Consider the following 139,497-nt stretch of genomic DNA (forward strand, 5'->3'; position numbering starts at 1 on the left):
TTCGCGGCCGGATCTGAAAAAAAATGGTCCTTAGCAGATCGTTCGTACGGTTTTGCGTTAGGGTGATAGGACGAGAGTGAACCCCCTTCCCCGATTGTAGACTGCTGCAGCTGCTGCTCGGCTTGGCCGCCGTAGAACCTTCCGCTGCCGTATAACCGTCGGCTCAACTCCTGAGCACAGCTGGGGGAGGCAGAACGTTTCTTCGCCATGGCTGCCTTCTTTTCCGTTACCACCAGGCTTGTCACGGTCGCTTGCCGCCGACGTTTCTCGGAGCTAGTTCTCTAGTCCGAATATCGTGTGCCGGGCTGTCGACAGGTCCGACTTTAAGCCAACCGCCCCTTTCTCTAACTGGTCGGCCCTGTATTTCGTGCATTGCGACACCTTTTCCAAATTAGTGTGGACCAGGTATCAGATTCTATTACCCCAGCAGAGCCCGACAGGGAGCTCGGTCAACCTTCTGACGGACAATCCAACAAAAGCGTTCCCGATGGTCACTGTTCGAGCCGGGTTTGCTTCCGTGTCGCCGGTTGACGGAAGTGCGGAATCGATTTTTAAGGCAGATGAACGACAACTCGACCCAACTGATCCGATATTTCAAACGACGGTCGGACAGTATTTTCCAGTGACCAGGCCGGAGTACACGTAATGTGTACTCCGGGGACCAAATGTGTGGTAATTTTACACAAAGACCAGAACGCTCGGATACGATTTGCAAATGAAACCGGAGATTTCTGAAGAAAAACGCGAAAAGCACTGGGTGGGCAAAATTTAGGCCAGACCCTTTGAAGACCCGGAACTTGCTGGACGGATTAAAAACTTGATCGTCTAGCAGACGTCTGGATGCTATGAATGTTTGCACGTGTAAATGGAATCCCAGAGCATTGCAGCGCCTGCACTACGCTACCGATTTTTCCGTAGACGGATAGTTATCAACAGCTACTAAAATTGTTGTATGTTAACCGGAAACTGCGGCAAAATAGTGAAAGGCAATTTTGCCACCCATACTGCGGCAAAATAGCTAACGACTATTGTAACGCAGTGTGCGGCAAAATAGCAAAAGGCTATTTTACCGACCATAGTGCGGTAAAATAGCTAATGGCTATTTTGCCGCAAATACTGCGGCAAAATAGCCACTTCGATTTCATATTGAACGTACCGTCAAAGAAGAGCTGCTTAATGTGAGCAATTCCTAAGAAAATTTAGAAAACTGTGTGACTTGCGAAATGACTCACAAAATTTAGCAATTAGTTTAGCAATTAGAAGAGAATGCTCGCACGCATTCGCGGCAGGGTTTTAGTGGCAGCGGAAAAGGGGCAGTCGCTGTTCAGTTTATTGCCGGGTACGCCATACGTACGTACAAGTGCTTCTAATAATACTAATCATCACACATCTAGCGTTTTGCTGGCTTTCACCTTTGCAGCAGCTGTCATACTAAACTTGTCAGCCATCCTGCAGTCGCCAATCGGCCAGTTTAATTGGCCAAAAACTGGCAGTGTCGTCACAGTTGTACCAATACGATTACGTACGAAGGTTGTTAAGGCTACTTTATCAGGTACAAAGCCTTCTGGACAGAAGAGCCGGCGTGTTTGCAGCGGGAGAAATCGAAATCATAGGCATTTTCTACGCAGGGATGCTTCTGCTCTTCTTTCTAACGGGTTTGTTTGTGTAACGGTTCAACCAGTCACGCGAGCGCACCAAACTAGACTGTAAACAGTATTTTCAGCGCACGTTTCGCCTACAGAAACGGCATCCCATAAAAGAGTGTCCCAGTTAGCGTTGGACGGGGTCGCGTAATAAGTCTCCAAAATAAATGTTGCAATGGGATAAAGACACGTAGAGCGACATTATTTGTCTCTCTGAGTCGGTGTCAATTCCGTAAGACTCAAGACCGTGAAAGACCGGATTCGTTGTTATTAGAAAACGATTCCCAGATGCAGTGTGTTGTACAGAAAACATGCAGTGTGCAGGCAAATAAACGCAATCCCTTATAAATGTAAAACATAAATTAACATAAAAACTGAATAAGTAACGTCTATAAAGGTATAATGAGGTTGCTTTCCATAAATAAGGCACAGCACTTCACTTATATAAAATGCGGAAATTAAAGGAGATCACTCCGTTTGTGACCTTTTGGTGTATTTCACTCGCTGCGAGACCTTTCGCCTTCCGTTTCCCGCGGTACTGAATGATGTACGGGCTTTCTGCTTTGCTGATCTTCGTTTACTTTCACCCGAGTTTTAATCATCTTGGCCAAATCATTACCCTGATTAAAGTCGTGGATGCCCGGTTGATGCTCTATCCAGTGACGTCGGGGACGCCGAATGGTTTGACGTTCATTATTGCATTACGTGGATCCTGCGGGATTTACAAATGCGGAGTGCTCACAGAGTGGAGCACTTCGATATGCCAGTATTTTTAATCAATTCTGCTTTATAGATCAGCATAGTAATCGCCTGACCGAATTGACAGCCCTGTGTGGCGGGCGGCTATGTATTTGAATTTGCGGGTGGTGGGGATCATTTGGGAGAAGATGGCGCTGAACAATGTAATCCAGTTGGAGCAGATGACGATCTTGAGGAGTGCGCTGGCCAGTTCCCGGTTGACGTTGTGCGGAACGCTATTGCTAAAGCTTGCTAGAGTCTTGTTATGATTTGCGGCGATAGTAGAAATATACCATCTCCGCACTTTCAGGAGCCTACACACGCGAAAGAAGGCGGTTTAATGGAGCTTTGCCGCTGAAGACGAAGTCCGATTTTTGTAATACAAACTCTGCCTTAAACTACAAACGTTGAATGTCCAAGAAGCTGCGTGCGTATAACCGGCAGGAAAGAGGACGGTGGACGTTCAATGACATCGCATCCACCTTGATGCCGATCTTCGTCGGAAAAGTGGATGAATCGTGCAGCTTTCTCACACAGTGCATCTGATCTGCTTGAGCAAATCCTGCCTGATACAACGCATAAAAGCATTTTTGATTGCCGCTGTGCTACCGTTTCCATGCGAGGCAAACGGTTTCGTTTTAAAGCTTTATTCAAGTGGGACACATCTGGTTTTGAACATTACATGTCTTATTGCTTACTTCCAGGAAAATCTCTGAGCAATAAAACGTACGTACATAAATCTGACCACTGATACGGTGATTAAAATGGCAAAAATGGAACCAAGGTAGCATGTGTTTATCGACCTGTACGCCGACAGCAGATCGAGACAGAAAGATGGTTGACCAGTGCAAGAAACCTGGATAATCAGAATTCGGACTGGTACAGTGATGACCTTTTAGAGAAAGGTTTAGGATTCTTCCAATTTCCTGCCGAGTTCTGGCAGACAGGGGATGACCTTTGTTGCTAAAATTACACGAGACAGTAAACAAGCAGCGTGAGGAGTTTGTGAGCCAAAAAATCGTTATTCTGTTTTGCTGTATCGTTTTACTGAAGGGTGGTATTGCGCGCTGCGCGCTGCGTTAGACACCAGGAAAGCACAAGTTTTAATAGAGGTAGTTTACAAAAAGATTAATAGTTCGCACACAGTTATTGTGTATTCCCTCTAGGGCCACTACGTACGAAATCAAATACCTACCGGGTAGTCAAATTTACGCAGGGGTGACTAACTAGTAACTACATCACTGTTATGAGGAACACCAGCGGTGGTTGCGAACCACATTATTGCACGAGCGCGAGCGCCAATACCACTGGGAAATGGTATTGGGGTTGTGGAATTGGAAAAGCATGACGTACGCTCTTCGTGGCGTCAGACAAATTTTATGCTCTTGACGAAGACTTATTGCAGCACCTCGCGCTTCGCGCTCGGTGCAAACAATTTCATGTATTGTACACATAACAGATATAACAACGATCTGGTTTCAGGATGGGCGCACTATGACTGAGCGCCGCGGGGGGCAGTGAGCGGTGCTATCCCAGGACTGCAGCGGGTTGAAGTTCCCTTTGGAATTGCCTTGCGGCAGAAATGTACCGGGCGCTATACAGTTTCTAATTAATTTCAGTTTAATTTTACACTGTGCACATCGCGTAAATATGCGTATATGGTGTACAGATGCTCCACGCTTTGTAAGTCTTATACCGACAAAAATCGAGTGTAATTTTTTCGGGCCCAAAATTTATTTTACTGCAAATGTAGCGGTATTCCTACGTACGTTGTAACATGATCTAAGTAAAACCTTGTATTGAATTCACGAGTGCAGTTAGTTTTCTGTGGAATTCCGCTCCCTACATTTATTGCGCAAAAAGTAAAAATTCTGAATTTATTGATTATCCGATGAAAACAATCTCAAAATCAGAGGTCATCATTACATATTTATGCACGGCCGTAAATCAAGAATGTGAGCACCATTAATATAACTGCCTGAACCTTCATGGACACGCAGCCCATCGCAATCACTCAATCAATCGATATAAAACATAAACGTCACGAAAAATTTGTCGAATCATCTGTGATGCATCACTCTTTGTAGTATAAATAGTTCTTGTGAATTGAAAATTTAGAAAAATGAAGCGGGCGAGTAAAACGATGTAATTGCGGCTGCCGGTCGTCGTCCTACATCTTCCTGCATATCGATCACTTGGCGTTGTAGGCCGGCGGGTCGACGGGCAGCATCCGCACGCGCTCCGTCTGGGCGTTGTATGTAACCGGCCCCCGTGACGTTGTTGCGCGCCTCTCCACACCCTCTGGGCGCTGACCAGCGTTGGGTGCCTCGGCCGTGGCGGCGACGGCGTGCTGTGCGCCGTTAATCCAAACGACCGTGCTGAGGACGACCCCGAAGCCCAACGCCAGCCGGGTCGCCATGAAGCACAGATGCCCGATGGTGTACATCGCCTCCAGCCCGCTGATCTGGCCGTCTGTGGGACTGAGGTCGCCCCACTCCTTCCGGCGGATCTGTCCCATCACCTGCATCATGCCAAAAACATGATGTGATCATGTTGTGATCACACGTTCACGATCTAATCCAATTAAGGCGGATGAATGCTGTGTGAGGAGAGAAGCGGCTCACGTGCAGCGACAAAATCTTTCAAATGATTTCAACGTATTGCGCCGTGGTGCAGTGGTGCTGCCTACGCGGATCTAACGACGTAGCCGGGGTTCTATTCTCCCATCGGCGCCTTTTTCAGCCGTTTCTCGGTTTCCAGTGGATTGCGCCCTGCTGATTGCTGCTTAGCGGTTCACCATGTGCGACAACCTGTTCTCACCAGCTCACCATGCGCGTAGCATGACTAGACACATTATCGGAAGCTACCCGTTCTATTTCTAAACCTGATTTTAGTGTTGTTTCTTCTTCCGTTCGTACGGAAGGTCGTTCTAATAAATTAGGCCTGTGATCTGGCCGCACAGTAAACTGGTGCTTCTCTCGCTTCTGGTAATCGTATTCATAGCTGATTCGTGACCTCGCATCCTTTTCCAACCTGTACAGTCGTTTGCTACCTGGAAGCGCTGTATAAGCAGTTCCAGTTGAGATGCGTCGTTTTAATATAGATCCATAACCGACGCCTATGCGACCCGAAATACCCTTTAGGTACTCACGTCTACTGTACCGATAATTATTATGAGCTCTGCACTGCTATACGATCTGCATCGTATTATCTCTGTATGCATGCTAGAATTGTACCATCCGCGTACAGTCATCATGTACCACAAGCAAAGATACAGCACGGTATGTCTCTCTACATTAGTAAAACCGAATGTTGCACCTGGTTGAGCACCCCGCCGACTTCCGTGCTGTACTTGTACATCTCCCCGAATCCCAGCATAATCAGGGCCACGGACACGAGCATGGACACAATCAGACGGCGCAGCTGGCATGGCGACTGGATCGTGTCCCAGTGCGCGGCGATCTTACGGGCGGTGGCCACGGCTAAGTAGCCGACGTACATTAAGAGTAGACCCATGCAGTAGTTGAAGCCATGGAGGACGGCATACTCCATATACGGCAGCATGAAGTTCACTGAAAACACACAATCTATTATAGTCAGATTTAGCTGTGATCTGATGTGTTAAGCAGTACACAAGACACGACTGTAACGAGGAAGGAAAACACACAACATCCAAAGACCTACGTCAACTTCGCAGCTGATTTTACATTGATGTTGAGGCGCTCTGAAAGCGCGCCTTTTATCCGTGGCACATCAAAGCAATTTCAAAAATACAAAACACACTAACATATAACCACAACAAGGTTAAGCAGTCAAAACACAATTATGCAACCATCAAAACTATATTACGTAAGCGTCTGACATCATCGAAGTGATGTCATAACGCGACCGCAGTAAGAGTACTGCACCGGTCTTATTAGCCATCTCTGATCCAGCAGGACCAGCACTAATCAGTATGGTAAAAAAAAGATCGATACACCTTCTAGCAATAATAAATAAATGTACTTATACCTACTCGAATAATTTGCGGTCTTGATAAAAGGCAACGCACAACCAGCAACACAGCATGGCACGTACGTTGTGCTTCACGCTTGCCAATTGGATTGCACCATCAATACATAGCGAAAATCCGGTCAGATTTAAGTTTAGAATCAGGTAAAACTGTTTATGCTCATTCTGAGATCAGTACGCTGATTGCAGTATGTGGTACTTACATGGTACGGTCAGGCCGAAGATGACAAATCCCAACACAGCCAGGACAAATCCCACTCCCCTCAGCTCCTGGAGCCCGCTGCGCGTGTCCGTTATAGCCATGTTGTGGTCTAATTGGCCGGTTCGCCGATCCGTTCAGCAAGCAACGCTTAGAAAATCCGCCGGAATTGCGAAGGATAGCACTGGTGTATGCTATAGTTAACAAACCTATCCGTAAAACTACGAATAAATAATGCCTTCAGATGGGAGAAACCTTCTATAATCGAAAAGAGTAGAGATGGTGCAGTGTGGGAATATTGCACCAACAGTGTCTAGTGTCTAACCGTGCAATTTCACAAATTAATCTCATTCATTCACCTGTCCAGATTCACACTGTTTGACGAGGAACGAGTGGAGCCGGTTAGCGGTGAGTGCAATCGATAACGTGTTCACGGTGATATTCCTTCTGTTCCTGGTTGTACATATTGCCGGATGGAAGCCGGGTGGGCGTTCCTTGTGGATGGTTATTTATTAATTTCTCCCAACATCTTGCATAAGCATCGGCCGTATTACGAGATACCTAGGCAGCCGCAACGGAATGTACAAGCCGGTCCGGAATAATAAACATGTCGAGGTACAGCTAATGCAAACGTCACTGCGCGCTCTAAAAAGGCGGCAGCCGGGCAGCGTAGCCGCAGCTTGCCGAAAGTTCACCACGTGGGAAGTATTCGTTTCTGGAAAACGGACAACATTTTTAGCCTTTAGTAATGGAAACGCTGGGAGTTTTCGGTCCTGCGACCTTTGGTAATTGAGTGGCTGTTACAAATAAATTTGTATGCATACTGAGCGCGCTGTTAGTACTTGAAGGGGGCTAGTGCCGTATATAACTGCGTAATATACTCGTACTGTGCTGACGGAAAGCGAAAGTAGAGTTCTTAACTATAATTTTAATCACACAACATGCAGGAATAATAATGAGATGGAAAGCAAGAGGAAATGGTCGACCGATCGCTGGAATATTTGTTATCATACACAGCAGAGCAACACCTTATGTCTCAGTGCAACTGTGTAGCAACGATTCGAGAAAGTTCGGTGACTCACGATGACAATAAAACATGAGCACAATCCCTTAGACTCTCAAATGTTATGGCCAAAGCCATAACGTGCTAATCCATGCACACTTACGCAGCTAAACAAGTTATAATAAACGCATCATGCACAAACACAAGTACTCGTATAGCAATAAAGCTCATAAACATGGTCGCCTTTCAAATGACCGTTATGCGTATACCGGTGTAACACGATTAGGACGATGGCCATTACACTACAATATTCACAATGATGAATCTGCAATATTAAAATTATAGTTTCTTATTTTTATGAGTGCATGTTTCACTTAAAAAAAACCTCCAAGAATTGTTTTTACTTTAATATTTGGCTTTCACTTTCACCAACCATGGCTCTCACCAACCATCTCAAATACATGTACCGCATAAACATTGTGGCGTGGCGCGCCGGAGTGCGCAGTTTGGCATAATCCGTGAATCGATATTTTTCGCTGAATTATTTGCGCTCATCATCCGGACCGGCTTCTACTCTACCGTGATCCAGAGAATCGGATTGTTTTCCACGCAAAGGTGCGCGTTGTATCACTTCCGGCACATCGCACGGTGTAATTACAAAATGACTCAGACGGTAGAAAAAGTGGGCTGCGGAAAGGACACTTTTTCTACCGATCCGGCTTTCTTATGCGATTAACTTACCATTCCCGGCATCGCTCGGTCTGGAGCGCGTTGTTTCCCCGAATCTCAGTGTGATGATGATTGCCAACCGTTAGTCTTGTTATTCGAACGCTATGTTGATCGGAAACTGTGTACATGGCTGCACCCCGGGCTTCCGCGATGATTTACTCAAATGTCAACAAATTGCAGAAATGACAATTAAGGCCAATATTGTCCCTATTACGCGCCATTAACGTACATGGTGTCCATCATGGGACGCATACACTAAAGCTTTGGCTTTCGCGCACTCCGAATCACTTTTTGTAATACTTTGTCATTCTAAAGCTAAATGATTTGTATACATTGTTCTGAAAACCGTTTGCGCGCGCAACTTCTGGTTGCCGAGACATGGCGAAGTAAAACTGCGAAAAGTTTAAACGCATTGTTGTGTACTAAAAGTCTGGTTATTGGATTGGATTTTTTCTCTAATAAATATTTCGTAAAACCGGTTTACCGTTTCAGCACTGCCGCTTCAGTTTTTTTATCGTTTTGAATAATTGTCGTCGTTGATCAAATTATTGTGATTGCGATACAGCAGGAGATACGTCCAATCTGCTCGAACTTGATTACAGACGAACCTAATTATGGATGCTTCAGGTGTATATCCGTACAAGAAAACATGTATTCATCAAAATACGAAGCAACATACTAGGTACTGATCAGGATTGCTTTGTGGAGCACATAATAACTAAGGAAATGCACCGCTCCAGGCTGGCACAGAAGACGGAAGCGAAGCCAGAAGTCAGCTGTTCCGGTTCCAATAGTAAATCCACCTAAGCACGAAGATAATCCAGAAAAGCCAAATAAAAAACCAAACGGCGACTTTTAATGTTTGTCTCGCTCTTTTTGAAAACTGTTGCCTCCCCTTTCAGGATCCAGAAGCCGACACAGAGTAGCAAATGACAGCGGAAGAGTATGTCGGACGTAGCAAACTCCAAGCACAAAATAATAAAAAAAACTGACTCGATAAAAGTGATTAAAAATTGGAAAAAAAAGTGATGCAGCGATTTGATTCGGTCGGTATTCCCACAAAAATGCGCTAGAATTCGCACTAAAAAGTTACGCTAGATAAGCGTCGAAAGAAAAGCATAAGGACATACAAAATTATTTTTGAATTTACTGTATGTGACTGTCCGAACTTGGCTTGGCGGGACTGTTCGAGTCCTAACCAGATAAACAGCAGCAATATGTGAGTGAAATTTTAAAATAACGGTGACGACTTCCCTTCGGTACCTTTATCTCGCTTCGTGACCTTTGGTATCACGTTTTTCTCGGTGATACATTATGCTTCCTGTTGGATTTATGCGGCTTCTTTAATTATTAACCATTTATACAATCCACACAGTTCTCTCCTGGTTCTACTTTGTAAAATTCGTTCGTCGAGACAGATCACAGGGCAGACTGTGTCGGGGTGAAGAGCTTGGGACATTTCGTGCAATACGCACAACAGCGAATCAGTTCGCGATTTCGTTAATTGAAATGACCAGGAAAGCTGCGTTCGGAAAATGCCGATTTGCTTATTGTGTGTGCCAACACTTTTCATGGGGAAGTCTTCTTTTTCTGAGCATAAAAGCTGTAAGGTCAACCCACCATCATTCACCGGGACAGCAGCCAGCCAAAACGATGAAAGGTCAACTGCAAGGTGAAGCGCACGCAACGCCGCGAACAAAGTAGGCCAAAGTATAAGAAAACCTAAGGAAACATGAGAAACCTAAGGTGACCACGTTGAGAAGTCCAAGTTAAGGAGTCCAAGTTCAGGTTAAATGTAGGGAATGTCCGACTTTTAGCATGTATTATATCTCTCTCATGTACTGTATGGAATACTTTCTCGTACATGGCTAATACCGAAAAGAAACAAAACCTTCTAACAGATGTCAGGAAGCAAAACGAAGGTCAGAGAAGTGACGTGCTATTGCGTTGGATAACCGCCCAGATGAAGCGGTGCGAAGATGCTGTATGTTTGTTGAAAACATCAGCTTCTAGCTCTCTTCTTAGAAAAACACTTTGGATACCAACCATGAATGCATTACATACTGCCATAGATGATAACCCATATCACCTTCTCAATAGAATTAAGGAAAGTGGCCCGGTAGATGGTGCCACATTCGTGTACATGCGCAAAAATTTTAACTTTCGCGCACACCCAAACACATTTTTGTTTCAATTTATGACATTCTGTAGCCAGAAGACTTGTATACACTGGCGTTAAAACCGTTTGTGCGCGCAGCATCAGGTTCGGGAGTTATGGCTGTTAGAAAATTCCCAAAAGCTTAAATGCATTCAGGTGTACCAAAAGTCTCATTACGGACCGATCTTCCTCAAATTTTGCACGTAATTGCATATAACCACAAAGAACGTTTTTACACCGACCTACTGTTCTAGCTTGCTTTTCAAATTTTAAAATGAATTTTAAAATGAATTAAAATGAAACGTGTTTGGGAGTGCGCGAAAGTGTAAGTTTTCGTGCATGTACACGAATTTGGTACCATGTACCGGCCCACTTCCCTTAAGATTGGATAAAGAGCCGGCCGAAGGAACATCCCCCATTCTAAACCACTTTTTTTCAAACGTATACTGGCGTAAAACAAAATCCAATGTTTAAACGGGATTTATCAGAGTTCTCCTGGCCGAAACGGAAAGCAACACAACGGCTTGCCCACATAAAAATGATGATGAGTTCATTAGATTTCAGGATGTGTATACGATGTATAAACATACATACAATGTATGTATGTACATGCATACATACATAAGTTCATACGAGTACATACATACAAGGTAAGCTTCGCGCTCCGCGCTCGGCAAATGTGTATTGGAGAGGTCAGGCTTGAATTCATGGACTGTTACGAGATACGACGGTAGTGTTAACGACAGTAGTCGTGGTAGCATACATATACAGTAGTCGAGTACTGTACATACATATACATACATACTCGTATTATGTACATTATGCAGACAATGGTATGTATAATGTACATAATGTTCATATCTATAATGTATAATACATATGCATAATGTTTCCCGACAAACTACTCTAGGTGGACTAGTGACAGCTAAAAGCGTGCACCAACAAAATTCAATAACGCCAGGCTTCCAAACTTACCGAGAACCCAGAAGCCGCATGAACTCCCGTTTGAAGTGGAATGCGGATGCAGAGCAAAAATTGAAGATAGGCATTTGCAAGGTAGTGTACATTTCTGTTAACTATTGGGCCTCAGTGCGCCGTTTTCCGGTATCCCAATTCCGTTTTCCGGCGCTTCAGTTATCTTTACAGATGTTGTGCGCGCGCTGCAGTCGGCCGATCCGCGACCGTCTTCGTATTACCGCGGGAAGCAGTGGTGCGGGCCTGCGTGGACGGCCTGCAAGGTCTCATCTGGACAAATTGCCGTGCATTACGCGGCACTTCCTCGTTGAGCTGCTAGGAGCGACTGCTCATCCGTTACCTCGAAGAAGCGAACTCTTACTTACTGAGCGGCAACCACATTTAAATGCAATGTATTCTCTCTCTACTCTCTCGAATGTAACGTCGAATCATTCGACATTACGTTCGAAAGCGGGCGTCACGTTCGTACATACGTACAGGTACATTTGTGTCGACTCGTCACAGTTGTACCTGCATGTACGAACGTGGTTAAGGTTACATTGTAGAAACCATTTTAGACAGATTTAACAGAAGAGCAGAAGTGTTTAAACCGAGAGAAATGGACAGCATGGACATTTACTTCGCAGGTTCCTTCCTGACGGGTTTGTTTGTGTAATGGCGCCATCATTCACGCGAACATTATAAATAAAGAAGGCAAACCGAACAACGAATTTTAACAAAAATAAATAAATAATTAGAAATTTAGAAGACACGAGTTTAACCGTTATTTACGCAGCACGCTCTGCTTAACGAAACAGTTTCTGTCATAGTGAGTTAGCGTAAGACGGAGCCAGGCATAATCTCCAAACCGAAATCTACCATATTCAAATAACGCTGTGCAAATAATTCCTACTCGTACACAGCAGAGATATACAGAACGAGCAATAAGTACAGTAGTAAACCGGATTGACTTACCGGAAATGCCAGTCCCCCGTTTTTCCACAGGACAATTAGCTATACTTCACGGGAGGAGTGGATGGACGATCACGTCTTGATTCCGCTTAACAGGTCACGATGACCGATCATAACCAAAAGGAATTTTAGACTCGCAACCGGTGTTTGCTTATTTTTTATTTTGTGGGGTTCGCTTCGTAATTGCGCATGCATCATAAAACCATTCCAGTTAGATAATTATGCTGCTGCAACAGGGTTTTCCCGTTGGCAAACATGTGAGAAATTGGTTTGCCCACTCTGCTTTCCACAAGGTCTTACAATACGGCTGTGCACGAAGCGGGGCTGCAGTGATTAACGTTTGTGGAAGTCACGATGAACAGTTCCTTTATGCTGTTGGCGGGAGGGGTGTGAGATGGAAAAATAATTAGCTTTGCCAACCACAGACTAACCGCAAAAATACCAATACTCTGTATTTCAGCCCAAAAGACACTTCAAGGCTGTTCAAGCTGCAAAAGCGTTTGGGACGTGCCGCTCCAGGAAAACGGGAACACATCGCTCCCGTGAACCGACCTCGTTTACACGGTGCTATTTTTTTCGCTCGTCATTTATTACGCCACCGCTTTTTTCTTCTAATTCGAACTACAAAACAAGGAGCATGAATACTGCACATGGTGACAACTGACATGGGTACAATACTACGTAAAACGATGCTCTTAAGGGATTTGGCCCGGTACATAGCCCTGAATTCGTGTACATTGGCGGGAACTTTCGCTGTCGCGCACTCCCAAACACTTTTTTGCATTGCTTTATGAGATTTTGTAGCCAGAAGAATTGTATACGTAGTTGTGAAATCCGTTTGCGCGCGCAACATCCGGTTGCGGAGTTATGAGGGTAACAAAATTCCAAAAAGTTTAAATGCATTCAGGTGTACCAAAAGTCTCATTATGGACCGATCCCTTTCAAATTTTGCACGTAAATGCACATAACCATGAAGATTATTTTGGTACGGAACCAGACTTCTAGGATTTTTTTTAAATTTTTAAAATTTTGAAATTCATTTTAAAATTCGAAAAAAATTGCAGAAGTCTGGGTCCGTACCAAAACAATCTTCATGGTTATGTGCATTTACGTGCAAAATTTGAAAGGGATCGGTCCATAATGAGACTTTTGGTACACATGAATGCATTTGAACTTTTTGGAATTTTGTTGCCCTCATAACTCCGTTACCGGATGTTGCGCGCGCAAACGGATTTCACAACTACGTATACAATTCTTCTGGCTACAAAATCTCATAAAGCAATGCAGAAAAGTGTTTGGAGTGCGCGACAGCGAAGGTTCCCGTGGATGTACACGAATTTGGTGCTATGTACCGGGCCAAATCCCTTAAAGCACCTCAACTGCAATTGCTTATACAGCTGTCGTAGTTAATCACCAGGGACACTTCCTGGATGTCGATGCCGCGCCCGGCCACGTCCGTCGCCACTAAAATGTCCTTGCTCCCGTTCTTCAGCGAGGACAGGGCGAACTCACGCTGCTCCTGCCATTTCCCTGTATGACACACCAACAACCATCAATAAATTCAATAAATAAATCCAATTAACTGCAGTCAACGACAAAATAAAATAAATAGTAAGATAAAAAAATAAACAGTAAAATAAAACAAAACACAAATATAAAAATATTATATGGGAATGTTTCAGTAAATATTTCACGGTTAATTTAAAGAATTACTCAGAACCAGAAATATTTGTACACAGACCCAGAAACATTTGTACGTGTGAGAAGAATAATCTGAATAATTTTAAATGTTACTATAATACTGCAACATATTCACATTGTTACACAGTAAGAATTTAATCGGCACTGTAAAAATAAGCCACCATCAACTTCAATAAAATTCAATTTAAATTGATCCAAATCAAGACCACATACAACTGATTCAATTCAAACTTGATGTAATTCAAATCTAAAATTTTTTACGTAAATAATAATTTTAAATAAAATATTAAATTAAAAGTATGATTTTTGCAGAATGAGTTTGCATTAATTGATGGAATAAGTTCAATCAATTTTATTAATTTTGTGAGTTAACAGGTAATTGTTAATAAAAATTTCGCTGCGTACTGACCGCCGTGCAGGGTGGTGGCCGAGTAGTTGAGCTTCTCCAGGCCCTTGGCCAGCACATCGGCGCCCTTCTTCTGGTTGACGAAAATAATAATCGGCGGCTCGAATCCTCCTCCATCAAGCACCTGCAGTCATTTCGTCTGTTAATCGATTTTATTCTCAATTATATGTCACTATTATTATGTCTCCCTGTTCACCTTACCCGCTGCAATTCATCCTTTATTAATATTTTCTATTAAAATAATGAAATGGCTACGCTCGAGCGTATCTCGCGCTGTGAGTATTGACTACGCGCGACTCCGGCGCGAGAGCTTTTCCCCGCACAAAAAGACCTACCAACAAACTGTTTAAACCAGTGTGTTTACCACCACATGGCAACCAATAATCAAGGGAAGGTCAGCTTTTAGCGCAAGAAATACAAAACGTACGAACACAGGATGTTGGCTGCAGAAAAAAAGATGGGTTTTCAAAAATAGGGACGATACATTAAGGATGCGTAGAGAATGCCGTGGTATACTGATCATACTGCCGATAGAAGTTATTGAAGCATAATTCAAGCATTCTCTTATAAAACTATGCACGAACCGTGGCCTGGGTAACAAGACAGCATGAAATCTTCCAGAAGCTCGATCTTCGCCATAAAATTCCGTGGCGCGTACCGACGCTATTCTTAGTGTTGTAGTCCACCAACAATATCAATAAATTAATAACTATCCAATTACTGCAGTTTACTTTAAAATAAATAGTAAGATTTTACTATTTTTTACGGACACGGATTAAAAATATTAAAGTAAGTTTAGTAAATAAATTTAATTTAGCATTGAAAGTTTCGAACTGCGTTAGTTTCAAGCCCAGAAACAGACGTAGTAGAAAATAATCTTATAATTTTAATGACTAATACGTGCATATCACATTGCATACTGTAAAATTTAATCGGCAGGTTGGCAGCCGACTACTGCGCACACTCACTTTACCTGCGAGTGGCGACGGCTGACGCGCACAGTTTTCCGTAACGCTGATAAAAACGAATTAGTAATTAATTTAGTAAATAATAATTTTAAATTTATTAACGCTAAACCTTGATTTTTAATACTTTTATTATTCCGGAGCACGTTAATAATTTTATTAATTTACTGGGCCAGGTCAATTGTTAATAAAATTTCGCTGGTACTGAGAAACGTTCTGGCCGAGTCAGCGAAATTTTGGCCACACATCGGCGCTTCTGGTTGACAAAATAAAACTGAAAAACTCCAGTGGCACCGCAAAATTTATCGTTAATCGCTTTAACTGGTTATACGTCAAAGTTTATTCTGAGTTACGAGTGCTGAATTGGGTCCTGGATTACTATTTTCTTCAAAAAACAAAATTTTGTTCATCTGTGCTGTGAGTATTGACTACGCGTACTCGCGAGACTTTTCTTCGAACCAACAAACGGTTAAACCACGTGTAAGCAAACCATCCGAGAAGGTCTGGTTTACGCAAAGAAATCGCGAACCTTTGGCGCGATTTTTTACCCGCTTGATGCGTAGCGAATGCCGTTAACTGATCAACTGCCATAGAGTTATTGAAGCATATTCAAGCACTTTATAACTATTAGGCGGACTTTTACTAAGTAAATGGCCGTTATTTAATTTTATTTAGTAGCACAACACTATAGTCTTTGCCTTTTTTAAACAATCGAACCCATCCAGCTCATGTTGGTCCACATCCAAGCTATCCAGCAAGGTGCTCGGTGGGAATATTGGTGCAGATTGCATAATCTGGAAATCAATCCAGCCAAGCCGCTGCACGAAGAGTTTCGCTCCATGCCACATGGAACGCAGCTCATCGGGCAACGGCCCAGCTGGAGCTGGACTACTCGCCAGCATTCCCGCATCGCAACGCTCCTGCCGCACCCGGGTTTCCACATCGCCCTCGTCACACACGTCGCCGCCCACAAAGAACAGCACAACGACGACTCTGCTTCGCAAGGCCACGTTTCCACATGCGGATGCATGGAGGCAGCATTGTGCGGCCCATGTTTAACGGGGAGTATTCTCGCGCGTACACATGACCTTTATTTAAAAATAACGGCACAATAAATATCAGCAATTTAAATTATTGGTATGTTTTATCTATTTTTTATCCCATACAGTTACCCAAATTAATTCAGAAGAAATTCCAAATTATTTAGTTATATTCGAAAGTAAAAAAATTAATTTCCACATTAATTGCAAACAAATTCTATATCGATCTAAAATTTTTTTAAATGAAAATTCCTAAAAAATTATTTAATGTGTTTGAAATCAATATAAATTACATTTCCATTTTTCAATTTCAGCCAGTGAACCTCTAATTTCTTCTAAATATTTCAAATTTTTAATTTCTCAAAATAAAATTACTAATACCTCCTTTCTAATAATAATAATTTAATTTCTATTTTTTTCCTGCTGCAAATTATTGTCATTCCTGCACGGACGTATACCCGCGCGTAAAACAACAGTCTCCACTCCAACTAACCTCCGATGACGGCGACGGTGCGGACGCCGAGGGGCGTGCCGAACTTGATGGTCTCCTCCTCGATCTGCTGCGCCAACTCGCGCGTCGGCGCCATAATAATGGCGTACGGACCCTGGTCGATGTCGACGTGCTGCACCATCTTGGGCAGCGAGGTGATCCAGGTCAGCAGCGGGATCAAGAAGGCCGCCGTCTTCCCGCTGCCCGTCTCCGCCACGCCGATAATGTCCCGGTAATGCAGACCCACCGGGATGGCCTGCCGTTGAATCGGGGTGGGCGAGGCGTAGCCCACTTTCTTAATCACCGCATAAATTTTCTACACCAATTATTTATTCTAATTATTATTACTTTAGTAATTATTAATTTAATAATTTATTACTTTAATAATAATAACTTTCATAATTTATTAACAAATTATTACTTTTATAAGCTACTAGCTAACTGGCTTAACGGGGATATCTTACCAGGCTATTGGAAAATTTTTTGGTTCATTTTAGAAAAATAACTTCCTAAACACCCACTTCCACTGTGCCACAGTGGAATAGAACGTGTCATATTATTTTTCTAACAAATCCTTGCAAGTTATTTTTCCTGAAAACTTACGGAACTCAGAATAATTTTCCTGCTTATTATTTCGTACAGATTAATATTACCCGAAATTTATTCCATTAACTTATACAAAGTATTTTCGATTTGTTGTGCTGGCAATTCATCCCAAATCGCTTTCTTAGTAAATGATTACAAACTAATTTTCCTGACAAACTATTCCAAATATTACTGCAACAGAAACTCTGAAACTACTAGACGAACGTATAATAATTACCTAAGAATGCATGAATGCACAAGAACCAAAAAATTGCTATTAATAAAATCTTATATTTTCCCCTTTAACCAAAATTTTCTGTATATCGTAGTCTGGTCGCCGGATGCGTAGCCGGTGATGACTGCGACATGCCATTGCACTACAAAAGATCGTCCTTCTGCATGCTAACCGATTATTATTATTATCATCCTGGAGCAGACAACCCGTTCATGGGACTCCGACAACGACATTACGCGTGTTAAAATGACAATGCTTTGTCGTACGCGGGTTAATTTAAATTTTCCGAATTTCTCTCCTCCTCTGCAACCAGTTACCAGTAAATCCTGAGAATTCAGCAAAAGTGTGCAAAACACACGAACTGTACGAGCTAACAATCAACTGAGTTAAATCGTAAATTGCATAAACTAATTTCAAATTGTAAAATTAATTATAGACTGCCATGGAAAAAATAAAAATAAAATCGAGCATGATTAATTATCACATTATCCTCGTACATTATGTAGTAAAATCGTACATTATGTCAAAATGTGAATTATAATAATTTTTAAAAAATAATAATAATAATACTTAATGCTAATTCTACTTAATAATGATTCTGCGCCAGCAGTTAATAAAGGAATTAAAGAAGAAAAATTTAAATCAATTTAAATCCCAATTAAAAATGAAAAATATTGTTAACCAAAAAATGTCAAATACAGTATTCACAAGAAATGCAGCCGTACCTATTACCTACTTTCTATCGATTCTACTCCAGCAGTTAATAAAGGAATTAAATAAGACGTACTCAAATTCCAGTGAAAAATGACATATTATATATTATGCATCGAAAATGCCAATTGTTTTTAACAAATATTCTTATTAAATGCAGACGCTCTACTAATTTTACTGTTAACTTGAAGGATGGAAAAACATTGAATGAATAATAATAATATTAATACTATCAGAAATCAATCATGGCAAAACTCACAATAATAACTGGACATAATTAAGATGTTATTAAAAATATAAACGCACACGGAAAAAATAAAATTCTGTCAATGACAAAAAAAAGGCAGCTTATAATTCCGAGAAGCAAAATACCGTACCTGCTGTACTTTAACAAAAATAATTTTAAAAAAGGGACACACCGACGTACAAATATCAATGAAAAAAAAACATTAAAAAAATATAACGATCAATAATAAAATGAGCGCTAACCTGGTAGAATTTGGCGTTCTTCTTCTGGCTCTTGATGTCGATGCCGCCGATGTGTCCGCGGCCGAAGAACTGCACCTGGTGCTTGGCCTTGTAGATGGGGTTGTAGTCCAGCGAGGTGTCCTCGCCGGCGTCCCAGTCGAAGACGAACTTGCGCTCATTCAGCCGTCGCTGCGTCACACCCAGATATCTGATTTTTTTTTCTGTAAAATCTTATTTTATTTTACAGAAAAAAAAAGATAAATAAATAAAATAAAAAAATCAACCGGCAACGGTCAAAAGGAAGAGATACAGAAATCCGATTTAACCTTACACCATATTCCCCGACTAGTGATTATTTATAAGTACTGGCTGTTATTTGCCAGAATTGCAAAGGACACAACCCATGCACTACGATCTTTCTACGACTCGTTCTGCGTTTTAATGACACTCGTTTTTTATTACGAATTCAACGCATTTTAGACATCAGATCGTTTACCTTTTACGGGCTGGAACTTCGTAGAACTATGTACGAGTACAAATACATATTATTACAAAGAAAACCAATGAAAAAGAAACAAACAACTAATATTAAGAAGAAAACCAATAAATAAACAAACAAAATTACTTGCTGTTGAGAGAAAGGCCAATGAAAAACTGAAAACGAATAAATAACTAGAATCCCAAACGCAGAAACAGTAGAGAGAAGAAACCCGATAAAAAACCTAAGAAACACCAAAAAAATCAGACAAAACCAGCACCCATACCTCTCCTGGATAGCCTGCTCCTCCTTATCCTTGTCCATTAAGTAATTTATTTACTGTAATTTTGATTCAAAATTACGGTAAATAAATTAAACTGAATCTTTCAGTCTTCAATGAAATGAAATTATCTTCATTCACAATGAAATTAAAGTAAAATAAGTCAACAATGAAATTAAAGTTGCTTTATTCATAATACAATTAAATTATAATGAATTTTCAATGAAATTACATTTTCTTCATTAAAAAATTAGACTATAATAAGTCAACAACGAAATTAAATTTTCTTTATTCAGAATAAAAGAAAACCGGTTTACAATCTACGCTTTAAGGTCTACATGAAAGGTTACACGCACAGTGAAACTGAAGTGATAAAAAAATTCCCTGTAATAAAGCTGAAACTACTATACAAGAATTTAACAGAAGCATTTTATCTGCAGTTTGGAAAAAAACACCACAAAACCCATTACGACGCATCTGTAACGTACAGCCCTGCTCCGCCACACGCGGGCAATAATAAAAATCTCCAGACTTCGAATGTTGAAGTGTACCATTTATAATTTATTTCTGCATGATAGTCCTTGGTCTATAGCAACTTTCTAAAATATGTTTCTAGGCAAGAAGCGAAAGAGAAGGGAATAAGAGCAAAAATTTTACTTTAACTTTTTTCGAAAAAATCAGGTTGCTTATCAAGAAATAACTGTGTCTGATCAATAATATTTTAAAAATCCTAGACGAATGAAAGCGAGCAAATGGCAACGTAGCTTTCTGTTGGTCCCTTTCCAAATTCCGTTTAATCCTTAACATCATCTCTACAACTCTTAGTTCTCTTGGCATCCTCATTCTTCGGAAGGTACCGTTAACCATACAAGTCTATGGGAGATAGATCTTGTTTTGGGTTCACCTCGAGCGCTGATAACGCAGGGTGCTTTTGTTAACCAGTAACAGATACCTTTTGGGTGTGTCAATATTTTACAAAAAGGTCGACTCAAAAAAATCGGTTGTTGAAACTGCTACGAAGGTTAGCTTAAGCATCTAAAAAATGACCGCTACCTCCTCCCATTAAATACGGCTTGGCTCGCTACTGACACTTCAAAAGATCTCAATTTTAGTATTTCTGAATCCGCAACAAAAAGTTACACCAGAAAAGTGCAAAGAAGAAAACGAAACGGCGCACAGAAGTATTTTCAAATTTATTTTGTGCAACTGCCCGCGTGTGACGGAGCAGGGCTGTAGACGTCAGTACATTCAGTTAATTAACGGTCTACAACCAACGCCAAAAGATCTTCGCCGATCTGGTCTAAGATCTTCTGCACGTCGCCCTCGAAGCACATGTCGATCATGCGGTCAGCTCTGAACACAACGAAAACAGCTTTATAATTTTACAGGAATTATTTCCTATAATTTTCTACAGTAATCATTTTCTCCAACTTTTTATGGATAGGTTATATTTTTTTTCTTACGTATGTATTTTTATTATTAAATATCTTTTATTCGTATTTCTGATTTCCGTAACACAAAATAACTGAGCTGGAATTTAAACAGTTTTGGACAAAATCCGAAGAAATTCAAGAGTCAAAATTAGGAGATAACTGATTTTTTTAACATCCATTTTCCGAATAAGAATTTTCCTATAGAACAAATAAATGATAGTTACTGATGTATCGATTTTCTTAAAGTAATTGGTAAGACTACGTACTCGTCGAGGACGACGTAGGAGCACTGGTTGAGCACCAGATAGCGGTTCTCCAGGACGTCCAGCAGACGACCCGGCGTGGCGATGACGATCTCGCAGCCCTGACGCAGCTTCATGCCCTGGTCCTCGCGCGACAAACCTGCAGCGTTAAGAATTATTTAAGAATTATTTAAGAATTATTTAAGAATTATTCAAGAATTATTCAAGAATTATTCAAGAATTATTCAAGAATTATTCAAGAATAACTCTAGAATTGTTCAAGAATTTGTTCAAGAATTATTCAAGAATTATTCTAGAACTGTTCAAGAATTATTCAAGAACTATTTAAAGAATTATTTAAGAATTATTCAAGAATTATTCAAGAATTATTTAAGAATTATTTAAGAATTATTCAAGAATTATTTAAGAATTATTTAAGAATTATTTAAGAATTATTTAAGAATTATTTAAGAATTATTTAAGAATTATTTAAGAATTATTTAAGAATAATTTACAAAAAAAATCTAAAAAGATTCCAAAAATCAAATGATTCAAAAAATGGTAAAAATAATTTTCATTTCTCTTTTTGATTTCTAAAACTACCATTCTAATTTTTACAAAATTTCTAAAATTGATTTACTTTATCCCTAATAATTCTAACTTATATCTGTAATTTTTAATTTCTAAAGATACGAGTACATTTCGAAATTTCAAAATTCCACATTTCTAATGATATTTCCCGCGTAAAACAACAGTCTCCACTCCAACTAACCTCCGATGACGGCGACGGTGCGGACGCCGAGGGGCGTGCCGAACTTGATGGTCTCCTCCTCGATCTGCTGCGCCAACTCGCGCGTGGGCGCCATAATAATGGCGTACGGACCTGGGGACCCGTCAACGTCGCGCTTTTCCTTGGGCTGCGAGTTGATCCAGGTCAGCAGCGGGATCAAGAAGGCCGCCGTCTTCCCGCTGCCCGTCTCCGCCACGCCGATAATGTCCCGCTTCTGCAGCCCCACCGGGATGGCCTGCCGCTGAATCGGGGTGGGCGAGGCGTATCCCACTTCCTTGATCACCTTCTGGATTTCCTACACGAATTATTCCCAATTTAATTTTGCTGATAAATTAATACACATTAATTTCCCAACAAATCTTTCCGTGTTTAGGTATTTGCCGACAAATTATTTCTAGATTAATTTGTCTAATAAAGCGTTCGAATTTTATCTTCGTGGCAAATTATTCCAGACCAAAAAGAACACTTCCTTCTGATCATCTCTTAAATTTCCTATGAAATATTCCCAATTAATTCCGGAGTGCAATTAAATCAAACAGGCGTTTTCCTGGGAAATAATTACAATTTCACTACTCTACCAAATTAATACAAAATTGGCTCAAAATTATTTTCAATTAATTAAAGAAAAAAGGAAGTCAATAAAAATTTAATTTTTCGAAGAAAGTAGGCAAAGATTAGTTTTTCCAGCAGATTTATACCACAATATTCTCCTAGCAGATTATTTTGTCTATTCAAAATATTCCATCAAGTGTTTTGAACAGAAATTATTTTAATTAATTTTCTTGGAAAATAATTTCACTTTATTTTGTTGCTAAACTGTGCCAAATTATAAAAAAAAAACGCAAAACAGCCTCACAGAATACAAACGAAGAAACTAGCAAAAATTCGCCACTGCAATTCATAACATAAGAAGATGTAAAAACAAATAATCTTAAAAACCGAATTTAAATTACTAAATCATTAAATGTGGCCTGATGCGACGAGAACGCGGAAAGCACCCCTTCTGTAATATACAGCCACTGCACTACGTTATTGGACTAACAGCGTTACACAGCATACAGCAGCGTTACACAGTTAATTTCCTATGTTGGCCTCGTACACTTTCGCCTGCACTTTCTCCTCGTGGTTGCGCCGGTGCTCAATCAGATCCTGCATCAACAATTTGTAAAGAGGAATTTAAAAAAGAATAATCAAATCTTTTAAATTCCGATTAAATTGAAAAAAAAAATAATACAAACCAAAAAAAGGGAATTATAATTATCAAAATACTCTCAATAATGCCAGACGCACCTATTAACCATTTGATAATCATCCTGCGCCATGATTTTAAATAAAGGAATTAATCAAGAATAACCGATTTCCGAGTAAAAACGAAAAAATCAATAAAAAAATGTGCATTATAATTATAAAAATATTCCTAATAAATGCAGGTACACCGGGAATTTTATTTTTAACGGCGAAAAAGGAAAAACGCTGAATTATCAACAACAGTAATAATAATATGAATCAATAATAATGTTAAGAGAATAATTATTAATTAATATAAATACCGTATACTGATAGCGATAAATAATAAAACGAGCTTGTACCTGGTAGAATTTGGCGTTCTTCTTCTGGCTCTTGATGTCGATGCCGCCGATGTGTCCGCGGCCGAAGAACTGCACCTGGTGCTTGGCCTTGTAGATGGGGTTGTAGTCCAGCGAGGTGTCCTCGCCGGCGTCCCAGTCGAAGACGAATTTGCGCTCGTTCCTCCGCCGCTGACGCCGCCGCCGTCGTTGCGTCACACCCAGATACCTGACCATCGAAATTACAACAGTTACCCATAAACAGAAAACCACATCAGACGAATCAATAAAAAAAGCCGGACTTTGAAAAGCCTTTATTTATACCTTATCATTATTACTCGTATGTTGCTGATTTCCGACTACGGAATAAGCTGGCTGAAACCGGTTCAACTGCAATGAGTTCCCCAAACCACTCTACTACGAAGCTCCCACAGATGCTCTATAAAACTACGCACGAGTAAAAACAACTTGGCATTATTACGCAAAATACCAATGATAAACCGGACAAGAATAAATCAATAAAATGGGAAAAAACAGATAAAGAGAACAGAAACGACAAATAAACCGAAGTAATCCAAATAAATCGACTGCAAAAGACTACAAGAAACCAAAAATATATAAACAAAAATTACAAATAAATTAATAAAACACATACTATCAATAAAAACGAGGAAGAATAAAAAATACATTAACCTGATAACCAGAAAACCACAATAAAAAAAAGGTGCTAAACATTAACTTAAACTACTAAAATACATTAATATAAAAGCCGTTAAAATTAAAAAATACATTGACAACAACTAATTCATTCATAATAAATTAATAAAATGCACTAAAAAAGGCGATTAAAAATAAAAGTATGTATTGATAATACATTACTACAAGAAACCCATGAATAAAATCACCGCTAAATAAAAAATCAATAATACAATAATAAAATGCATTAACAAAAACAGGTAAATAAAAACCGCCGCTAACAAATAAAAAACTTATAAAATTCATGAACAAAAATATAAAAAAATCTGCTAAAAATCCACAGGAGAAAGCCAGCGCCCGTACCTCTCCTGGATAGCCTGCTCCTCCTTATCCTTGTCCTTCTCCGCGTCGCCCTCCGCCCCGGCACGCCGCCGCTCGCGTCGCTCGGGATCGGAGTCGTCCGTCGTCTCGCTGAAGACCTCCTCGCGGCGATCCCGTCGCTCCCGGGAGCGTTCCCGTTCCCTATCCCGTTCCCGACGGCGGCGTTCCCGTTCGCGGCTGTTGGAGCGCGAGCGCGACCGCCGCTGCTCCCGTTCCCGCTCCCAGCCGTTGCGGCGGGCTTCCTGCTCGAACTGCTCGCCCTTCTTCCGCTCCTCGTCAAGGCGGGTACGCAGCGCGCTCGCCTGCACCAATACACCAAAGTATTCATCACAATTACAATAAATCAATTAAAATAAATCTTCCATGCAATAAGATTTTCTTCAGTTATAATAAAATAAAACTAAATAATTAAAACAATAAAATAATTAATTAGTCAGTTAGTTTGTTTGTTTAGTTATAATAAAATTAAATTAAGATAAGTCAACAATGATTTTCCTTATTCATCATAAAATTAAATTATAATAAGTCCACACAACGAATTTAAATTTCCTTTATTCATAATAAAAAAATTGATTTACAAAGTACGCTTGAAGGTCCAGACGAAAGGTCACACACAAAAGGGTACACACACAATGAAGTGATAAAAAAATTCCCTGTAATAAAGTTGAAACCACTATACAGGATTTTTTTTTTATTTTTTTAGCATTTATCTGCAGATGAAAAAAACACCCCAAAACACATTAACTACACATCTGACATCTGTATTATACTGTACACGTCAGTCAGCGTTCTATAACTGCTTTAAAGGGACATGACAACTGCCCATGCACTACAATATTATCTCCTTCTAAGGCAACAGCCTGCCATGTGACAGTCGAAAAATGCAGTCTCAACTAAGTAACTGCATCGATCAGTCAGCTGAATAATAATTTACCAATTTTTTAATAGTACCCAAAAATTTCAATATTAATATTTTAATAATCATTAATTTAATATTAACAGATCAATATTAAGAATTCGATAGCTTAATCTTACCAGTATTATTAATCCTCCACATGAAACATAATAATTCACCACGTTAATAATTATAACAACTCAACCAATAAATAACTAAGCAAAAATAATCTACATCGATTTTCGGATGAAATATATTTACCGGTAATTCACCAGCTCCTCAATAATTTGACGATTTAGAACAGCAGCTAATTGATGTCAGGATCCAGTACAAGCGGTACACACACCAAAAAATTCGCTATTATTTTACATTTTTCCCCAATTAACGATAGGAATTTTTAAAAAAATGCGGAGATAAATCGGGGATAATATAGAAGAAAAATTCCTGGAATACAGTACCTCTTCCTGGCGTTTGCGCAGCGCCTCGGCGACACGCTCCTCCTTGGTGAGGAATTTAGGCTTGGCCTGCGCCTGCTCCTCGGCCTTCTTCTTGGCCAGGATCTCCTCCAGGGAGAAGGGCTCCTTCTTCCCTTTCTGCTCCACAATCTGCCCCTCTTCCTCCTCGTCCTCCTCCGCCTTGTTCACGCCGTCCTCCGCCGCGGATTTATTTTTCAGACGCTTTTTCTCGTCACTGTCCGGCTGGCCGCGCTTCTTCTCGCCGCTGCGGGATTTTGCGTCGGTTTTCCGCGGTGATTTCTCCCCGTTGCGTGTGCCGGGTTTGTCGTCCTGTGGACGCTTCGTGTCGCGTTCGCGGGAGCGCGATCGGCGTCTGAAAATCCCAATTCGAAATTCAAATCCAGCAAAATTGTATTTCATTAAAATGCACTTAAGAAAATTCGGTCAAAAATTAAATCAAAGTAAAATTTAAATTGTTAACAAAATTAATTAAATAAAATTAAAAATTTTATTATTTAATAAAATTGAATTCCCGGGAGCGGGATCAGCGTCGGAAAATCCCATTCTAAAATCCCAATCCAGTAAAATTCTATTTCATTAAAATGCCTTATGAACATTCGGTCAACAATTAAATTCCCCGCAAATTAAATTAAAAACAAATCAAAATTAGTAAGAAAATTAAACTAAATAAAATTAAAAATTTTATTATTTAATAAAACTGAATTCCCGGGAGCGGGATCAGCGTCGGAAAATCCCAATCTAAAATTCCAATCCAGTAAAATTTTATTTCATTAAAATGCCCTGAAAAAAATTCAGCCAAAAAATTCAATATCCACCAAAAAGCAAATAAAACCAAATTTAAATTGTTTCTAATTTTATTAGAGAAGGAACAGTATTACACATGTGCTGAAATTTAACAAATTAAATTATTAATTTTCGATATTCACTAAAACTGAATTAAAATAAAATTAAACTAAAATGTGTTTACAGTTTACACTTTACAGTGAAATTTCCAAAAAAAATGTTTATATTAAACAATATTATTATTATTTCAAATTTCAAATTAATTTTCATTTTGGCAATTTTTTTAATTTTCATAAACCAGGAGAAACAGGCAGCAATCTAATTATTTAAATTAGATAATTTTTTTTAGTTTTCGGGTTTTCCCCGATTTTCTGTAATAAAATTACAAAAATATAGATATAAATTCTAAATCTACCTGCGTGAGGACGAGTGGTTGGCATCTTTCTGACGGTCTCGGCTGTCATCACGCTGCCTCTTCCGTTGGCCCATCGCCGCCGTTCCTCTCTCCATCCGTTTTTCGATCGTCATCACGCGCAGACTGACGATTCTTATGAATCTTATCCGATTTCTCCGCGCGCGGGACCCGTTTCTCCTCGCTGTGCATTTCTGACAGCTCCCCACGCAAAACGATAATTATTCACCAGAGAACGATCAGTGTGACAGTGTGATATCAGAATACAATCATCATCATACTAAAACATCCAGCGACGGATATAACACGTGCAACAGGAGGAGAAATGATCTTAAAGAAAGAAAAAAGTAAACGAAACTGCAAAATCACACTCACACAAATCAAAATGACACAATATATCAAACAATTTTTCACGTTCAAACGCGTCGAAGCGACGAAGTAGCGCAGTACAGTGAGCACACCGACACCGCGCGCTTTTTCCCTGCACTGACTGTGCGCCGTGGGCGGTCGCACCAATCACACACGGCGTATAATTTTCGTTTATTTGTGTTTTTCTACAAATAAACACTGTTTTTACAGTTTCTTGATTGCGATTTGCGATGCATGTTTTTTTATGCTTTTATTCTCTAACTAATTCCGATTTGTATTTACGTGGGTCTCTTGCTAATTACGGGATTTATGTTGGGTTTTCTAGAAATCACGATTTTTAATATTAGTAAAATGCAATTTTTTCCCACTTTCTTAGATTTCTTAAATAATCACGGATACTTATTTTAATTACGGTTTTTTCAGGTATTTTTTACTAATAGCGGATTTTAATTAATTCATAAATTCTCAGAGAATGCCATTTTTGGGCTTTTATTTGTTATGGTTTTCTAATCAATACGATGTTTATTTCGTCCTGCACGATTTTCTTAAATAATCACCGATATTTATTTTCTTAACTATGATTCTTTATTTTCAATGTTTTTATTAATAATGGATTTTAACTAATAAATAAAACCTAAGAAAATACGATGTTTATTTTCAGATATTTTTTAATTAATAACGGATTTTAACTAATAAACACAAGAAAATGCGATTTTTTTGGCATTTTTTGTAAGAATTTTCTATTAAAATAATATCTAACATTTTCCAGCTAATTAGTAAGCACAGATATTTATTTTCGTATTACGATTTTTAATTTCCGCTTTTTTTGCAAATCATTCTGTCGTTGATTTTTTTTACAGCTGGCAGTTCTTACCATTCTGTGGACATGTTTCCCAACTTTCCACTGGCATGCAACAGGAACAAAGGAATACACAATAAAACACAATAATTAATCAATTTTTTTTCATTTAATTCCCTCGTTATTAACGGCACACCGCGCCCAGTACGAATTGACGGGGAATGTTTCAGGAGAACAATTTCTCCTCTTTTTTGCGTTTGGTCAGCACCGTTCCCGGTTTGTGTTGCGCGTCGGGGTGGCGGTCCAGTTCGGGCGGGCAGTGCGAGACGGGACTGTTCTTCAGCACTTGCCGCAAATCGAAGAACAAATGACTGTCTTCCTTCGTCAGAAACGAGATGGCCTTGCCTACAAAAATTTCACAATTAAAAAAAGAACTCATTCTAAAAATTTATATTAACAATTAACAAAATTTCATTTGAAAAATCTATATTCCCAATTAAAAGATTCAGTTTAAAAAATTTATATTCAGTATTATTCACAATTAAAAAAATTTCATTTGAAAAATTTACATTCTGAATTAACAGATTCCATTTAAAAACTTTACATTCACAATTAAAAAAATATATATTCACAATTTCATTACACAAATATATTCGTACGTATTTATAATCACAATCTTATTTTCACAATTATATTCACAATTTCATTACACAAATATATTCGTACATATTTATAATCACAATTTTATTTTCAAGATTATATTCACAATTTCATTACACATAAATAATTATATGTATTTATACTGTATTCACAATTTTAAACCATTCCCATTTCAGCCATCCAAGCACATCATCTCAAAATCAAACAAGGCTTCCTGCATTTTACACGGTGGCAACGAAAAATTTTTTTGAAAAAAAATATTATCGAAATAATTCCAGGTGGAAAAATGATCAATTTAAATGCCGCAATAAGAACATCCAAAGGAAATAAATACCGATTTTAGTACTGATATAATAATTACCAAACACCAGTTCCGTTATTTGATTTTTCTACATTTTTTTAGAAAAAAAGCCGATAAACGAAATTAAGACATCCGAAACTGTTGGGCACTTTATATGCACAGCCTTGCCTTTTTTGCCGGCGCGCCCGGTGCGGCCGATCCTGTGCGTGTAGTCCTCGATGCTCTTGGCCATGTCGTAGTTAATCACCAGGGAAACATCCTGGATGTCGATGCCGCGCCCGGCCACGTCCGTCGCCACCAGAATGTCCTTGCTCCCGTTCTTCAGCGAAGACAACGCGAACTCACGCTGCTCCTGCCCTTTCCCTGTAGTACACACCAGCAACGATATCAATAAACTAATTAATTAAATTATTAAATAAATTAATTAATAAATAAATAATTTAATTAATTAACTTATAAATAAATTATGGAGAAAGCTGCGCACACCACGTTTTACCACCAAAGTCTCCCCACACCACCTTTCACCACCACCAGGCTCCGCACACCACTATTCGCACCACGTTTTGTCTCGGGCCACCATTTTTACGCCACCACTATATATATTTGAAACGTCGGTAGTCTCGGGACACCACATTTTACTCGTAGTTTCGAAGATATGTATGCAGTAGTCGGTCGTATATACGACTAATACGACTAATACAGTAGTCGGGCTATGTACGTAATTAAATTCTGTGTACGTACAAAGAACAGTACTTTACTTAACATACGGTGTATCTAAGTTACAATGTTTTGGTTTTTTCGATATAGCGCAAGACAAGCCTTTGATTATACGTATACAGCATGCTTAATTTGTAAATAAGCACAGAAAGTTCTTTGCAGCCACAATTTACCATAAACTGACTGCCTGTTTGTGATACTTTTATTCTAAAAATCGTTTTTGATTCATCGTCATACTAGAAAAATGTCGCGTACTTCTTACTCTGATGACCACGACGAAAATGGCCACGAGAGCGAACACCTGCATGTGGGAATGAGTTTCGCCTCTTATGCAGCCTTGGAGGCTGCTCTGGCCAGATACGAGAAAGAGACTTTTACGGTCTTTCAAACTCATCGCTCCGAAAGGTTACCACCAGCCGACGAGTGTGCGAAAAATTTGCAATACAAATACATCAAATGGCATTGCGCACACAACACCAGTTATGTCCCAAGAGGCAAAGGGTCACGACCAGTCACCCACAGCAAGGACTTGGAATGCCCTGTGATGCTCCACGTCTCCATTCAGAAAAAGAACAGACAGTTGGTAGTCCAGCGATCAGACTCTTTGGCGGAACATAATCATGAACGCTCAAAAGACCTGTGGCAATTATACCCAAAAAACCGTATACTATCAAAGTCCGACCAAGAGCATGTGACTAAATTGAGAAAAGAAGGTCTCCCACGGCAATCTATACTAAAGATGAGCGAAAAATGCTCCTTAAAAAAACATGTTTTTTAGTAGGAAATGACCGTGTTAACGATTACTGCAAAAAAACAGGTGGTGAGAGAGAAGACCGAGAAGAGCGTCACAATTAAAGACATCCATAATAATATCGTAAATCGAGACGACGTTGAAAGAAAGAAAGGGAAAACGGAAATTCAGCTGATAGATCTGGAACTGAGTGCATTAAAACACGTGACCCAGGAATGGACGTATACACCAAAGACAACGGAAGTGTGCTTGAAGGCATTTGCATTGCGACAACAGCAATGAAATCAGATTTTGCGAAAACACCAGAAGTACTGTTCCTCGACGACACGTATAACGTTAACGTTGAAAAGTTTTGCCTGTTCGCGGTAATGTGCGAAGATGCCAACGGTGCGGGTCAACCAGTGTTTTTGGGCTTACTAGCGAACGAAAGAAGGGCAAATTTGGAATTTTTCTGCGAAAGTTTCAAGAAGGCACATCCCACGTGGCAGCAAATTGAATGTATATTTACTGACAAAGACTTCAATGAGATCGCGGTGATTCGATGGGCATTTCCTGGTGTGCGAACCTTACTCTGTATCTTCCACGTTATAAAATGGGTGAAAAATCAGATCGCGCATCTCGGTGGGTCGAAATTGCAACGAAACAGCATATTCAAGGCTTTTATCGCTGCGTGTACTCCTATCAAGAAGCTGATTTTGAAATCCGGTGGCGAGAACTAGTGGCAATTTGTTCTGAAGATTTCCGGGGATACCTGAACAACAATTGGTACACGTGCAAAGACACCTGGTCCATGGCGTTCCGCAACGGTGCCCGAACATACGGTAACAACACCAATAATACGGTGGAAAACGTTTTTTCAAGCCGTAAAAGTAGCAATCCGGCTTCACCGGCGCACAGCACCACACATGTCTGAGTTCCTCGTGAGTCGTGATACTTCACTCGTTCTGTTGTGAAAAGGTGGCTTTGTCAACGTATTCGTGGTACATCAATCAAACCACCAAACTAGTAGTGTAAGTCGATGCAGTACATCAAGCGGTCTTCGATGACCTGGGGAAGTCGGTAAACGATTGGGCGGTACGAGCCACCCATGTACAATACAAGCTGTTTATAAAGGCGGTGTGTACGACGTCGAGCTGTGGGAAGATGGAAGCGCGACAATTACTTCCAAAAACAACAAGACTTATTTTTGCCGTAACCGTACCGTACCAGTAGGAGCCGTTAGCGAAAACCGTACATAGCCGTACAGAAATTTGCTACTGTTTGGCGGCTCTAATAACATCATTTGAAGCTAAGCGTGTGCAAAAACTCAAACACCGTCCTGGCAGGGCGGCCGAGCGAGTAAACCGAAAAAATCGCTAACTATAACGGAAGCGGAGGCTAACGAGTGGTACCAAAAAAGAGGAGCCAGACCACGAGACGAAAGAGCCGTCTTTTTTCCGCCCGTTATAACAATTGCTTAATTTTCATCCAGAATAGTGGTGTGCAGAGACTCTGGTGGTGTGCAGTATGCTCCTAGTGGTGTTAGGAGATTAAGGTGGTTTTTTCAAAAAAAATTAAAAAATAATAAAAAGTGGTGTGCGGAGCCTGGCGGTGGTGTTTCGTGGTGTGCGGAGACTTTGGTGGTGAAACGTGGTTTGCGGAGCCTTCCCCATAAATTATATGATTAACAAATAACAAGTAAATTGTCACCACTATGTTATAAAAACAATTCAGGAAATATTTCGCTGTTAATTTTCAGAATTATGCAGAAATATTAATACGTCTGGTGTGAAATGCACATTCTAAACTGAATAATTATTAGTTACAGAAACGTTTCGATGTGTTTCTTAAGAAGTTGAAATTATTACTTAAATATCTGCGCAAATGCCTGAAAATAATTAGATAGTCAAGGTAGAAGAAATTTAGTTCACACTAATAAAAAATTCAATTTCAAAATCAACATTCAATTTTAGCTCATCTCATTAAAAAAATAAGTTCAAAAATTCATGTAGGCCATTCATATGCTGCGGAAATTCGTATGAACTCAAACTACAGGTCTTCACATGCTAAAAACGCAGACTAAAAATTCACATAAATCTGCCAACTAATTTTATAATTACATTATTGTATAACAGAACAACTGTACAATAAATTCGGGTTGTGTACTGACCGCCGTGCAGGGTGGTGGCCGAGTAGTTGAGCTTCTCCAGACCCTTGGCCAGCACGTCGGCGCCCTTCTTCTGGTTGACAAAGATGATGATCGGCGGCTCGAATTCCCCGCCATCCAGCACCTGCAGTCAATTCTTCTGTTAATCCCATTTATTTGTAATTAAAAGTCCCTATTATTGTTTCTCCTTGTTTACCTTACCCGCTGCAATTCATCTTTTTAGTAATATTTCCAATTAATAATAACAAGAATAATGATAGTTTTTTATATTCACCTGCGTCTTTAGTACTGTTTTTAATTACTAATAATTACTATTATTATTTCTTCTAATTTATCTGCAGCAGTTATATTTCTTAGTAACATTTTTAATTGTTTAGTATTGACCATTTGACCTGAATTAAGCTGAGTTTCTACTCGTTTGCACCCCTCTTGCGAGGAAAAACACCCAATTTGCCATTATGGTATATCTATATCTAAAGAACATTCTGAACCATTCTGACCCAAAATTAACTGCAATTAAATTCTGATTCAATAACAAATTAAATTCAAAATTAACTGCAATTCAACTGCGATTAAATTCCAAAATAGCTGCCAATAAATTCCAAGTTAATTTCGAATTACACTTAAATTCAAAATTAACACAAATAAATTCCATATTAACTGCAATTAAATTCTAAATCAATTACAAAATTAAATTCAAAATTAACTGCAATTTAATTCCAAATCAAATGCGATTAAATTCCAAAATAGCTGCAAATAAATTCCAAATTAATCACACTTAAATTCGAATTTAACACAAATAATTTCCACATAATTATGTATAAAAATGACGTTTATAATATGCAGTTTATAAATACGTTTACCTTGAGTAGTTTGGTCTTCTTCTCCTGTTCAGAGCACATGAAGACCTGCTGCTCGACGCGGTCGACCGGCTTGCCGACGGTGCCGATGTTGACGATGACGGGTCGCCGCAGGTAGGTGCGAGCCAGCCGCTCGACGGCGGGCGGCATGGTGGCGGTGAACATGACTGTTTGGCGGTACTTGCTCTTGGTGCTGCTGCGCAGGTTGCTCATCAGCAGCGCCTCGTCCTCGGCCTCGTCCGTGTCCGGCTTCTGGTTGCTCACCGGCATGTGGTCCAGGATCTTCTGCACGTCGCCCTCGAAACCCATGTCGATCATGCGGTCCGCTCTGATCAAATTAAAGCAGCCTGAGCATTTTTACAATTAATTATAACTAATTTTTCTAGTCGATTATTTTAAGGAATTTTCAATGGATTTATTTTTATTATTATTTATTATTTTATTATTTAATGTGCTCCAGGATCTTCTGCACGTCCCCTTCGAAGCCCATATCGATCATGCGGTCCGCTCTGATCAAATTAAAACAGCCTGAGCATTTGTAAGTTAATTATAATTATTCAATCGAATCGATAATTTTATCGAATTTTTAATGGAATTATTTTTATATGGTTTCTCTTATTTCAGTATTTAATGTGCTCCAGGATCTGCTGCACGTCGCCCTCGAAACCCATGTCGATCATGCGGTCCGCTCTGGTCACATTAAAACAGGCTGAGAATCTTTACAATTAATTATATTTATTTAATCGAACCGATTACTTTACTGAATTTTTTATGGATTTATTTTATACATATTATATTTATTATTTCACTGCTAAATTTCTGGATCATCTGCACGTCGCCCTCGAAACCCATGTCGATCATGCGGTCCGCTCTGATCAAAATAAAAACACTGTACAATTTCTACAGTAATTATAAACTCCAATTTTTTACAGTAATCATTTTATCCAGTTTTTTTTATGGATCAATTTTATATTTTTTATTACTTCGCTGTTTCACTTCCAACTCACAATATTTTATTTTAGACCAAAAACACACAGTGAAATTAAAAAAAATCCCGTTAAAAACAATTATTTTTATTATTATTTTTTTATTACTTTGTATTATATTCTTTACTTATTTGTTATTATCATTATCTATTACTTTTTTCTTACAAAATGCAACTGAGATGCAATTTAATCAGTTTTGGACTAAATAAATTCGAAGCAACTCAAGAGACAAAATTAAGAGAAACTGAATTTTTAAAATTCATTGTCCGAATAAGAATTTTCTTGTAGAACAAAGTAAGGATAGTTTCCGATGTACCGATTTCTTAATTTAATTATTAAAACTACATACTCATCGAGGACGACGTAGGAGCACTGGTTGAGCACCAGATAGCGGTTCTCCAGGACGTCCAGCAGACGACCCGGCGTGGCGATGACGATCTCGCAGCCCTGACGCAGCTTCATGCCCTGGTCCTCGCGCGACAAACCTGCAGCGTTAAGAATTATTTAAGAATTATTTAAGAATTATTTAAGAATTATTCAAGAATTATTCAAGAATTATTCAAGAATAACTCTAGAATTGTTCAAGAATTTGTTCAAGAATTATTCAAGAATAACTCTAGAACTGTTCAAGAATTATTCAAGAACTATTTAAAGAATAACTCTAGAATTATTCAAGAATTATTCAAGAACTATTCAAGAATTATTTAAGAATTATTTAAGAATTATTCAAGAATTATTCAAGAATTATTTAAGAATTATTTAAGAATTATTTAAGAATTATTCAAGAATTATTTAAGAATTATTTAAGAATTATTTAAGAATTATTTAAGAATTATTCAAGAATTATTCACGAATTGTTCAAGAATTATTTAACAGTTATTAAAGAAAATTTATAAAAATGATTTGATTTATTCCTAGTGAATATCATTTCCATTTAGTTTTTTGTTTGTAAAAATACCATTCCAATCTTTCTAAAATTTCTAAAAATGATTTTAATTTTGTTCCTAATAATTCAAACTTATATGGGTAATTTTCAGTTTCGGAATGTACACTTTTAAATTTCAAAATTCCATATTTCTAATAATATTTCCCGCGTAAAACAAATGTTTCGACCACTACCGACCTCCGATGACGGCGACGGTGCGGACGCCGAGGGGCGTGCCGAACTTGATGGTCTCCTCCTCGATCTGCTGCGCCAACTCGCGCGTCGGCGCCATAATAATGGCGTACGGACCCTGGTCGATGTCGACGTGCTGCACCATCTTGGGCAGCGAGGTGATCCAGGTCAGCAGCGGGATCAAGAAGGCCGCCGTCTTCCCGCTGCCCGTCTCCGCCACGCCGATAATGTCCCGGTTCTGCAGCCCCACCGGGATAGCCTGCCGCTGGATCGGCGTGGGCGAGGCGTAGCCCACTTTCTTGATCACCTCTTGGATTTCCTATGAAATGTTTCCAATTAATTCTTGTTTTCAACTTCAAAATTAAACCAAAAAATTAAGTATTTAAAATTAAATCCGGTATTTTCTTGGAAACTAATCCCAGTTTCACTACTAAGTTATTTCAAATTGGCTTCGTAAGTTCTTACCCAAAAACAAATTATTTTCAATTAATTAAAGATAAAGGGAAGCCAATAAAAATTTAATTTTCAAAGAAAGTTGTTAAATATTAGTTTTTCCGGCAGATTTGCCATAAAATTCTCTCAAATAACTATCCGAGATTATTTTGTGTATTCAGAATATATTCCACCAAATTTGTTTAAATGCAAGTATTTTAATCAATTCTCTTGGAAAATAATTTCACTTCATTTTGTTGCTAAACTGTGTCAAATTAAAAAAAAAGCCTCACAGAATAATTGGCAAAAATTTGCCACTGGAATTCATAACATAAGAAGGAGTAAAAACGTACAAAAAACCGTAATGTCCCAGTGAACCGAAATTTCTTCAAAATTATTAAATGTGGCCTGATGCACGAGGACGCGGAAAGAAACGCCAGCTATAGAGCCACTGTACTACGTTAATTGGCTAATATCACTATACAGCATAGGTTCTAATTTCCTAACTAATTTTTCCAGAAATTTATTTTTTTCTTAAAATTCCCTCTCTATTTTTCCTGTTTTCATAACATTCAGTAATACAGTGAAAGCGCGACAATGATACTATCGGGAGAAAACGCGGAATGTACCGCATCCGGCGGGGGAAGAGAAAACCGGTTCCGATAACCAAGACGATCCCCTCAATTAATTACCAATAATTTTCAATAATAATTTCTACCTATTTTTCAAAATTATTATTGATTAATTTATGTAATCTTAGTTAAATTATTTATTTTTCATCCATGTAAATATCCACTGACCGGCGGGACGTTGGCCTCCTCCCAGGAGCGGATGGGGTTGGGCACGCGGCCGTTCTTGACGATGATGTTGAAGTCCTCGCGGAAGATGCGCCAGTCTCGCTCGTTCATCTCGTCCGGCTCCTTCTCCGACCAGTGCCGGTCGTCGAAGCGCTGCTTGGCCTCGCGCTGCCGGATGGCGGCCTCGTGCACTTTAGCTTGGACTTTCTCCTCGTGGTTGCGCCGGTGCTCGATCAGATCCTGCGCCAACAATCAAAAAAAAGTTCTGAAGAATAACCAATTTCCAATTAAAAGTCATAAAAGAAATATCAACTAAAAAATGTCTATTACTAGGAAAATGCACCGACTAGTTCATCGGCAGACCGGAGCGCAGCTTTGCTTTTGCGCAGCTTTGCTGCTCGATCAGATCCGGCGCCAACAATTCATAGCAGGCATTAACACAGACTAATTAAATTTTCATTAAAAATTAATATCAACTAAAAACCATATATTATTAATGATCAACATATCCTTAATAAAGGCAGAATATTGACTATTTAGTAATTATCCTGCGCCAGCAGTTAAAAAAAGGAATTTAAAAAAATTATTTAAACTGCCAATAAAAATTACAAAAATTATTAACAAAAAACTGTCAGTTATAATTATCAAACTACTCTTTATAAAAGCCAGGCGGTCTCTTTTAACCATTTGATAATCATCCTGCGCCAGGAATTATTAAAGGAATTAAATAAGAATAATCAATTTCCAAATACAAATGCATTATAATTATTAAAATATTCATAATAAATGCAGATGCGCCGGGAATTAAATTATTAACTAAAAAAACACTGAATTACATTAATAATAATAATAACAATACGACTCAATAATACTGTTAAAAAATTATTATAAAATAATAATTATTACAGAAAATAAATACTGTATAATGACTCGTGAAATCAACTTGTACCTGGTAGAATTTGGCGTTCTTCTTCTGGCTCTTGATGTCGATGCCGCCGATGTGTCCGCGGCCGAAGAACTGCACCTGGTGCTTGGCCTTGTAGATGGGGTTGTAGTCCAGCGAGGTGTCCTCGCCGGCGTCCCAGTCGAAGACGAACTTGCGCTCGTTCAGCCGCCGCTGACGCCGCCGCCGTCGCTGCGTCACACCCAGATACCTGTCAATAATAAGGCACATAATAAAAATTAACCGAGTCACTGCACAATAAATTTCTGTCCAGGATGGCCGATTTTCCTTCGAAATGTATATGGGATTCTTCCATGGTTTCCATCAAAAGTTACAACTGGCCGGCAACGTTCAAAAAAAAAATTTCTGACCTTACACAAATATCCCGAATCCCGGCTATTAATATTAGTACTGGCTATTAGGAAATAGGATCACGCCGCGGAGTGACTATTAGCCCCAGCACTACGATCAGCTGACAAGTTACGAATTAAACGCATTCCACGTACGTGTCTGATCGTTAACATTTTACCGAAACACATTAGATCAGAAAATACCATTAAAAACCCACAAAAAATTATAAAAATGCAATAATACATTATTAAAATACAATCTTTATTGGCAATGGCCACCCAAATAACAAAAGATGCATGCGCTGACACCCTACTTAATCGTTAGAATTTAAAAATTAATTATTAATAAACAATAATTATTATTATTAAACATTATTAAAATACATTAATCAGAAAATCTATTAATAGAAAGCCGTCACAACTCCCCATGGGAAATCCAGCGCTCATACCTCTCTTTGATAGCCTGCTCCTCCTTATCCTTGTCCTTCTCCGCGTCGCCCTCCGCCCCGGCGCGCCGCCGTTCCCGACGCTCCGGATCGGAGTCGTCGGTCTCGCTGAAGACCTCTTCGCGGCGATCCCGTCGCTCCCGGGAGCGTTCCCGTTCCCGATCCCGTTCCCGGCGGCGGCGTTCCCGTTCGCGGCTGTTGGAGCGCGAGCGCGACCGCCGCTGCTCGCGTTCCCGCTCGCGACTGCCGCCGCGGCGCCCCGTGCGACGCGCTTCCTGCTCGAACTGCTCGCGCTTCTTCCGCTCCTCGTCCATGCGGGCGCGCATGGCGTTCGCCTATCACAATGCACAGCACTTATTAAGAGAACAAAAACGCCGAATAATTAAAAAAAATAATGGAAAAAGGAAAAAAATAAAGCATGAATACAAATATAAATACCAATCATAAAATAATAAATAAACAGAGTAAATGATAGTAAATAACAGAAAAGGAAAACTGAATACATAAAAAATAAACAGAAGGAAAAGCCCAGAAAGCAGAATGAAAAATACTGTGAAAAGCTTTAAAAAGATTCTTCAAACACAAGAGAAACATCATCAGATGAAAAAGAAATCGCCTAATGAATTAACAAGGGAAAATTCCGAAAAAATAAAAATAAATAAGGAAAAATAAGCCGAATAAATAAAAACAGATCGTGAAAAACCTGAACAGCAGAACAGAAAATACTGTAAACCAGATTAAGAAAGATAAATTAAACAGAAAAAGGTAAAGCATAAAAAAAGATTAAATAAATATTTACTGCCCTTTCGAATAACTGTAAAAGAATTTTGTACAATTATCTGCAGATTCAGATAGCAATCGCAGAACCAGGCAAACGTCGGCAGTTCATTCATGGCGTGTAGCACACTACGCCCATACACTACGCTATCATCAAATTTAGCAGGAGTTACCGTCGGAACGGTTGGTCGGTTGCTTACATCATCGCATTGAACTGAATGGTTTACAGCTATAATTAACGACAAAAAATCAATCAAAATTTACGTAAAAATCTGAATGGTAGTTTCTGAAGTGTATATACCAAAAATTTTGTTTAAAACGTTTCTGTCGCCGCGATTCAGAAACATGTAAAAATTACCCCCAAAAAATTCCATTTTATTTTCAATTTTTTCCCAACTGACGATAGAAATTTTAAAAAAAATGTGGAAATAAATCGAGGAAAATATTAGCAAAACAACTGACACACCTCTTCCTGGCGTTTGCGTAATGCCTCGGCGACACGCTCCTCCTTGGTGAGGAATTTGGGTTTGGCCTGCGCCTGTTCCTCGGCCTTCTTCTTGGCCAGGATCTCCTCCAGGGAGAAGGGCTCCTTCTTCCCTTTCTGCTCCACAATCTGCCCCTCTTCCTCCTCGTCTTCCTCCGCCTTATTCACGCCATCCTCTGCCGCTGATTTATTTTTCAGACGCTTTTTCTCATCGCTGTCCGGCTGGCCGCGCTTCTTCTCGTCGCTGCGGGATTTTACATCGTTTTTCCGCGGTGATTTCTCCCCGTTGCGTGTGCCGGGTTTGTCGTCCTGTGGACGCTTCGCGTCGCGTTCACGCGAGCGCGATCGACGTCTACAAATCCCAATTCAAGTTAAAATCTATTTACATTCATCTGGACTTTTTAATAAGATGAAATTCCATTTTTCGGTCAAATAAAATTTTGCTGGATTAAAAATAATAAATTCATTCACAGATTACATTTACCAAAACAAATCCATTCTACTATTTTCTACACTTTGGAAATTCTGTAATTGGCAGAATAACATTCATCCGGATCTTCTAACAAGATCCAATTACAGTATGTTTTGCGACCAAAGGAAATTCTGCTGGATAAAAATTTCACAAAAAGGAAATTTAATTTTTCAAAATCGAATCAAAATTATTTTATTTAACATTTTATAATTTTATTAATCCTCGTACTGACGATACCTATGGCGAAATTTATTTAATTAAATTTAAGTTCTATATTTAATTTTGATTCTCCAGTTAGTAAAATAAATAACCATTTTTTAATCTATTTTATTTCAAATCTAAAAGTATTCAATTGTTAGTTATAAAATGTAAATTTTTTAATGGGCCAGATTAATTTTATTTATTTATTTTGTGATTTACGTAATTCCAGAAAGCTAGGCGAAAAATTAACCATTTAGATTAACGGTAACCATCGGTTTTTCAGTCACTTTTTCAGGTTTTCTTAATTTTTTAGATTAAATTTACCTTCTTGATGATGATTGTTGGGCATCTTTCTGGCGATCCCGACTATCATCACGCTGTCTCCTCCGTTTGCCATCAACGCCGTTCCTCTCTCCATCCTTTTTTCGATCATCATCGCGCGCAGACGGGCGGTTCTTATCCGATCTGCGCTCGCTGGGCTCCGCGCGCGAAGTCCGTTTTTCCTCGCCGTCCATTTCTGCGCGACAGCTCCCAACGCACGATAATTAAACAGAGAACGATCTGTGCGACTGTATGATATCGGAATTAAATTACCATCATACTAAAACATCCAGCGACGGATACAACGCGTGGGGAAGAATGAGAAACTATTTTAAAGACGAAAAAAAAGCACACGAAACTGCAAAATCACACTCGCACTCAAAAATTCCAGATCAAAAATCAGAAAATCGGATTTTTTAATTTCACGTTCAGATGTGACGAAGTGGCGCAGTATACCAACGCTGGGATGCGCTGTGGCTGCACTGACTGTGCTGTTGCATCAAACAAGTCAATGAACTGCGATCTGTTGCGTCAGAAAATTCTTAGTGTTTTTTTAATTTTAAAGTTTTGCGCTCTTTCACTAACATATCTTACAAAAATTTAATAAATTCGTTGATAAATTAATTTTTTATGATAATCATATCGAATTACATCGTTTAATGGCGTTTTTAATTTCCATCAGCTGATAAAATAATAAAATAACCCGACGGAAATAAACGTGGAGTGTGCTGGTGAGTTTTCTGTACTGCCCGTATTGCAAAATATGCGGTTTACATGGATTCCGGCTGACAAGATGGCGTTCATAGCACATAGCATAAGGCAAATACACACTGCTGCGATAAACCCGGCGCACACTAGAACATTCGGTATACTTAGCGCTTGGATGTATACGGCTGTAACAAGCGGTGCTCTGCTTGCGCCGTATACTTCACCCCGCCCATCGTCTTTGATCGGCACGGCTTGCCACGCGGAGCCGGCGCAGACCGCCGCTCCAGCACGCTTCGGCCCGATATAGCCGACAGCGGCGTGGAATAGAATTTCAGTTCCATCCGGCGCTTGACAGAGGATTCTTGATTCTTTTCCCCATTTTGGACCTTTTCATAAGGTCCCCCCGCAAATTTTCGTATCGTAATTTATTTTCCCAACTCCATTGTAAGTAGTGGCCCGCTTGTGTTGTGTGACGTGTTGTTGAAGCCAATGTGAGCGAACGAACGGTGTGCAAAGAGTGAAATTTGCCTTGCAGAAGGACTTCCAAAGTGTAGCAGAATGTCTGACACAGAGGAACGGTAAGTGATATCTCCCGGGTTCCCCAGCCCCTTGCCATTCATCCCGTCCATCAACCTATGTAATATTTATGCGGAAACCTTCTACAATCTATCCTTTATTTTTTTTAAAAACTCAGCCGTAGAACTTTTGCATTTTGACTTTGTAAACGGAGAGAGTAGCGACCCAACCAAAAAATCGCCGTTTTCTCGGTTTCTCGCTGATAAATTCCTTTTAAAAATTAGAAATAACCCAGCCTGCATTTCTTCTGATTTCTAAAAATAGAGAAATGTTTGGGTAACGTGTGCAAAATGCATGGGAATGGTTTTGCATGTGTATAACATGATTTTGACCGATTTGACGGTTGGCAGAGATGGAGAGGACGTCCAGGTGGAGGACGCTGCCGCGGCCGCTCCCGCCGTCGAGAAAGGCCCCATGGACCTCACCACCGCACTGCAGGAGGTGCTGAAGACGGCCCGTGTTTATGATGGATTAGCCCGTGGCATCCATGAATGCGCCAAGGCGCTGGATAAGTAAGTTTTCCGCGATAGCACCCGTTGGGTTCCACGTCGTCATTGCTTAGTTTTTACCGTATTCTGACTCTTTCCCGCCTTGCTTTGCAGACGCCATGCAGTTTTATGTGTTTTGGCCAAAAACTGTGACGAGCCCATGTATGTTAAACTAGTGGAAGCTCTCTGCAAGGAGCACAACATAAATCTAATCAGGGTAAGTGCGGATATTTCACAAATTCCTGATTTATAAATAAAATATAGCGGAAGTCAGCTGATCCCGGTAACTTAGCATAATTTAGGATACTGTAAGTACGGATCATATGCATAATGCGCGGTAATTGAATGAATTTAGTGGTGAGATAATGTTCCCTGTAATTAAGCATGGTTTAGCACTGTATGTAAACAGAAACGTAAGCATATGCGCATAATTTAACGACGTTTTTGCATGTATTCGATACGCGACTGTGTGTTATCGGTGATTGGTAATTTGCGCAATATTGGCAGGTGGATGATAACAAGAAATTGGGAGAGTATGTCGGTCTTTGCAAATTGGACAAGGAAGGCAAACCGCGGAAGGTCGTCCGTTGCTCCTGTGTTGTAGTCAAAGTAAGGCACCGATTATTCTAATTTAATTCGGAAATAAACTGTTGCATTTTATTTTGTTGATGAATTATAACTTGTCGTAATTAAAAAATATTTCCTCAAATTTATTGCATAATGTTCTTCAGTTTTCTTGCCGTTTATTGTAATTTTGTTGAACTTATTGGGCATTTTATTCCGATTTTTCCCGATTTATTTTCCTGTTTTTGTTGTGTTGATAGTCACAGTAAGCCAACAATTATTCTGATTTAATTTGGAAATTATCTGTTTCATTTTGTTTTGTTGATGGATTCTAATTTACCATAATTAAAAAATATTCCAAATATTTTTTCAAGCTTTTTGGTATTAATGTTCTACATTTTCTTGCCGTTTGTATATTTTTGGTTAGTTTGTTGGGATTTTATTCTAATTTATTTTTGTTCGATTTGTTGGGAATTTTGTTCTAATTTATTTTTGTTTGATTTATTATGAATTTTATTCTCATTTATTTTTGTTTGATTTGTCGGGAGTTTTATTCTAATTTATTTTTGTTTAATTTGCTGGGAATTTTTTCTGATTTTAATTTTTTTTTAACAGGATTATGGTAAAGAAGGCGCAGCACATGAAATTCTACGGAATTATTTCAAGAAGGCGGGTGGAGGCGGCGGCGACGATGAGGAGGATTAACGGCGCAGGAGGGCACATGTCTGTTTTTTTTTGTAATGCAGATGCTTTCTGGCGAGTTAGTCGGCCTGATTTGTTGTTGAAACCGGCACATGCGGCGATTTCTCCAATAAAAAGAAATTATTGCGCAGCGGCGTGTTGTGCGTTGTTTCGTTGCCTTTTGATTCCGTGCAAATTTACAAATTTGCCATAAAATACATACGTAAAATTCGCATTTATAAGGAATAAAAAAGTCTGTATTTCTGTAAAGATAAAAAATAGGAAAAAAGAGAAATATTCTGTCCAGTAAAAAATAAATAAAAACAATTCCGAATTAATTTTAATATTTTCTACATAGTAGAAAAATTAGGGGAAAAATGCGTAATTATTATTTTCTAACATTTTTACTAGCGAAATGTAATACAGCAAACAAATTTTGTCATTTTTTATCAGCAGAAAAAATGGGAATTGTTGTGGCAGGAACGTGGCGATAAATCCAGAAAATTATGAACAAAATAATAAAAAAAAATTAGAGAAAAATGATCCGAAGGTTTCGCTTTTATTTCGCTGCGTTGCACTTGTTGTACAAATGTAAAAATCTACCAAAAATACAAACGTCGAAAAGTCATCAAAATGGATAAAAAAACGGCATTTTTGTAGAGACCAAAAATCAGGAAGACAACAGAATTTTTTCCAGTCGAAAAACACGCAAAAATAGAATTATTTTTCGATTATTCACCAGCAGAAAAATAAGGAAAAAATGCAGAATTATTTTTTTTATATATCCCAGTAGAAACTAATACAGGACAGATTTGATTCTTTTTATCACACAGAAAAAAAAATAGGAAATATAACGGCAGGAACGTGGCGGATAAATACCGGAAATTAGAAACAAATAATAAAAAAATCATGGAAAAAATACTGCGCTGAATTATTCGGCTTTAGGACGTAAATGCAGTACAGGCGGTTCGGGTTTATTTAGGGGAATTTTGGCGGATGCCGGCCGCGATGCCGGCGGTGTGCGGTAGCGGCGAATATAGGCGGAAATGTAGAAGCGCGAGAAAAGGATGACCAGGGAAACTAGGAAGGCGATGTTGACCACGTGCAGCCAGAACGGATAATCGCAGCCGGTTAATAAACCCGTCAGTGTCGCCGTGATTACGCACAAAAACTGCACCTGTATCAACCAAAATTATGCGGAATTATCAAGTTATATAGCAATATTTTAATAATATATACATATTTTAAAGAAATTAATCAATAAAATTATCAATTAATTTCTGGATAAATTATAAAGGTATTAAAATTAATAATTAATGCCGGCTGTTCGGGTGAACTGATTATTATAATTAAAATTAAATTCCAATTTCACAACTATAGCAAATTATTAATAAGTAAATTAAATGCGAACAGCCTGCGGAATATGTAAACAGGAACATACAAAAAAATCAATTAATTATAGAGTCGTGTCATAAAAAATATTAGAAAGAAAATCACATAATAAATACGGACACATAAAACAGAAAATCAATTAACAATAAAATCGCGGTAATTTAAAAAATAATTAAAAATAAAATCACATAATAATACGGACATATAAAACGGAAAAACAATCATTAATCAATTCGTGTAAATTAAAACAAATTAGTATTACAAGAAAAACCCAGTTGTAATTTCTGCAGTTATTAAAAAAATTCCTGTAAAAAAATTAATAATAAAATACAAATTGTTTTGCATTATTTATAAAATTTTTTGTGGGTCGTACCAGTTGGAGCTGCGTGAGATAGCGCTTCCACCAGAGATACGGGTGCAGCGCCGGGAAGAGCGCCAGCGCGTAGTACGAGTACATGACCACGTGGACAAAACTGTTCAACATCGCGCTGAACACCGCTGCAAAAATATTAAAAATCAACGTAGCGAAAAAATGGAAAATATCAAAATTTTTTAATAACATACCTTGACAACAGGGTCCGTCCATCATCACAAAATACCACTGAAAAACAGGAAAAATTAAACGTAATAAATCATACTGCCTTCAAACCGGCTAAACACAGACTGCGCTTGTCAAATTATTTAAAAATCGAAATTAGAAATTTTTTTCTGAGGGAAAAATACATTAAAATTTCCGAGAATGAGAATTAAATCCTAAAGCGCTTAAAAACTGTCAAAAAAAATCCCCATTTGACAGCACACCTAAAAAACATAAAATATAATGTAAATAACCTTATACTAAATAAATTTCAAAAAATTAAAGCGGAGATAATTCTTCGATAATTTATTTAGGAATAATTTTCATCTGATGAATTTTTAATCATGCGGAAAAGAGGGAAATCCGAAATCAAAAACATTTCCTAAGAATAATTATCCATTGAAACAATCGCAGAGCAAAATTCTTATGAAATAATTTATTCACTGCGATTTTTTAAATTTAAAAAATTTAATTTTAATTTTCCTTTTTACTGTAACTGTGGAAAAAATGGACATCAATGTGACGGCAAGAATAATAAATTCAGGAATAAAAAAGTATAAAACGCTGTGCACGGAAAGCGTTGAGAAAATAATTTAAAATAATAATTTTAATTCTGTAATTAATGTTTTTATTGTTAAAAAATTTAGAAAAAATGTGCACTGACCAGCGGGAACATGACGGCATGATGGTAGACATGGAGAAAGGTCAGCTGTTTCTCCTTCTTCTTTAACACCATAAACACTGTGTCCAGGAATTCCACCGCTTTCGACACATAATACGCCCATAGCGCTCGCACAATCTGGCAGTAAAAGAGCGGATTTATTTCGGATAAATCGGAATTTAATTTTTGTATCAGTCGCGACTTACGCGCAGTTCCGTCGGGGCGAAGGACACCGAGTAGGGTGTGCAGAAATAATTGTAGCCGGCCAGTTGACTGTTGATTAACAGCTGCAACACCACACACATCCACATAATCTCACGCTGCTAATTTTATCCAATATTCATCCAACTTTTTCAACCATATTTTTGGAATGTTTTGGAATTTATTTACAAACAATGTAGCTTTTTTTAAAAATAATTTTTAAATCGCTTTAAATGTTATTCCTTTTCTTTGAATTTTTAATCTATTTAATTTCTTCAGTAATTTAGAAAAAGTATTTAAAATTATCAAATTATAATTTTAATAACATTTTATTTTCTAATTGTGGATTCTTTCAAAAGAACATGTTTTAAAATTAATTTTTAGGTGCTTTGGAATTTATTCCTCATTTGCTGAAGTTTTTAATTGGTTTTTATCAACTTTCTGAATTTTAAAAACTGTCGAAAAAATTATACTATTTTCAATCACATAATCAAAATGTATTTTGTATTTGTGGATTGCCCCACACTGAAATCCACAATCCCGAGAAACAGTTCAATGGTCAAAAATGGCAAAAACATTAAAAGAAAAATGTTGACCTACAACTTGGAGATGTTCGAAAAATCAACTATACCAACGCAAAAAAATGCCACAGCAGAATTTACAAAATTCGAAAAATTCAAAAATTTAAAAGAAAAATTTGCTTATCCAAAATTTATAAAATTCAGTGAATATTTCTTGATAGTTGATAACATAAAAAACCTGTTTATTAAATATAATTTAGTCTACTTGTAACTCAAATTCGAAAATTGAAAATCTGTGAAATTCATCACGATGTGTAAAACTCCGATAAATATTTTTTGTTAACAAAAAATCCCGTTACGGCAGGTAATGTAATTTAAATTAAAATCAAAATTTGAAAATTCAATAAAAATATCTTGATAACATAAAAAAATCTAACCTGTTAAATTTATTATTGCCCATGATTAAATTAGACCGATACTACTGCATGCAACCGAGCAGGTTGAGGAATCAGTGCATGCTGGAGCCACTGTTCTACGTTTAACCACACATGTACGAGGCGTACTTCAGCGAACATCCAGCCGGACCAGACGACCACTACCATTTTACTTTTTATTCAAATTAATTTTTAATTCACTTTTTATTTACTTTTGAGTTTTGCTTTATTAAAAATTAACGATACTCTCCGTAGCCATTAGCACTGTTGGCTTTAATTGTGAATATTCCCAAAACGCAAAGCCACTGCTCTACGATTTGCCCGTTATTGGCACTCACTTCAGCGAACATCCAGCCGGACCAGACGACCATGACGACGTTGTAGACCAGCATTAACCGGCGCAATTCACACGCCGGACGCTGCCGCATGATCCGCGGCCCGAGCCACACGAAGAGCAGGTAGCCGGCCGTGATGCCCAGCACCAGATCCATTTTCCCCATCAGCAACAGATCCCGCGAGCGCACATCTGCCCAGCACAGTGCTCTGCATTATGGCTCTTCACTATCACGAACGGCAGAATTTTTTGTATTTATTCTTATATACTTTTTCCAACCGTTTGGACAATAATTTTATGTTGTAATATTTTTAATTTACAGTATATTTCTATTACATTATCACATATACAAAATAAAACAGTAATTCTGCGTAGTAGTAACAATAATTTTCATCTATAATTTATAAATAAATTATGAGAATATTTATCCGATCCTCTGATACAGTTTTTCATTTTTAACCGAGCACATAAGGATTTCTTCTGGAAAAAATACGTCAGAAAAATCTAACTATGCCGTAAAAATTAGCGTAAATTAAAAAATAATTTATTAATTAATTAATATTATTTTAATTATTAAAAACTAATTTATTTAAATCTGCTGAAATTTCACTGGGCTTTACGGCAATCTTTTCACTTTAAGACACTGCAGTGACGCGTAACCTAAACGCCTGAGCAGTCACTCTACTAAGAAACCAACACAACGGCACAGCGTTCACGCAACGGAATCGGCTAACAACAAGCAAAATCAAATTTTCAATATGAGGTTTTCATAAGGTTCACTACGTAATTACCTAGACGTATCAGATAAATTTTGGATGTATCTCAAGCCAGTTAAATTTTCATGGAATCTCCAACACAAATAAACAAACACCAATTACAATAATATGGGATATTTAAATTTATTCCGCGAATATTTTCTGATGATTTATTGTAAATCAACAAACAACAAAATTAAATGAAGTAAAAATATTTAACAAACTATATTAAAAAACTATAATATTAATTTACAAAGATAAATAAAAATAAATATAAATTGACTGAAACATAATATGTATTTATAATTATTTTATAATTTACGGAAATATTTTTCAACAGTTATTCCATTGCAATTAATTTTATTCTTTTGCTCATATTTCTCGATCTAAAACTACTGTGAAGAATAATTTAAAAATAAAAATTTTTATTTGCAACCGTTTCAGTTTTTACAGCCCCGTCTGATTTGGAAACAATCTAATTTGAAGCCTGAAATGTGAAACCCTGGATATAACTCAGGTTCTGCGTTTTCATTAAACTTCGCCTTACCGCCGTTATCATACACTTTCTGCGCCATCTCCTCGTACTTCCCCGCCAGGAAACTCAGGGATAAATTCCCGGCATCCGTCGGCGGTCTCCGCACCCGGGACCACCCCCAGCTCGCCGTCGTCCAGCGCGGGGGGTGCTGAGCCGTCGGCCGCTATCCAGTCCGCATCGCGTCCCATTCCCTCCGCGTCCATCCTCCGCTGCAATGGGCGAGAGAAAAAAATGTTTTCTTCACGCGGATAAATGCCTGATAAACTGCACGTGGTAGGGTCCTGCGTCACGCCACATAACAGCACACATTGCGAGAGTCAGCAGCATTTTCTTTGGTTGGCGTTGCAGTTGCTAGACAGTCGGATAGCGATCGAATGTTGTTACGCTGTAACGTTACAGACTGCAGTGTTTATCAACTGGGAGATGGTATCGATAGAAAGGTTTTCCAAAACACACGGAACGGTTCACGCTCCAAAGACTACAGATCGCACAAAGAACGAAAGCGGAAAGATATGGAATTCCGAATGGCCGCGAGTTTTGTTGATTTTAAACTTTGATTTCAAATTCTTTGTCTTAAAATCAACGATTACAAATCGATGATTTTCAAACACCATGATCTGAAATCAATGATTTTTACATCAATGATTGCGAATCACTGATTTCCAAGTCATGATTTTTCGACTCCGTGATTTCTAACCATTGATTTAAGTTCAGTGATTTTCATTCAACGATTTTCAGTAGTGTGAACTGACATCAATGATTTTCTATCATTGATTTAGAATCAATGATTATCAATCGTTGATTTTGTACCACTGATTTTGCTTCATCAAAGATTGCGCTTTACTGATTTTCAATCACTTGATTTAAGTTCAGTGTTTAAAAACCAACGATCGACAATCAATGATTTCCAATATGTAACCGCCGCACCGTGCACCGGAAGAGCGACTAAAGGCAACGGTCTTGCGTTCAACACGTTCGACTCGACAATGATAACTCAGCGGTTTTCACGATAATCTGTCAATATTCACTGGCCAGATTTATTCAGTGTTGCCAGTTTTACAGTACTGTACTTGCGAATATGCGTCCACCTTGTAAAACTCGGTTCTGTCCGTTCTTCCCGTTCCTTAGGTTTCCTAGGAATTTTTTATTGCAGTGGCAGTTATTTGATTTTTCATTTGGAAAATGGAAGTCCATGGAGAAGTTCTGGAGAACCCTGACATCCGCCAGCACGCCACTAAAGAGCATTTTCAGCAGTTTCAGATCGATATTATGTTGGCTTATTATAATGCTGGGCTGAAAATTCCTCATTCCGTGGCCCGCACGCATATCGCTGAAAAGATCGGTCAACCTGGAAGCCACAGGGCACGGGCAAAAACGAGTTGGGACTTGGTTCAAAAATCGCCGAGAGAAAGAGAAGAAACTCACACAACTGGCAGAAAAGAAGGAACAGGCTGGTGTGGGTACCGTTGATGTTATGTCTCTACCACAGGATGTCACTTTGCAGCCTGCAGATGTATAAAACCCGGTGTTTATCGGAAAATGCTAATGTGGACAATAAGATCAATTAATTGCACTTGTGCGATTCTTTATGGTTTAATAACTGGATAGATGCAGATCCTAACGCAGCTGGTTTAAATCCGCAGTAAAGGTCAGGAGACGAGTAAAGAAGAATGAGCAGCAATTTACATAAATAGGAAATTTTGCGTGATTGCACAAAGACAGCCACTCACTAAATACAATGTAAGAAAATTAAACTTTATTCCAGCCACAAATTATTCTGTATTGTGGAAGCAGAAAAGTTTAGTCAAGTTTAATTTTTTGTATAAAACTTTCAGAGTACAGTACGTAAAAGTGCAGTTATAGAATTAATGCTTGGACAACACTGATTTTATAACAAATTATGAAGACAGCACGATACATTATACTACGCATTTGGTTTTGGATGATGATGCCAGGCATTCCGAATATTAGGCAATCCCTGCCGCATTGAATTCTCTCATCGAGAGGTTCTGGCCGCGATTCTCAGAAATATTGTGCCTTAAATCTGTAAATGTGTACGTTGTAATCGTAAGGCCTGCGTAATAAAAGCGCTTAGATGTAAGTATTGTAACCGCCCAATAACTACACCTCATGCCGCCACATATGGCAACCTACGTTGACCTTTTACTGCTGACCAGGGCTACGCGACAGGTCGTCGCGGGACATTTGGTTGTACGGACATTTCGTCTAAGGACAACCCGTTTTTGTGGCAAATAGTCATATGACTGTTCGTTGTCATAAACCAGTCGATAATTTTTGGCTCCCCAAATGTCGGACGACCAAATATCATCCAACAAAACGGCTGCATAACGAGTTGTCCCAAAACAAATTAGCCGCTGCAACGAAAACCTGTGGCGATATGTCCCACGACGAAATGTCCCGCGACCACTTGGGCTGTCACGCTGACCAGCACCAGTGTTAATTTACATGTGCATTACTACTGCATTATGCGCTAATTATCGGTTATTTTGCGAAATTGGCGGCAATGCTACCTGCTAGTGACGCGCATGCTCGGAATCAATACTTGAGTATGTGATCTCTCCAGCTGTTTGTTTGCCGGGAATGCGGGAAGTTTGTGTACAATTTTCTGCACGCGTGAACAATAATCAGTTTCACAGCAGGTTCAATATTACTCAACATTAGTTAAAATTTTATAAACCGGGCAGAATGCATCACACGAAAAAAGTGTATGTTTATGTATCTGCGCTGAGTGCGCTGTACGGAAATTTCAAAATATCATCTGATTTAATAACAAACGGTCTTTTAATTGTCAGAAGCAAAATAAAGCATATACATTAGAGTATTTTTCGGCATTTTGAAAATATTTTCGATTCGGTCGCAACAAACAGAACGAAGTGTGTAAGGATGCTGTACTTTCACATAACTTTACGTCATTAACATATGGATCCGAGACATCTCTCTGGCACGCAGTTTTCTTTTTTTGCGTCGGAAGCCTTATTTTATTTATATAACAGGACTTATTAAATTTTATTATATGTCCTTCCTCGTCAAATCTCTGATCACGTTATGTTATTTGTTGCGCATCCATAGGTTTGTAATCCATACGGGAAAGGGGATTACATGGAGATTAAAGGCGGAAGCAACATCTCTGTCAACAATATGATCACCTTCAAATAGTTATGCGGCGCCAGCGCGGGCGAAGTTAGGCGGACATATATATGTGTGCGGAGAAAAGGAAAATATTTCCCTTAAAGGTCACACGACTATGTACGGTATATAGCAAATTGCTATATACCGTAGCACTAATATTGCTATTAGCAATATCAAAAGTGAATGATGTATATTGTTGTAGAAGAGACATTTGGGATTCTGCGGCAGTACACTGGTCCGTTTGCTGTTCAGTGGTGCACACGACAATGTCGTCGTGATAGAAACCGATTCCCTGGATGAAACGGAAGCCGATCAGCCCAACAGCAGAAATAACGTGTGCCGGCTGATATAAAAGATGTGCGCGCGCACTTGACCTTTCGAAACTGTCCTTCAGTGCAGTGCGCAGGAAAAACGGCGAATTTATAATGTGTATGTGGTGTGCAGCTTTGTGCTAGTCAGTCGTGCTGAAATGCGCGACATTTTACCAAAGTTGACATTTTAAATATTTAATAAACCAAATAATATCAGTGTAATACGATAAAGTAAGGGCATATGCTATGCAGTTAACATAAAACAACATCGCTGTGAGTGGTTTGTGCATGGTGTGCACTCTTTATCATGCATTCACATTCCACTTCTTGTATGGTTTTTTCTGGGTGTGTTTGACGATAAATCGAAAATCTACTGTCCGGCATCAAAATCAAAACAAATAGTACGACCGCACACTTCATGCTTACTATACATCTAATTAAGAACGACATAGAAATTCACACCAAGGTTCAATTTATTTGCAAAATAAAGGCGCATTTCGTGTTTTCCACGCACCTTAAGATTCCACAAAATGTCGTTGGTATTACACAATAATTTATGGTACTTTTCCGTTATCCATTAAGATCAAATGTCACAAATTTTGTTATGTACTAACATCAAAGAAAAACACGGCATGCAGACAATAAAAAACAACAAAGTATGCATTCACCAATGCACAGTACAGTCAGTGCAGCTAACAAAATCTAATTTTGTGCTAATACGGGTACTAAGGTAGAGAATGGTATAACCAATAAAAAAAGCCGCACCTAACAAAAAAATTCACAAAATAACAATAAAACACAGAGCTCATCCGACATTAACCGTAAAAAAGCAAATGACACAAACTGTTCTTCAAGCCCAAGAGAACGAGGTATTTCGCTCTGTTTCCCTCTTTCAAGGCATCACCACCACGTCGTCATTCACCGCCTGTGTCGGGACGATGGAGAGGAAGTGATGCAGCCGGCCGGGTTGGGCAGGAAGGTGAACATTAACCGCTGGGCACGACCTGCCTTCTTCAGTTCGGCGGTGGTGATGGCTTTGCGGCGTTCTTTCTTCGTATGCGGTGAGAGATGGTAGAAGAAATCCTCCGGTGCATCGGGAAATGGTAGCCGGCCATTGGCGGACCGCACCTTCGGCTTGGCGGGAAAGGCCATCTCACCGCTGTCCAGTTTGACGCGTTTGTAGGGCGGAGAGGGAACACGGGATTCTTTCTCTTTGTCTTTGCCGTTTGTGCGCATGCTAGCAGGTACAGTCAACAGCGCATGTCCTACAAAAGGCAATTAGTAAGAATTTCGCATCGTTTTTCGAACCAGTGCTTGTAAAACAAGGCATATGATATTTGTTCAGTCAGATGCTGGTCGACGGAAACGAAATGTTTAGTCAGATATTTAATGTAGTAAGATAAGGCACAAAATGCTGGTAACGGAAGTCTTTTATTGAGATATATTGAATTTATATTTTCAGAAGACGTAAACCTGTAACGAATATTTTTACAATGGCTGTAGAAAGAAATTAAATTTTAGTAAGTCTTTTTAGCAAAAATGTTTAGAAACCATCCAGGTCAAAGGTGTATCTCAACGAATCAGTTAATTTTAAGGCACTGTTTTCAACACCAAATTCTATAGTCTAGTGTCCAATTTCAAAACAGTTACCTGGCGAATTTCTACTTGTCTCTGAGTAGTCGGTATCAGTTTTTTTGGCTGACGAACGGCGCATTTAATCAAAATCGTTTCAGTTTCACAATTAGTTACTGGAACACTGATAACCAGCACAGCAAAAGGCATTCCATAAATGCACATCATTATTCTGAAGTCAGTCGCTGCCAAGCAAGCAAATCTCAAAAGCTAAAATTAATAAATCGAAGCTTATTATTATATCTTAATGACGTTCTAATTCAAATCGACATAATTGTAGGAGAATGCCGACAAAGCAAAATCACAAAAGCTAAAAATCTCAATATTGACATGAACACGACTCATTTCGTTCAGGTATAGCTCATTCCAGCGTCATAGTGATGCCGCTTAATCCGCAATTCCGCAGTTCCGTTTAATCTGCAATTCCAGTTTTCCACAATAAACTGCATACCATGTACCAGTACCTGTGAAAAAACATCACCGTATCAGTACCGCTTGTAAAGCTACATGAATTACGCTGGTAAAGAACTGCAAATGGAGAAAAGTTGTTGCTTACGATTCAGTTAAACTGGAAATGCCCTGCATTTCATTATCCACTGACGCAATACAGTCCCGCAAACCTTCCAGTAGTTGCTCTTTGCTCATGCATCCGCTCGGAAGAGTCAGCTTGTTAGTACAGGTCGTAGCGGTTGGACGTCGGTTTCCGTCCCGTGCGAATGTGAATGAAACTTCAATCTTTGGCGTTGCAGGTACCATGTACGATCCGGTGATAAATCGTAACAGTTGCTTGCGTTCGTGCTGGCTAAACTCTTCCAAAATTATGTCATCAAGCCATGCCATTGTCTGGATTTCTTCGTCATCCGCAGTATCTTCGTTCAACGTTTTGAACTGCTCCAGCAGATCTTTGCCCTCCATCACAGCGCGGTACAGCTGCGGCTCAAAGCGTTTCCAGTCGGAGCGAAACGCCATCAGTTCCTGTATAAGACTACAGTATTGAAAACTTTTCAAAACCGCAAAAAAGTGTCACATTTTACCTTGTACATTTTTCCGGCTACCAGTCCCTCGTAGACATACTTCAAATTCCCGGCACGTTTGTGGACCAGTTCAAATTCCGCAATTAGTCTGCACAGTTGCTCACGTCCGTGTTCCAGAAGGACAGCACACTGCAATACAACTAATCAATCATACCGCTGTTTTAACATGGTTATCTCGTTATCTTACCGGGAATTTCAGATTCAAATCAGCCCACTCCCTCAGCGCTTCCTCGTTCTCCAGCACGACAGGTCCCACACCAGACATAATGCCATCGATCATACTGCCGATACCGGGACTGAACGAGAAAATATCATTGACCTCAATGGGAAGATTCAACAAGTAGCGGAACACTGAAGAGTTCAACCAAGTAACGAAGGGCGCTCCATGTAAAACTGAATCTCGCAATAAGTGTCCGAATGCTCGAAGTGCAGAATGTCCCGCTTCGGTGACAATGGCATCCGACGATATTAATACAACTGTTGCACATTGTTCGAACAACGTAATGCCTAAATCCGGGATGCGGTAGTGAAGAAATGCTTGACCAAGCTTCGTCATGACCTCCTTATACGGGCCGTCCAAGTCAGTTGCACTACAGCAAATCATTCACCATAGAGACAAATGCATTTTTAACAAACACGGTGTGTACCAGTATAAGCCTTTCTGACAGCAGTTTTAGCGGCTAGCATAATAAATGTCTTGCAGCGCCCTTTTCACTTGCTAAAACATTTGCAAGAATTTCTGAACAGTTTGCTTACTCTTCGATTTGAATACATGGCCTTCCCCCATCAGCCAAATTAGGACCATGCGCATAGTGGAAGTCGATCCAGTTCTGGACGTTATCGTTCCCGGAATCCATTCAAACACGTAATTCGACTTGAACATGGGTTCTCGTCCGGTGACCTTACACACAATTGCTTACGCAACTGCTCCACCGATGCTTCCACAGCGTTTTCTTCCTGGTCAGGAAAGTTTCCCACGCGCATTCGCTAGAAAGTTACGACAATATACACCAATTTTGGATCATAGACAATTTATCGAGTTAATCGAAGAAAACAAAAAAATATCAAAACTACGAAGAAAAGCGTTTGAATTATTTTTAATTCGCTCACTTTGAACATTCGAATTATTTTAAATTAATTAATTGTAATTAAATTTAAATTTTAAATTAGCTCACTCACTTTAGCAGGCAACTGGTGGTTTGCGATTTCACTGGCGCCGCTGTTTTCAAGTGCAACATCTTCCGCATCACTTTCATCTGAAGGAACGTAGATGATAGGCACAGTGGATCGGAGACTTCGATGAATACCACTGACATCTTGGTTTAGCTGGGCCGCAACAGTGCCACGGCGCACTGGTTGAGGCGACGAGGAGGGTGAAACGTCAAATATAGAGTTATTACGAGCAGCCAAATCAGAAGTACGCTGGCTTGACAATCCCGATGTACTGGCGCCGCTTAATCGCGACGTACTGGCGCCGAAGGATCGTAAAATGTTGCTCATCCCACTGTTACCGTTTAATTCATCTAAAATATAACAAAACTTGTAGCTTTTTTGACAGCTTCATGTCGAAACCTCCAAGTTGCACACACTCATACTCACCGGTAAAACCACGCAGTCCCAGCTCTTCAACAGTCTTCCCTTCGGACTGGAAAACATATGAACTTAATCAACCGGATACATCTTCATTCCCGAATTCTGTTTACCTCAGCAAATCTCTCGACAAGTTCTCGTGAAATGTTGATGATTCCGCTGTCGGCCGCAATGTACATGCGATTTACAGTTTCGCGATTTGGATTTTCCGAATACCTGCATTTATCGCCAAATTAATTCAAACTAATTTTCTCATCTAATGGCTGTAAATAAATGATACGTTATTCGCTTACATCTGCTGGAACGCCCATGATGGAGACTCTGTCGGCAAATTTGCTGGGAAGATGTGCTTCCCGGAGAGGTAAACGCGATCCGGGTTATTGGGATCCACCACAATACGACTAAGCAGAATCCATTCCCTGCCTTGCAAGAAATTGGCGAACTCTTCGTTGATTTTCATTCGAATGTGCTGTCCACTGAGCTCTTGAAAATTGACGCGTTTAATCAATCCACAAAATCGCATTAATTCCAATTCGGTTTTGCCCTCACTGTATAAAACATGCCAGAAACATTACAGCTTGTGATAACCGTTTAACGCACACGTGTTCTTAAATTGCAAGCCGTATGCGCATAGCTGGTAAACTTACCGCGCTCGTTGTGTTGGAATAGCATTCTTGTCTCGGTAGCGGAACAAATAGACATCCATGGGATATTCGAAAGCGACCTGGGAACTTCAAGACATTTCGCTGCGCGGGCGTTGAACTAGCAGGTGAACGGAACATTCCGAGACTTTGGCGTCTTGCTCCACGTCCCCCGCCACGGGCGCCTTGCAACGGAGACTGTCCGAACGATCCGCCTGGTGGATAACCATATGGTGCAGATGGACGCGACCGTGACCCTTGAAGTCCAATACTCTGGCGTCCGCCACTAAATCCAGCATTCTGAGGATTCAGTCCATGCTGTACTCCAGGCTGCTGCATGCGGGCTAGCTGCATTCCCGGCTGCTGAATTCGCGCTACCTGCATACCATTTCCAGTGTTGCCTCGGACTTCTGGAGCGCCAGTTATGCTTTGTCCAAATGATCTACCGTCATGTTGAACTGCTCCACGCGAATGCGGCGTATAGCTGTTGGCGGCTGCGCTGTTATTGATCGTAACAGGGGCTTGCGTGGTATTGACGCCTTCAATCGAACCGCTGGCAGGTGCACTGCGTTGGATGTCCACTTGACGGCCCAGAATGTCCATATAGTTGATCAACCTATGATTCCCCAAATAATGCTTACATGTCTCTTCCTCACATTTGGTGCTTCCTTGGGCTCGGTACGAAAAATCCACTTCTTCTGGAGTAGAGATTATACATCCGCAAGCAGAAGCCATACACTTGTATTTCCACATCGCAGGATCCGCCATGTTTTCGGCTAACTGGAAAAATGTTGCATTGACAATTAAAGGTTCAAATTAACTCATCAGTTAAAAAACTGCAATTAAATTTTTGCCCAAACTTTAGCCGCCTACACTAGCAATCGCAGTAATGATCGCTCCTTCTGCAGGCGTGTTCATTTGGAAGTGTCCAATGAAATCCAGTTCACGCAATGTTAACCAATGGCTACTCGCAAAATTTAGCGGTCTGTTCGTGGGAATGCAGAGAACAGCCCACCGGCGGCAGCTTTGAAACTAACGTGCCGCTAAAAATTCATTGTTTCTATTGTATGCCGGTTTCTAGGAGTAATCGCCCACCTGGCCAGATCGGATCGCCCTGCTCCGTGATGCCGGTATTCTGGAAGAGCGGAAAGAACGATTGTAGTGCGTAGCGTAGTGTGCCCGCGGTCCGTGATGAGGCTCGTGGGTCCCGGCACGCCCAGATCGAGTAAGGCATTCCGCACTTTCATTTGCGTGGTGCGGTAGCCGGGTATGCTGTCGGACAGTTCAGCGGTTGGATTGGAGAGTTCACTGCGGAAGAGATTCAGTGTTTGCCGGTAGCAGAAGTCCATATCCGTTATCGAGGCCTGACATAATTATGCACAACATTACCGTTTCATTATGTGCAACATTTATTATGTGCAACGTTCTGAGTCTGACCGGAAAGAAAACATCCCGACCGCACTAGCACGGCAACGCAGACCAAGCCAGAGATCGCCCGCATCATTCCACAATTCCTGCTACAAAAAATGCGGCACTGTCGCTCAGACACTAAATATTACCTCACACGGTATAAAATGGAAGTGAAGGAACTTAACAACCAGCAACAACCATACTAAACACAACCGTTCTTTTAATAAACGTCTTTAGGAATTACAACCAATTAAGCCACCATAACTGTCAACATCAACTACATGGTATCTCCTCTAGCATTTGTCATTGTGTAAACGACACAGGTGAAAAACACACTAAATCATACAGGAGTACAACACACTGACATTGCGTTAGTTTAAACCTGTACACAGTCTGCTTCGACACATCTAACGATCCACTTCCCGAAGACGATATCCAGTGCCCCGATGATGGCCACAATGTCGGCCAACATCTGTGCTGCTTACCGATATGATTGATGGCCGCGAGATGCGTGAAGCCGGGCGCCTTGATTTTACAGCGGCATGGGGCGGCTGGTGCCGTCCGACACCAGGTAGATCCCGAACTCTCCTTTGGGCGCCTCCACGGCGGTGTAGGTGAAGCCGGGCGGGGCTTGGACGCCTTCGGTGTACAACCTTGAAATGATGGATTAAGGCCTCCACCGATTCCTGCAAACAGCAGATTTTTCCAGTGAACCGGGTTATCATGGCATAAGTATTATGCAAAAGTATGAAAATGTGAAAGCCATACTGGCGCTGTTCTGTGAACGTACGTGCGGAATACTTAAACATAGCGAAAATAAGAGAGGAGGCGACGAAAATAGCGACCGTTAAGTAAGCTGCAGTATTCACAGAATTTCACGGAAATTAAAATCGTGAATCGAAAACTTCACATACCATTACACACTCAAACAGTGTGCAGATGTGCTTTCACTGGGTAATACGGACATGCTAATGAGATCACATTCGGTGACCAAGTGAAAGCCTCCTCAAAATGGGATTCTCTTAGCACCGTTTTGACCGAACAAGCTCATGAGAAATAACCTATCGGCTTCGATACGTGCTGTCAGAACATCCACATACTATCGTAATATGCTGCCGAATACTTACATTACCACTAACGTTGCGCATCTAAATAATTGTTTTAATTATATGCCTTTCTACTTCATAAAATTATTTGTGCACTAATTTGACCAATTTACCCATTTTACAAGAAACCACCATGCACCGTACGACACGGTCGTAAGCATACCTTCATTACCTTTCGAGAGGGATGCACCACCTTGTATCGTCCACTTTGATCTCGCCAGGTGGCATTTTATTCAGGCACTGATGGATGATCCGCAGCGACTGGCGCATTCCTCCACGCGCACCAGGTAGCGATCGTAGCAATCCCAGTGTGAACCGATGGGAACATCAAACTCCACTTGATTGTATGCATCGTACGGCTGCACTTTACGCAAATTTCTTTTGATGCCGGATCCTCGTACATCGCACCACTGTAAGAACGAATTCACAAGTTTTCATGTCAGCATAATTCTTGCGAGTATTTAATTCGGAATGAAACAGTATGATTTCAAGGAATGTGTGCGTACGACTTAAATGTGTATGCACTACGTATGAGTTAAATTAAGGTGCAAAACTATACCAATCTTTCCAACATTGTCAATTCTTCTCGTAGCTCTAAAGAAACTGAAACATGCAATGCCAGCAAAACATCAAAATCAACGAGACACACCTCATCTCATAAGCAAGCGCGTCCTCCGCCGACACCGTTCCAGTGCCGACAGTTCGGGCTTTCCAGATACGATTACCAGTAAGGAAATCTTCCAGTTCATCCAGGCGTTGGTTATACTTAATAGCCCAGTCGTAGATGTCATCCGTCAATCCCAACGGCAAATCGTACTGCACTCCACCGGGACAAGCATAATTCGCGTGCATCCGGGCGCCGGATAATCGTTCAAAAATTCACACAACTAAAGGGTGCAAACATTTATCAGTGCCATTCTTGCTTTGCTTTTTCCACCTGTTACAGTACTCATAAGAAAACTAATTAGATTCATATTAATTACAATAAAATTACAGTACACTGCAGTTCCTCACTTGCTGTTGTTAATAAATCAGCGACGTCGACTTATTGCAGAATAATATGTAAGTACCTTTTCGCATTCCTCAAACAACCAGAAAAAAGGCGTCATTGCTCTGATATTCAGGGCATGCGTATTGTAATTTAAAATACGAGTAAGTTCTCCGAATAAAACTGCAGAAAAACCCAGCACATTTTAACACTTACGGAGAACGGAGTTACAGTAATCAGCAATGTACGTTAAAAGATCTGTTAGAAAGAAGTAACAAAAAAATGCTCTATTCGCTTTTGGAAAGCGAAAGAAATTAACAAAAACCCACCTATAATCCATTCCGCACGGATGGGAATACCGAATACCGATATGGGAATACCGGAATATCGATATTTAATAATTTCTCAATAGCCAGGGAGAAGCACTGCTCATTGCACAACATGGACACGTAATCCAGACGGTCCATGTACGTCAGAACCTGCATGTAGGTTTTACACTTGATTAACTTCTCCGTGGCGCGATGCAGCAACCCAATATGGGGATCAGCCCGCACCACCGTCTGCAAGAAAAACATCCATACAAATTTTAAAATTCACGCTGTCCAAAATGCTTGCATAGCCAGCAAATCGGGTATTTCCTGTACAGCATGTCTGGACGACAGCAAAAGACATTGTGCTAAGGCAGATACGAAGCATAACGCAAAAGAATTAACCCGCCTTTCCGTCTAACTCCAAAACCAAACGTAATACACCGTGCGCTGCGGGATGTTGCGGGCCCAAATTGCGGGATATTGCGCATTTTCTTCTCCACAGGAACAGTCGCCACTGCAACAGCCCGTTCCATTACTTAATATTCACAACAAAACATCACCACAGGCATAGATGCGCTGCCTATATGGGCTTACTGCTGGTGGACACGATATCATGTTTTCCCAAGGCGAGGCTTATCTTCAGGCTAATTTAAAATAAGAATCCCAACAAATCTTGACGGCCACAAGAAAACCGTGTGTGGTTTATCTAAGTTTAGCATCACTTTCCAGTTTCCACTGTGTGGGTCGGGCACTCTACAAAAAAAGCGGAACAATTAGTTCTAACAAGCAGGCTTTTGTATTCGAGGGAGAACGGCTTTGGTTGTGCATTTGAAAACCTAAAGAATGAACAAGAAAGAAATGTCTTTAATAAAGCACGCCACCGTGCCACTTTAACCTGTCTCAGATCAACTATCCAGCCTTATTCTACAGAGCAGGTTATGGCAACTCATAAGATACTGCAGCCTATTACGACGGTTGACAAATTAAATTCTCTAATTGTGAATAGAAAATAAATGAGTCAATGCCCAGGCCATCTGACTCTCAAATGAGGATGACGGTATTACACGGCTTTCTCCTACGCGAAGCCGAAACGTACTGCACCGCACTTACGGAATAGTATCCCGTCCACATGTCCCTCGCCTGACCGAGAGACACAGGCCACAGGTTCCGCAAAATGTCGCGACTCGCGAGAAATATGATTGCCGAATAGCAATATTGGTTGCGGTTGGCAGAGCTGCCTGTCGAAACTCCGTGTTAATGAAACTGAAGAATCTGTAACCGGAGCGCGCAATATAATACAAATGCGTGTTGGGACATCCAATTTACACCGACATAACATGAAACAAAATTTAGAACAGAAACTCACAACGATAGGCGCTTTTCTGCCATACAATCGTAGGGCTCAACCCATGATATCGCCTGCGGTTTACACTGCTGGAAAGAAACCTGAAGAAAATAAACATTATCTTTCGGATACTGAGATATGATACGTATAATCTGGTATACCTTCCACACTTTACAGCGCAGGATTACGTAACTAAGCTTTACGATACAAATGTTGTAATTTTTTACAAAGCACTTAGTAATCGTAAAAGTACTAACAGTAAGTGTTCTTTCAAGAATAACCGTCCGCATAGCTGATGACGCACAGAATTAGCTGAGCAGAGATAATTCACTGTTTTAAACTTTTAATGATTATTATTTATTTGTGTACGTTTTCAACACAAGTACACTCACTAGAGTTAACAAGTTTGAGAGAAAACTAAAACGCCAAACATTTAAAATGTTCGTATGGAGTAGGCTACTTGAAAGTCAACAACATTACAAACAAAACTTAAAAGGCCCATGCAGCAAGTCACATTATGCACGAGTTGATGTACTACTTGCCAGTCTACTTACCGACGCGATTTCTTTCAGTGGAAATGTTCTTCTAAAAGTTCTTTCGCTGCTTGAAAACATTAATTCCATAAAATCCATCACTCGCTCGCACATCCATATTCGCCCTTATGAAATCAGCTTCAGCAGGAAAGCTACTGATGATGTCCATTACCGGAACAGCATCTCTAGAATGAGCCACTTGATTCCTTATAAAGTCCGGAAAATCTTGAGGCGCATCCACATCTGTTTCAGGCAGCTCGTCACCTGCCGTTAATAGTTGCTGCAGCGGAAAACCTTTTAACCCTTTTTCATGGCAGCCGAGTATAAAAGTTGTCTTGGAGAACGCTCATGCTCCGTCCGGAGTTTGTGATTATTAAAAACTCAGTAAACTGATTCAGCTGATCTTGAATCCTGTCCAAGTAGACTAAATGCAGAATCATCATGTCGAGGATTTGTATAATCCAAAATCCCCATATTTTCCATATGGATGAATACAGACCGAAATAACTTGATAACAACGCGGCCAAGGTCTCTCCACAGCCGTTCTATCCGTTGATTGTGAACCGATGGTCCCATTATAATACTCGCGCGATTTGGTCCCATATAGTGTTCCATCCAGCGTGCAACTCCAAAATTTTCCCTAATTGAAATATATTTTAGAGAGCAGTTATATAACCGGCAAACTTAAAACGTGAAATCGTATTGTACCAAAAAAGCGCTGTAGCAAAAAACCAAAAGGGTGAAAATTATGACAAAAATCAAAATTTTACTTTAAACGCATTTTCACCTCCGCAATCGCTTCTCACTCTAGAAGGCGCACCCCACTCTTCCGCACCAGACAGGAACGCTTCCAGCACTGTACTAGCTCGATTGTTCGTTGCAACAATGAGAGAAATAATCGTCCTGGAATATCCGTCTATAATTCCATGTATAACGAATCCCCAGCGAACCAACTTGTGATTCCCATCCATGTGCCATAAAGCGTTCGGACCAGGATTAGAATATACTCTTCGGGGAACAAAAGTGAGATATCTGTTAGCAACTCCGTACGGATCAATTCTTCGCAACGATGAAAGTATTCTCCTGCGCTGGATGTACAATCCTCCAGTCTTAAGCTGTCCAAAAATATAACGGTATCCGACATTTGGAAATGATTCCAAAATTCCCGCAATCAATAAATCCAAATCAGCATCACTAATCGTTGAAAACTACAATTAAAACGAAAGATATTACAACCGAGGGCAACTATCTTCCTGGTCAGGAAAGTTTCCCACGCGCATTCGCTAGAAAGTTACGACAGTATACACCAATTTTGGATCATAGACAATTTATCGAGTTAATCGAAGAAAACAAAAAAATATCAAAACTACGAAGAAAAGCGTTTGAATTATTTTTAATTCGCTCACTTTGAACATTCGAATTATTTTAAATTAATTAATTGTAATTAAATTTAAATTTTAAATTAGCTCACTCACTTTAGCAGGCAACTGGTGGTTTGCGATTTCACTGGCGCCGCTGTTTTCAAGTGCATCTTCCGCATCACTTTCATCTGAAGGAACGTAGATGATAGGCACAGTGGATCGGAGACTTCGATGAATACCACTGACATCTTGGTTTAGCTGGGCCGCAACAGTGCCACGGCGCACTGGTTGAGGCGACGAGGAGGGTGAAACGTCAAATATAGAGTTATTACGAGCAGCCAAATCAGAAGTACGCTGGCTTGACAATCCCGATGTACTGGCGCCGCTTAATCGCGACGTACTGGCGCCGAAGGATCGTAAAATGTTGCTCATCCCACTGTTACCGTTTAATTCATCTAAAAATATAACAAAACTTGTAGCTTTTGACAGCTTCATGTCGAAACCTCCAAGTTGCACACACTCATACTCACCGGTAAAACCACGCAGTCCCAGCTCTTCAACAGTCTTCCCTTCGGACTGGAAAACATATGAACTTAATCAACCGGATACATCTTCATTCCCGAATTCTGTTTACCTCAGCAAATCTCTCGACAAGTTCTCGTGAAATGTTGATGATTCCGCTGTCGGCCGCAATGTACATGCGATTTACAGTTTCGCGATTTGGATTTTCCGAATACCTGCATTTATCGCCAAATTAATTCAAACTAATTTTCTCATCTAATGGCTGTAAATAAATGATACGTTATTCGCTTACATCTGCTGGAACGCCCATGATGGAGACTCTGTCGGCAAATTTGCTGGGAAGATGTGCTTCCCGGAGAGGTAAACGCGATCCGGGTTATTGGGATCTACCACAATACGACTAAGCAGAATCCATTCCCTGCCTTGCAAGAAATTGGCGAACTCTTCGTTGATTTTCATTCGAATGTGCTGTCCACTGAGCTCTTGAAAATTGACGCGTTTAATCAATCCACAAAATCGCATTAATTCCAATTCGGTTTTGCCCTCACTGTATAAAACATGCCAGAAACATTACAGCTTGTGATAACCGTTTAACGCACACGTGTTCTTAAATTGCAAGCCGTATGCGCATAGCTGGTAAACTTACCGCGCTCGTTGTGTTGGAATAGCATTCTTGTCTCGGTAGCGGAACAAATAGACATCCATGGGATATTCGAAAGCGACCTGGGGAACTTCAAGACATTTCATGCGCGGGCGTTGAACTAGCAGGTGAACGGAACATTCCGAGACTTTGGCGTCTTGCTCCACGTCCCCCGCCACGGGCGCCTTGCAACGGAGACTGTCCGAACGATCCGCCTGGTGGATAACCATATGGTGCAGATGGACGCGACCGTGACCCTTGAAGTCCAATACTCTGGCGTCCGCCACTAAATCCAGCATTCTGAGGATTCAGTCCATGCTGTACTCCAGGCTGCTGCATGCGGGCTAGCTGCATTCCCGGCTGCTGAATTCGCGCTACCTGCATACCATTTCCAGTGTTGCCTCGGACTTCTGGAGCGCCAGTTATGCTTTGTCCAAATGATCTACCGTCATGTTGAACTGCTCCACGCGAATGCGGCGTATAGCTGTTGGCGGCTGCGCTGTTATTGATCGTAACAGGGGCTTGCGTGGTATTGACGCCTTCAATCGAACCGCTGGCAGGTGCACTGCGTTGGATGTCCACTTGACGGCCCAGAATGTCCATATAGTTGATCAACCTATGATTCCCCAAATAATGCTTACATGTCTCTTCCTCACATTTGGTGCTTCCTTGGGCTCGGTACGAAAATCCACTTCTTCTGGAGTAGAGATTATACATCCGCAAGCAGAAGCCATACACTTGTATTTCCACATCGCAGGATCCGCCATGTTTTCGGCTAACTGGAAAAATGTTGCATTGACAATTAAAGGTTCAAATTAACTCATCAGTTAAAAAACTGCAATTAAATTTTTGCCCAAACTTTAGCCGCCTACACTAGCAATCGCAGTAATGATCGCTCCTTCTGCAGGCGTGTTCATTTGGAAGTGTCCAATGAAATCCAGTTCACGCAATGTTAACCAATGGCTACTGCAAAATTTAGCGGTCTGTTCGTGGGAATGCAGAGAACAGCCCACCGGCGGCAGCTTTGAAACTAACGTGCCGCTAAAATTCATTGTTTCTATTGTATGCCGGTTTCTAGGAGTAATCGCCCACCTGGCCAGATCGGATCGCCCTGCTCCGTGATGCCGGTATTCTGGAAGAGCGGAAAGAACGATTGTAGTGCGTAGCGTAGTGTGCCCGCGGTCCGTGATGAGGCTCGTGGGTCCCGGCACGCCCAGATCGAGTAAGGCATTCCGCACTTTCATTTGCGTGGTGCGGTAGCCGGGTATGCTGTCGGACAGTTCAGCGGTTGGATTGGAGAGTTCACTGCGGAAGAGATTCAGTGTTTGCCGGTAGCAGAAGTCCATATCCGTTATCGAGGCCTGACATAATTATGCACAACATTACCGTTTCATTATGTGCAACATTTATTATGTGCAACGTTCTGAGTCTGACCGGAAAGAAAACATCCCGACCGCACTAGCACGGCAACGCAGACCAAGCCAGAGATCGCCCGCATCATTCCACAATTCCTGCTACAAAAAAATGCGGCACTGTCGCTCAGACACTAAATATTACCTCACACGGTATAAAATGGAAGTGAAGGAGCTTGACAACCAGCAACAACCATACTAAACACAACCGTTCTTTTAATAAACGCCTTTATGAATTACAACCAATTAAGCTACCATAACTGTCAACATCAACTACATGGTATCTCCTCTAGCATTTGTCATTGTGTAAACGACACAGGTGAAAACACACTAAATCATACAGGAGTACAACACACTGACATTGCGTTAGTTTAAACCTGTACACAGTCTGCTTCGACACATCTAACGATCCACTTCCCCGAAGACGATATCCAGTGCCCCGATGATGGCCACAATGTCGGCCAACATATGTGCTGCTTGCCGATATGATCGATGGCCGCGAGATGCGTGAAGCCGGGCGCCTTGATTTTACAGCGGCAGGGGCGGCTGGTGCCGTCCGACACCAGGTAGATCCCGAACTCCCCTTTGAGCGCCTCCACGGCGGTGTAGGTGAAGCCGGGCGGGGCTTGGACGCCTTCGGTGTACAACCTTGAAATGATGGATTAAGGCCTCCACCGATTCCTGCAAACAGCAGATTTTTCCAGTGAACCGGGTTATCATGGCATAAGTATTATGCAAAAGTATGAAAATGTGAAAGCCATACTGGCGCTGTTCTGCGAACGTACGTGCGGAATACTTAAACATAGCAAAAATAAGAGAGGAGGCGACGAAAATAGCGACCGTTAAGTAAGCTGCAGTATTCACAGAATTTCACGGAAATTAAAATCGTGAATCGAAAAACTTCACATACCATTACACACTCAAACAGTGTGCAGATGTGCTTTCACTGTAATACGGACATGCTAATGAGATCACATTCGGTGACCAAGTGAAAGCCTCCTCAAAATGGGATTCTCTTAGCACCGTTTTGACCGAACAAGCTCATGAGAAATAACCTATCGGCTTCGATACGTGCTGTCAGAACATCCACATACTATCGTAATATGCTGCCGAATACTTACATTACCACTAACGTTGCGCATCTAAATAATTGTTTTAATTATATGCCTTTCTACTTCATAAAATTATTTGTGCACTAATTTGACCAATTTACCCATTTTACAAGAAACCACCATGCACCGTACGACACGGTCGTAAGCATACCTTCATTACCTTTCGAGAGGGATGCACCACCTTGTATCGTCCACTTTGATCTCGCCAGGTGGCATTTTATTCAGGCACTGATGGATGATCCGCAGCGACTGGCGCATTTCCTCCACGCGCACCAGGTAGCGATCGTAGCAATCCCAGTGTGAACCGATGGGAACATCAAACTCCACTTGATTGTATGCATCGTACGGCTGCACTTTACGCAAATTTCTTTTGATGCCGGATCCTCGTACATCGCACCACTGTAAGAACGAATTCACAAGTTTTCATGTCAGCATAATTCTTGCGAGTATTTAATTCGGAATGAAACAGTATGATTTCAAGGAATGTGTGCGTACGACTTAAATGTGTATGCACTACGTATGAGTTAAATTAAGGTGCAAAACTATACCAATCTTTCCAACATTGTCAATTCTTCTCGTAGCTCTAAAGAAACTGAAACATGCAATGCCAGCAAAACATCAAAATCAACGAGACACACCTCATCTCATAAGCAAGCGCGTCCTCCGCCGACACCGTTCCAGTGCCGACAGTTCGGGCTTTCCAGATACGATTACCAGTAAGGAAATCTTCCAGTTCATCCAGGCGTTGGTTATACTTAATAGCCCAGTCGTAGATGTCATCCGTCAATCCCAACGGCAAATCGTACTGCACTCCACCGGGACAAGCATAATTCGCGTGCATCCGGGCGCCGGATAATCGTTCAAAAATTCACACAACTAAAAGGGTGCAAACATTTATCAGTGCCATTCTTGCTTTGCTTTTTCCACCTGTTACAGTACTCATAAGAAAACTAATTAGATTCATATTAATTACAATAAAATTACAGTACACTGCAGTTCCTCACTTGCTGTTGTTAATAAATCAGCGACGTCGACTTATTGCAGAATAATATGTAAGTACCTTTTCGCATTCCTCAAACAACCAGAAAAAAGGCGTCATTGCTCTGATATTCAGGGCATGCGTATTGTAATTTAAAATACGAGTAAGTTCTCCGAATAAAACTGCAGAAAAACCCAGCACATTTTAACACTTACGGAGAACGGAGTTACAGTAATCAGCAATGTACGTTAAAAGATCTGTTAGAAAGAAGTAACAAAAATGCTCTATTCGCTTTTGGAAAGCGAAAGAAATTAACAAACCCACCTATAATCCATTCCGCACGGATGGGAATACCGAATACCGATATGGGAATACCGGAATATCGATATTTAATAATTTCTCAATAGCCAGGAGAAGCACTGCTCATTGCACAACATGGACACGTAATCCAGACGGTCCATGTACGTCAGGGCCTGCATGTAGGTTTTACACTTGATTAACTTCTCCGTGGCGCGATGCAGCAACCCAATATGGGGATCAGCCCGCACCACCGTCTGCAAGAAAAACATCCATACAAATTTTAAAAATTCACGCTGTCCAAAATGCTTGCATAGCCAGCAAATCGGGTATTTCCTGTACAGCATGTCTGGACGACAGCAAAAAGACATTGTGCTAAGGCAGATACGAAGCATAACGCAAAAGAATTAACCCGCCTTTCCGTCTAACTCCAAAACCAAACGTAATACACCGTGCGCTGCGGGATGTTGCGGGCCCAAATTGCGGATATTGCGCATTTTCTTCTCCACAGGAACAGTCGCCACTGCAACAGCCCGTTCCATTACTTAATATTCACAACAAAACATCACCACAGGCATAGATGCGCTGCCTATATGGGCTTACTGCTGGTGGACACGATATCATGTTTTCCCAAGGCGAGAGGCTTATCTTCAGGCTAATTTAAAATAAGAATCCCAACAAATCTTGACGGCCACAAGAAAACCGTGTGTGGTTTATCTAAGTTTAGCATCACTTTCCAGTTTCCACTGTGTGGTCGGGCACTCTACAAAAAAAGCGGAACAATTAGTTCTAACAAGCAGGCTTTTGTATTCGAGGGAGAACGGCTTTGGTTGTGCATTTGAAAACCTAAAGAATGAACAAGAAAGAAATGTCTTTAATAAAGCACGCCACCGTGCCACTTTAACCTGTCTCAGATCAACTATCCAGCCTTATTCTACAGAGCAGGTTATGGCAACTCATAAGATACTGCAGCCTATTACGACGGTTGACAAATTAAATTCTCTAATTGTGAATAGAAAATAAATGAGTCAATGCCCAGGCCATCTGACTCTCAAATGAGGATGACGGTATTACACGGCTTTCTCCTACGCGAAGCCGAAACGTACTGCACCGCACTTACGGAATAGTATCCTGTCCACATGTCCCTCGCCTGACCGAGAGACACAGGCCACAGGTTCCGCAAAATGTCGCGACTCGCGAGAAATATGATTGCCGAATAGCAATATTGGTTGCGGTTGGCAGAGCTGCCTGTCGAAACTCCGTGTTAATGAAACTGAAGAATCTGTAACCGGAGCGCGCAATATAATACAAATGCGTGTTGGGACATCCAATTTACACCGACATAACATGAAACAAAATTTAGAACGAAACTCACAACGATAGGCGCTTTTCTGCCATACAATCGTAGGGCTCAACCCATGATATCGCCTGCGGTTTACACTGCTGGAAAGAAACCTGAAGAAAATAAACATTATCTTTCGGATACTGAGATATGATACGTATAATCTGGTATACCTTCCACACTTTACAGCGCAGGATTACGTAACTAAGCTTTACGATACAAATGTTGTAATTTTTTACAAAGCACTTAGTAATCGTAAAAAGTACTAACAGTAAGTGTTCTTTCAAGAATAACCGTCCGCATAGCTGATGACGCACAGAATTAGCTGAGCAGAGATAATTCACTGTTTTAAACTTTTAATGATTATTATTTATTTGTGTACGTTTTCAACACAAGTACACTCACTAGAGTTAACAAGTTTGAGAGAAAACTAAAACGCCAAACATTTAAAATGTTCGTATGGAGTAGGCTACTTGAAAGTCAACAACATTACAAACAAAACTTAAAAGGCCCATGCAGCAAGTCACATTATGCACGAGTTGATGTACTACTTGCCAGTCTACTTACCGACGCGATTTCTTTCAGTGGAAATGTTCTTCTAAAAGTTCTTTCGCTGCTTGAAAACATTAATTCCATAAAATCCATCACTCGCTCGCACATCCATATTCGCCCTTATGAAATCAGCTTCAGCAGGAAAGCTACTGATGATGTCCATTACCGGAACAGCATCTCTAGAATGAGCCACTTGATTCCTTATAAAGTCCGGAAAATCTTGAGGCGCATCCACATCTGTTTCAGGCAGCTCGTCACCTGCCGTTAATAGTTGCTGCAGCGGAAAACCTTTTAACCCTTTTTCATGGCAGCCGAGTATAAAAAGTTGTCTTGGAGAACGCTCATGCTCCGTCCGGAGTTTGTGATTATTAAAAAACTCAGTAAACTGATTCAGCTGATCTTGAATCCTGTCCAAGTAGACTAAATGCAGAATCATCATGTCCCGAGGATTTGTATAATCCAAAATCCCCATATTTTCCATATGGATGAATACAGACCGAAATAACTTGATAACAACGCGGCCAAGGTCTCTCCACAGCCGTTCTATCCGTTGATTGTGAACCGATGGTCCCATTATAATACTCGCGCGATTTGGTCCCATATAGTGTTCCATCCAGCGTGCAACTCCAAAATTTTCCCCTAATTGAAATATTACCGAGAGCAGTTATATAACCGGCAAACTCAAAACGTGATATCGTAGTGTACCAAAAAAGCGCTGTAGCAAAAACCAAAAGGGTGAAAATTTTGACAAAAAATCAAAACTTTACTTTAAACGCATTTTCACCTCCGCAATCGCTTCTCACTCTAGAAGGCGCACCCCACGCTTCCGCACCAGACAGGAACGCTTCCAGCACTGTACTAGCTCGATTGTTCGTTGCAACAATGAGAGAAATAATCGTCCTGGAATATCCGTCTATAATTCCATGTATAACGAATCCCCAGCGAACCAACTTGTGATTCCCATCCATGTGCCATAAAGCGTTCGGACCAGGATTAGAATATACTCTTCGGGGAACAAAAGTGAGATATCTGTTAGCAACTCCGTACGGATCAATTCTTCGCAACGATGAAAGTATTCTCCTGCGCTGGATGTACAATCCTCCAGTCTTAAGCTGTCCAAAAATATAACGGTATCCGACATTTGGAAATGATTCCAAAATTCCCGCAATCAATAAATCCAAATCAGCATCACTAATCGTTGAAAACTACAATTAAAACGAAAGATATTACAACCGAGGGCAACTGAAAACAGTTACAGCAGTTCACAATCAAGTAGTTCTTTAATAGCTTGTTCGGCCAGTAAACAACCTGTCAAACTATGCACCAGTGCAAGCTTACCTTTTTATTTAAACCAGCTTCTGCCAATCGCTGCTTAACTGTCGTAACTCCAACTCCATAAAACCGAGCTATGTCCTTCACTGTAAATCCTTCAGATCGCAAACCAGCCAAATCATCCTCGGGAATAAAAAGTCTTCCATACGAATTAGTGCACTCAGTTAAGGCAAAAACAGATTTCGTCCCATCTTCGTCTTCCTGCAGTCGAAGTCGTAAAGCACTCGAGCAATCAATAAGTGTATCGAACAGCTCCTGAGCCCTCCGCTCCTCCGGTAAATTGTCGCAAATATCACGCGTATATCTGCTAGACGAAACATTCAAGTACAAACAAAATATTGTGAAACCGTTGCGGCGTTGCTGTTCAGAACTTACCCGAGTAAATAATCAACCTGTGTCAACGCTCCGTCAACACCATCTTGATCGTGGTCCCCATCCTCAGCTGAAAGAAACCGCTGAGCTCGTCTTACGACCGAATCCGCAAAGATATAAAATTGATCCATTTTGTTCTCTCAAGGTTCACTACGAAAACCAAATAAATCTTCTAGAAAACAGAAAAGATAAAAGACTGTCAACATTGCTATTTCCAGCCAGACTGAAACTATATTCCAGTAGTTTGGGAAAACTCCAGCAATACAACACAAATTCCATTAAACCACCGCAACTGGTCCGGTGGAAATGGAATTGGAACCGGAAAAAATTTAAAGTCCGAATAACAGGTTTCCGGTGCACGCGGTGGCGATCAGAGTCACTCCTTTCGGTGCACGGGGCGGCGGTTACATATTGGAAATCATTGATTGTCGATCGTTGATTTTTAAACACTGAACTTAAATCAAGTGATTGAAAATCAGTAAAGTGCAGTCTTTGCTGAAGCAAAATCAGTGGTACAAAATCAACGATTGATAATCATTGATTCTAAATCAATGATAGAAAATCATTGATGTCAGTTCACGCTACTGAAAATCGTTGAATGAAAATCACTGAACTTAAATCAATGGTTGGAAATCACGGTGTCGAAAAATCATGACTTGGAAATCAGTGATTCGCAATCATTGATGTAAAAATCATTGATTTCAAATCATGGTGTTTGAAAATCATCGATTTGTAATCGTTGATTTCAAGACAAAGAATTTGAAATCAAAGTTTAAAATCAACAAAACTCGCGGCCATTCGGAATTCCATAGAAAGAGAGACAAAAATACTGCGAAGACGGCAAATTGCCCAAGCGTAAGTCCACAGCAGAGAGTGTGACTGTGGAAAGTTTCCGTGCCCCGTGGCGGTTGGCCTGCACGCAGGTGTGAAGAATGCCGTTGCAAGCTTTGATGAAGCGGGGGCTGTCTGGGTTGTACGACAACTGCTGCCTTCCAAAACAAAATTTCTTTGGAGTTCTCCTTTTGTTGAAATTCCCTGAATTTTGATGGACAGTCGTTTGCATTTGTGTATGAAATCAAAACAGAAATTTGTCAGGCCAGGATTTTTGTATCATTTTGCTAATTGCTGTCATCGTAGCGTCATGCTTGGAGTTTATTTTGAACTGTTTTCCGGTGGCGGGCGGACAGTGAGCACAGATCAGGCACTGCCATAGATATCCTCGTGACCTTACGACCTTTCTTTGTTACACCGGTTTTCCCTGCCATTTTTTTTATGCAGTAGTACGAGAAATCTTTACATTGAGAAATCTTTAATGGTGATAACTGATAAGTACACCAAAATTTTCACTTTCGCGCAATCCCAAACACTTAATTTTGCAACGTTTTATTGGATTCTGTGTAGCCAAACGATTTATCCAGGTTTGATGTGAAAACCGCTGAAATGCGCCCAACATCCGGTTGGGAAGTTATGCGGTGAAACTAGAAATCCGGAAAGTTTTAACGCAAAAACGCGTAGCAACAGTCTCATTATGAACCGATCTCCTGCAAATTGTGATTTGTGAACCAAACAGCTACAAGCACAAAACTGTTTTAAATACAAAAACCGGAAATCTTGGCATTTTGAAATAAATTTTAAAATTCGAAGACCATGATGAAAACCTGGTTTCGTGTCAAAGCGCCGATCTTTATGCGGATGTGCAATTCTGTGCATACCCTGAACTCTGAAGGAGGTCGGCCCATAATGGGACTTTTGGTACACTTTATTTTTTCCATAAATCCATAAACGGATGTAGCGCTCACAAACGGTTTTCGCACCAACGGGCATAAATCATTTGGCTACAACATGCACAATAAAACAATGCAAAAAGTGTTTCTATGTCAGCGAAAGAAAATTATTATTTAGGATGCCTGGTCATCAAGTAAAACTCTATGCGCACACGTACTGTAGCTTTTGTACGCAAACATCACTTGTTATTCTGCACGAACTGCGGTAGTACGGTACATGTATATGATTGTTTACTGTTTTGTTACTCCTGCTTGTAAGTTGTAAGTTGTAACTTATTGTACGCATATAGATACGAGCGATGTAACGCGATACCCGGAGCCAAGTTTGTGTACATGCACGAAATCGTTATGCTGCAAAATTCGTGCATTCCGGCAAGTGCGTTTTTCACTTGTATGGTGCAATTACGCATCGATCTGTGCAATGTATGCATACATGCCAGCATAATTATTTTACATGTTAATCGTGTATATTTTTTATGTAACGTATTCATATATTATCCTTAACATATACCCTGTAGACCGTGAAAGGGTGGTGCCAATACGGTGCTAAGTTCGGCTGGGTATCGAATTGACAAGAAGCGGTAAAAAAGTCAAAATTACTAATACAGTACAGTAGAATGCGTCAGCGTAATTCGCGTACCTCGGTCGCGGCGCAGCGCGCGCTGCACAATCCGCGTGACCTTTACGTTCAGGTTGGCTGCTGCCACGGTGGGAGAGGCCAGGTGACCGTTGTTGTTCTGACGGATGTCATACGCACATGGAGAGAGTTGGCATACAAGAAGAGGAAATCGATATTTTTTGATAGCATCTTTCTTTGACGAAATCGTAAACTGGCTGACTTCTACTCGTACGAATGGTTACTTACCATTTTTGATTTTTCCCCTTATCAGTAAAGTACGGCTACATATCGCCAACTCCCGAATTCTTACTTAGTTCGTGTGGGATGCAATATCTGCTTCCCGTTACAACAGAAATTTGCAGGATGCTGCTGATCCGTGCAATAACTACCGACGCCAGTGCTGTCTGCAAAATTTATACCGTCCATGTGGGAATAACGGAGTGTCAAAGTAACGAAAGAAACTTTATGCGAAAGGTCATCAACCGAAATGGTCTTGAAAGGTCATGAGCGGAGTGAACGCCACAAACGTTACATTTTACATAAGTGCTGCACCCGTGTACAACGCAGCCTTAACAACGTACGTACGTACAGATACAACGGGGACGCCAATAGCAGTTTTTGGCCAATTAAACTGGCTGGTTTGCGACTGAAAGATAGCTGATCAGATTTCTATGACAGCGCTGCTGCGATAGTGAAGGCAAGCCATACGGTAGATCAGTGAATCGACTTGTTGCGTACGTAACTTAGAGAATGATGCCCCTTAATGTCCGAAGCATTTTCACGTTGTACGTACATCAGGTTGTGGGATGACGTCCCCGGCAATTAATTTATCAGCGAGCATCTCTCTGCCGTTTGTCAGCCGGTAGAGCCGTTGAAAAAGCCGTCCAGTCCATTTGTTCTACTCCGCTTTAAACTGGATATTTCCTGCCACAGACTGCGTTCGAGCAATGCCTGCAAAACTTTGTGAGGCAGTGTGCTAAGCAAAGACTTTTCTGAATTTTGTTAAAGGAATTCCTCACATTAAGAAGCTCTTACTTCACGGTACGTAAATAAACGTTGATAGTTAATCATAACATTTTTGGTATTTTACGATACAGTTTCCGTTTAATATTCTCTTATTTAATTTATCAATAAATTGTGCTTTATATTGAACGACAGATGGGGATGCTGCATCGAAGAAGAAGGAATCTCTAACCGGGCGATTTCGACGGCAGCTACGGGATTTCGAAAGTGGAGTTCGGCCCCCTAGTGGCACCTCGACCACAAAACCCCGCGGCGGGCACCGCGCGACTGATGATGCAGAACATTTACGCCGAATGGTGGATTCATGCATCAACGAATGCTCTGTGCATAAAGCTGTTGCTCGATTGGCGTCCGAAGAAAGCGTGCTTAATATTGATGCCAAAGTTTTATCGGTTCTCCGTTCGAAACACTCTGACGCACCAGTGGATACGAATTTTCCTGTTCCCGCAGAGAATGACGTGCCCACGTTCGCGCCCATCACGGCTGCGGAAGTTATCAGTGCTGTTTTTAGCTTTCCAAGCGGATCCGCGGGAGGGTTGGATGGTCTCCGTCCACAACACCTCAAAGATATGCTGAGTTGCAAGGATGCTGCCGAATCTCAACTTTGTTCTGCATTGTGTAAGCTAATGAGTTTTATTGTGGCTGGCAAGGTGCCGGAGGAGGTGCGACCTGTTTTGTTTGGCGCGAACCTGATTGCCTTGTCTAAGAAAGATGGCGGTGTTCGGCCTATTGCTGTGGGTAACGTTTTACGAAGACTAGCTGCCAAGATTGTCACAAAGCGATGTGGTAAGAAAGCAAAGGAATTTTTTACTCCTACTCAAGTTGGATGTGGCACACGCGGTGGAGCGGAAGCAGCTGTGCACGCCGTTCGGAGTTTTATAAACGATGAACACGACGCCCTACGGGTTCTTTTTAAAATTGATTACAGAAATGCTTTTAACACCGTCCGCCGTGATGTTATGTTGCAGTCTGTATTAGAGCACTTTCCCGAATATTATCCGTTTGTTTTGAGTGCGTATGGAGCGCCATCTACCTTATCATGCAATGGCAGTGAGGAAGATTTGTCTTCCGCCACGGGGATCCAGCAGGGTGATCCTATGGGGCCATTGCTTTATTGCCTCGTTGCACTACTATTCTGCATTAGCTTGTCCTCGAAACTGCGGGTGTTTTTCCTGGACGACGGTGCACTGGGAGGTACGGTGGAAGAAGTGGCAAATGACCTGAAATCAATCATCGCCGCCAGCAGTGCCGCCGGACTGCAGTTGAACCCAGCGAAGTGCGAAATGCTCCTGATTGGTGGAACTGCTCAAGAACGCGAGGTGGCCAGGAACAGGCTGCATTCAATTGCTCCCGGTGCGATTGTTTTGCAGCCTGAAACGGTAACGTTTCTTGGTGCACCATTAACTGACGAAGCCATAACCCACTTATTGCAACAGAAAATTGCTTCGTTGAAAATTTTTATAGAGCGCGTGCAGTTGCTAAACGCCCATCATGGATTCTACCTCCTGCGGAACTGGCTGTCCATCCCGAAGCTCATGTATACGCTGCGCTGTAGCCCTTGTTGGAAAGTGCCGGAGCTTCTGGATGAATTCGACAAGCACGTTAAAGAAGCCCTCGAAGAGATCACTAACACCAAACTGGACGGACGTGTATATACGCAGGCTATGCTCCCTGTTGCCAAAGGTGGTTTGGGTGTGCGACGAGCGAAAGCATTGGCTCCTTCAGCCTTTTTGGCTTCCGTGTTTGCAACTCGTCAGCTGACATCCCAGATCTTTAATGGCAGTAGCGAGCAGTTGGTCAATGATGCGTGTGAATCTTGAAAACTGGAGTCCGGTTGTGAAGAGCTGCCTCTGGACCTGGCCCGTGTCCATCAGTGTGTATGGGATAACGCCGTTATTCAGAAGGATGTCGATACACTGTGGAGTAACATTGGTGACAATAAACAGGAGGAAGCACGCTTAAGGGCAGTCAGCACTAAATACGCAGGGGCTTGGCTTAGCGCTCTTCCGGCGAAAGTATTCGGCAACTTTCTGGACGATCAAACAATTCGCATTTCCGTGGGCCTATGGCAGGGTGCTAAAATTGTTGAGGGCCATTCGTGTACCAGATGTGGAAAAGATGTAGCAGAAAACGGTTACCATGGGCTTGCCTGTAAGAAGTGTATCGGAAGAAGGGAGCGCCATAACGGTATAAACGACATCATACTGCGGGCCCTCTGCAATGCCGGAATCGAGTCGTATCCAGAGCCTGTGGGTTTTGTGCGAGAGAACGGAAAACGACCGGACGGAGCCACACGTTGGAAATGGTACCGCGGACAGCCGTTAGTGTGGGACGTGACGTGCAGAGACACGATGTGCGATTCTTACATTGATGCAACTTCAAAGTGTGCTGGCGCCGCCGCCGAACTGGCTTGCCGGGAGAAGATTGGAAAATACAAGTCGCTTACTGATCGCTGCAATTTTGTCCCCTTTGCATGTGAGACTTTTGGCACTTGGTGCGAGACCGGCATTGTTACGTTAAAGGAGATTGGAAAGAAGTTGTTTTTAAGGACGGGCGAGAGCCGCTCTACTTGTTTTTTGTTTCAGCGTTTAAGTTTGGAAATAATGCGTGGGAATGCCATGAGTGTGTTATGTACGGTCCCTTCTCGTGCCAACTGGGACAAATTTTTCATTTGAATGTATTTCTGTGAGCGATGCTCGTCTCCATACATATTGCAAATAAAGTAGTAAGTATATTAAATATTATTTTTTAATAATATTTGGCCTATATCTATATACACACACACACTGAACACAGCATATAGTTTTAGTTTCTAAAATTTCTTACATATAACACTGTCGATTCTCCTATGTAACGATCCAGGTCCTCCTTAGACGCCAACGCTCGCGAAACCTGCAGTTCCCGGATATTATCGAACGGGCGTCTCAGATATGCGCTGTTGTACATGAGAAAACTGTTATTAATTAAAGAGCTACAGGGGCCGCCCAAGTTGTGCTATTTTTCCAAAAATGTGTTTTCAGCCCTATAATGTAAAATTTTGGTAACTCCCTGTAAAAGCACGTACGTTTTCCTTGTTTCGATGTCTTATTTCACCGGCATAATATTATTTGCTTTGCTAAAGTCGATTGAGGACTCCATTTACGCAAACAAAGCCGTCAGAAAGAAGAGCAGAAGTGTTCCTGGGAAGTATTGCCCACGCGTTTCCGATTTGTCCCACTTTAAAAGCGTCCATTCTTCTGTCTCAACCGGTTCAAACTCGTATGATTCAGCTTTAACAACGTACGTACGTACAAATACAACAGTGACGACACTATACTTTTTTGACCAATAATAAACTTGGCAGTTGTTGATGGCTGACCAGATTAGTATGCCAGCGCTGCTGCGATGGAGAAGGCAAGTCAGATATGTGATTGGAGAGCGCTCCATAAATTACGTACACAGAGAACCACGATTTTTTCCCCACGCACTTCCCCTTCGTAGCGGTCCGTCCTGTTTGCTTGACACTTCTCTCATGGTTTGCCGGGGTAGCCAGTGCTTGCCACATTTTTTGACCCCCTCCAGCTTATTGCGGTTTTCGCTGCGTACGTAATTGAGGGATCCCCCTTCGCGTCAGAAGCCCATTCACGTTGTATGTACATCAGGCTGCGGGATGACGTCTCGGCAATAAATTTGTTAGCGAGCGTCTCTCGTCCGTTTGTCAGCCGGTAGAACCGTCTATAAAGCCGTCCAGTCTAGTTCTTTAACTCCGCTTTAAAACTGGACATTTCTGCCACGGACTGCGTTCGAGCAATGCCTGCAAAACTATGAGAGGCAGTGCGATAAGCAAAGATTTTCTAAATTTTGTTAAAGTTAAAAGAATTCCTCACAGTCATTAAGAAGCTTTTACTTCAGGGTACGCAAATAAAAGTTGATACGTAATTAATCATAACATTTTTGGTATTTTACGATACAGTTTCCGTTTAATATTATTAAATTTATTTATTAAATTTACTTACGTATTAAATTTATTAAAAATTGTGCTTTATATTGAACGATTTTCTGAAGCGTGTCTTATTCTGAATTCTGCCTCAATTTCGCTCTGCATTGTAGTTGTAAAAGGGAAGCGTTTACTGAATCGCATTCTTCCTTGTACGCGGTGGTGCATTGCGCATCAGCGCAAGGGTATTTCCCGTTTCGAGTCCCGACATACCCTGAAGCATGCCGAGTGGAATGCACCGCGAGAACGCCGTGGACGTTCTCTTCGACGACGGGATGATGCGATACGGACGCGTCGTGGACGTGGCCGTCAACGGGCTCTTCGTCAATCTGCTCTGCCCCAACCGACGCCGTGAATTCGTCCCGTTCGACCGTCTGTTCGTGCTGAGCAAGACGAGCGAAGCGGAACTGGCTGGCGTTTTCTCGAAGAAATCCTCGAAAATTCCCGTGGAAGTGCTGGTAGAGGAGACTCGGTTGGGCCCATGGATTTGGATTCCTGGCGAAGCAGTCAGTTTCGGATGCGGGATGCAGCACGGCATCGTGGCTAAATGGCGACGTCCGTGCAACGGAGAAGCGTGTACCGATTTCGTACCCAGCGAACGGATCCGCTGGACAGTGCAGACGGAGCTGAATCGGCGGCGGTTGGCCCACCTTCAGGGAACGGCGTGGGCTGAAAGCGGAAGTTCTTCACTGGATCACCACGCAGCACCCGATCATGCTGGACCAGGAACCTTCGTCAAGCAGACTCTACAGTTGGACGACGAATTTCGCTCCCTGTCCGCTGAAGAAACCGCGGCGCTCATGAAGCGGTTGAACGGGTGCGAAGTGGATTTCTTAAACTGCACGGTTGCCGTCGTCGATGTGGTTGACGGCGGAGTGGTGTACATTTGTCGACCGGATCACTCCCATCGCGGCGATTCCTGGACTCGGCATGTTCTGGTGAGGAATCGGCTCAGTTTGAGTGTGAAAACGATCTGGTTACGCATACTGCACGGATTTCAGGCGGCCGTCGCGAGTTTTGACGAGGAGATGGTCAGCGGGTCAGACCTAACGCACGAAGTCCCGACAACGAACGACCAGAAGCCGCTTCCCGGGGAATTATTCATGGAGGTCTTCTCCTACCTGGACACGGTGACGCAGATGGCGCTGCGCGCGGTCTGCGCAGCGTGGAACGCGATGCTGGAGGAGCCAGTGTTGAGCGGCCGCATCACGATGTCTCTCTTCGACTACACTGCATCGAAGTGGCGATTCCACCGCTACTTACCCGTGGCGGCGGTTTATAAGCGCCTGCAACTGGGCACGCAGCACATTACGATGACGCATTCCGGCCAAAGAGACTGCCCGGCGCCGAACGCCGCCATCGAGGACGCAGTGCAGTTGTGCGCGATGAGCAACTTCGTGACGCAGCTGCGCACCGGCATCCGCCTGCGCCGTCTGCACCTGGATCACTTCTACTGGGACCTGTTGATTGACGCCGCGGCCGACTGTGCTGGCGCCACCGAGTGCGTCCTGCACCAGATTGATCCGGCGGCGGTGGAGACGGTGGCGCAGTGGGATCTGCACCAGCTGCAGGAATTCATCGGCGTCGGCGGCAGTTTACCGTGCAGCACGCTCCTCCTGACCAACGGCGAGGTTAACTTGGTGTGCCCGTTCTTTTTTCTCGAACGCGTAGAGACAGCCAGTGTCACAGTGGAAATTCGTACAGTGCCACTGCCGATTGGTGCGGATTTCGGCTGCGCGTTGTGGGAGGCGATGGACGCGCTGCTGCCGGTGCCGGATAAGCAGAAAGTGGAGGAGCTTCTGCAGCGGCTGCAGCGGGAGCAAGACCTGCAGCAAGTCGTCTGCAAAGTATGTACCGTTCACAGTTACGAATCGTGCAGCTATCTTCACCAAGTAGTAAGTACTGCGCTATGACTGCGTTGGCAGATGCTGTGCACGCTGCACTCAGCTGATCCGCGTCCCTCAGCGCACTACCACGGGAAGCAGTGGTGCGAGGACGGCTTGCGGGATTTGCAGCTGGATAAACTGTCGCGCATCGCCCGCCACTTGCTCGTTGATCTGCACAGAGTGACCTCCTTGGCTGGCCGGGAAGCCCTGCACGTTTGACCATTTGGCTGCCGTCGATAAGCGTTAGCCATCCCATGTACATGTACAACCATGTATTTAAATATATGCATCCGCATCGTCGATTAGCTGCATCTGTTGTAGTCCGTGCATCTGTTTTGTAGCTCATAAATATAATTTGCCTCCTAACTTTTTTCAACTCGTCAATGTTTCGCCGCTTTTTTTTCGGCTCCGAATTTGGACACCTTACTCTGTATCGCGGCAGTGGACAGTGCCGACTAGAAAATCTATTGGGTTGGTCGACTCTGTGTGCACTTTTTTATTCCAAACAACCTACGACGCAACCAGCGAATCATATTCTAATGTGCAAAAAAGTACAATGAGCATGTATCTGTGTATAGAACAACAACGATGCACTAACGTATCGTAAATCCAACACTTAAAGGCACTGACAACCTTACATGTAATATACACTATACGTAACAGTACGGGCAAAAATGACATTTAATCTACTCAGTAGGACATTCACATAACAGCGTCGAAAGAAACGTCCGCAGTGAGACTCTTTCTGGCAACCCGGCAGTACAGCAGATACTGCACCATTGGTGTCAGCTGGTTAAGCTCGACGGCGCTTATCGGATCGTCTAACACCGCCGAATTCTGAAGATATGTGATATTCTCCCGTGGATCTCCGGCTTGGCGATGTCTCAGGATCTGGAAAACGAAAAAAACTTAAACTCACTTTTACACCACTAACGACGCAATATTAAATAACTTCTTATTATAACAGCGCTGCTGGAAAAGTTAAAACGGCGCGACTGGATCTCGCGCGTTCTTCCCGATAATATAACAAGTATAAGAAGATTTACCCATACCGCAATAAAATTCTCATTCAGTTCCCAGTCGCGGTTCGGCTTTGCGATCACGTCGGACACACGATCCGCCTGTGGGCCATCCAGCAGCGGACAGCCTGGTTCGATCATGCTCCACCATTCAGTGGCGCTGAGACGGTTGTGGCGCATCCGTCCAAACGGGATGCAGATCGTGACCAGCACGCGACCGTCCGCTACCGAATTGCGAATTTCGCATATCAAGTTCCTTATAACGAGAATCCGACAAATTGCGGCAAGCGAATTGAGTAAACCATTCAGTTCCTCAATGTAATTGGCGTCAATGGCCGGCATGAAATAGCAATGAACGTCGACCAAAAGGCACGTGTCCGGCAGATTCATGACCTCGCCTTTCGTAAAGATTTCACGGAAAATGCACTGTCCATCAAGCGGATAGAGTTCCAGATTGAACGAGTTCGACGGCCCCTCCGTTGGTTGTCCCGGAATTAAAACATTCACGAAATCTGTGGGCATGTTCACGGACAGCACGCTTGTGGGAGAGCGCAGCACACTACGCGAAGGATGTTCAAGATACAACAGATTCTTGACGGCGGCCGATGAGAGTATCCAGCTCCATTTAGAGCACACCCGCCGCAGTCGGCACTGGTCAGCGGTGTTGAAACATTGAAAAATCCCTGGCAGGACCTCGCGTGGTAGAATCGAGAGGACAGTATTCCAATCGCTGACAGCCACCGAATCGCCCGGAACTGGCAATGTTAAGGGGCCGCTGCCACCCGAAGCTGTCTCTGGGAATTCTACCTTGTCCGTGGTGTGGTAGATACAGCGTATGCTGTATCTACACACAATATGCTTATGTAAGACCATGCGTGGTCATGCTTTGTCAGCAAGTAGTGATGTGGCCGCCGGCATCGTGTAGAGTCTTCTAGATTGTTCTAGATGCTGTGTTGTTGTCTGTGAAGTATAAAATGCACAGTAGACGCTGTGTGTAAAGAGAGAGATCTGGCATAAAGGTTTAGCGCTGTCACCGGCAGAAAGGTTTACGGGTTAATGGTTTACGATCAAAGAAGCCGCATAAACCTTCCTGCCGAACCGCGTAAACCTTTCTGCCGAATGCGTAAACCTTTTTCATTGACAACGTAAACCTTTCTGCCGGGTCATTATTTTTATTCTGCGATGTTATAAAGGACGCTATTGTGCGCCTTCGGGGTAGCCATAAAAACGTGCGCAATCTCCCTATCGATACATTTTAGAATCGGTGCTTGAGCTTGGCTGTCGTCCAAGGAAATGCTGCCGTGTTAGAGACAAAGAAAATCCATCCTTAAACCTAAACCACTTTTAATGCGTAAACCTTTCCGTCAAGCCGCGTCAACCTTCCTGCACGACCACTGTTTCCATTTTACAATGGTGCAAAGACGTTATTGTGCGTGCGGAATACGCTAAAAAATTTTGAAGAGTTTTTGAAGAGCAAATGTGAACGATTTAAAGAAGTGTCACGTGTATGCACTTTTCGTTTTATTGATGGCTCTTACCCAATAAAATCAAGTGATTTTTTTTATCAAGCGATTAAGTTTTTAAACCGGCAATCTACTGCCCGGTTTCCAAATTATAATACTTTCCTACTTATAACAGCCATATGTCCTTCCAATGCGTGTGGTAAAAAAGTTCGCCGTGTAAATTTTCAACTTCTCTGTGCAGAACACTGGAACACTAAAACCTAAAACAGCAACAACTTTAGAGCGAAATGCATGTGGCAATTTCCATAGTGGCCGCATTCATTGTCGTAGCACACCCTTATGACTGTTCTGAAGCCTGACGACCTTAACACGCACACTAACGTCTTTGCACCATTGTAAAATGGAAACAGTGGTCGTGCAGGAAGGTTGACGCAGCTTGACGGAAAGGTTTGCGCATTAAAAGTGCCGCCGACGAAATGGTTTACGCTGTCAATCATAAAGGTTTACGAGCTAATGACAAAGGTTTACGTACTCGTAGCATTAACCATTCTGCCGGATTTTGGCAGGAAGGTATACGCAGCCTCTTGATCGTGAACCATTAACCCGGTCGAAATCCGGCAGAAAAGTTAATGCTACGTAAACCTTTTTAACGACAGCGTAAACCTTTCTGCCGGCGGCATCTTTGAAGCTGAAACCTTTCTGCCGGATCCGTAAACCTTTCTGCCGGCGGCATCCATTGATCAACAATGGCAGCACCATGGCCATTGTTTGTGGACGCGCAAGCTGTTGTACATAGTTATCATAGTACTTGCACACTACAGGGAGTTGCGGGTGTCCAGATATATGCCCAGTGCAGCACAGTCAAGTTGCTGAAGATGTAGGTTACTACGAAGCCAATATTTGCAGTTGTCTAGGACTCAAGGATACGTCGCTTGCGGTTTTATAAGAATGTCAAGCAATTTTCCATCTGCATCTACATCTTCAGCATCATGATGTGCTGCACTGAGTATATATCGTACACCCGCAACTCCCTATACTGTGCAAGTATTCTGTACTATCTACCACAGCTTGCGCGCCACAAACAATGGCCATAGTGTTGCCACTGTTGATCAATGGATGCCCCCGGCAAAAAGGTTTACGCAGTCCGGCAGGATGGTTTACGTATCGTAAACCTTTCTGCCGGATTTCGGCGGAAAGGTTTACGCGGCACCTTTGATCGTAAACAATAAACCCGTAAACCTTTCTGCCGGCTACAAGCGCGCAGTTCGGTCAGCATGTATATCTGTATAGCGTATGTCATGGGGCAGGTCGCCCACAGTGGACTGGAAAGCGTACACACGTCCCCGCTTGTTTCCGTTGGCGGATACAGATTTTTTTTGCTGGCAGGTCTCCAGAAGGCCGGAGCACCGATGTAGCCTGTAAAGATGAATTGCATGACCAATCAGTTTTTAACTAAATTCTATACGTAGTTTGGTCAGCTCCGTCTCTGGAATCACTTACATAAAAATCTTTTCCCAGCTTCGCGTACGCAACCAAATCTTTCCGAGATACATCGACCAACAAAGCCTGACGGTCGCACGCCTTGGCTGATGGGCTCCTAACTTGCTCGTAGGGCACGGGTTTCCGCGTGCCGGTGCGGTGTAGAGAAGTCGGTGTATATTCAACGAACATGAAGTATTTCGATGGTATATATTTCATATAATTTTTATTATAAACTGGAATCCAGATTCCGCAGAGCATTAAAGATGATAATAATTATACAGTAAGCGGTAGTATTTGTACGGCCGACAAGACCATCGCTTCCGGTCAGCGTCCACTGCAGCGTCTCTAACGTCTGCGCGCACCCAAAACCAGCACCGAGCAAATGCCACGTGCCACAATGTCACCCTTAATATGTGAGAGTGCCGAATTGTACTCAGCTTGGCAATATATATATAACAACCTTTATTGAGTTCCATTTGCTGTTATGCGGCAAAAAACCCCTATTACAAATTAGGGGAAAAGGCACGCATAACCTATTCTTTTTTGAAAAGTTTTGTAAACAAAACTTGTGCAACGGAAACTGCAATAAGGTAAAAGACCGCTTGCTCTCCTCTACTTTACACATGAATCTTTTTTTTGGTATTTTCCTAGAAAAAAAATAATTAAAGCAGAGATTATAGTGGTTAAGAGTAAGGAAAGGACGATCACAATACAAATTATGCAGGATGTATGGCAAGCTACAATGCAACACACCAACCGCATAAAAAAACGAACATAATTACTAAACATGTATACTCATGCACTCGCTTGGCGAAGGGCAGGCACGTCGCTTTCGGTGGATTGCGATTGCTGACCGCAAAAACTGTGCGCACTTGATGGGAGAAGGAAAAGTGAAGTATGAGCTTGAAACGAGTCAGCGTGAGGACGAGAGAGATACGGCGCAGAGAGAGCTAGCCGGCGAAATTGGGATCATAGTGAGTGTTAAACTCGCATCAGACTCGACAGTCAGTGGATATAGCTTAGCTTTCGCAACCCTATAGTGCAGCTATGAGAGAATTGATATTGGGAAGCAGAAACCAAAACGTGGAAATTTGTTGGAAAGTTATAAAAACGTTGAAATTTTTCAGATTTACCCGTCAGACTTTCATTCAATATTAAAAATATGCCTTCAGTAAAGTTTTGGAAAAAACCGAACTTTTCAAAAGTTATGACTTTTTAATAATTATATTACGTAATAAGCGCCAGTTAGACATTGAAAAGTTTAGTTGGGCCAGGTGGAAGCCACAGTTTATCCGAGCGCTTATTGAAGACAGCATAACTACAACAAAGAGCAATTTTAGCCATTTTCTTACAAATTAAGGAGGAAGTGTTAGAATTACAACCAGATATTTGCTTCAACAAGCAGGTCAAACTATGACTGGTACTTTTGGGAATCATTCCCAAAGATCCCAACAATATGATGTTGCTTTACAGTCCAACCTAGTCCTGCAAGATCGTTCTGCAGACTGGCGTATCGCGTACTTTTCCTAGACTCAGCGTTGCGAAAACTTTCTACCGATTCAAAAGGTACTGTTATTTCAACAATATCGATACGTTTCAGTGACCTATTAATTACAGTAATATCAGGGAAAACGTTAGTTGTAAGAATGTCAGAAGGAATAGTGTCAACATGCGAAGAATAGGAATCAGGCGCTAGATCACACAGGACTTCGGTGTTCTTGTCGGTGTCCTTGATTGCAGCAGTTAATCCGTCAGCCAGTGCTTTGACGACACTGTTGTGCCTCCATGTAAAGCGCGCAGACTGTAATGAGACTGGACAACCATTAAGTATATGACCAAGTGTGCCAGCAGCATTATCGCATAATGGACAATTAGGAGTTACCAGTTTGCCCCATTTGTGGAGATTGGTAAAAGATGGAGCGACATTTAGTCGAGCTCGGTGAGAAAAGAACATGTGCTCCGTGGTAGGTCGAATTTCAGGGAAGACCAGTAACTGTCGGCGTCTTCCTCATTAGCAACACGCAGCCATGCACCTTGTTGTACAAGACTGGCCACGTGTTGTTCTCGCTCCAGTGTGATGATGGAGTGAACATGGGAAGACACATTGTCTTTGGCAGTGGCACGAGCTTTGTTACAGGCAGCGGTGCTGCCATCGCCAGCCACAATAACAGCACGGGCGCTATCAGCCTCAGCCTGAATAACGGGGGCAAACTGGTGCATGGGGTTAGACGGCGATTGTATCGCCTCCTCGGCGGCACACTGAACTACTGGGTCAGTACTAGAGATTAGACAATCAACAATAAGACCACCTCTAGCTTGGTAATAGATGGTTTTGATAGATTTGAAATTAGCACCCTGCGGTAGAAACAAGGAATCAGTGTTAGCGCACTGAGGGAGGCGAAGCCACTTACGCAAAAACTTGTTGCTCAATGTTTGCAACTTATCAACAGCTGCCGGATTCAGATCGTGTACAGTTAAAAGGAAACGGATTGACTGAACAATATAGTTATTGTAAATCCACAATTTAAATTCATCACGAAGAGACAGCTGGTCAGTTTTAGAAGCAAATCCATTAAACAATTATTGATACTTTTATGAGCGTTGCGACGCTGGTTATTTGAAAAGACATACGAACCAAGAAATTTCATTGGTTCCGATTTTATATTAGGCACAGCAACTCCGTTAACAAAAATTCAGTATCAGAAGCGACACCTCTTATTAAAGAAAAGACCTGCATTTCGAAACTTTTAAAAAAAGGCCCATCTTTGCCATTCGAACGTTAACTTCACGCAAGAGCTTATCCTTAGAACGTTTATTGTTTGTTATTAAAGTCAGATCATCGGCAAAAGCAAGGGCGACCACTTTCTCGTTATCGATTTCAATGCCGACATTGTTTTCAGCTTCAAATACTCCAGTACCGGATTAAAACACAGAAGAAACAGGATACAGCTCATTGAATCACCTTGAAACAGGCCAACTTTAAAGGGGATGGGATTAGTGGTAAAATCATTATTTTGCACCTTAACAGTTAAGCCGTCATAATAGGCCAGAATATAATTGATGTAAGACGCGCTGATTTTATAGCGGGAGAGAACATCTTTTAACAGCTCGTGTCTCACTGAACCGTAAGCATTTGCAATATCAAGCCATGCTACATGCAAAGCATGCTTAAGCTTACGCTGTTTTTCGATGATATGTTGCAGTTTCATCGAATGCTGCCCACAGCCGTTCATGCATTCGATGAAACCTTTCTGCACCGAGACATCAATAATATTATTTTTTGAACAAAAGAAAGGATACGGTTCGAGATAAGTGTATGCAAAATTTTGCGCAACAGCTGGTTAGGTAATTGGCCGATAGTTAGAGCAATCGCCAGCGTCACCGGCTTTGTACAAAAGAATAGTGCGACCAACTTTCCAAGAAACTGGCGGAGTAGCGGTGGAGATAATTTTATTATACATCGCTGCTAAAAAATTGTGCAGTATAGGAAAATTTTTGAAAACACCATATCCCAGTCCATCAAGCCCCGATCCAGTACGCCCTGATTTTTTCTTCAGTGCACGATTAATTTCCCTGCCCAAAATCGGAGAGTCGTTAAAAGACACGAAAATTTCAGGAGATTTTAATTCATTAAGCCAAGACAAATTCAGCGGCTCACAGGCATCCGGGTTGTACGTTTTCTCGAAATGGGATTCAACATCGGCCTTGCTGGGACAGTTAGAATTAGCGTCACCGGTTTTTGAAAATTTTTCTTTAATGAATGCATACCGATTTTTAAGAAAAAACTTTTCATTAGTCTCCATTTCTGACACTTTTTTCAGTTCAGAGATCCGATTGCTCAACCTTTTGTTCAAGACACGGAGATGCTGCAACGCAAACGCATCCTCTTCAGGCAGTTGAAAACCACGCGCCTGCAGTCGCCTACGTTTACGAATGATTTTAGTAATGCGACCGGCAATTTTAAATTTTTCATCAATTAATTCACGGGGAACGGATCGCTTCATAATTTTATCAAAAAAAGTCGATTTCGAAGCAGTTTTACATTTAAGAATTTTAATAAAATAATTGGCTAAAGACCAAGTTAATAATTCAATAACAGTATCTGCAGAAATGTGACCCAGTAATTCAGCGCTTTTAAGCCGAGAAGTAATATCACCAATGAAATTTTCAAACCTGACAGCTACTTCAGCAGGGAGTGATTCCCAGTCTGGCGCGATGATCTTGGGACGGGAACAATTTTCCTGGCATATCTGATCGATACTGGGTGAGAGTTGGTCATTAGCAATAATACCGGATAGTAAATTATATAAATCATCAACACTTTCGATATTGTAATTCACAATACGGATAGAAGCGGAAGCCATTTTCACACAAAAATTGAACGCATACAAAAAACAAGAAGGGTTTGAAATTCGGTCTGATGGTCAGTCGGAGAGCAAGGGTGATCGGGTGGAATACTGGCAAATTTCCGTCGGAAACGCCGAATATTTGGTAATCACACAAGCAAATGGTGGAGTTAACTCAGTTTAGTCAGTCTAACCGAAAGCGTGCAGCACGGTGCGAGCGATGGTCAAGACCATAATCAATCCATCATTATGCACATTTTTTCCATACTGAAGTACTGCATTGTCCGTGGTGGCGTGGATGTGCAGGTACCACATTACATCAAAGGAAAAACAGTCTGCGCAGACCGATACCGTGGCGATACGCCGCCACGTAAAGGTAACGGTCTGCTGGGAATCCCGTCATCGCCAGAATACCGTTCATGCGCGGTTCTTACTCAGTCTCTGCCCACTCAACGCTGACTCCGAGCAGCCAATGTTTTCGTTCTAAGAACTGTTGGCCAAGCGCTGCGTAATATCCGTCCTCCGTCCGTTGTCCGGGATATTACAATATTACTGTGGAACTGAACGCAAAGGGAGGCTATTATCTGCGATAACGAGTTACGGACATTTTACCACTCACGTTAGCCGTAGCTAGCTAGCGGTAGCCGTCAATTCACCGCCGTGCAATTCGCTGACCGGCAATTTGCTAACCGACATGTTGTAACGAGAGTAATCAAATGACCGCCTTGTTTACAGTGTTGTTGGTTTTCTTTACTGTTCATTGGTTGTTGTTCTCACCGTGTAACTGAGTGATTCATCCTTCTTTTTCTCTACACTTTTACCGGGTAAATGTCAAACAGAATGGAACACACTTTTCATAAGAGAAAGACTTGAATGGATGCTTGCCCTGCTTGTTTTAGCTTGTAACCCGCTTGTCCTGCTTGTACGCTTGTTGATTAAGGGATTTGGCCCGGTACATAGCACCAAATTCGTATACATCCACGGGAACTTTCGCTGTCGCGCACTCCTAAACACTTTTCTGCATTGCTTTATGGTATTTTATAGCCAAAAGATTTGTATCATAGGCGTGAAATTCGTTTTTGCGCGCAACAGCCGGTTCGGGAGTTATGGCTGTCAGAAAATTCTAGAAAGTTTTAATGCATTCAGGTAATCAGGTGTACCAAAAGTCTCATTATGGACCAATCTCATTCAAATTTGGCACGTAAATGCGCATAACAATGAAGATCGTTCGTACACCGATCCAGTGTTCTAGCATGTGTTACAAAATTAATTTTAAAATAAATTTCAAAAATTTTAAGATTCATTTTAAAATTCGAAACAAATCGTGGAAGTCTGGATTCGTGTAAGAACGATCTTCATGGTTACGCGCATTTATGTGCAAAATTTGAAAGGGATCGGTCTATAATGAGACTTTTGGTACACCTGAATGCATTTAAACTTTTTGGAATTTTCTAACGGCCATAACTTCCGAACCGGATGTTGCGCGCAAAAACGGATTTCACGCCTATGTATACAAAACATTTGGCTACACAGTGTCAAAAGACAACCCAAAAATGTGTTTGGAAGTGCGCGAAAGCGAATGTTCCCGTGCATGTACCCGAATTTGGTGCTATGTACCGGGCCGAATCCCTTAAACGCCTGAAAAGGACGTTGCTTTGGTTGACTCCTCGGGATGATGCACAGCTCATCCCGCTTGTCCTTGTAACCGTAAAGCCATTTCCGATTCACTGCTGGGCTGACGCCCGGCAGGGGCGACATTTCCATCAACAGCCCACACAACATCGTGGTACGGTCAGCACGCCAACCCACTAGAACGCCGGCATAACCGCCCGCGTTACAATATTGCTGACTTACACAGTCGGTGACCGACAATTCGGTTTACTACGAAATTGTTGACCGACGTTTTGCCGAAACATTCTCCTTGACCGACAACTCGCTTTTCGGTTTGATACGTTGGTTTTTGAATTTTTTTCACTTCTTGTCGTTTTTTCTTAGGTTGCTGTTTCAACCAACTGTCGGGTCATCGTTTTGTCGGTTACCAAAAAGTCGCCAGCGAGTTGTCGGTCAGCCGGACAGTGGTCAGCGAATTGTCAGTGTGTAGCGTTGGTAGATGGAAGAACATCCAAACAGCGCAGCTACGGCTTCCAAAATTGTGCGCATTACCAATGTCGAGTCTTCGTGTAGCCACTCTTCATTCGGTTTGAGCAATTCCGAAAGAAAAAAACTGAAAAACCGGCTGGGCTGTCAGCCTCCTGTGTCTGGCTTGACAGGCTTCGCAGAAATATTCGTAAGTACCACGTCGCGGAAATCTCTTGTTCTGTCGTCATCATTGGATTAAACGTCTGTTAGGACCGCCCACCAACTAACCTGGGGAGGAGAGACACGCCTACGGTGTGCAGTTTTATGATTCGGTGTAGGAGCCATCTTGGCTAGACAGGCAGAAAAGGGTGTGCACTTGGCAACCCAGATAACTTTCTAATTATAAATTTCTTTGATTTAGTGTGGCCGGTGGCTGATTTGCTGCAGCAGCTCTATGATATCTCGGGTACATCTTTAAATATCTTTTTTTGGGTGAGGAATTCTCGCGTCTTCTAAAGTACAACGACGAACTGTTGCGAAACTATTTCTTGCTCAACGAGTTCCGTCAACCATGCTTAGCCTGACGCAATACGCTAACGCTGTGGACGTTCTGGGCGACGACGGGATGATGCGATACGGACGCGTAGCGGACGTGGCCGACAATGGACTCTTCATCGATCTGCTCTATCCCAACCGACGCCGCGAATACGTTCCCCTCGACCGGGTCTTTTCGCCCCGCGAGACGAGCGAAATTGATCCGTATCGCCGGTTTCCTGTCGAATTCGCCCAATTTCCCGTGGAAGTCCTCGTACCGGAGACGCCGCTGGGTCCGTTGATCTGGCTTCCGGGAGATGCCGTCAGTTTCGGACGCGGTGAGCCGGTGGAGGAGATCGGAGGGGCTATCGTCCATTGGCGACGGAAGGACAGCGGAGTACGTTCCACCGATTTCATCCCGTTCCAGCGCATCCGTTGGCCACGGAAGCGAGCACTGGCACTGCACCGCCACATCCGTCCCGACACCTTCGTGAAGCGTACGGTGCCGCTGGACGATGGATTCCGCTCGCTGTCCAGTGAGGAAGCCGAAGAGATCATCCAGCGGCTGAATGACAACGAAACCCGATCAGGCATTCCCTTTCCCTGTAAAATGGACGTCGTGGATCTCGTGAACGGCCGTTTGGGCTACGTCTACCAGAAGGGTTATCGGGAAGTATGCGGCGTTTATGATCCTCGAGACGGGCGTGTTCTGGTAAAACATAAGAAAACCTATGAAACCTAAGAAAACCTTTGAAGACATTAGAAGGAACATAAGAAAACATGCTTTTTTTGGTTTGTCATCGACGTTCCCGGGTTTCAGGCGGTCCGCGCCAATTTACAGGCGGAGCTAATTCGTCTGTCCAAGTTGTGGGAGGAGTTCCCGGCCCGGTCCGACGAGACGCCGCTGACGGACAAAGACTGGCAGGCAGTGCTGTCGCACTTGGGAACGGGAGCCCAGATGGCGCTGCGGGCGGTCTGCACCGCGTGGAACACGCTGATGGACACCCCGGCGCTGTGCGCGCGGATTCTGACGGGAGCCGATGCGGACTCGCCCACACGGAACAGCGCTTTCGTCCGCCTGGCGACGGTGTACCACCGTCTGCAGCCGCTCACGCAGCACGTGGTGGCGCTGTCTCCCCGCAGCATCTACCCGCTAGGCATCTCTGCCACGATGATCCTGTGCGACATGATCCGCTACGTCGCGCAGCAGCGCCCCGGCATCCGCCTGCGCAGTCTGCAGCTGCGGCGTTTCCCGCTGGCGCTGCAGATCAACGGCGTCGCCGGCTACGCGGCCGACAGCGAATGCGCCCTACACCAGCGGGATCCGGCAGCGCTGCAGGCGGCCGGGGAGCTCCTCTCGTATCAGCTGGAGGACTTCGTTGCCGCCTGCGGGCGCCTGCCGTGCGAGACGGTTATCCTGGTTGACTGCACTGTCCAGTTGCTCTGCTACTGCTTTTCACGCCAGTCGGCCGGTTGGACATGGCGACTCGTCCGCGTTGACATCCACATTCCGACAGCACGACTGCCGATTGGTCCGGATTTCCGATGCGCTTTGTGGAATGCCTTGGAGGCGGCGCTGCCGGTGACCAGTGGGCAGGAGCAGGGGTTCTTGGACCTGCTGGAATGGTCCGAATGGGATGAAGAGGTCCAAATCAGGAAAGTCGTCCGCACGGTACGATTCACAGTTTCTGACGGATTGACTGTATGTTGTGACATAGCAACGGCACAATTTGCGGTTCGCTCAGTATGTCATTGCGCAGTGTCGTGCTCTTGCGCAATAATCCTCCATACGTGGCAGTGGCATGGGGGGTCAAAGATCCTCGCTATACTGAATGTCGTTCAGTTGGGTGCATGGTTCTGAGTGTCGTTAGGCAGAGGCAGAGAGCGAGCGGGGTAACCTCGATGGCGCTGGTGGAGTCCACAGGAAACTGAAGGCGTGAACCGGAAAGCATGACAGCTCCGCTACCGTAACTACGGTCAACTTACTGGCGAGCAGAAGGAGCTGCTAGAGGCGGTGGAGATGTGCCTCCCTGTATCTTCCGCGAGATCTGGGCGCTTGTACGATGGCGCAATGTGAACACGCCGCTGTCAGAAGGACCTGCCCTCTGTGTGCAAGTGTGCAAGAGAACAACTGCAAGTCTATGGACGTTCTGTGGACCTACTGGATGCCATGCCGAAGCAGTTGAGGAGCGTGACTGCCATTGGAACGCAGATGGCATGCTAACGTCGTGAGTGGGTTCCTCATTGAGGAGGTTTGTCGTCGCCACGGTTTTGGTTGTTAGCACGCTGTCGGTCTTGCTTGGTCACGAGTCCGTGTTCTCCGTTGTTGTTTGTTGTTGTTGTGTGCAGTAGGCCTCAGTACGCGACAACGGTTATGTGGGGACACGGCTAGTAAACACGTAACTCGCGAGCATTTTGTAGATGTTGTGCGCGCTGCAGTCGGCTGATCCGCGTCCGACGTCGCATTACCATGGGAAGAAGTGGTGCGTGGACGGTCTGGAAGATGTACACCTGGAGCAGCTGTCGCGTATCAGCCGGCACTTTCTCGCCCAACTACACCGGGACACGGCCGAGAGTTTCGGTATGATTCTGTTAGAGTACTGATGCTGTTTTCTACATATTACAACGTAGACTGAAACGCTACGTACTGGATTGCCTTTCCGGCGGCCCAGTCGCCAAACTATCCGTAACTATAATCAACTACGATGGTGTAGGAATAACAGAAATACGGGAACGTAACAACAACAGGTTTTTGGCAGAAGTTTAATGTCGATCGATCGGTCGTTCGTTCGTAAGAAGTCGTAAGAATTCATCCCTCGTATACAGTAACAGACTGCCATTTTATAGGCGAAGAAACAATGAGTGTTTAGGTAAGGCTAAATGAGATGTTATAGGTTTTTTTGATTTAAGATTACACTTACAAAGTTTACACTTTACGCTCACACAGTTTACTCATACAACACTTGTACATTATTAGTCACATACGCTATAATATGTGGGCCGTGCCAGGTGGTTGGTTGGTTTTTTCTTACCACTGTCCGCAGTTTTTTCTGAGGCAGGTTTTTGCGTTACCTTATAGTTTAAGACTGTTGACTGAATCAGTCACTCGTTTCTTTTCTGAGTCCACAGACCTATAACTGACATTGTATGTACCATTGTGGTTCCTTTATAACGTCAGCATCTGAAACAAAATTCCAACAGCAGTTACCGGATTTAGTTGTGGCGGTCTGCACTCCGCGTTCGTGTAAGCGTCTCAAGAATACGCTGCAAATTTTCGACAGAACATGCATGTTTTCTTTTGCAATCAGACTTGAAGTCCCATCGGGATTGTTTGCTCTCGTGCCGTAATAATTATTATAACTAGCGGTGGTTATCAACCACATGACTGCACGAGCGCGAGCTTCAGGACCGATGGGTCATGGTATTGATTTGGGGAGTTGGAACAGTGGGCCGTGACGGTCACGCTCTTCGCGGCGTCAGACAGATTTATGCTCTTGACGATCAGCTAATCGTAGCATCTCGCTGCGCTCGGTGCAAATAATCTTGGACCGCATGTTTTTATGCTACATGATCCTTACTCCTTAGTAATATCTGTACTTGTACAGATCTTCGCGTTCTGCTGATTGTACAGATCTTCACCTTTACCAGAAAACTACCACAAACTAGGCCATTAGAAAAATGTCCAGCTGCGTACGAACCAGCCTTCATCCAGGAAATACGGGATCCATAGTGGATGCAGGGGCCTTCCTTGATTTCCCGCAGATACATCTCCGGTTTGATGCCCACGTTAGGCAGATCCATTAGGCGTCGACAGCGGGTTACCACCGGTAGACCTGGCGCGAAATCATCGAGCTGGTAAAAGACGGCCCCACTGCATTGGACGCTGAAAGCACGCCGCCACGGACCGGAGGGGATGGATGGGCGGGAAGTGCAGCTTGTATAGACGCTCCTCCGTCATCACTTCTCGGTCGGAACTGGGCGTGCCAGACACAATGGATTCAATGTAAACTTCGGAGTTCTCGGCGCCATTCATCACGGGCAGGTGGTGATGCGAGTGAGGAGCCATTAATAGTGCTTTGCAGACGGTAGTCTGCAGTTACATAAACGGGCCCTCTCGGGTTTCAGTTTTTTCCGTTATCTTTTTTCCGTTTATGCCGGTAATCGTGTTCAGTAATAAAGTAAACTAGGTTTTGGCGAGTATCACCAGCACGGCTTCCCACTGCCAACTATCATGTTATTACAGGAAGTAAAACACGAAAAAACAGAATACAGCTAACAGAGTGATGACCGAACCAGGTGAATACAAATAAGCATGCTGCAACTTGAGAAAATGTTCTGTAAAGCGAAGTTTTGAAAAGGAACGGCACAAAAAGTGGTTTAGCATTGAAAAGTGCTCTGGTTTGTTTGGCCTTGTCGTTCGACTCGCAAAGTATGGTAAGCTGTCTAGCTCACACCTATCTGGCAGTTAATTCTTTCTTCCTGCGGCCCGCTCAAACTTGTCAGTAAAAAATCGATCGACCAGTTTAGCTTTAAACAAAACATTACGCCATTGTCGTGAATTTAAAATTGTCACGATCCAGGTCGATACATGTGCAAACTGTGTTAGTCCAAGTCTGATAACATCACCCGCTGACCGTATGAGGCACTTTCCCAGATTCTAGTTGGGAAAATGGGTTTAGATCCTTTTTGTTTAACTAGATGTGTATTACTTCTGGTCTTTTTTTCAAACAGACGCCTATTACGGGGTGATTAGCAGATTCTAGTTGAGTAACGAGTTTTAGGTCCTTATAATACGTGTCAGGTTTAACAAAGGAGCAAAAGGACTCCGTCATCGGAAACTATTTATCACCAGCTGTGGAAAGAAATGGGAATAAACGGATATCTTCAGCATAGAATGTTCCAGAAACGTAACCTTGGATAACATTCGGGCACAGCAGTGACTTTTCGTACAAAATAAAACTGCTCTAGTGAGCCCTGATAATTTGATTAAATAATTGTGCATTTTTTAAAAGCTTGTGTGTTAAAAGTTGCTGCGAAAGACTCTTTTCCTGACAAAAAAAATCGAAATTTACGGTTAACAACAGTAGCTGTCAGAAAGACCAAGTGTGGGTTTCACAAGAATCGCAGTCACATTTAGTGACCGCCCACGAACTATATCCGGCAAATCTAGCCTAAGGACTGTCGAACGACATGTAGACATAGAATTTGATTCAGAGGATCGGGCTGGTGAACTCGACAGAGCGGGAATTTCGTTAAGGCTTACACGATTATTTGATAGCGCTATGTTTCCATCATGAATAATTAGCACGTCGATCGGATTATCGCATGTCATACGTAAATATTTAATGCTGAGTGCTGAATTCTCTCATCCAGAGTGACTTGCCGGTTTATTATCCCGAAATTTGTTTCAAGGCTGCAACTGCCTTTTAAGTTTTCAACATGGGCTACATGCATTCCGTACGAGTAAAACAATTATGACTTTTCGGATATTCCGTTATTTGTTTGCTCTGAATGCTGCGTTTTGACGCAGCAAACGTACGCCGCAGCAAATGCCACACCGTTCTCAGACTTCAAACGCGCTGGACGCTGGAGATCTGATGCGTACATCGCTTATATCCGGATTCTGGATGGACGTGCCTTTGGAAAAGGCATTGGTACGCTCCCGCACACCCGGCAGCACGGGCAATCGGGGGCTGCCACGCTAGAAGATACAGCGCACCGCAAGTGCCTGCAATCATCGTTTCCTCACACAAAAACCTCTCAGAACGCCCCAGACCGCCGTGTTATTTCTTCCGTTACAACTAGCGAGTTGCAAAATTAATGGGTAATATGTTATAATATTTATTTAGGGTTAATCTGCTATTAGACGGATATTAGTCTTACGGAGTTGTACGTACAAAAGTTAATCGATTTTGATTACCTCTAGTAGTACTAAAAGTGGCAGTTTATTCTTTTTCAGTATATTGCTACTGTGGTTTTGTTTGTACATGATTGACCGCTGAACTTATATGGATCAACGATTCCGATGATCCCATATTTGCAGGGATCATCGAAACCAGGAAGAATCTCCAATAACGGTGATCCGCGTCCGGCATGGGATCACTGAAACCAGTGATCCCTTGTATGTTGAAGGATCATTGGGACCGAGAAGGATTACGGAAAAAATGATTCTTGTACCGGGATCACCGATATCGATAAGCTACCGAAGGACTGCTCATTACGTATTACGTAATGAGTTTTCGTAATGAATTATCTGCAGCTGCTAGCATATTGTAAATTCACTAAGGTTTAATAATAATTACAACTTGATCGTGCTCAAAATTTGAAAAACAGAGAATCAAGCTCGAACAATGGTCGTTTGGAATGAATGCTAGCGCAAATGAATACTGTCGCGACCACAGATCAAGCTTCCTTTTTCCTTTTTTTATTCTGTCATTCGAACGGGAGCGGTATTGTACTAATCAGTGCTCCATTTTTACGATTTTACCATACCATCTAACGAAACGATATTCAGACTGCAATTTCATGACGTGTTTTAACAAAATCATAGATTAAAAATATTACATTCGTTAAAACTCTCCCCGCTTAAAAAAAACATTTTCCGCTAATTATCCCCTAGGGTGTAACATATGGACCATCTGGATAAAAAAACTGGTTAGGTATATTTTTTAAAAATGTGGTCAGGTGTACCCGGAATACTACTAAGCCATTTTCATTCTTTCGGATAAGGAACTTCGGATGGTATTTAATTTTGATATCATGCATCACTGACATACAGTCTGACTAAATGAGGAAGCGACGGTCTATGTTAAGAAGCGAGCGAACAGCCTTTTTTGTCCGCTTAGGCTCATTGATCATGCAGCCTCCCTGTTGTTACCATAAATTGACCGAAGACAGAGGATTTCAGTGCTGCCAGAAAGGCGCAAGCGTAATGCTGCTTTGCTGCATCGATTGATCAGCACATGACCTGTGTGTGTAAGTGGTTTAATCCGCTCGCATTTTCTTACACTCGTATGAGTGTGGCTGTCGGTTCCCGTACTAGCTATACAGAACCGGCTTTCGCTGTCTTCGCCAAGCGCGTGCCTTAAACCCGTCGCTTCCTTTATTAGTCGCATTATATTTGGGAGCAGGTCCTCATTGGTGTTGCAAGCCGGATGGATGCTGCCGGAGCCGGTTAGCCGGATGTGCGCGTGTGGTGGCGCGGGCCAGCCAGACGCCGCATTGGGATGACACCTGTCGCGTGGTTCACTGATTCCCACCATTCCTAGCTTGCCTAATTCACAGCTGCTTGTGCGTGGTCATGTTTGCATGTTCTTGATAAGAATTGTTACAATGGTGCACATATGGAAAGTGGCGGTGGCTGTTCTCGTAGACTATACAGCGAGCGTTTACTGTATGCCGTTTACGTTAGTCTACGAATATGTTCGTCTGACTGTACGGAAGGATACGTGATTTCTGTCGATCGTATTTAATCGCCTGTTAATGCTTACACAATATAATTACGATCATTACCTTACAACGAATCCGGAGTTCAGTTTGTTATCCATTAATCATTAAACAACGTTAACAGCCAGTTATTGCGCAGTGTACGATTACTGGTCTATCATACGGTGTAGAAACCGTCTTAAAGGGCGTAGGAGTTTGGATTTATCCAATAACCTTTTAGCTGAACAGTGTGTGTCAGGACGACGAGTAAATTCTACGGTGAATATCCGGTTTGTGTTCTGGCAGTTTTTGTGAGTGCACATCGTGCATTGTGCATTTTGATTCGAACGGATTTGTGGACTTATCTGTGAATTTCCGGTTTATCTTTGCCGTTGTCCCATACTGTAAGTGCGTTATCGTGCATTAAGCAGCAATTCAACAGCCTTGGATGTCGGATCAGTCAACGGAGGCTACGTCATTAGTGGCTACACCGTCAGCGACGATGCCGAATCAAGTGTTGAATTCGCCAGAAGAGGCGGCGGAGCTGGACCATCTTCAAGGCGGTATGTTACAATACCTGTTGAAGTTTTCTGGATAGCAACGGAGGATGTGGTCGCTTGGTGCCGCCGTTTTGAGACTGCAGCGTTAGCACAGGATTGAGACAACAAGCGGACGATCGCGCTGGCATCAGTGTTGTTGGCATCATCGGCAGCGATCTGGTGGGATCGCATTACCAAAGAAGGTACCGTAAAGCCATACGCCACATGGAAAGATTTTTAGCAGAATCTGACAGCGCGGTTTCGAACAGCGGATTTCAAGAACTACGTAAAAATCCAAACCAGCAATTAAAAGCAACATCGTGATCAACCGCTGGAGGATTTTTATAACGAGCTGGTTGATTTATGTTACCGTTATGACCGTGATATGGATGATAAAACTGTCATAAGTAAACTGGGTATTGGTTTAGTGGCGGAATACGTGTCACGAGCAGCACTGTCACGTGCAGCACTGTGCAACGACGCCGGTTGACTGCCTGTCTGATCTTCATCGTGTGGGTGAGGCCATCCGTCTGGAGAAAAAACCGCTTGCAAAGGAGGACATGGTGTTCAAGGCGAGCAAGGCGGATATGATGCAGCGGCGACCGGTTCGGGCAATTCGCAGGAGAAGCATGGGAAAAAGTTCAACAAATGGAGGGGATCGTAACCACAGCAGCCCGGTGGCGCCGAGCAAAGCAGCAGCGACGAGGACAGCTGCTGAGCAAGAAGGCTCAGGTAGCAGGAGTTCTGTAGGCGCTGGACATGGCGGCGGCAACCGGAGCGATGGAATCGGGAGCGGATCGAAAAGTAGCGGTAGGAGGTGTTCCAACTGTCATAGTCCGGACCATTTAATACGTGTACAGTGAGTAAAGATACAGTGCATACGAGCAGCGCGCACGCTAATTCCATGATTATGCGTGGCGGCGGTGAGAAGGAAGCTCAAGGTGCAGCAGTGTATGGATCGAACGCGTTGCCGAAGCGGGATGATTCGTATAACCGGACGACGTTCAACACTATGGTGGATGTGTCGGATCGCCGTGGCGCGAGGAATGGAGACTTAAAAACCACCGAAGTGGATGCTGGTGATGCTGTTCACAGTGTTAACCAGCGTTTTGTTGCTGTTGCAGATGACGAACTGATTGAGGCTGCGGCGGGAGGTCTGCGCCCAACCGTGACCGGTTCCGCTGGTCACCGCGGAGCGGCTCGTCATCAGAGTTTCGAGCAAGTCGTGCAGTTGCGAAGAGGTTCGGCGGCAGGTGTGCAGGCGGTTGGGCACTGAAGCGCCATTGCATCCAGATCGGCCTAGACATTCGCCGGCAAAACAGCTGCATCATAAAAGCGCTGAGCGCTTAGAGGCATGCGGTAGCGCGCATGAGCATCCAGACGGGACAGACGAAGTAACCTGATGGGAGCGCAGCGTTGACCAATGCGCAGAGGTCACCGGTAGTGGCAGCGGCAGCAGGCGGGCCGACGTGCTCACCATCGCCATTACTATCTTCATCATCGCCGCTGCCGATGTAAAACTTCACCGGCTTCGTTGTCCCCCGTTCATCATTGTCGGCCTCCACTGTTACCCGAAGAAACGTTCTTGTCTTCCTCAGCTGCAGTTACTGTGTCGCTCATGTCGCATCCGCTCGCTGGTACGGTTACCATTGCACTTCCACAGGCTAATCCAACCTCGTTTTTAGCACCGTTGGACACCTTCATTTGCTTCGCTCGCACCTCCGTGTCTGCCGACTGGCTTGATTCCAATCGCTGTTTGTCAGTCAGATCCAATGCCATTATGTACTTATTTGGTCCCACGATGCGAGCCTCTCCCACATCCACTAGGATTCCCGGTATCATCGATACATTACGTTTAATTATGCAATCATAGCGATTGCTGTTAGACTCAGAAACATCATACAGCATCTGACCTTTCACGCCACACAGCTCCACTTACAAATATACATGGCCAACTGCACGCATCGTCATACCATCCGTCATCGTGACCTCAACGACTTCCGATCTGACGTCCACTCCCAGGCCACGAATGAAACTTAATTTAATTACCGACATGCTGCTCCGAGTTTCCACTAACGCGTAGCCTCCATGTTTTGAGTACGAACTGGCACCAATGACACCGGACCGCACTGCTCCATTGGCTCTTTTGCCGGTTGACGTCCAAGTAACGTACGGCAAGTGTGGCGGTGAAAGCAAGAGTGACTTGGAACACCCGCAGGGTGCAATGGGTAACCAGCCATCAGGAAAGTGCAACCCTGAGGAATACGAGGCGCAAAGTGACGGTGTGGAACACTGTGCCAACTTGAACGACGCTGATGGTAATGTGTGTTATGATGCGGAAAAAGAAATCTTACGTAAGGAAGGTTTCTCGTTTATATCCATAGACAAACTTGTTCTGGGTGAACTGTCTAATGAAGTTAAAGATGCAATGGTCAATAATTTAAGTAGTGTAATCGCTGAAGTAGCTGCTTTTGGCGCACGTTTCAGTGCTGATCTGGCTGACAACCTGATTGGCTGATTCCCTCCCTCTCGCCCCCTCTCTGGAACTGAGTCCGAGACCGTAGCGCTGATCTGGCTGCTGCTGGCTAGCGGTGTCCCGACGCCCGGCGCCGGCCTGGTGACCTACTGTCTGCTTTGCTCTGACTGTCTAGTGAAAGTCTCCCTGCCGCTAATAATTAGAACGACAACCTATTGTAGTTAGCTACATAGTGCATGTGTATACATGTGTGTCTGCAATCGGCTACGAGTATTTAAATAATTCAATTAAGAAGTTTTCAATTTTTTATTTACTTAATTCACACAATCTGCGGAACACACGCACAACACACACACTTCACATAATACAAGCAGTGTTCACATAAGATACAAGGCCGTTGTTTATAGAGCTCGCGTCGCTTGTAGCGTTGTTGGTCGGAATCGTCATCGCCCTCCCGCGGTCGCTTCTCGTGCGACTCATGCCGGATAATGCTACTATATTCCTTCTTCCCGGTGGTGTCCTCCTCACGATCGGTGTCGTCAGAAAGGTCAGACACCAAGTCGTCGGTGCCATCTAATTCGGATAACAAATCGGAAACATCCGATTCGCTATCCGATTCACCCGGTTTGTCGATGCGCTCCGCAAAACCAATGGAGAGCAGCCCCGCATATCTCTAAGAATTAACGATGTGGTCGTACGTGCAAATCCTGTTTATTACCATTTCTTACCCGAATGGCTGTGATGGTAGTAATCGGTAATCTAAACGGGCGGCCTCCGGATGTCCAACGTGGGTTTTTAACTGCAATCGAAGGGCTTCCGCGCTTTCTTTGATAGCGGTGCTCCTGCCCACCCGCACGTCAGTCGGGGAAGTCCACCACTCGCTGGCCATAAATTCCACGTCACCTAAAAACACCTTAGATTTTAAACAGATAAACCAGCTTCACTGGATTTAAAATGTTTTAAAATAACATAAAATAATGTTGCTGATGCCAAAAAAACACTTTCTAAAATGAAGTTAATTTGATAAAGATAGTGATAAATAAAAAAACTTACCATGAACAACTTTGTGAGATGGCATTCATGGAACGATGTAAGGAAAAAAACCTAAAAAATGTAAAACACACATGTTTTCCCGTTCCATCCAGGCGCTTCGGTGTGTCAAAAATTAACGAGCGACCACTTGGAACAAAGGATTTCTTCACCCCATTGAAATCCAGGATATCCTCAGTGTAGCCCTTTTGGGCGAATTTTTTGACTGAAAAGGGTTATTTTGGTAAAAATAAATATAAATTTAAATAAATCTGTATTAAATGAAAATACATCTGTATCATAAAAAGTGAATACACGTAAAAATGACATACATCTTTATTGACAAACCTTTAATTCGCTGCGTCCGGTGTCAGTCTCATAACTGTACACTTTAGGTCCGCACGACACGAATTTCTCAATGTGGCTTTCTATCGCCTGCAGCTGATTGTTAAATCACCCAGAATGCTTCTGTTTCTGGCAGCCAGTCCCCAGGGCGCTGAATAAATACGACGGAGTCGGTATCGTATTACATGAGATGTTCTCCGGGCTTCTCCATCAAGTCCAACAGGACAAGGCGGGCGTTAGCCGTTGGAAAGGCTGCAATGGCTACATTTGTGGTAATCCTTCCTTTGTTGTAATCCTCACCCTGCGCATAGGATACCTTAAAAATCACTTTTGCATAGACAACATACGCATGCTTTCCAATAAAACTGCTTTAGTTCACTTCAAACCTAAGTAATTGTTTTTCTTTTCAAGTAAAAAGTGACCTTTCACTTCTTTGCTTTTTACTTACCTTCCGAAAGGATTTTGGGAGGAATTTGACGATTTTTCTAGATCGAATAATAACGGCCTGCACTCCGTTACTGTCGTGTAAGAAATTTCCGCCATCGTGGAAAAAATTTCCACCAAAAACCAGTCGCACAAACAGCATTTATCCTGCAGCAGGAAAAAAAATTTAATGAGTTATTCAACACTAACAACTGTACCAGAATTGATAATAAACTGCTGTACCAGGATTAATAAATGTAAATTGTTTTTGCAAATTGTACAGTTGTAAGACTAATTGCGCATGGCTTTACCCTGCAGTCAGGTTTACCATCCACTTGGCGCAAGAATGGTTTCGCCTTGATTCAACTCCAGTTTATCGCAATGGCGTTCTGCACCCAAAAATTTTTCATACTGCTCATCTGAGTTTATCCATTCTTTGTATTTTTCCAAATTGTAAATCGTCGGTGGAACTAAATAAAATACTTTGCTCCCCCGTGACAACATTAAAGGCTTTGGTCAAATAACATTGGCATTATGTTTCCGAAATTACAAATGCAGTTACATTGCAAATTACAATTACCATAGCAAATGTACTACCGTAGCAATTATAAGATGACAAACTGATGTACCTAATAGCAGATAATTAATGGACCGTTCGCTTACTTCAAAAATGTGATACCACACAGATGTTTCGCTGAAGTCAATGTGGAAATCCGTATAGCTGTCCTGGGCTGACATTAGCACATATTTTTGCACTTTCGGTCTTACTTCTGTCAGGCGAAAGAACCGATCTACCCAGCTGAGCTCGAGCACCACTGATGGTGGCTCAACATTTGTGTTCAGTTTGCAATAAATGCAGAATGCAATGTAGATTAGAACAGTAATTATCATTTTCCAAACACTGAGAGATATACAAGCAAAACTTACCTAGTTCCGGTAAATTCAAGGCGAATGATATTCAGGACAGGTATCCTAGGCGGCGGAGTCTGCATATACTCGAGAATTTCTCATCACGTCAGCTTTTGGTCGTCCTGTTGTGTTCTTATACACCCAACTGCTAATAGCAATGGCACAATCAAACAATACACTTGTAGCACTAGTTACTTACGGACATTGATCGCTACTACAATGCGAGCAAGAAAGGAAGCTACGGGTTTAGGGTATGCGTTGTAGCGAAGACAGCGAAAACCGGTTTGTACAGCTAGTACGCGCACAGACAGCCACACTCATACGCGTGTAAGTGAATGCGAGCGGATTAACCCACTCACACGCACATGTGCCGATCGATCGATACAGCGAGGCAGCATTCAGCTTGCGCTTTTTAGCAGCACTGAAATCCTCTGTCTTCGGTCTATTTATAGTCACAGCAGAGAGGCTGCATTGATCAATCAGCCTCAGCGGGCAAAAAAGGCTGTTCGCAGGCTTTTTAATATAGACCGTAGCCTCCTCATTTAGTCAGATTGTACTTCTCTCTTTTCACCTACGAATAATAACACATATGAAAACATGCTGGAACGAAAATTTATAACTGGTCAATATCTAAGATTTTAACGACATCCTTATACGCAAAATCAGCCTAGGGGACAACAATGTTTAAACCTTCTTTTTGACGAAAAAGTATTAAGCGCTCGAATCCATGAGTGTCCAGATGCTTTTTAATCAACTCTGACCCATGCATCACCTCTAGTACGTAGTCGATTCTAGCAAGTAAAAATAGCAGAACTTATGTTATGAAGCTGTAACTTTTTAATGTAAATTGCGAATGAGTAAGACACAGCATGCAGACTTACGGTAAAAATTTTTTTTCACGTGATTCCGCCATGAATTGAGGTGTGCTAGACTGTGTTGGTTTACCGGCAGCGTCTTCTTCATATGCATTATGCCGGTGCATGTTGGTGATTTGCTTTTCTGCAACACACCACATTATAAAACCTCAACGGCTCCAGTACGAATCCAAACATCCACTAACAGCCTCTTAATAATAATCCGTTACCTGAATTTGGGAAAAATATACAAACCATTTTCTATGCACCAAAGTTCTTAACGAATGCGAAAAAAACTTGTGATTATTGTATCTGTGTATGTTAGCAGTTTTCATGCAAAATAACTCTTACTTATCGACGGTTTATGCTGTTTAGAGCATTCGCGACAATAATAATTCTGGATAGAATCGACCTGCATTTCTGTTACGTTCACACAACTACAAAACCCAAGGATTCACCGTATCAAAAAGAAGGCGTTTCGAACAAGACAACTTCGCTAAAGATAATTTTTACGCAATTTCCATGGTACCACTTTCCACATCCGCCGCATTCGATCATGAATCTGTCCTTGTGTTTCTTCTCTTCTTTGCAAATGCACGAATAATCCCCTGACAATGTGGATTTAATCCGTTTCTTTCTCGCAGATGATTCTGTTGGCTCCATACTCATTCAAGCAGATGCTGAAAGCTGATCTCCAAAAGTCCCCGAAGAGAGCTAACTATAACTGGTAGGGGGTTCTTGGCACGGCGTCTTCTCTCAGTCACTCAAACAAGAACTTGCGGTGGGCTGCCCAGTGGACTCGATACTGGCGAGGATCCTTCAAGATATTACGGAAAAAAATAAATCGGATATTTTTTACAGTTATAATTAAATGACGAAATTAAGAACAAGATAACACACATTTACACACTTTAACAACATTTTTAAACGGAAAAGGAGAACCTGACACGGTTCAATATGGGCTAGCCAAAGAATTTAACGTAACTGTCGCCAACAGCGGTTTGATCAGTAAAGGAGCAAATTGTTTTCAACTAATATGTAATGCAGATACTTGTACCCCTTCAGCTGTTTTGGTTGCGGCCACCAAAAGCATAATACGTACTGTTTAGTTTAAGGGTCGAAAAACGAAATTCCAAAGGTTTTTTTGCGTGTTGTCTTTGGGAACAGGAATTCGGTCTATGATAGTTGTTCAGAGGTTATTTAGTCAGTGCTAATAAGCCATTATCCTACAGATTGATAAAATAAGCCTAACGAAAATCCAGACGAAAGACAGACTGAACCAAACTTTACTACCTGCATATTGTTTGATAGCCATAAGAATAGAGAGTTGTCATCACAAACCAGTTTTTAAAGTCAAATTTACGTTTAAAAGAGAATTATAAAAAACTTTAACATAAAAAGTCCATGAGAAAAGCTAAGAATCCATCACTGCTAAGCCGACCACTCCACCACTGACTCAACAGTCAACACGCAATTTTCCGAATTACGCTGCAGCTAGATGGAATTTTCAACTTTCTGTTCCATAACGGATAATTTTCCGTTGCCCTAAATTTCTAATAATTTTGTACATTATTTCATCTTTTTGTATACATTATTATTTATTTGGTACATCAAAATTTAGCTTGAGAAAAAAAATGAAACTGAACATAAAAAGGCCGAGAGGATTCTATGAGTGTGGAACACTGGGAAGATTCGAGAGCATGTTTTCAAGTAGCTGCCCTCTGCAGTGGTTTAGTAAGTCATCGAGTAGTTATACCTTAAGCGCCTTCACGGACACTGACCAATTCTGTGAGCGAACAGCGATATGCCATAATTAGGTATGTGAGTTTCAACAGCGAAACTGCACATACAGCGTATGGCCCTACCGTATGTGGACCGTAAACTGTTCTTATTTATATGTGAAATGTTTATCATTATATTGTACCAGAATAGTATGGGTGTCATTGGATTAGGTTTGAACCATGGTAGAATGCATCGTTTTTTACTACCAAATTTTTGTGACGCTCAGACTGGGATTGCCGGGTGTAGAATGCGAAGCCGCAGTGGAAGCCGAGCTGCGGCGCGAGCGGAGCTCGCGGAACAGCAGTATGAGCGAGAAGCGAGATATTGTTCCATGCGTAACAGCACGTCGGTAAAATGGTGTAAAATGGCAAACGTGTAATGAAGTGAATCGGAGTGAGCTAAAGTTTAAAATGTCGAATCAAGAGATTGTTGTTAATCCTTCTTAACAACGTGTGACGTGGCAAGTGCTCATTGTTCATAAGAAAGCGCATGAGGATTTAAGTATTTATTAAGTATGGTGCCCAAGATTACTAACAATTTAAATGAATTATGCAGAACACTGATATGGGAAAAAATCCAAAGGATCATTTTATAAAACAGCTTATATAGAAACAGCAAATTTTCACGTCTTTGAAGGTTATCTCTGCAATTAACTCGAAGGTTACTTCTTCAGTGCAGCAAACGGGAAAATGTTTACACAAAATGACCAGAATGAAAATTATTGTGGTCGGTAAAACCGAAATGATCTACAAGCACAGCGGTAGCCCTTGCATATTTGAGTAAGTGCTCTGTAAACCTATATTTAATTTTATTAATATTTAAGTGCGAGCGAACCGTAGAATGGACGACAAAAGTAGGTAGATAAAACGCGGCTACAGACCGACTTGCAGATTTTTACTTATTTTTGGCATCCACTGTACGCTACACGTAGAACATCAAAACAGTAAAATTTTTTGCATTTCACATTAATACATCGCTGGTTTACTTATTCCGCGCAGTTTCCGCGGGGTCTACTAGTTCTCTTCTAAGTTGATTGATGCTTTAGTATTGATGTTTATTGGCTTGAAAGATTCTGGGACGCTGTGCTGTCAAGTTTTGGACTAAACGCTTCTGCTCTGGGTAGACTGATAATCGCGCAGGCTTGACGGAGTTGTTGATAGAGCACGGTAATAGCACAGTGAAGCGCGATTCAGATAGTACGTAACGGAAATTTTTCACTTTTTGACCACCCCCACCCTTTTCTGACCTTTATCCATGCATTACTTAGGGGCTGGTAACGCCAGACGGACCCACCCCCACTCCCTGAACCGCTACGTAATACTTGGATCGCGCCTAAAATGTTGTGCAGAATGACAGATTTTTATGATTTCGTTGTTTTATAGCGCCTGGTGGCAAATAAAATTATTGACAGACAGAGTGGCACAAATCGTGAAGCTTCAGTGAAACATATTCTTCCCTTCTGCCGGTTTAGTCATCAGTTTTCGAAAGAAATACCTCTAGACTGCACCTGAATCGGTAAATTCAAATTTAAGTTTAGCATATTCAGTTTGCCAGCGCAGCTAGATAATGATTCGTCTCTTCCTAATTGTTATTGGTGTTTTGCAGCTGATTGAAATCTTGTGGGAAACGATGTGAGCTTGTACCTTTAAGTTCCTATGGGATTCGAGATTTCCGCGCCATATAACCTTCTTCTTGTACCTTTTGTACAGTTGTACTCTTCAGAATAATTTGTTCGCCTGCTTTAGCGGCCCATCCGCCAACGGAATAGACTTTCTTGGCGTGATAAAACATGCAATGGTCGTTGCAGGTCACCGGCTACGGCAACAGTGCTTGTGGACTTATTTAGTAACGTGTTTATTTATTGAGGCAATTCTGCAGTATGTAAAATGGATTGATTGCATAAACTAAAACTGTAGTAGTTTGACCCCTATCCTTTCATTTATTAGTGTTTCCCCTGGATCAAGGAGCGAGTAATACAAAATCGAAACTGCGTCCGTGAAATAAGAGTCGCAAGAGTTGCCACAGGTGTACAAACAAATGGCTATTACAATATACTATGTTACAGTAAACTAAAACTTGATAATAAACAGTATATGAAATTCGAATAGAAGCAGGAAAAAATTTACAACCCAGAAATCTGAATTCTAAAATGCGATGGTTGAAAATATAAACGTACACGTCAAAGAACAAATTAACCGATTGAAAAATAAAAAAAGCTTTTCAACTACCGTAACTGGCGCTGACCCTTTCGGCTGCCAAACGAGCGGTCAAACTGAACCGTGGTTCACACGGAGTTTCCAGTTTACATTGATCGGAACTGGTTTTCTTCTGTTCCTTGTAGGAATTTTCAAGCAGTCCTTTTAAAAATGATAGTTTATTCGTGATTGAGCTTCTGGTTGGAATCTGTCGATGTTCAAGTTGACGGAAATCTCCAGCATGAGGAAGTAACACAGGTAGCGAAAAAAGGATTGATAACAGATTTCAAATGTCCAGGACAGCGTGCACAGTTTTTAGAATCCGGACGTATCTTTCATTGCCGATCCTCGTTCGTCCAGGAAGGCCATGTCTTGGTTCTGCTTCGTCGTGTACCGGACTCTGCCTGAATTTGGTACCAGGCAGAGGTGGTCAAGTTGGGGTCGCATGCGTCCTACAATAACAGATGCGTTGAAGTACGTCTGCGCTACGGTCTCACGAAGGAGTTGGTACCTTCGGAGCAACTGCGTCCAATGGTCACCTGGACGACACTCGACAAACCGCGAGTCTTGGAGTGCGACTTTGTGTCCCGCCATTGCCATTTGCGCAATGTAAACTGGAATAATGAGTCGGCGGATTTTCAGAAATGTTTTGTAAGGAACTTAACCGCCATTTCCGCGTGCTAATTGTATAGCTGAACGGAAACAAAGTGGAGTATAACAGCGTCAATACGGCATCGTAGTGACACTGCGGCATACGGTGAGCTTTTTAAACGCAATTCTGCCACGTTTATTACTGCTGTACTTTTAACACATTTGAGCGTGGACAACAGTGTCAAAAACAGTTTCATCGAGTAATAAAATGGAAATTTTTTAGTATAATTGTCTACTGTAGAGCATAGTAAAGCCTTCTACAACTTCTAACTTGAAACAAAGCTTAGTATAGCCTCATGAACTTTTATTTTCGTGTAAAGTCTTTGATAATAGATTAATTGTACAGTTTGTGATGGTTCAATGACGACTTTACGAATGGGATAGAACACAGGAACGCATGCCAAACTAGGGTGATGTCCCCTTTTTCCCAATTGTTTATGGTAACAAACAATGGCAACACCCTCCAATTGCAGTGCCTATATGCTCCAAAGAAACACTTTGCGTATTGTGTTTTTCATGTTTGATAGGCATGCCTGATTTGGAAGATCCTCTGAAAGCTGCACAAGAGCGTCTGGCTGCGCGAAGCAAAATCAAGCGGCTGAAGAAATGTCAGAACTACTTTCTGCAAAAGGTACCTTACGGTAAGTTTTCAGGTACAGTACCCGCGCGAGTTTAAGGGACAGAAAATTCCCCCACACCGCCCGCACTGGATGTCGGCTCCTTTGACATCAACGAAACCGACGCCTAGCGCAGGCGCTCTGGGGAGATTTTCTGTCCCTTCAACTCGCGCGCGTACAGTAATACCAATAGTAAGCAGTATTCAAACGTTTTCGAAGTATAAGCAAAGCGTTCCTGTATCTGACAGGTATGTCTGGGGGACGAGCTTGTCGAAAAACCTGCTGGCAAAATTTACCTTTGCTTAACGATATTTTGGTGGAAGTTTCTGGACGCTGGACACGATTCAGCGCGTTGGGATTCGCCGCGTCTGTATATTGTGGGATAGTATATTCGTCGGCGAAAGCTTCTTCACCGAGTTTCGAATTACTAATTGGACCTCCCGGTTTACTCAACCTACGTTCAAATCGGATCTATATTGGATGGTTATGGTCATCCTGAAGTGACTGCGCAAGAATACGAAGACACTGGTCGTTGTCGGAGTGGATCTGCCAGAGTGCAATATGTTTTTGCCCGTTATTCAAACATCTTTAACGGAAAGCGTTGCGAAGGGTTGTTACGCTCGACTGCGAAGATGAAGTGCAGAGGGTGATGGAGAGTAATCTGGTCTGGTAATTGTCATATAGGATTCTAGCTGTAGCCGACGACATCCATCATTAAGCAGCCGAGTTTACGATTTTTTTTCTTTGTGCGATTATTTAACTGACTCGTATATCGTTGCGGACACTGCGTGATCGGACCATAGTTGTATTACGTATTTTGGGAGAGTCTGTCGAAGATCCAGTTTCACTGTATTCTGTAGGTTATCTACTATAGTTTTCTTTTTCCTCACGTTCCGGTTGGAAAACTTTTTAGTAAAATCTACATGATTTTGGAGTTGATGTCTGTTTCGCTGATCCGTTTGAACTGTTCTGCTAATCGGTTCCTGCTTTTGTGTATTTCGCTTTAATGATTTTGTCCAACGAAATCAACAGCTAATAAAATGGTGAATACATCCCATCGCTCGGTTAAGGAGCGGATAACGAAAAATTACTGTGTTACGGCCGAGAAATAAGGTAAGAGAATTAAAACTAAATTAAAGGAGAATGAGTGTACGCAAAAAATTCTGATCAAAATGTGAAACGGTAACCACGTAATGTCACTTTGGTTACGGCTATAGAAACAGTAAAACAGCAGTGCGCGAAATGACTCGGATAATGATTTATTGCTGGGGCAAATTGCCAGATCGTGGCCCTGTAGGAGAGTTTGGGTTATTCGTATTAGTTATCAGCTGGCCGATAAACCTGAAGAATCACATACTTGTCTTACAACTCGACCGCACATTCAATAATGCATACGTTATTACCGGAATTCATTCGAGGGTCCTGGCATCTGTTCAGCGAAGGCCAACTCCATGTTATGCCGGCATTGGAAAATACGGTTGGTAGTGGCACTCTCGCCGCATTTACAATTCTGCACAACGATTTGGAGGCAGCTGGACCATGAGGCGCTAGTGTAGTGGGTGCGCAGAAGATTGTGCCATCGCGCTCAGAAAAAGGCCGGCGGTGGTCACAACTGGGGTACAGCTGAGGGTAGGTCGAGTATTACATAAATCACAAGTCTGTCCGGTGCCGGCGTTGTTTCTGGGACGCTGTTGATAACCTGAGCCAACAACCAGTACGGGATTAAGCGAGCGGGTTTGAGCAAGTGGAGGAGCCGCCGAAAAAGCTGTATCCACTGATCCTCCAGTGGGCAGCACAGAGTGCCGAGAAACTGACGCGTGTTGAGGGCGCATAGGCGGCGGTTTGTTAGTCGCTGGCGACGATAAACGATGAACTGGCGGCACATGGTTTCTGATTTCATTGCGCTAAACTGATGCGCGGCTCGAAATACTGGTAACCGGTGGAACAAATCGACGTGGTGTTGTCTTTGATAGCGGCTGAGTTTGCGGCTGCGCGTCCAACCATTCCAGTCGACTGATTACCTGCCTGGTAATATCGTCATGCAGCTTCGTCTGGCACGCTTCGAAGCTGTCTTCCATATATGGTTCAGCCAGGACAAAACATTTGCCAGCTTTCTGTGATACCGTGGCGCTCGAACAGGAACACGGGGTGTCCTTCTTCCCGAGGGGTCAACGGAACCCAGTGCGACTGCCACATGGAATCAAGAAATGGCCCAGCCGAAAGAAGTCGAAAGAGAATGCTGCCATCGCGTGGGCGCTCCACCTCCACGTACGACTGAATCAAAACTCGGCCACCAAATGGGTCCTGAATGCTGCTTACAATAAACATGACAATCCGGGACTTGGCGGTTTCCAGGACGCAGAAGTTTGAAAACCTAAGAATAACTGAAGAAAACTTGGTCATCGTCAGTTTGGATTAGCTAATGTGAAAAGAAAGAGAGAATGTGGGTCAGCGCCAGTATGGATAAGCTATTGTCAAAAGGGAAAGAGAGAAAAAGAGCGAGAGAGAGAGAGAGTAAATGGGTTAAGCACCATTATGGATTAGTTATTGCCAAATGAGAGAGGACGAGACAGAAGGTGGGTCAGTGTCAACTAGGATTAGCCATTGTCAAATGACAGAAAACGAGAAATAAGGTGGGTCAGCGCCAGTCTGGATTCGGAAAACCACATGATATATCTTAGCTGGCTGAAATAGGGGTTCAATCGCAATTCTGAACGCCATGGATCAGTACAAAGGCTGTTTATTAGGCGCACTGATCGGAGAATGCATCGGAACACCCCTGAGACGACCTACCTCCTGCCATTTGAACTTGGCGGGTGTGCGTAGCAAGGTATCGACTTACAGAAATTTCTGCTAACGCACACTTACGCAAAGTCTCTACTAGATAGCGGCTACTTTTCTATGGAAAATGCCGCTCGGGAATAAATCAACGCTTTTTACCTGAATCACACTAAGCGAAGAGCTTTTGGTGAACTGACCGACATTATTGCCAGTTGGAAACATTCTACCCCAAAAACTGGACCGATGTAGCTATAACAGTCCGCAACCGGGGAACCGAATGTAACGCTGCCTCATTGATAACAGCGTTTCCCTTGTACTTTTACAATCGTATGGAGCAGATGAGTTTTTCTTTAGACCGTGTAGCTTGACTCACCCACTGTTCTAATGATACCGGCGCTGAAGCACAGCTGCAGGCCTCCGCCATCAGTTTGGTTTTAAAAAATAAAAAAAATGAAGGAGCTTGAGTTTCTCTATGCACTTGTTTAAAAAAGCAATTAATCTCTCCCCGATTCTGTACGTCAGAAATTTTATACAGGTATGATGGTTGTATTGGACTATACGCAACGCGCTGAAGCAAAGGAGAAACTGTTCATAGCTATTGGTGTCGGCTTCACTCCATTGGAAACGGTTCCTGTTGCCATTTACTGTGCTGCTATTGGTCGCCGCAGCGAATGCCCTTTTTGAAGCCACCTTTCATGCGGTAATCTCAACTGAAGGATGCGCCGATGCCATTGGGAGCTTGGTCTGTGCCATTGCGGGAGCCTGGTCTGGATTCTCAGGTATACCTGACAAAATGGTGGGCAACTGGGACGGGCAGGAGCAGGTGTTTATCTTAGCCGAAGTACTGTACAAATACGTCAGCACACTGCACAACCCTGCACATTGCCGGTGCCGATTAGCCGGATGTGTGCGTGTGTGGTGGCTCGGGCCAGCCAGACGCAGCATTGGGATGACACTAGTCGCGTGGATCACTGATTCTCACCATTCGTAGCTTACCTAATTCACAGCTGCTTATACGTTGTCATGTTTGCATGTTCTTGATGAGAGATGTTACAATGGTGCACATATGGAATGTGGCGATCGCTGTTCTCGTAAGCTATTACAGCGAGCGTTTACTGTACGCTGCGTATGTTAATCTTCGAGCTTGTTCGTACGTGATTTCTGTCGATCATATATAATCGCTTGTTAATGCTTGCGCATTATCATTACGGTCATTACCAAACACCGAACCTGGAGTTCGGTTTGTTATCCGTTAATCATTAAAAAAACGCTAAACAACCAGTTATTGCGCAGTTTACGATTACGAGTCTATCAGTATGAGTGCGCACATTTATTCACTGCAGCATGCAGGCAGTCTTGTTCAGTTCAAAAGATACAGTAATACATTTATACATGGCCTGTTACTGCGGATGTTTTCTCTCGAACATGTTAATAAATACTGAATTAGTCAGCCTAAACTGCTCGTATGCGGAAGCAAGTAAATAGGAAAATCTTCTCGGGTGTTGAAGGGTTGTTTTCTTCATTCAGCAGTGTTTGGTTTATAGCCGACTGCCAAGTAAAGCTGTTTTCTAGGTACCCACCAGATGCGCAACCGGCAACTGCCACTAAAGCCCATGTCCGCCCTGTCGTAAACAAGGCTTTTCATATATGCGGAAGCCGGGTGTTCTGCCTGTCACGCACATCGGGTATTATTAGGTATTGCACTTCGGCAGATGGATGATAACGATTTCATATTGCGGTCAGCAAAAACATTAGATTTTGACGTAACATTAGTTTATACGGCATCGCTGTGTGAAGAAGAGCGGCCTCCCCGCACACCTGCATTGGTGCGGGTGCTAAGTTTTTTTGCTGTATTTCGTTAGTGAATTTCTGCATCTACCAGACCTTCGATCTGGTAGATTCTTCAGTTGCAAGCGATCGCCGTCTGAGCTACTTTCATTTTGGCCCCGGAGCATTCTGCCGCGGAAACTTCTATAGTGTTATGGGAACGGGATATAAAAGTGTGCAGGTGTTTGTCGAGTGTTTTACATTTCCGCATAGCTCGTAGTATACAGCACTGCTCCCTCAGCAGGATAGATTCTGTCTTCTGTCTCTGCCCGCGGATTCTTCCAGAATCCATCTTCATAGCTGCTTACGAATCAGTTTAAGGTCCTCCTAATTACTTCGTGATAAAGGTATGAAAAGTGCACGGGATACTCAGTTTCTGTCGATTCTACCAGTTTTGCTAATTATTTACATCACCACACCAAAAAATGAACCTTTCTGGGCAAATTTCCCAACAGTTCTTTGCGTCCAGTTTGAAAAATTCGTCGTTGGTTGGCGAATGGTGGAGCGTTCGCATGTGACAGAGCACCTTCCTAGAGCGGTCACTGCTCGTTCATTTCCAATGCGTTTGCCGTCGGGCAGAGTGGGTTCCATTTGAGCACATCTTCCAGGTGCACGTCACCGATTTAGGACATCCAATTGGCAACCGGTTATGTAAAAGATGATGAACGGCATTGCTTCACGACATTACCACCTGCAAGTATACGAAACGCGGCTTTCGTATAGGAAAATGAGATGTACGAGAACATATACTGTTTCAAAGAGTGTATGCTATACTGAGATGTACTAGGAATATATCTTGTTGGGTTTGAATAGGAAAGAAAGACAGCGGTGTGTTGTTTGTAGGGACTTTTAGGCCCGTAGAATTGCTTATGCGGCCAGTACCAACGGGGCCGCACGTTTGGCGTCCCGCTACCCTCATCAGCCATCGCGAGGTTTTCTTCGTAGAAACAGGGCAGACGCCAGAATATTTCCACAAAGATTTCCTCCGGAATTTCGTACGAACAGTGGCGACTAGAGACCGCAACCGTCTTGGTGCGCTTGGCTGGCTGGAAGACCCAAAGATCTACGCGGCGGAGGTCAGTGGGTTTCATGTAAGTCGTTTCCGAGACTACCATGCGCACGTTAAGTTAATTAGAACTGGTGGATCGCTGCGATGCTGAACTCACTTTTGCAGATGGCTAGCGCCCCTGCGCCTCTGAAGCGCGAAACGGCGGTCGGCAGTCGCCGCGGAACCACCGTGCCGCTTGGTCCGGCCGCCGGCAGCAGCGCCCCCACCGGCGGGCCCCGGAAAAGATCCGACGGGAAACGTTTCGGCATCTGCACATTGTCGACAGTATGCGCCGGCTGGAATGGCAATTTCACATCGGCTGTCGTTGGTAACCTCCTATATGTTCAACTTCCGTTCATTTGCCGACCTATCCCAAGCGCATTAAATGTCGCATTAAAGGACTTTAGCTGCACATTAACGCTTGGAGTTGGAGTGGACTGGGTAAGCATAATTCAGCACAGAATTGAGGCATAGTCCGCTGTCTGAGTGAGTGGGTGCACTGACCTTGGAGAATTTTACATGGAAAATTCAGCAGTCATGTGCGGACGGCTGTGTCCCGATCACCATCCACGTGCCATTCCTCCGGATCAGTCATGATCGCCTGTGACTGTCGCTAACTGGTGCGAGATAATCGAGCAAGCCTGTGAGTGGTCTAACTACACCGGAAATGAAGTTTCTATCTACTACCGGGAAAGAACGTGGCCGGAATCGTTAGTTTAAGAGTCTCTTTTCGGTAAGGACGCTTCTGTTGTTGAGATACTACAGTAGTAAGAGCGCAAGAATGTGGTCGTGTGGTTGTAGTGAAGAATAATCACGTCGGCGATGAGCATGCACCTGAGTGAACGTCTCAACAATTCACAGATTACAAAATGCAGCCAGGCAAAGGATCCTAGGAAGGGTTCCGCCTGTTCGAAAGCATTTAAGGCTCACTCGTGCTGTACCTTATGAAATGCGCCATAAGCGGTGGTGAGGCCACCTGCTCAATTGGCGGAATGCTGCTATGTGATGCATCATTGTCTGATTATTCCGTAGAATCCAAGTTTCCAACATTCCCATATTGTCGTTTTTCATTACCCAGGTTTGATTTGGATAATTACGTTTTGATAGTAAATAAACTGTTACGCGCTGATTTGGATAGCTAGGGGAAGTCATTGGGATTATCTGGCGAAAGATATGGCCTTTCGCTGGCGTTGTGCTGGACGTTACGCAGGACGTGCCGCGCAAGCGGCACGGTAAGGTGACGCCTTATTATTGGCGTGCTGTACGGTGTGAGGCAGTGTTTTACGCGCCACCGGCTCGGTGAGTCGACGGTGACCAATGCTGGTGTAACGTATAGTGTACTGCGCCAAAGGCGCAGTACGGTGACGGCCTATCGCTGGCGTTGTGCTGAATGTGAGTCAGGATGTGCCGCGTCACTGTACTGGTGCTGTGATGCGCCGGAACTGCATCTTTGGTGACACACGATAAGCGCATTAAGGCGTTGTGAGTCGCGCAAGTAGTTCGAAGCGTGCAAATCCGAGATTGACTTTCAGCGGTACTCATACAATGCAAGGCATCAATCAGCACGTCTCTGCCAAAAAGTGAGCTCCCGCAAAGGTTTCGTTATAACGTTAATCATTTTCTATTCAGAAAAAGACAAGAATCAAACGTCTCGGTCGATGAAAACGATTGATCAAGAAACCACGTTCCGAAAATCCTTCAGAACGTTCACACGCCACTTCCTTAAAAATTCAATAAGCGAACACAGTGGGTTGCGTTTAACCAAAAATGCTTTCGACTCGGAAAGTACAACATTATATGTCGCAGGCAAACCCGTTGGTCAAACAAAAAAACAACTGGTTTTGGACTGGCCATCGTCGATGTGCGATAGCATTGCCTTCGTCCATCTCCACGACTGCTCCATATAGTGCAGCAATGATCGCGACGTCACCGCAGCCTCGAATGCCTCTTCATCCATGGCCTCAACGTCCACCACGGCCAGCATCACGACCTCAGTGACCGCCATCAGCTTATCCAAAGCGACAGCGTCCACACCGACAACATGGCCCACTACACCGATACAAGCCAAATCATCATCATGTTCAACAATCGCCGGATCCATAACTTTGGCAAAATCGCTAAGTCCTCATCCCCGCATCCATACCGCATTCTACCCCCGTCAACCGCCGTCACTTGCACACCATAATCAACAGCTACATTGTTTCCCGCAGCAAAACCCGGACCGTGTTGCAAGGGCAGCACCGCCAGCATCTGCTGCTATGACAATGGCCACCTGACCGCAGGCTTCAAAAATGACCACTTAGCGTTGCTGAACAAAAGCGTCAGCAGTGAGATCGAACACATCAGCGCTTGTTGGCGAAACTGGGTGAAAATAATATTTTTTCCTACATGTCAGTAATTTATTTTAAATCTATACGATCTAAGAGATTTAAATCCAAATCAAAGCGATCGATGGTGTAAAAACAATAAAAAATATTAAATTGTGTGCGTACAGTTTTATTTAGGAAACGTTTTCGGGCAATAAATATAATGAACAACAACAAAGTTACCAAAAAGATGTGAAAGGCTGAATGTCAGGCTTTTTGCTGCTACGATAAGATGGCACGAGTCTGGAAATAGGTCACCGGCGGTAGTCTTCGTTGTGTTTATTGGACGTCATTTCCTTTTTCTGCCCGGGAGCGAGTGTCACTGGATTATGCAGGCGAGCAAGCCCGCTCAATTTTTTTGCCAGAATTCAGTAAAGTGCCTTGTTGACGATCGGCCACTAGTTATCTGGCACCTAGTTCTAGAGATATCATACAGCGTTTGTGCACTGTCTCGACTCTGGTGTTCCACTGAAAGTTGGGGTGCAGTGTGCTCCACCTTGTAGACTTCCTGTTGTAACGCAAACATTTTACATAATCTTACAGAAAACAGGTTTTCTGCTTTACAAGATCCGCATATTTCAAGTAAAGTGGTGAAACTGCAAGATACACCCAGCCATAACTGAGTTCGTTTGCAAAAACCGTTGCTTCTCTGTACGAACTCAAGGTTTGGAAATTTACTCCACTGGATGTGTTCCTGTTATTGGATGTGTTCGCGTAGGGTGAAGAATGTTGATCTTATTATGACCGCCGTTTGAGGGATGTTATCGCAATGGAAAACTGTGCTCTGCATTAAGACCCCTTTACGGCGCTGCCTTTCGGCGACTCTTCCTAGCATAAATTACTGAACATCTATTGTTTGCGCCAAAAGCCAAACAATGAAGGAGATACATACTTTTGTTAGCAACGTTTTGCGTCCGAACCGTACTGTATTGAATGATTTACATCCTACCAAATTACGGCACGGACAAAGTCTTCGCAGAGATTGCGTGCACACTACTTTGCTGGTTTGTTTTTGCAATGCGGTATGACTTCATTAGCTATGACGTCATCACCAGCAATTAAGTAAACCATGCAAGTACTTTAGCCAAGTCAGTAAGTAAAGAAGTAGCTATCTAACAAAGTTTAACTTAGTAACTAAGTAATATAAATCATGAAGAAGCCTGACAGCGCTTGCAAGTATTGGGTTGCATTATTTGAGTCATTGTTATTTGGGTTGCTATCGCCAAACAAATTGTGCTCGGTAACTAACTAACTTATTAACTAATTACCTAGCCACCTATGCGTAATCTTTGAATTATTTTTTCACAGAATCCTTTTGTTTTGTAGTCTGAGACATGTTTTGATATTATGCACACGTTATTGTCAACGCCATATGGAATATTGAACGCACATTTACTATTGTGTTCACACGTTACTAATTGTTCCATGATCGATGACGTCATGGGTTCTAATCTCAGTAATCTGCACATGACCCGTGTCTACGTCATGGCTTAAGCGCCAATTTTATTTTTTGAACACGGTTCATTGATCATAAAACAGATGATCATAAAATGATCATAAACAAAGCACTAACAAAATAATAATAATAATAATCAGAACAATAATAAGAATAATAATAAGAACAATAATATGAATAATAATAAGAATAATAATAATAATAATAATAATAATAATAATAATCGTCATAATAGTAAGAAGTAACGTTACATTGAGAACACCGCATCACTGCACCATTTGCATACTTCCGAGCAAGGCTTCTACAGATCGGACACTGCTGAAATCGTAGTCACTAAAAGTCGACACTAGGCGGAACAGTGCTCCCCGCAAGTCCGTCATGACTGCTTTGTCTCGTTGGAGGGATCAAACGGTGGCTTGAAGCGTGTCCCTGGTGTAGGTGTTGAGCACCCCAAGGATTCGGCAAATCATTTGACCTTCAAAATCAGGTGGCATCGCTGGTTTTGCTGCAGTTAACACTCCGAAGCGCCGAAGGAGTCCGGTGACGTCCACTTTAAACAAATCTCGTATCGCCTTCATATTAAAACGGGATCGGTGCGTTAGCATCCCGTCCACATCGTGAGCCTTGTAGCGATCTACCTGGAGATAGTCTCGGTTACCTAAATAAACCCACTTGGCTCGCAAGTCACCACTGAAACCATGGACGTAGGACGATCTAGGATGGGAGCCCTTCCCGCGCTGCTTCTCTTTCGGCTTCTTAAACGCCAAGTCTGAGCGACACTTCGTAGAGCACATATAGGAAAACACCTCAAACATCTCTCTGATTGTCCAAACAGCGACCTGTGCGTTACGGACAGAACAGACAACAACATATGATTTGTACTTAACAACAAAGCGCACTGATCCCAAATTAAACCGGACGTCTACAGGATCGGGTAGGCTGAGTGCTGATGAGACAGAATTAGGAATACTGATGACAGGTACGTTAAGATCGTCATGAACCCCGTCTGATTCTAGTGACTTAATACAGTCATTTCTGTCCTTAAAAATGTTTTCGGAAGTCATGCTGGCAAGTGACTTGGAGGAAGACAAAGAACAAACTAATTTTAATCAGTTAATGTTCATTCCCAGAGCCTTTCTTAGCCCACTAGACTCTGCCAAAGGGCGGAGGACTCTGCTGGGATTCGGAAGTTGTGATTGGATTGACGAATAATAGGCGTTTTCCATTTTGTGAAATATGTTCTCTAATTGGATCGCAAGTTTGTGGGCGTAGCCTAGATTGTGCTGCAGGCGATGCTATTAGCTAGCGTTAACTGCAGCACATGCACTGGAAATAGGTATAGCAAGGCGTCTCCCTGATAACCAGTTTGGCCGGCGCATTAGCCTCGGAGAACCTCGGATTCCCATCAGTGGTGTGTTAGGAATGACGCTAGTACGGCACCTATCCCGTGCATACGCAGTAATACGTACGTTTATCTTTACCTGTGCACCGCATTTATTGTATTCCAGCACTTGGCTCGATATCCAAGACCGTAGCTGTCGGTTAAGAAGGAACCAAGTCAAAGCCGATGGACCAAGGTTTGATGAATTTTACATCCTCTGTTTTATGATCATTGATAAACTAAGTGGCGTGTAAACGTTCTGAAGGATTTTCGGAATGTGGTCAATTTTTTTTGTTTTTTTCATCGACCAAAATGTTTGTGGTCTGTCTTTTTTTTGAATAAAAATCGATTAGCGTTATTCTGAAGTCTGTGCGGGCGCTCACTTATTGGCAGAGACGTGCTGATTGAAGCCTTACATTATAGGAGTACCGCTAAAATCCACCACGGATTTCTATCTGGACGCTTCAAACTACTTGCGCGACTCTCAAGGCCGTTATGCGCCTTTGGTTTGCCACCGAATCCGGCGCGTCACAGCACCAGTACAGCGTGGCGGCACATCTAGTCTCACATTCAGCACAAACGTCAGTAATAGGGCGTCACCGTGCCGTGCCGCTAGCGCGGCACATCCTGCGTCACAACCAGCACAACGCCAGCGAAAGGCCTCATACCTCGCCAGATTATCTCAATAACTACCGTTAGGTCTTATTCCGTAATCGCCCATTGCGAGTTGATTGCATACTATTTTTTTGTTCAGTAATGTTCGGTTTACGTTTCCAAGTGTCACGTATAGAGAGGAGAAAAACTTTCGCTATGTGCGATATTCAAAATAATTACCGTATCAAGCACTAAGCACTGTACTGCATTTTTCCACATCTTTACAGACCGCCAACTTTTGTATAACTTTCTCACGCAAATGATCAAGTTACTAAATCAAATTGATTGGTTGAGAGGTTGTCTGTGATTAAAAAGTTGGTAGTTTACACGCTCGTTGTGGAAGAACAAGCGTACAATTTGGCAGTGATAAAAACAGAAGTTTAACTATCATGTAATCAGACGTAATCTGATTTAGCGCTAGAAGTTGACCACCGTCAAAACGCAATGTTCTTCTTTGCTACTCTGTTGCGCGCTTTGCTTGATCTAGGAATAAAATAGGAGAAACAGCTGAGTATAGCTTTTGTTTTGGTGAGCGTCGTCCCTGTTGCGCATAGGGTTTCACAAATACGTAGGTTGTGCATAGCGTTCCAGGCGTGTTATACTGGATATACCTGGTGATCTTTATCGCCTGTACAGATATGGAAATAGTTCATCAGTCCGGTTTCGCTTGAAAAGTAGCAAACAGGGATGGTAGTGAAGACAAGGTGTTGATCATTCGAAGAAGGTTGCCTTCCTTTGCTAAAAACGAGAAAGCCTTGACCCTTCTCCCTGAACGACCGGTTCGCGTGGTTTTTTGCGAGTATTCCACAATGTTCTTGACAGTTTACCAAGTCATACTTGACCACCAGGGAAACATCCTGGGTGTCGATACCATATCCCGTTACGTCCGGCGCCATCAGGAATTTCTGACCCACCGCGTTGCGGCAAGGATTAAGCAAACTCAGGGTGCTCTGTTACGCCTCAGTTAAAATTCCCACGTCATCATTCAACTTGCAGCCACACAAATCGACTAGAAATACTATCAGATTAAAATAATAGTCGGATTTAAAATTAAGTACTAAAATACTTAAGTATTGAAAGATTGCGCTGTACGGAAATTAATAACACACACTAGTTCTGGTCATCTCAAATTGATTATTTTGATTACAAATACCGGTACAATACAATTTATATATGACTTCAATAATATGGAACACCGGCTTTTGGGTTGGGCTAACTACTCTCAATAATATTATACGCGTACATCTGCTGGTGTTGATCCGCACCAACATAAATTAATTTTTTCACAGCTTGCAAAATCCTCTTGTATGCTAACGTGCATAATATTATCATGTAGGTACATCAGTTTCGCTCTGAATTGTTGTTTTACGAGGAAGGGGATGTAGTGGATTGTATCCTTTGTACGCGGTGGTGCGCATCAGCATTTGTGTTTTGTCCTTTTGGAATCCCGACACCGAGAAGAATGCACAGCGGAATGCGTCGCGACAACGCCGTGGACGTTCTCTTCGACGACGGAATGATGCGCTGCGGGCGCGACGTGGACATGGCCGACCACGGACTCTTCGTCGATCTGCTCTGCCCCACCCGACGCCGTGAATTCGTCCCGTTCGACCGTCTGTTTGTGCTGAGCAAGACGAGCGAAGCGGATCTGAGTCGTATTTGCTCGAAAAATCCCCAAACATTCCCGTGGAAGTGCTGGTGGAGGAGACGCGGTTGGGCCCTGGATTTGGGTCCCTGGTCAAGCAGTCGGTGTCGGACGCGGGATGGAGCACGGGATCGTGGTTAAATGGCCACGCCCGTCCAGCGGAGAAGCGTGTACCGATTTCGTTCCCAGCGAACGGATCCGCTGGATAGTGCAGACGGAGCTGAATCGACGTTGGCTGGTTCACCTTCAGCGTTCGAAGGGGACTGAAGGCGGAAAGTTCCTCACTGGATAAAGACGCTCCGATGCACGACCATGTTGGGCAAGGCTGATTCGCTAAGCGAGCTCTGCAGCTGAACGACAAATTCCGTTGCATGTCCACTGGAGAAGCCGGGACCCTCGTCAGAGAGCTGAATAGCTGGCAATTGGATTTCTATCGCTGCGCGGTTGCCGTGGTGGGCTTCGTAGAGGAAAGTTTGTTGTACATTTGTCAGCCTGAAGCTTTCCAGAACGATGGTCGCAGAAACCGGCTAATTCTGGTGAGGGATCGTTGCAGTTTTGGTAAGACAATCGGCTGGATTGCACGGGTTTCAAGCGGCCGTTGCCAGCTTCGACGAGGAGATGGTCTACGTGTCTGAACATTCGGAGGAAGTCTCGACAGCCAACAACAAGATCCGCGCTTCCAGCTGAATTATGACAGCAGGTGTTTGCAAATTTGGGGACGGTTAGGCATACGGAGCTGCGCACGGTCTGCGTAGCGTGGAACGCGATGATGGACGAGCCAGTGCTGAGCGGCCGCCTTAGGCTGGGAGCGTTCTTCTACAACGGCCGCAAGTTGAGATACGCCCATTTCTTATCGCTGGCCGCGCTGTACAAGAGCTTGCAGTCGGGCACGCGGCACATTCTGCTGACGCACTTCGGCGTACTTGACATGCCGACGCCGAACGCCGCCATCGAGAATTTTCTGGACCAGTGTGGGATGATCCGTTTCGTGGCGCAGCAGCGCACCGGCATTCGTCTGCGCAGTCTGCACATGGAGAACTTCAACTTCGCGCTGGCAATCCACTCCGCTGTTGAAAGCGCTCGCACGACCCAGTGCCTCCTGCACCAGGTGGATCGGGAGACGGTTGAGGCGCCGGCGAATGGGAATGATGGTCCGCTGCAGGACTATCGCTGTCTGCGGCAGTCAGGCGTGTGACACGCTCCTCATGACCAACTGCGACGTCCACTTGACCTTCTCGTACTTCCTGCTTGAACGGATGAGTGTCAGTGTCACGGTTCAGTTTCCTGCGACGCGACTGCTGATTAGCCAGGATTTCGGCTGCGCGTTGTGGGATGCGATGGACGCGTTGCTGCCGGTACCGGATGAGCAGAAAGTACAGGAACTCTTGGAGCGGTTGAAGGGGGATCTGGATGTTGATCTGGAAATGCAGCAAGTCGTCTGCAAGGTATGGATCATCAACCGTTGTGGCCTGGTCCCCAAGTACTGCGCTATGATTGTGCTGCAGATGTTGTGCGCGCTGCAGTCCGCCGACCCGCGTCCGGCGGCGCACTACCGCGGGAAGCAGTGGACGGCCTGCAAGGTCTACAGCTGGAGAAGTTGTCGCGCATCGCCCGTCATTTCCTCGTCCAGCTGGAAAAGAGCACGGCTCGCCAGCCAGACGCCTTTGAATTGTTGTTTTGAGCTTCCGCTTGTCGTTGCGGTCGGAAACAGGAAAGGCGGTAGGAGCATCCGTGCGTGTTGCCGGCAAAGAGCGACCAGTAACGAGCTGGCGAATGTATTTTCCAGTAAAATATGTTTGCGGTCGGTGCTGCCAAAGCCCACATCAAGATGACGAACGTACAAAAAATAACAGCGGACAAGCGTATTCATGAGCACGGTTAGCAGGAATAACAACAAATCGGATGCAGATGTTTTCGGCAGATGCGGTAGCTAACAAGTGGACCATTTCACGTCCATGACGATGGCAGCGCCAACAACGGCACAGCACATGCTATACTGCGCCCCTCGTGTCAGCCGGTCCACATCGCCAGACGACAGCCGACCATGGCCCGCTCACTGAGAACATCTTCCCGGAAATGGACTTCTTCATTAGATCGGTTGGCTGGTGACGCCGCGGAAGCTGCAAAACGCCAAACAGGTTAAAGCAAACTATACACAGAGCACTGACGACAAGACAAATACAACGTCGCGGCTGAGAAAGACCTGATTTCTTGCGCTGTTCCATATGATATGGCAAATAAAGGAACGTTCTTAGTACTTACCGATTGTTGGCACGCCGTACGCGCCCGGTTGCGTCCCCTAATCGCACAGGCAACAAGGTGTTTTTGCTGGTCAGTTAGCAGCGGACAGCCTTGTTCGATTAGGTCGCACCAGTCGGCGACAGTCAGACGCTGGTCGCTCTTCATCAGTCCAAACGGGATGCGGATAGTGATCCGGGGAGCGTCCACGAAAGTGAAGGAGATATGGCATGTAATACGTATTAACGATCAACATGCGACGATTCCCCGCTAGCGAGTCAAATACACCGCGCACAGTGCCGATGTAATCCTCGTTAACTTCCGGACTGTAGCGGCAGAAAATGTCTTTCAGCACCAGAGTCCTCGGCGGTGTCTCTCGCAAGATGAGCCCACCACACGAGGACAGGACGTCGTTCAGTCTAAGACACTTTTTGACATGCTTCTCATTGGCCGAGCCAGCGATGGCCAGATTAGTCCAATGACAACGCGAACTGTCTTTATCGCGCTGAATTATATCCGCGGAAGAAGAATGTAAACAAGCCGATGGGCAGTCGGCGGAGAAGCGGATGTGCTGCAGATCCCTGACGGCGACCGACGTGAGGATACCGATCCAACGGTTACACACCGCCCGCAGGCGGCACTGTTCGCCAGTGTGCAGGCACTGAAAGGCCTCCGTCAAAATCTCCACTGGCAGGAGGCGCTGCGCACTCCAGGACCTGAGGAAGCGGCGTGGCTTGGAGCTCATGCGATGATGGTAAGCGGCCGCCGCAGCGCAGCGCTGGTTTCAGGCGTCTAAAGGCGGGTACGGCTTCCAGTGCTTCCCGTCTGACGCGGAAGATAACTTCCTTATTACGCAATCACATCATTATCCTGCAACTTCCGTATTACTGCATCAACTCTTAATCCCGTAACGTCCTTAACCAATCATAACTTATTTAGGATTTAAATTTTTTTTATTGCGCCAGCCCATACAGGACGCGGAACAGAGAAAATCAGTAACCATATTCCCAACATTCTCGAAAACGCTGAGGCGACTGAGGAGAAGAGAGCAGTGGACAAGAGAGACAGACTGGGAAACCTTTTGCAGTACGACCGATACTGTGAAGGGGGGGGGTGACCTTTGCAAGCTTGTGGGCTATCATGGTAGGCAATACATGTACCGCAGGTAAAAGTTTTGGTAAAATCTCGTTGCTTCAATAGGTTCAAAAACAGTTCACAGAAAGTATCGGCTGATAAATTTCTGACGAGGTCCGCTATAAGCATCCCAAACTCAGATCCCAGAAACGGATTTAATACGGACTCCAGTCTACCAGTCAGCTACACTGATGTCACTACTAGCACATTTCTCAACAGAATATTGATCCCGAATCCCATGTAGAACTGGGAGTTTCTTATCCCAAAAAGAAAAAGAATGGCTGACGCCACAAAAGCACACACTTATTAGGAAAAGTATGTACGATAGTTCGAGTAATAAGAGATGCAGCAAATTTAGTTCCCACATATCTATATTATGAGTAGCATACGATTAACAGCAAAAGAGTGTCCCAGGAAAAAGGCGCACAATGCGAACGACAGCAAAAAGCGTAAACCAAACGGTCAAGCGTGCATGCCTTCCAAGCCCGGCTTGGCAGTCACTGTATCTGGACGAGGAAATGACGGGCGATGCGCGACAACTTCTCCAGCTGTAAACCTTGAAGACCCTCCACGCACCACTGCTTCCCCGGTAGTCCGAGGGCCGCGGATCGGCCGCGTGCAGCGCGCACAACACCTGCAAAACGACCATAGCGTGGACAGCTAGGGTACGTGAGGAGAGAAGCGGCTCATGTATTGTACAGCGGCAAAATCTTTCAAATGATTTCAACGTATTGCGCCGTGGTGCAGTGGTACTGCCTACGTGGATCTAACGACGTAGCCGGGGTTCGATAACTTCGATTCCCCCATCGGTGCATTTTTCAGCCGTCGGTTTCCCTCGGATTGCGCCCTGCTGATAGCTATTAGCTAGAAAGGGACAAATGTTCGTGCCACCCGTACGAGTGGATTGTACCTTGCAGACGAGCTGCTTCAGTTTGAGCTCTCCACCCGGATTCCCTTTTACCAGCTCCAAGAGCTCCACCACTTTCTCCTCATCCGGCACCGGCAGCCACGCGTCCAACGCATCCCACAACGCACAGCCGAAATCCGCATCAATCGGCAGTCGCGCTGCGGCAATTCCTACCGAGACACCGAACGTATAATTCCAACCGCGAAAGAAGAACGCGCAGCTCAAATGGACGTCGCAGTTGGTCATGAGGAGCGTGTGGCACGGCAGACGGCTGCAGACGGCGATGAAATCCTGCAGAGATTCCAAATCCCAGTCCACCGCCGGCCGAACCGTCGACCGATCCGCCTGGTGCAGGACGCACTCGCTTACGCCAGCGCTTTCTAAAGCCGAGTGGGTTGCCAGCTCGAAGTTGAAGGTCTCCATGTGCAGACTGCGCAGACGGACGCCGGTGCGCTGCTGCGCCAGGCAGTGGATCATCTCGCACATGATCGTCAGGTAGTCGATGGCGGCGTTCCTCTCCGGGATGTCCAGTGACCCGAAATGCGCCATCGTCACGTGCTGCGTGCCTGCTTGTAGGCGTTTGTACAAGGTAGCCAGGGATAAGAAATGGCTGAAGCGCCGCTTGTCGCCCGGGTAAAAGTACGCGCCCAGCGTGAGGCGGCCGCTCAGCACTGGCTCCTCTATCATCGCGTCCCACGCTGCGCAGACCATGCGCAACCGCATCTGCGCTGTGGTGTTCAAGTGCGAGAACACCTCCAGACACAATTCCGTCGAGATCGCCATCTTGTCGTTGATTGGCGGGATCCCGTCGGCAGGCTCCGATGTTCTGACATACTTCATGTAGCGACTGGCGACGGACGTCTGAAAAGCGTACAAACCATTCGAATTCGTTTCCAGTTCAAAGCCAGACTGCGTGGACGTTTTACCAAAGCGCACCGGTTCCCTGAATCGTCGTGTCGAGGATTTCGCGGCTGACAAATGTATCCCAAGCGGCCGCCAGCGAAATCGACGACAGCCACCGTGCAGCCTAAAGAATCCGCTTCGTATCCGTTCAGTCGCATCACGAGCGCCTCACTTTCGGCACTGGACAAGGAGCGAAATTCCTCGTCCAGCTGCAGCGTCTGCTTAGCGAAGGTCCCTGGATACACGTGATCTCGCAGTGGAGCGAATTTATCCGGAGAGCAACCCGCACCTTCGATCCCTGCATTTCGCTGACAGATAGCCAAACGACGCCGATTCCGCTCCGTCTGCACTGTCCAGCGGATCCGTTCGCTGGGAACGAAATCCGTGCACGCTTCTCCGCTGTACGGACGTCGCCACTTAGCCTCGATCCCGTGTTCCATCCCGCGTCCGAACCGGACTGCTTGACCAGGAATCCAAATCCACGGGCCCAGCCTTGTCTCCTCTACCAGCACTTCCACGGGAACAGTGGAAAATTCGGTGGAATAGGTAGGAGACAGTTCCGCTTCGCTGGTATTGCTCAGCACAAAGAGACGGTCGAACGGGACGAATTCACGGCGTCGGTTGGGGCAGAGCAGATCCACGAAGAGCCCGTTGACGGCCACGTCCAGCACGCGTCCGAAGCGCATCATCCCGTCGTCGAAGAGAACGTCCACGGCGTTCTCGCGGTGCATTCCGCTCGGCATGCTTCACGGTGTGTCTGGACTCGAAAGGAAAATACGCTTGCGCTCATGCGCAATGCACCACCGCGCACAGAGCAGGAATCTGCAGGATGCGCCAGTACTACTACAACTACAATGCAGAACGAAATCGTGGCAGAATTCACATAAGATGCGCTTCAGAAAATCGTTCAATATAAAGCACAACTTATTATTAAATTAAATAAGGCAATATTACACGGCAACTGTATCGTAAATTGTAAAATACCAATAATGTTATGATTAATTATCTACTTTTATTTACGTACCGTGAAATAAGAGCTTCCAAATGTGAGGAATTCTGTTAACAAAATTTAGAAAAGTCTTTGCTTAGCGCACTGTCTCACAAAGTTTTGCAGGCATTGCTCGAACGCAGGCTGTGGCAGAAATGTTCAGTTTTAAAGCGGAGTTGAAGAACTGGACTGGACGGCTTTTTCAACGGCTCAGGCTCTACCGGCTGACAAACGGACGATAGACGCTCGCTTTTAACTTTAGTGCCGGAACGTCATCCCACAACCTGATGTACGTACAAGTGCTTATTCTGTTCTACCGTATGGCTCGCCTTCACCATCGCAGCAGCGCCGCCATACTAATCTGGTCAGCCTGATCATTCAGTTGCCAATCAGTTAGTTTAATTAGCCAGAAAATGGTACTGTCATCAAGGTTGTATCTGTACCGATTGTACGCACGTTGCTAAAGCAGCGTTGTACGACTGCAAGCCCGTCAGGACAGTTAAAGCGTGGCAAATATCGAAAACGCGTGGGCGTTCTTCTTCCCAGACACACGTCTGCTTCTCTTTCTGACGGCTTTTTCTTGCGTAATGGTACCATCAATCATGTGAACGCTACAAATTAAACTAACCAATACTTACGGAACTGGCTATTCGGAAAGAAACAACATTCAATAAACGTTTCTCAGAACATGAGACGAGGTCACGCATAATCTTCATATAATTATTAAACATAGACACCGTAAACAAAAGGTCACGCATAATAAACGAACAATTAACAAAAGTCACGATAAGGTCACGGATTATGAGAAAGGTCACGCATAGTAAACGTGAAATAACGAACAGGAAAACAAATAGTGACTCTCAGAAAGGAAAAAGACCAGCATTATTTAGAAAAGATTCCAACTACATAATGCAGTACGCAAGTGAATACACACACAATCCATTAAAATATAAATCCAGGTCAAACTTGTTAAACAAATTGCAAAAAGGTATACAAATCTACAAGTAGCAGTACATAACAGGATGCAGCATTTATGTAAACTATGAAACTTACTGGCGATCACTCCGTTCATGACTTTTCGGTACTCCTCACTCGGTTCATGACCTCTTGGATGACGTTTCTCTCGTTATTCGTACGCAGGCGTGGAATACCAACGCCCAGAACAAACCACGCAGAAACACTGGCGTCGGTAATTATTATAGTTTATTATCGAAGAGATCAGCGGAATCCGGCAAATTGTTAATGTAACGGCGAGCAGGTAGATCCCACACGAAACCAATTAGGCTTATGATAAGGCCATAACCGCCATCTGTACTTTATTGATAACGGTAACGGTAAACACACCTCCGTGACAATACCGTTGGAACGAGTAGAAGTAAACCATGCAGTTAACGATTTCGCTAAATAAATGGAGGAAATCAGATGCTGTCGCATATAACGCTTTACAATATTTATATTATGCCGGTCGGTTGACAGTGGATACGTATTTCTTAAATTTTGTAGTTACAGCATAGAGAATCATAGGTTACACTGTTTTCATTGTACCTATCTATTTATATTTTACTTAAAATTAGTACAGCAAATGACATCTAAAGTTACAACAAAAATACTCCGGAAACGCTGTCGGAGCACAAAAAGGGTCAACCGCCCATCCTCCGTCGTGGCAGCAGGAGACCTGAAAATAAAGGTCGCGCGTAATGTGCAGCGCGCGCTGCGCCACGCAAAACATACGCGAATTACGTTTACGTCGTCTACTGTGTCATTATTAATTTCGACATTTTAACCGCTTCTTGTCGATTTGATAGGCAGCGTAATACGAGATTTACATGCTGAAGAACTGCAGTACGACATGTCGCACTCTGCATTCTGCGAGATTTAGTGTGCAAGCAAGCGAGTTTATCGTGTTAACATTGCCCTTTCAGGGTCTGCATGGTTTATGTCGAGGATAACAGTTCGAAATTGTCCAGGCGTTTACGACCAACTCCTTTCGCTTCCCAGCACCGATGATCAACAATTCTTGGCGTTTTGTATAATGTACTTAACTTTCGTTTTATATTACCTGTTACATAGTTGGCAATTACCGTCCAACTGGTTTATTTTCTTGTTACTGCACAGAAACGCTTCATCCGTTGCTTTGTACGGTACTTATCATAACATAGTCGCGCGTTATTAGATTTACGCATTATGGTTCATCGTTGGCAGTGCCGGCAACGCAAGACGTGAAAACAAGGAAAAGGCGTGTACAGCACAATAATAGCAGTGTGTTATCATGAAATGTGTTGTTTGTCCATGCCCACTTTTTTCACGGCCGTTTCCTGCATGCTCAGTTTCCGAATTAAAGTATGTACCGGTATGTATGTCTAACCTATACCCATAATATTCACCGTATTAGGTGACAGAATCCTCCATGTATCCTTCGTGTATCCTCTCATGATCAGTTGTTTTGTCCTCTTCTTCCATTGTAGAAAAACTAACATGAACATAAAAATAAAAACATGAAAATAAAAATAAACATAAAAATATGCGGGAATGCTAGTGAAAAGGCGCACAGTGCCGTATACTGTATGCTGCACTACGCACAGACAATAATATTAATATTAATATGATATGTGGGTTGTCGTATTGGTACTCGTATTAGTCGTGTACAAAGTGCAGAATGTAATTTATCGTTAATACTACAATTGTGCTATATATATTGTACCGGGATACATTATAATAGTCAAAATTAATATGATTACTAGAGAATATATAAAATATACTATATAAGTAATATAGTTATATAAGTTTATGCATATGCACAGATATTTATACACGTATTTTATGTAAGTGTAATGTTTTAAACAGTACGTACGTAGAAGTACATATGATATTTATACAGTATAATATTATAGTATTTATATAAATATACGTACGTTTTATACAGTACATACCCCTGCGTACGAGTAATTATAATATTGCATTTATACAATAATATCTATATAACTAATATAAGTACAGTATACGTATCTGCATTTCATTCGTGCATCTCTGCATATTTTGCAATCTGCGCGAATATACTGTGTAAAATTTTATTTAATATTATTTGCAGCATTCGATCAGGGATGTTAAATCGTCAAGTACTTCTTACGATTAATTTGCTTCCAATTTGTACAGTAAGTATTAAGTAAAGTAAGTACTGTCCCGTCCAATGTCAATGTACTTAGTTTTACGTACGAAGTCTACATGCGCACAACGCGACACTCAACGAGTTTTCGATACTTTCCATCTCCCTTCTAATAAATTTTCTTCCGTTTTAAAATTTATTTTCTTACTTTTGACATTCTTCTGCTCTAGTTTCTTTTTCCAACTGCAAAATTCGCTTTTACATAGACTTTCGTGGCCAGATTATTCTGCCATTATTAAATCTCCGCTGGCAAACGGATAAACCGCTGCCTCAAGGCGGTTGCACTTTCCGCCCATTGGTTGTTGTTCACCGTACCGTTGCGCTTATCGACTTCAGCGTGTTCGAACATGTTTTTTCACTTCCTGAATCTTCAATTTGGACGTTGCTTGTTTCCCGATTCTTTCGTAATTATTATCCTTTCTTTATCTTTCTGTGCACCACGAATAAATCAGTAGCCATCACCTGCTAATCACACCTGGTTATGAACAGTAATGATGTAAATTGTAACCTGAATTCTGAATCGTTCGAGAAACTGTCTGGCTGTTTTTCCACCAATCCAGGGTTTTCTTCCGCTCCGATTCTGCGGATTTTTATTGACATTCCTTGATTATCCAGCGCTGATTCTCCGCGCCATCTGCCTAGCCATTCAGTTGATCGCATCTGTCTGATTGTAATCCGCGATTGATTTCCACGATGGAGGACCCCAACGAAGCGCCCCCCAACTTCCTCCCGCACTCCCACTTCACCCCCTTTATGCCTCCCGCCCAGATTTACCCGGACCCCAACATATACTACCATGCCCCCTACCCCCCGCCCGCCCCCCTGGGCAGTTGGATGGCGGCGCCCCTGTCCATGCAGCAGCAGTACGGCAGCGCCCCTGACAATGGAGGGGCGCCCCTGAGTCCCGCCCCCGGGGATGCGGAGATGGCGGGGGGTGAGGGGGAGCCGGTGGCCGCCGACGAGGGGGAGCCGGGGGTCGGGCTGGAGGAGAAGCCCCTGGGGGATCTTGCCTGTCAGCGTTTTCGGCGGGTAAAGCGCCGCCCGGAGGAGGTGGCGCAGCGGCAGAAGCAGAAGGCGCAGTCCAAGTTGGTGCGGCGCGGCCGCGGGAATGCGGCGCGCTGGGGGGATGGGGCGCCGGCGGTGGCGGCGGCGGCGGAGGAGGGCGAGGGGATGTCGGTGGCGAACTCGGTAAGAGAATTAACCAGTAATTATTTGTAAAATATAATAAAAATGGAAATAAATTATTAATTGATATTTATATACTTCTGATAATTATTAATAAACATTTATGCACTTCGTAAATTTGTAAACTTAATGATGATTTGTAAACTTTACGCAGTTTTGTTTTATACACGATCTTATTTTTTGTGATTTTATTTCCATTTTCTAAATAAATCTTGCGTATTGTCGTTAGGGAATCATTCCTTTCGCCGAGATGGTTGAAAATTTTGATAAATTTAAGCAGTGTATTTATTATTATTTTTTGACAGAAAAGCCATTTAAAAAATTGCAAAAGTGATTTAATTGTTTGAAATTTAATTCTGGATTATTGTCCGATTTTTGTGGTATGAGAAATTGAGAGACAGTTATTTTTATACAATATGATCTTATTTATTCTGATATAGTTGCTGATAGATCATTATTTTGGCAGCGATGGAATAATTTAGTTTTTTATTTTAACTGTGTAATTTGCTTGTAAATGAATTATGCCATTTTCTGAATTTACAAGAGTCGGTCGTACTGTGCAGGTGCACAGTGTTAACAAGTGTAGTGGAGTGGCACGATGTAGTATACTAGCCCATTCGTGCTGGGAAGTGTTGGCCGCTGTTATTTCTTGGTTTTCCGAATGCAAAACGCGTAATTATATTATTTTTATGATTTTAGTTTTATGATTTTATTATTATTTTAGTTTTCTTGTTATTATTTATTAGTTTTATTGTGTTGTTATTAGTTTTATTGTTATCAATATTTTAGTTTAATTATTTTGATATTATTATTTTATTATAATTATGTGTGTGTGACACTATGATAGGAAGCGGGCACTGCCAATGCCGAATTGGAAGCGGAGATGGGCGAGGTGGTGGATAATCCGCCGGGGAACACGGTCGGGGAAGAGGAAGAGGAAGAGCCGCTGGATGCCGAGGCGGAGGCCGAAGCGGACGAGTTCTACAGTCAGCTGATCGATCTGCCGGAGGAGGACGACACCGACGACGTCCCGGTCAAGGCCGACGCGCCCGGGAAGAAGATGCTGCTGCGCCGCGGGAATCTGCGCTGGTCAGTCAGCTTTTAACGGGAATTTAATACAACATATTTTAATTAGGAGTTTATTTAGTTAATTTTTTGTTTTTAATAGGAATTTTCTTTTTTTTTTACATGGGATTTTTTTAATTTATTTTGCTTTTTGGGAAATGATTTGTTGAGGAATTTTTTAATCATTAGCATTTTTCTTATTTTTTATGGGAATTTATCAGACTTTATTTAATGTAGGAATTTATTTGTTTAGGGATTTTTTAATAGGAATTTTCCTCGTTGTAATGAGAAGTTATTATATTTTTTTAATGTGAATATGAACTTTTCTTGTTTTAATTTTAATGAATTTTTTTGAATTTCCCATTTAATATGAATTTTCTTCTTTTATTGGGGGTATGTAAATGCGGAAGAAACAGATCAGTTAAATTTTAAAAAATATATCAGTTAATTTTATTAAGTATTTAAAAACTTATCGAAAGCAAATAACTGAGAAAATAATGGGGGAAATAATTCATGGAAATGGGAAAAAAACTGGAAAGCAATTCAGAAAAAATTGGAAAAAATTTGGAAAGGCAGGACAGTTGTAAATAAATGGAAAACAATTCAAAAAAAATTGGAAAGAAATAAGAAAAAAATTGGAAAAGCAGGATAGTTGTAAATAAAATACTGTAAATTAATACACAATTAATCCAGAGTTATTTGGTGTGTTTTTTGGCTGTCAGGAGTGAGGACGAATGCGCGCTGTTGCGGCAGTGCGCGGCGCTGTACGAGACCAACTACTGCATGATCCAGACGGTGCTGACGCACCGCTCCATCGCCGAGATCAAGAAGCAGTTGGACCGGCAGCGCCACACCTACCCCAATCTCTTCGCGCACTTCGCCATGACGCCGCGCTTCCACACCGTCAACGAGTACTACCGCCACAAGGCGGCGCTGCAGCAGGACAAGCAGCGCTTCGAACGCGACATGGCCGGACGCGGCGTCCGCCCCTGGGCGGACATGCTCGGGCTGACCGAGGTAACACTGAAAACAGTTAGAATTTCATTAATTTAATTTTTTAAATTGTTATTTTAATAGTTTGTTGGGAAAATTTTGATTAAATTAAAATCTGGAAAATAAATTTAAAAAAAGTCGTATTTTCGTATTTTTTTTATTTATATTGTTTCGAATAATTTTGAAAATGACAGCAGCGTTTCGAACATTTACTACAGTTTGCAATGAAAAATTTGGTTTTAGTTTGAGTTTGAAAAGTTTTGAAATTAACCAAATTTTCATTAATTTATTTTTTTTTAGTTATTATTTTAGTAGTTTGATGGGAGAGTTTGGATCAGATAAAATATCTGGAAAATAAATTTAAAAAATTCATATTTTTTTTTATTTTGTTTCGCATAATTTTGAAAACGACAGCAGCGTTTCGAAAATTTACTACGGTTAACAGTGGGAATTTTAATTTTTAGAAAATTTATTCTGATTTTTAATTTTGCTATTTATTCGCAAGAGAAATTGGTTAAATTATTTATCCCGAAAATAAAT

The 139,497-nt window shown here is 42.7% G+C and overlaps 15 protein-coding genes, 3 long non-coding RNA genes and 3 pseudogenes across 27 annotated transcripts in view; 5 read left to right on the forward strand and 16 right to left on the reverse strand.

Annotated features, from left to right (window-relative positions):
* Positions 1–4,280: 4,280 nt before the first annotated feature.
* On the reverse strand, positions 4,281–15,083 carry LOC129598389 (uncharacterized). 8 transcript variants are annotated; one of them, XM_055496276.1, is made up of 9 exons: positions 14,850–15,083; positions 14,518–14,638; positions 13,782–13,937; positions 12,411–13,028; positions 11,457–11,796; positions 6,951–7,152; positions 6,596–6,812; positions 5,700–5,953; positions 4,281–4,902 (listed from the first exon to the last, which is right to left on the reverse strand). In XM_055496276.1, exons 7-9 carry the CDS (start codon positions 6,693–6,695, stop codon positions 4,573–4,575), a joined length of 684 nt encoding a protein of 227 aa, XP_055352251.1. In that variant the 5' UTR covers positions 6,696–6,812; positions 6,951–7,152; positions 11,457–11,796; positions 12,411–13,028; positions 13,782–13,937; positions 14,518–14,638; positions 14,850–15,083; the 3' UTR covers positions 4,281–4,572. The 8 variants fall into 8 exon arrangements, with proteins under 8 accessions (XP_055352251.1, XP_055352250.1, XP_055352247.1 ...); XM_055496275.1 differs by having other exon boundaries at positions 6,951–7,306; XM_055496272.1 differs by having other exon boundaries at positions 6,951–11,796; positions 13,822–13,937.
* Positions 13,783–18,328, reverse strand: LOC129598407 (probable ATP-dependent RNA helicase DDX23). The gene is made up of 7 exons (XM_055496298.1): positions 18,314–18,328; positions 17,013–17,325; positions 16,901–16,907; positions 16,178–16,472; positions 14,716–14,718; positions 14,518–14,638; positions 13,783–13,937 (listed from the first exon to the last, which is right to left on the reverse strand). The coding sequence occupies exons 1-7, from the start codon at positions 18,326–18,328 to the stop codon at positions 13,783–13,785; spliced, it is 909 nt and encodes a 302-aa protein (XP_055352273.1).
* An 836-nt stretch (positions 18,329–19,164) lies between these two features.
* Positions 19,165–27,988, reverse strand: LOC129598385 (probable ATP-dependent RNA helicase DDX23). The gene is made up of 7 exons (XM_055496264.1): positions 27,443–27,988; positions 26,227–26,596; positions 24,856–25,175; positions 23,821–24,025; positions 22,214–22,526; positions 21,466–21,601; positions 19,165–19,197 (listed from the first exon to the last, which is right to left on the reverse strand). The coding sequence occupies exons 1-7, from the start codon at positions 27,553–27,555 to the stop codon at positions 19,188–19,190; spliced, it is 1,467 nt and encodes a 488-aa protein (XP_055352239.1). The 5' UTR covers positions 27,556–27,988; the 3' UTR covers positions 19,165–19,187.
* Positions 27,989–28,598: 610 nt separating this feature from the next.
* LOC129598384 (probable ATP-dependent RNA helicase DDX23) lies at positions 28,599–41,780 on the reverse strand. The gene is made up of 11 exons (XM_055496263.1): positions 41,372–41,780; positions 40,357–40,726; positions 39,117–39,448; positions 38,324–38,528; positions 37,378–37,614; positions 36,152–36,464; positions 35,378–35,513; positions 34,046–34,370; positions 33,186–33,306; positions 29,732–29,931; positions 28,599–29,007 (listed from the first exon to the last, which is right to left on the reverse strand). The coding sequence occupies exons 1-11, from the start codon at positions 41,560–41,562 to the stop codon at positions 28,834–28,836; spliced, it is 2,604 nt and encodes an 867-aa protein (XP_055352238.1). The 5' UTR covers positions 41,563–41,780; the 3' UTR covers positions 28,599–28,833.
* Positions 30,411–32,655, forward strand: LOC129598393 (uncharacterized; annotated as a pseudogene).
* A 600-nt stretch (positions 41,781–42,380) lies between the features above and the next one.
* On the forward strand, positions 42,381–44,532 carry LOC129598390 (40S ribosomal protein S12-like). Its single transcript, XM_055496278.1, has 6 exons — positions 42,381–42,520; positions 42,612–42,654; positions 43,003–43,164; positions 43,255–43,357; positions 43,648–43,749; positions 44,320–44,532. The coding sequence occupies exons 2-6, from the start codon at positions 42,635–42,637 to the stop codon at positions 44,407–44,409; spliced, it is 477 nt and encodes a 158-aa protein (XP_055352253.1). The 5' UTR covers positions 42,381–42,520; positions 42,612–42,634; the 3' UTR covers positions 44,410–44,532.
* A 398-nt stretch (positions 44,533–44,930) lies between these two features.
* Positions 44,931–50,296, reverse strand: LOC129598387 (elongation of very long chain fatty acids protein 2-like). Of its 2 annotated transcripts, none has more exons than XM_055496267.1 (7): positions 49,808–50,296; positions 48,510–48,732; positions 47,222–47,302; positions 47,019–47,153; positions 46,342–46,378; positions 46,151–46,275; positions 44,931–45,562 (listed from the first exon to the last, which is right to left on the reverse strand). In XM_055496267.1, exons 2-7 carry the CDS (start codon positions 48,669–48,671, stop codon positions 45,317–45,319), a joined length of 786 nt encoding a protein of 261 aa, XP_055352242.1. In that variant the 5' UTR covers positions 48,672–48,732; positions 49,808–50,296; the 3' UTR covers positions 44,931–45,316. The 2 variants fall into 2 exon arrangements, with proteins under 2 accessions (XP_055352242.1, XP_055352241.1); XM_055496266.1 differs by having other exon boundaries at positions 48,510–48,697; positions 49,808–50,295.
* A 4,942-nt stretch (positions 50,297–55,238) lies between these two features.
* Positions 55,239–56,779, reverse strand: LOC129598408 (uncharacterized). Its single transcript, XM_055496299.1, has 5 exons — positions 56,679–56,779; positions 56,110–56,512; positions 55,923–56,051; positions 55,445–55,863; positions 55,239–55,305 (listed from the first exon to the last, which is right to left on the reverse strand). Exons 1-5 carry the CDS (start codon positions 56,777–56,779, stop codon positions 55,239–55,241), a joined length of 1,119 nt encoding a protein of 372 aa, XP_055352274.1.
* LOC129598409 (uncharacterized) lies at positions 56,780–58,234 on the reverse strand. The gene is made up of 7 exons (XM_055496301.1): positions 58,160–58,234; positions 57,806–58,060; positions 57,626–57,728; positions 57,522–57,567; positions 57,102–57,445; positions 56,843–56,909; positions 56,780–56,796 (listed from the first exon to the last, which is right to left on the reverse strand). Exons 1-7 carry the CDS (start codon positions 58,216–58,218, stop codon positions 56,780–56,782), a joined length of 891 nt encoding a protein of 296 aa, XP_055352276.1. The 5' UTR covers positions 58,219–58,234.
* A 39-nt stretch (positions 58,235–58,273) lies between these two features.
* LOC129598403 (uncharacterized) lies at positions 58,274–59,672 on the reverse strand. Its single transcript, XR_008691690.1, has 3 exons — positions 59,591–59,672; positions 59,249–59,517; positions 58,274–58,933 (listed from the first exon to the last, which is right to left on the reverse strand). It is a non-coding gene; the product is annotated as an uncharacterized LOC129598403 (long non-coding RNA).
* Positions 59,673–59,722: 50 nt separating this feature from the next.
* Positions 59,723–62,501, reverse strand: LOC129598410 (NADH dehydrogenase [ubiquinone] iron-sulfur protein 2, mitochondrial-like; annotated as a pseudogene).
* Positions 62,502–62,598: 97 nt separating this feature from the next.
* On the reverse strand, positions 62,599–63,905 carry LOC129598397 (uncharacterized). Its single transcript, XR_008691688.1, has 4 exons — positions 63,868–63,905; positions 63,335–63,414; positions 63,079–63,240; positions 62,599–62,721 (listed from the first exon to the last, which is right to left on the reverse strand). It is a non-coding gene; the product is annotated as an uncharacterized LOC129598397 (long non-coding RNA).
* A 1,301-nt stretch (positions 63,906–65,206) lies between these two features.
* Positions 65,207–66,434, reverse strand: LOC129598411 (uncharacterized). Its single transcript, XM_055496302.1, has 6 exons — positions 66,376–66,434; positions 66,022–66,276; positions 65,842–65,944; positions 65,738–65,783; positions 65,322–65,662; positions 65,207–65,212 (listed from the first exon to the last, which is right to left on the reverse strand). Exons 1-6 carry the CDS (start codon positions 66,432–66,434, stop codon positions 65,207–65,209), a joined length of 810 nt encoding a protein of 269 aa, XP_055352277.1.
* Positions 66,435–66,462: 28 nt separating this feature from the next.
* LOC129598412 (uncharacterized) lies at positions 66,463–67,941 on the reverse strand. Its single transcript, XM_055496303.1, has 4 exons — positions 67,804–67,941; positions 67,462–67,730; positions 66,748–67,148; positions 66,463–66,717 (listed from the first exon to the last, which is right to left on the reverse strand). The coding sequence occupies exons 2-4, from the start codon at positions 67,598–67,600 to the stop codon at positions 66,463–66,465; spliced, it is 795 nt and encodes a 264-aa protein (XP_055352278.1). The 5' UTR covers positions 67,601–67,730; positions 67,804–67,941.
* Positions 67,942–68,049: 108 nt separating this feature from the next.
* On the reverse strand, positions 68,050–70,354 carry LOC129598396 (NADH dehydrogenase [ubiquinone] iron-sulfur protein 2, mitochondrial-like; annotated as a pseudogene).
* Positions 70,355–72,164: 1,810 nt separating this feature from the next.
* On the reverse strand, positions 72,165–73,694 carry LOC129598402 (uncharacterized). The gene is made up of 3 exons (XR_008691689.1): positions 73,402–73,694; positions 72,848–73,268; positions 72,165–72,702 (listed from the first exon to the last, which is right to left on the reverse strand). It is a non-coding gene; the product is annotated as an uncharacterized LOC129598402 (long non-coding RNA).
* A 3,792-nt stretch (positions 73,695–77,486) lies between these two features.
* Positions 77,487–79,013, forward strand: LOC129598413 (uncharacterized). Its single transcript, XM_055496304.1, has one exon. It carries the CDS (start codon positions 77,487–77,489, stop codon positions 79,011–79,013), a length of 1,527 nt encoding a protein of 508 aa, XP_055352279.1.
* Positions 79,014–81,021: 2,008 nt separating this feature from the next.
* Positions 81,022–83,429, forward strand: LOC129598414 (uncharacterized). The gene is made up of 4 exons (XM_055496305.1): positions 81,022–81,085; positions 81,283–82,107; positions 82,171–83,016; positions 83,095–83,429. The coding sequence occupies exons 2-4, from the start codon at positions 81,391–81,393 to the stop codon at positions 83,272–83,274; spliced, it is 1,743 nt and encodes a 580-aa protein (XP_055352280.1). The 5' UTR covers positions 81,022–81,085; positions 81,283–81,390; the 3' UTR covers positions 83,275–83,429.
* Positions 83,430–106,539: 23,110 nt separating this feature from the next.
* On the reverse strand, positions 106,540–107,207 carry LOC129598415 (lysine-specific demethylase 7B-like). Its single transcript, XM_055496307.1, has 3 exons — positions 107,146–107,207; positions 106,845–107,062; positions 106,540–106,685 (listed from the first exon to the last, which is right to left on the reverse strand). Exons 1-3 carry the CDS (start codon positions 107,205–107,207, stop codon positions 106,540–106,542), a joined length of 426 nt encoding a protein of 141 aa, XP_055352282.1.
* Positions 107,208–130,144: 22,937 nt separating this feature from the next.
* Positions 130,145–132,706, reverse strand: LOC129598416 (uncharacterized). The gene is made up of 4 exons (XM_055496308.1): positions 132,588–132,706; positions 131,587–132,412; positions 130,664–131,521; positions 130,145–130,387 (listed from the first exon to the last, which is right to left on the reverse strand). Exons 2-4 carry the CDS (start codon positions 132,304–132,306, stop codon positions 130,145–130,147), a joined length of 1,821 nt encoding a protein of 606 aa, XP_055352283.1. The 5' UTR covers positions 132,307–132,412; positions 132,588–132,706.
* Positions 132,707–136,084: 3,378 nt separating this feature from the next.
* Positions 136,085–139,497, forward strand: part of LOC129598399 (uncharacterized) — a 5,005-nt gene continuing 1,592 nt past the window's right edge. For both annotated transcript variants that reach the window (XM_055496290.1, XM_055496291.1), the window contains exons 1-3: positions 136,085–136,902; positions 137,747–137,988; positions 138,687–138,981. In XM_055496290.1, coding sequence (XP_055352265.1) covers positions 136,408–136,902; positions 137,747–137,988; positions 138,687–138,981 — 1,032 coding nt within the window. In that variant the 5' untranslated portion in view covers positions 136,085–136,407. The remainder of the gene's footprint in view (positions 136,903–137,746; positions 137,989–138,686; positions 138,982–139,497) is intronic.

Source organism: Paramacrobiotus metropolitanus, unplaced genomic scaffold (assembly GCF_019649055.1).
Source record: "Paramacrobiotus metropolitanus isolate TYO unplaced genomic scaffold, Prichtersi_v1.0 Parri_scaffold0000121, whole genome shotgun sequence".
In the NCBI taxonomy this organism is placed as follows: Eukaryota; Metazoa; Tardigrada; class Eutardigrada; order Parachela; family Macrobiotidae; genus Paramacrobiotus; species Paramacrobiotus metropolitanus.

Excerpts from the sequence above, each read along its gene's own strand:
- LOC129598389 (XM_055496272.1), bottom strand. The coding sequence starts at position 6,695 with ATGGCTATAACGGACACGCGCAGCGGGCTCCAGGAGCTGAGGGGAGTG. Across the intron at positions 5,954-6,595 it reads CTTCGGCCTGACCGTACCAT|TGAACTTCATGCTGCCGTAT; the intron begins GTAAGTACCACA and ends GTGTGTTTTCAG. Across the intron at positions 4,903-5,699 it reads TCGGCGGGGTGCTCAACCAG|GTGATGGGACAGATCCGCCG; the intron begins GTGCAACATTCG and ends GGCATGATGCAG.
- LOC129598407 (XM_055496298.1), bottom strand. Across the intron at positions 13,938-14,517 it reads GGCCACCACCCTGCACGGCG|GGAAATGGCAGGAGCAGCGT; the intron begins GTCAGTACGCAG and ends TGTGTCATACAG.
- LOC129598385 (XM_055496264.1), bottom strand. The coding sequence starts at position 27,555 with ATGACGATCGAAAAACGGATGGAGAGAGGAACGGCGGCGATGGGCCAA. Across the intron at positions 26,597-27,442 it reads AACCACTCGTCCTCACGCAG|ACGCCGATCGCGCTCCCGCG; the intron begins GTAGATTTAGAA and ends TGGGATTTTCAG. Across the intron at positions 22,527-23,820 it reads AGAACGCCAAATTCTACCAG|GAAATCCAGAAGGTGATCAA; the intron begins GTACAAGCTCGT and ends TAATTCGTGTAG.
- LOC129598384 (XM_055496263.1), bottom strand. The coding sequence starts at position 41,562 with ATGGACGGCGAGGAAAAACGGACTTCGCGCGCGGAGCCCAGCGAGCGC. Across the intron at positions 38,529-39,116 it reads GAGCAGGCTATCAAAGAGAG|GTATCTGGGTGTGACGCAGC; the intron begins GTATGAGCGCTG and ends TATTATTGACAG. Across the intron at positions 34,371-35,377 it reads TCCTACGTCGTCCTCGATGA|AGCGGACCGCATGATCGACA; the intron begins GTATGTAGTTTT and ends TAATTTGATCAG.
- LOC129598390 (XM_055496278.1), top strand. The coding sequence starts at position 42,635 with ATGTCTGACACAGAGGAACG. Across the intron at positions 43,358-43,647 it reads ACAACATAAATCTAATCAGG|GTGGATGATAACAAGAAATT; the intron begins GTAAGTGCGGAT and ends CAATATTGGCAG. Across the intron at positions 43,750-44,319 it reads GCTCCTGTGTTGTAGTCAAA|GATTATGGTAAAGAAGGCGC; the intron begins GTAAGGCACCGA and ends TTTTTTTAACAG.
- LOC129598387 (XM_055496266.1), bottom strand. The coding sequence starts at position 49,835 with ATGGCGCAGAAAGTGTATGATAACGGCG. Across the intron at positions 46,379-47,018 it reads ATGCCGTCATGTTCCCGCTG|TGGTATTTTGTGATGATGGA; the intron begins GTCAGTGCACAT and ends CCTGTTTTTCAG. Across the intron at positions 45,563-46,150 it reads ATCTCACGCAGCTCCAACTG|GTGCAGTTTTTGTGCGTAAT; the intron begins GTACGACCCACA and ends TGGTTGATACAG.
- LOC129598408 (XM_055496299.1), bottom strand. The coding sequence starts at position 56,779 with ATGGATTCCGGGAACGATAACGTCCAGAACTGGATCGACTTCCACTAT. Across the intron at positions 56,513-56,678 it reads CCATGTATTCAAATCGAAGA|TGCAACTGACTTGGACGGCC; the intron begins GTAAGCAAACTG and ends GATTTGCTGTAG. Across the intron at positions 56,052-56,109 it reads ATTTGAATCTGAAATTCCCG|TGTGCTGTCCTTCTGGAACA; the intron begins GTAAGATAACGA and ends GTTGTATTGCAG.
- LOC129598409 (XM_055496301.1), bottom strand. The coding sequence starts at position 58,218 with ATGGATGTCTATTTGTTCCGCTACCGAGACAAGAATGCTATTCCAACA. Across the intron at positions 58,061-58,159 it reads ATTCCAACACAACGAGCGCG|TGAGGGCAAAACCGAATTGG; the intron begins GTAAGTTTACCA and ends TGTTTTATACAG. Across the intron at positions 57,568-57,625 it reads TTGTCGAGAGATTTGCTGAG|TCCGAAGGGAAGACTGTTGA; the intron begins GTAAACAGAATT and ends TATGTTTTCCAG.
- LOC129598411 (XM_055496302.1), bottom strand. The coding sequence starts at position 66,434 with ATGGATGTCTATTTGTTCCGCTACCGAGACAAGAATGCTATTCCAACA. Across the intron at positions 65,784-65,841 it reads TTGTCGAGAGATTTGCTGAG|TCCGAAGGGAAGACTGTTGA; the intron begins GTAAACAGAATT and ends TATGTTTTCCAG. Across the intron at positions 65,663-65,737 it reads GGGACTGCGTGGTTTTACCG|ATGAATTAAACGGTAACAGT; the intron begins GTGAGTATGAGT and ends TTATATTTTTAG.
- LOC129598412 (XM_055496303.1), bottom strand. The coding sequence starts at position 67,600 with ATGCCTTACTCGATCTGGGCGTGCCGGGACCCACGAGCCTCATCACGG. Across the intron at positions 67,149-67,461 it reads GGGCGATCCGATCTGGCCAG|TTAGCCGAAAACATGGCGGA; the intron begins GTGGGCGATTAC and ends ACATTTTTCCAG. Across the intron at positions 66,718-66,747 it reads ACACTGGAAATGGTATGCAG|CTAGCCCGCATGCAGCAGCC; the intron begins GTAGCGCGAATT and ends CCGGGAATGCAG.
- LOC129598413 (XM_055496304.1), top strand. The coding sequence starts at position 77,487 with ATGGTGGATTCATGCATCAACGAATGCTCTGTGCATAAAGCTGTTGCT.
- LOC129598414 (XM_055496305.1), top strand. The coding sequence starts at position 81,391 with ATGCCGAGTGGAATGCACCGCGAGAACGCCGTGGACGTTCTCTTCGAC. Across the intron at positions 82,108-82,170 it reads CCTGGACTCGGCATGTTCTG|GCGGCCGTCGCGAGTTTTGA; the intron begins GTGAGGAATCGG and ends CACGGATTTCAG. Across the intron at positions 83,017-83,094 it reads TGCAGCAAGTCGTCTGCAAA|ATGCTGTGCACGCTGCACTC; the intron begins GTATGTACCGTT and ends CTGCGTTGGCAG.
- LOC129598415 (XM_055496307.1), bottom strand. The coding sequence starts at position 107,207 with ATGCAGACTCCGCCGCCTAGGATACCTGTCCTGAATATCATTCGCCTT. Across the intron at positions 107,063-107,145 it reads CGCCTTGAATTTACCGGAAC|CAAACTGAACACAAATGTTG; the intron begins TAGGTAAGTTTT and ends CTGCATTTATTG. Across the intron at positions 106,686-106,844 it reads CATTAATTATCTGCTATTAG|TTCCACCGACGATTTACAAT; the intron begins GTACATCAGTTT and ends TATTTTATTTAG.
- LOC129598416 (XM_055496308.1), bottom strand. The coding sequence starts at position 132,306 with ATGCCGAGCGGAATGCACCGCGAGAACGCCGTGGACGTTCTCTTCGAC. Across the intron at positions 131,522-131,586 it reads CAGGGAACCGGTGCGCTTTG|ACGTCCGTCGCCAGTCGCTA; the intron begins GTAAAACGTCCA and ends TACGCTTTTCAG. Across the intron at positions 130,388-130,663 it reads TGAAGCAGCTCGTCTGCAAG|GTGTTGTGCGCGCTGCACGC; the intron begins GTACAATCCACT and ends GTCGTTTTGCAG.